The sequence below is a fragment of the Lepidochelys olivacea genome (genome assembly GCF_965140295.1).
Source record: "Lepidochelys olivacea isolate rLepOli2 genome assembly, chromosome: 3".
NCBI classification, from domain to species: Eukaryota; Metazoa; Chordata; order Testudines; family Cheloniidae; genus Lepidochelys; species Lepidochelys olivacea.
Window position 1 is genome coordinate 24,061,937 of NC_140413.1, and position 121,896 is coordinate 24,183,832.

General features: G+C 43.8%; 1 protein-coding gene across 3 annotated transcripts; it reads right to left on the reverse strand.

Annotated features, from left to right (window-relative positions):
- Nucleotides 1-41,642: 41,642 nt before the first annotated feature.
- KCNS3 (potassium voltage-gated channel modifier subfamily S member 3) lies at nt 41,643-116,915 on the reverse strand. Of its 3 annotated transcripts, XM_084623335.1 has the most exons (6): nt 116,800-116,915; nt 115,920-116,068; nt 92,151-92,219; nt 88,732-88,915; nt 86,494-88,022; nt 50,278-51,034 (listed from the first exon to the last, which is right to left on the reverse strand). In XM_084623335.1, exons 5-6 carry the CDS (start codon nt 87,959-87,961, stop codon nt 50,952-50,954), a joined length of 1,551 nt encoding a protein of 516 aa, XP_084479461.1. In that variant the 5' UTR covers nt 87,962-88,022; nt 88,732-88,915; nt 92,151-92,219; nt 115,920-116,068; nt 116,800-116,915; the 3' UTR covers nt 50,278-50,951. The 3 variants fall into 3 exon arrangements, with proteins under 3 accessions (XP_084479462.1, XP_084479461.1, XP_084479463.1); XM_084623336.1 differs by lacking the exons at nt 50,278-51,034; nt 92,151-92,219 and adding an exon at nt 41,643-42,095; XM_084623337.1 differs by lacking the exons at nt 50,278-51,034; nt 92,151-92,219 and having other exon boundaries at nt 86,245-88,022.
- Between the last annotated feature and the right edge of the window lie 4,981 nt (nt 116,916-121,896).

Below are 121,896 nucleotides of genomic sequence, written 5' to 3' on the forward strand. Positions count from 1 at the left end.
AAGAGCCATTTGAAAAACTCAAGAGTTGTGCTTCAAAGGTCCAGAGTTCCTGTACACGGTGAATAAGATTCCACATGTTCAGATACTTATCCTGTAACGGCAATAACAGCAATGTGAATGACATCAGCTATAAAACCTCTGTTGCTGTGTATATGGAACTTGAACTTTTGCTTTTTTTCATATTCTTTGAAAAAATATAAAACTTCAGTAATTATATTTAATTGTTAAGGGATAATTAAATCACATTATGAGGGAAACCGCACACAGACATTTAACACTATTATATTCTAATTGTGAGCATAGTAAACCTTAGATTGCGTGTACAGAATTAAAATTTTCTATTTAATTTGAAACCATCATTGAATTTCACATGTAGATGTGAGTGATGTTTATCTTATGATTTTGATTAGAGGAAAAAACCTTAAGCCCTTGAAATGTACTGTCTATTCAAAACAGATTGCCTATGAAGAATGTTGAGTAGATGAATTCATACATACTCTTTCCGATGTATTAGAGATTTCCATGTCAGGAATATTATCCCTAAAAGTCCGGGTGTCTGAGACACTGTTTTCCCATAAAACTAAAGAATCTCTGCAGCAAATTGTTTAAAGCTCTGTGGAACTTCTTTGCTTAGACATAATTAGACAATTTACATATTTATTAGCTGTAAACTCTGTTCAAGAAACTCTCCCCCTTGTGGCTAATATTACAATGGATACTATAACTGAAGAACCATTTAATGATTTTTAGTTATATCTGTTATGATGATTAGAAAACTTCTAAAAAGTAAACATAATTTTTAAATTACTTTCTTGGAAGCTTAAATTAATTTTATTGAAATTAACCATTCAAAATGACCGAAGTAATTAAGGAACACGAGTAAATTCAATAATAAGGCAAAGGATTTTCTACTTAGTGTTAGCAAGAAGATTCTTTTAAATTGTCACTCCCAATATTGCTCCTGTTGAAGACCATTGCAAAACTGCCATTAACTTCCATGGTCAATAAGACCAGATAGGACATCCTGGCCCCACTGACATGAATGGCAAAATTCCCATTGACTTTAAATGGGGCCAGGACATCACCCCAAGCCCAGAAACTGTGTGGTAAGTGCCTGCAAGGTGATGAATGCCCATAACCTCCACTGAATTCAGCTCTCAGGGCAGCTGAAGAAGCACATCTTGCAAGAGGCATAAACAACACCATGTAGAATGAGAATCTTAGCATTAAATACATACCTGCGCAGAAGTCCTCAAAACAAGGCTCACACTTAAATGCATAGGCTTCGCCGTCAGCATCAGGGTAAATTTGACCCTTAACTAGTATGCAGTTGATTCTGCAGGGACTGTTGCAATATGCACATAGATTTGTTTCTCAGCAGCTGCTCAGAAGGTTGTGCTTCTTTCTGCACCAGCTGAACAAGGGTTGCTTTAACAACGAGGAGTTTTTGTGGCACCTTAGGGACTAACAAATTTATTTGGGCATAAGCTTTCATAGCCCATGAAAGCTTATGCCCAAATAAATTTGTTAGTCTCTAAGGCACCACAAGGACTCCTTGTTGTTTTTGCTGATACAGACTAACATTGCTACCACTCTGAGAGGGTTGCTTTGTCTTCCTTCAGTACAAAAAGCCAGAGGAAAGCTGAGTGGCCAAAATGTATGTCCGGGGTGCAAGCTGTGACACGGTTAGAAGCTTAGTACTTCATTATAGTCCCATGCAGGGCCGGATTAAGGCTGGGGCTACAGCCCAGGGCCCCGGCTCAAGGGGGGCCCCGCAAAATAAATCACAGGCAGTGATCTCCAACTCTGGGCTGCTAAAAGTCCCCGCGGCGCAGCGGGGCACTCAGGCAGGCTGCCTGCGTGCTGTGGCCCCACACCGCTCCCAGAAGCGGCCAGCTGCTAGCACGTCTCTGCAGCCCCTGGCAGGGGGTGAAGGAGGTGGCTCCATGCACTGCCCCTGCCCCCAGCACCATCCCCGCAGCTCCCATTGGCCAAATCCCAGTCAATGGGAGCTACGGGGGTGGCACTTGCGGGTGCAGGCAGCACACGAAGACATGCTGTCCCCCTCCCTCCAGACACGTTAGCAGCCAGCTGCTTCTGGGAGCGGCATGGGGCCACGGCATGCAGGCAGCCTGCCTGAGTCCTGCTGCACCACCAGCCAGGAGCCGCCTGTGGTAATTGCCTCCCGGCCAGAGCCTACACCTTGCACCCTCTCCTCCACCCCTACCCAGATCAGAAACCCCCTCCTGCACCCAAACTCCCTCCTGCATCCCAATCCTCTGCCCCAGCCCCCTCCTCCACCCAAACTCCCTCCTACATCCCAATCCCCTGTCCTAGCTCCCTCCTGCACCAAACTCCCTCCCAGGAAAAAGACTTGTATACAGACTTTGTATCCCACAAAATCTAATAGCCCTGGGCCCACAGGAGAGTTAATCGAGCCCTGGTCCCGTGCATTTAAATTAGTTGTATAGCAACACAGAGCACCATGAATGTAAGCATATGTTCAGCAGTAGCACACGAACATTGTGAAAAGCCCATTGCAAACTCCAGCACACATGATATGGAGACCACAAGCTATCAGCAAGTATAACCAAAGTCAGACATGTTGGTAAAGCAAGGCATTGTAATGCTCTTCAAAATGTACTCAGATTTGGTATTCAAATGATCAATTATCTTCTTCTAAGGTGCATCATGTTTTACTTTACAAATACATTAGGCCCTGATTTAGCAAAGCACTGAAGCATATGTTTGTCTTTAAGCACATTGTTATCATTTACTCCACCCTTGGTCATTCTGAGACATCCTGTATCCCAGTACTGGAAATTCATATTGTTTGACACTGAAATGAGAGCATCAAGCTTTTTTCTTTGTTCTTGGGAAAGCTGCCACGGAACTATCAAACAACAAAATGTTAGTCTTCGTTTTTTCACTGATCCCAAATGATGCCCATTGTGGAGCAAATGACCATAGAAATGAACGTATTAGTCACCAAGAAAAAAGAAAAGGAGTACTTGTGGCACCTTAGAGACTAACCAATTTATCCGATGAAGTGAGCTGTAGCTCACGAAAGCTTATGCTCAAATAATTTGTTAGTCTCTAAGGTTCCACAAGTACTCCTTTTCTTTTTGCGGATACAGACTAACACGGCTGCTACTCTGAAATTAGTCACCAAGGTAATATGAATAAGCAGCTCCAATGAAAAGTCAAAAATGTACAACAATTTTAGCAGTATTTTTAAAGTCTTCTGACCAAGTAGAAGTTTCATTAGAGATTGTAAGTTCCTCTCCCCTCATGCCCTCATCTTCCCCTGTATCTACAGCATTGTATCTCAGCAATACACTATAATCAATGGTATCATAATTGGGTTCATTTTCTACTTTTTGTCCTCCCTGTGCTCATTTTATTGAATATTTTAAAGCCATTAAGTCCCTATTAGTGTAATCTCTCATAATAAAATCCACATTTCTTTAAGTATGTTTGCTTCATTTACAGTTTTAAAGCATCTTTAGTCTCTTTTGGTTTTTCACTGGCATCATTCCTCACTGGCTACATCCAACCCATCTACAAACAGATGCATAACCACCAAGAGGATCATTATGATCTTAAGTAGTGATGGGCAAAAACTTCAGAAGGTTGGCTTGGTTTGGATAAAGAGTAAGGATGTTTAGGTTTTGATGTGACTCCCTCCTTCAAACACACATACAGAGCGTTCAACCCTAACTTCTCCTTCACTCATTCCACACCCTAATTCCATTCCCTTCCCCAGTAACATTAGCATGTTGGCTGATCTCTCCAGCTAGATTTTGTGAATCCTGGTTTCTATCCCTCTCATACCTCCTTCTCCCCAAATTTTTCTTCTCTACCTTCTGTCAACCCCTTCTGGGACTCCTACTGTACCTGTGTTGCTGTGTTCATACAGCAGTGGTCTTCTGACTCACACACTCTAGGACTTCCCCACGTCAGTGCCCTAAAATGCCTTTAATAACTCAGAACATGGCCAGGTTTGAAGATTGCCACAATTACTGAGACTCTGTTACAAGTTTTTGCAGACTGTTAGTAAGGGTGGTTGGGGTGTGGAAAGAAAAGGAGTACTTGTGGCACCTGAGAGACTAACCAATTTGTTTGAGCATAAGCTTTCGTGAGCTACAGCTCACTTCATCCGATGAAGTGAGCTGTAGCTCACGAAAGCTTATGTTCAAATAAATTGGTTAGTCTCTCAGGTGTCACAAGTACTCCTTTTCTTTTAGCGAATACAGACTAACACGGCTGTTACTCTGAAACCTGGGGTGTGGAAGGGACTTCTTATCTAAGGTGGTTTACAGTAAGATCCAAAGGCCACTGAAGCCAAAGAAAGTGTCCACTAGCTTTAACAGGATTTGGATCAGGTCATTAATCCTCCAAAAACAAATAAACAAACAAAAACCCTTTTATTTTTTTGAAGTTTGAAACTGAAATTCAAGCTGGTTATTTTTCAAACCTTTTCCCCTCATCTATTAATTATAAGAGGTTAGCTGTTTAAATCAAAGAGCAAACATCTTAAATTATTCTTGTGCTAGGAACAAGAAGGTATTACTGTACTGTGGAGTCACAGTAGTCATCTCCCCTATTTAATTTTCTAGCTCCCTCTTCCCTGATTTATCATGACTTTCAGATTTTTAAACTGACACTATCAAGAGACACTATCAAGAAGCTTTAGGTCAAACATCTAGGGTTTGTTTTGAAAAAGGGTTGTAAATCTAATATTAATATAAAATAATTAAAAAAAATCAGTAAAAACAGTTTTAATTTTTTGGATTTAAACCTTCCTTTGTAGTGGTGGAAGCCCAGACACAAGAGCATTGGCTAGTAGATGAGAGAGTCAACTGAAACGGACTTGAATCTAAACAACACTGCAATCCAGAGTCGAAAGTAGCACTTTCTCTAGCTTCACTATCCAGGTCGTGTTACATGCAAAAGGCTAAACATCAATATAGCTGTTGATTTGGAGTTTACAATACATCTATGATATTTATGTTGCGGGTCTGGTTGAAAAACTGATTTTCCCCTCCCCAGTCCTGGGTCTACAGTGGCTCCATGGAGCCGGGCCCATGATCAGAAGAGGCCCTGGCCTGCTCCGCTTGCCCTGTTCCCGAAGACCCATCTGCCCCCCCCCCCCCGCCCACCACTTGCTCCTCTTGGCCTGCCCCCCTGCTCCTCTCTGCCCCCTGGCTGGACCCCAGTGAACCTCTTGCTCTGGGCAGCCTCTGCTTCCCACCACCTGAGAGGCCCCGCCTGTCTCCCCAGAGCTGAGACACCTGGGACTGGTGCAGAAGCCTGGCCAGTCTTAGCCAGGGTGGGGGGCATGGGGGAAGGGGACAGTGCGGGGAGCTTGGCTGGGCCCCTCCAGGGGACATGCGTCTTGAGTGAGCCCGGCTGGGCAGGCCCTGGCCTGGCTGATGACACCACTCCCGAGGGACCGGAGCGATTCCCCGACCCGAACCAGCTCTGGCTGCACTGCCAGTTCAGCCTGGCAGACACAGTTGCCTCCCAGCAAGGCCAGTGAGTGCAGCCAGGAGGCAGGGTGTGGGGGAGTGGGTTTCTTGCAGGGGCGGTGCTGGGCTGTGAGGGGGCAGGGAAGATGTGTATGTTGGGGCACTAGGGAGTGGGGGTTCTGTGGGGGTGCTGAGCAGTTGTGGTGGGGCTGTGGGCAGGGGTGGTGGTGTGCAGGGCGCTGTGCATTTGTGTGGTGGGGATGGGGGGTTGCTGGGCATAGTGGGGCTAATGGGGCTCTGGCCATAGGGAGTCGAGAGGATGTGGGGGGGGGGGCTGTGTGGTGTGGCATGGGCCCGTCCTCGAGGGGAAGGGGCATGCTAGCAGCACAGGGACGGGCGGGCTACTGTGTGTCTGGAAACTGCCAGTATGTAAACAGTGCCCTCACTTTGCGCTGGGCGTAGCTGGGCTGCCCCTGCCATGCCATGGCCCACTGCCCCTGGCTGGCCCCTCGCTCTGGGGACTGACCTCCCCGCGCCATGCTCCATTGCTCCCATGGGGGCCCACAAAGAAGTTTGGCGCCGGGCCCACAAAAGGTTAATCGGCCCTGCCCCTCCCCTCCCATGATTTTGTTTTGTTTTTCACTGGACATGCTTTTTGATAACCTTCCAACCAGCATTAGTGTTTTATTGTATGTAATCTGTCTGACAACCCCTGCTGGAGCTGAGGCACTTTGTTATTATGGATCTTGCTATTTGACAGATTAAATACATTTGCTGTAAAACATGTAAGGAGGTTTATTTTTTTCACTCTATTTTAGCAGTTGCTGATAAACTTTCATAAATGTATCATCTGTTTATCACACTTCAGTATCTATGACTCTGAAATATTGCCCTGGTCTTGGCATAGGAAATAACCATGGTATGGTATTAATGAATGACACTGGCCCCATGAATACTCCATTGGTGCTAGGCAGTGCTGGGAGCCCTAGCGTAGAAGGCCGATAGGTACCTTCATTTTGAGCACTACATCAATGAGATCTGTCTGGAGCAAGGTTCAATGACATGGTGCTTAAAATGTTGGCAGTAGGGGCACAGACACTGGCCTGCACACACTAGGGCTGCCAGTGTTGCTAACACTGGTGGAATTGAATCAACTTTACCAGGAAATTTTCAGGAGGCCCTCTGCATAGAGATTTGTCTTCAGCTGTTCCATCAGAAAGAGGGTCCCTTCACTCCCATGGAACAGGCTGTAGAGATGGACACCAAGTCAATGCGGATCCTAGGAGACCAGCATGAGGCCAGGTCCACCTTTACAGAGACCTCACGTTTCTGCACCAGCTCAGTGTCCTGTGCATCCCCACATTCCCTAACAGGTCCCAAAAGAGCCATGCTGACACGACTCCTGCAACCTATGACTTCCCAAGGGACCACATTGAAAGATAGATCCCCACTGCAGAAGGGCAGAGGCAGAAAGTTAATACAACCTGTCACTATATTAACTCTCCCAAGGAATCTCAGCAGGGCTAGTCAGGGGATGAGACTAGGAAAGGGCATTTCTGAACAATGCACCCAGCATCAATGTAGGGTGTGTGTGATCAACACAGGGAGGGTATTGAGGGGACACTAACCCACCATGTCCACTTATTTTAACCAGTACCCATTGCTGCCTTAACTCAACTGAGTGGAATGACTGAAGTCAACAGAAGTTAAGAGCTGAAGCACCTTTGAGGATCTAGGCCATAGTCTCTCTGTGCCTCAATTCTGTCTGTGAAATGGAGATAGTAGTACTTTTCCACCTCACAGGGCTGTTGTCAGAATAAATACATGAAGGATAATAAGGTTCTCAAATAATACAGTAAGGGGGACAAATAAGTACTTAAGACAGAACTGTTTTGTTCATTTCGTTTATATCTAGCTAGCTCTCTGACACCCTTATTAACTGCTTATGTAAGAAAATAACTGGTACTCTGGTTACTGGGGGTGAGGGCTTAAATTAAAAGGAGATTCACCAGGCATAGGAAAAGTGAAGTTGCAAAAGCCCATGTGGAGGTGGGAGAGGGTAGCTTGGTTATAACTTCCTGCTGACAACTGGGCTTAAGAGCTCCAATCCCAGAGTGTAAGGTCAGGAGTAGTAGCTAGTCCTAATTATAGCATGCACTCCTGTTCTTTACTACTAACATTCTCCATCAAGAAACTCTTACAAGATCAGAAACAGCTCCTGGATTTTTTTTTTCTTTTTAGAAACAATTTTAAAATCATATCACTTGATTCAAATTTACTTCAGATTGTCCTCTCCAAAACAACTGGTCTCAGTGCCTTCTTCCTGAGTATATTTATACTGCTAGCAGCCATGGAATGTGCTGAACAAATGTAATGGGACAATCTCATCTACTTGAACACATTTGAAATGTTACTGATGGTGTTAAAGCAGCATTTGATGTTCATTAGCCCAGATGTTTAAATGATCCATGGTCTTCTGCATCAAGTGTGATAAGGGAGGCCCCAAAAGATTCTTCCAGGGCCTTCAGCCCAGAAAAATAAATGAAAAAGGATTTGTACGGACAAAGTCATATCATGGAGTTGCACAATGAAAATTGCAAGAAAGATGCAGGTGAATAAAAATGAGTCTGCTCTCCCATCTGCATCACAAATTGAGTTCAGAACAGTTTACTGTGTGGGTTTTTAGCAACGGCGTGAACAGGAATAAAAATTTGGCCACTTTTGGAGGGACACTTTCTGTGCTCCCACGGGGAGAGGAGCTGCCTGTCCTTCCCCTCCCCCTCACAGCTGGACGAGCTGCCTCTCCCCACCAAGGTCCCAGTGCTGGTGGAGCTGGCTCTCCCACCCTCCCACCGCAGCCCTGGGGCTGAAGGAGTTTGTTCTCCCCGCCCCAGCCCCAGAGGAGTTCTGTGCCCCTGCTGATTGCGGGGCCTGTGCTCCTGCTTGCGCCCCCCCCCCTTATGCACGCCCCTGGTCTTTTGGAAGAAAACTTTAAAAGTTTGCTGTTATCTGCACTGCAAGGACATTAACAATCCCACCATGCTTCCTGTTGCTGGCATTTGTCCCAATGCCCTTGACCAAGTTTTCCTCCCCAACATCACACTGCTGTACAGCATGCTGCTTGCCAGGTGTCCGCTTCACTGTCATGCTCCACCCCAGAGGTAGCTGTATGTCAGTAGTGTTGTATGCATACAGTTTTATGAATTGATCTTGGATCTTTCTGGTGAAAGCCATTTATATATAAAGTGTTCGTTATTATTATGTATATTGTAGTAGTACCCAGAGGCTCCATTGTGCTAGGCGCACACATAATAAAACAACAGTCCATGCTCCAAACAGTTCACTATTTAGGATAAGATGAGAGAGAACAGGTGGATCGAACAAACAAATATGGGAAGTACAAGGTAACAGTCAAACAACCACGATGGATGTAATATGCAGGAATCTCAGCAAAACAGCTGCCTAGCCACTGTCAAGTGCTAGGTCTTTGTGGGTTCAGAACTTTGCAGGATTACTTCATGTAGCACACTCTTTGTATACTTTCGGTACTATTTTGCTAACTTAAGCAGCTGTGAAGACTTAGAATCAAATTCATTCTTGGCAGAAGTGTGTGCAACTCTGATGAGGTCCAAGGAGCACTGACTGCTTCCACCAGGCTGATTTCCTGCTGCTTTTAACAGTCTTGGTGTCAGCCTTGGTGAAAGATAGCTAGTGATGGGCCTAAACTCCATACTGCCAAAATAACCTAGTTGAAAGGAGGCAGATAGCTCAGCTTTAAACCACAACAATTTTGCTTTGATATGTGCATGTTTACTTAGCTTTAGGACCCAATATGGCCGATTGAGGATTTGGTAGCACTACCTTGAAACAAAGGAAAGCCAAAAGAAATGTCAAAAGGGGGTGAGAAAGATCAACATTTAAGGAAAAATTATACTGTGGATTTTCTGTATTTCCCATGCAGCAACCCAGAATAAAGAAACTAGAATATGGCATGTACTGTAGCACATATAATCTGTACCTACTTGGTATGACACTGTCCCCCTCGTAGTAGTGGTTAGGACAGCTACAGACTGATGAGCCTGCTACAGCCTTGATTAAGAGAATGCAGTCATTCCATTCAGGCAGTAAAGACTCATGCATTAAGATCCAGAGGTCCCAAATTCAATCCCCTCCACTACTGCCGACCCACCCAGGGGCATCAGTGTTATCCCAATAAATGCCATAGCTAGTATAGCTGTTCAAATTTCAATTACAATGTTGGTGTTGGGGGCACTGGGCATGGCCACTAGGAAACTCGAGGGGATGGAAGACCACGAGTGTCGATGAAGCCCCCTCGCACTAGGCCCAAGTGACCTTGGCCCCCCACCTGGAGGCACTCGCAGCAGTCATGCTGAGGATTCTTGCAACAATATGTTGCAAGCGCAGACTGTCTGAAACTGAATAAGGCCAGACAGGGCAGATATGGCAAAACAATGCTGAACAAAACAACTCCATATATAGTTTAACAGATGATACAAAGAAAAAGGGAACTAGCTGGTATACCGGATTGCCTGGCTATATGGATACTTAGGGCAGCTTGCTATTGGATAAGTATGCTGAAAAAAAAGGATGTATAAAAGTCTGTGTAACTTCCTGCTCTGTGTGCAGGATTTGAGATTAATGTCTCCCTGTACCACTTGAAGTTTCAAATAAACTTTTCCGCTTTTCCACCCCGTTGTGATTATTGGGCGATGCACACCGGGCAACGAACCCTGCTGTTGCTTGCCTCGGGCACTCTGTGCCAGCAACATTGGTAAACAATGGGGTTAATTAATAGCAAGTTAGCCACTGTATTCATAGGTTTCTAAACAATGCCTGTTCAATGGGATTCAAATATTCTCTGTCATCGGGCCAATCTTGCAATCATGTTCAAATGAAGGCGCACTATAAGGCGAGGCCCACAGAAATAGTTCTTAAAGCATTTTCCATGGCATATTGCAAATGGTTGACCATATACAAAACACCTGGCTGATCGCACCTATTTTTTGTTGTTGCTGGCTCCAAAATAATTTGTAAGTGTCCAAGGCCACAGACTTTGAGAAGACTATTTTATTATTATTATTAATGTTGCAATAGCACCTTGTGGCCGTAGTCAGGGAGCAGCATACTGTACAAACACACAACAAAAAGATGGTTCCTGTCCTGAAGAGCAATAAAGAGAGGCAAAAGATAAGAATGAGAGGATTATTGAACAACACAATAAGCAGCGGTCACAGCCCACCATCTGTTATCAAGATTTTTCAGGCATTGTGGCAGAGGGGACTTTTAAGGAAGTATTTGAAGGAGGACGATGCAGGCTTGTGTAATCAAAAAAGTTGCATCTGTTAATTTAAGGTGTGAATATAAACCAGTTTAGTTAAACCTAATTCCTGTGCAAATTCCTGTCTGAACCTTCTTATTTTGGGTTAATTTAAATTAGTCAGGTTTAAACTAAACCAAAATAAACTACTCTTGATCCAAAATAAGAGCATCCACACAGGGTTTGTACTGGTTTAACTAAATCATTTTAAAAACTATTTAATTTAAACCAATGTAACTATCTCATTTCAAGGTGGCCCTTGGTGACTTTGGGGATGTTTCCAGGGAGCTCCTCCCATACATAGGCAGTGGATTCACCTCTCAATTAGACTACAGCATTCCTGGGAGTTAGCAGAGGAGAATTTGGCCTGTTGTATTTTAATCTGCTTCTCAAATGCCATGCAAGCCTATGCACTATATAAATGGTGGAGTTCACAAAAGGAAGATATGTGTCTGAATGTCAAAAGTGACTTTTATTTCCCCCAGGATCTTGAATGGTTTTCCCCACCTATAAAGTACTCTGCCGGAGAATAAACTTACAGCAGTGCTGTAATTTCCCTAGTGGGAGGATCCAAGCTGTATCTCTGCATTTAAATATGTTTTATAATGAGAAACACAGCTCAAGTGGAGATAAGAGCTCGTCATCCTTTTCCGTCCTTATGTGAGTTTAAAATTCAGCTCCTGGTCTCAGGTGTTGTAGATAAGCAACACCATAGTTAAAAAATGAGCACTGCTCCATTGATAGGAACTGCATTTTCCACAGAAGAATTAGCTAGAAAAAAATAACTTGGGATGTGGATGGTATAAGAGTTGCATTGAAATGCTTATATCCAACAACAAGAAAGAAAGAAAGAAAGAAAGAAAGAAAGAAAGAAAGAAAGAAAGAAAGAAAGAAAGAAAATTTGGTGATGGACAATGCCTAGTAACTCAAATCTCTATGAGATGCTATTGACTGAGACCTGTACATCCATAGGGGCAAACATGAATTTAAAAAATACAAGGAAGAAACACACTTGTGTGAAGGACTTCTGTTGTGCTCATCACTGTACTATCTAAGTGCTACTGGGTGGAATGTCAAGACCTATTCAAGCATGTGAGGTTATGTCACTCCCTGGTCCTATTGGGATCCAGGAAGTGGGCAGGACCTGGAAGCCAAGTGATTTCGGGGGACAACTAATAAAATAACAGGAACAGGAGTGTGGTCAAAGGGTCAAACAAAGGGAACCTGACAGGGACACCATGGTGGATGTACCCGCATGCTAAAACAGCTCTTAGGGCTTCTCCTTTAGCTCACATGTTCAGGCAATCTATTTCTTGGAATACAAGGTTCTATATTCTATTTCTGTTCAATATCATGTCCAAGCTGTCTCAGTGTGTCGTGTAGCTGATGATTACAGTCTATACTATGCTGTCATAGAACTATTTTACAATTGAAATAAAAAAGGGACCCACTCTTCCGCTGATGTAATTCACTGTAACTCCTGGATTTAATGGAGCTACATCAAGTTACACCAGCTGAGGTTCTGGTCCATACGATTTCACAATGAGGCACAGACATCCTATACAAAATAGGAGAGTGTGAGTGATGTCAACACTAGTTTAAAAACCCTGTGTGTACATTCACTGAAACTGAAAGGGTGCCTAAAAATAATGTTTAATAATTGATCGATTATTTGTTTTTGAGTTAGAGAATATGGAAGCAATTAGTAGAATATTTTTTTAAAGACTAAAATAGGAAAAAAGATGACTCTTGCTCAAGCTTTCTGAAGAGAAACGTGCTGCAGGGTCAGTTGCTTTGGAGTCATGCTACTGATTTTTCTTTGATACAACGTCCTAACTAAATTAAATGGCAGCGTTTATAGTTTTATTTTCAACGCGATTTTTTTTTTATAGAGAGGAATCTATGCTTAAATTTACTAGTCCAAACAGCTGACAGCACTGGAACATTCCAGTAAAGTAGTGCTCATTTAGCTGATTCAGTGTGCATTAATATTCATTATAAACTACAATGAAGTGACACTACACTGACTTAGAGCACTGACCGTGTACTGGTGCCAACAGACAAAGCAGTGCTATGATCCCCTATCTCGCTCACACTCATGCGTACACACACTATCTCTTGCCTCATTAAATCCTCACATTAGCCTAGTCTTAGGGTATTATCCAATTGATAAGGATGAAGCTAACATGAATTTTCATTTAATTCCCACTGCATCTCATCCCAGGCTGTGTAAATCCTGGTTGTGGCAATGAATAATAATTATTATTATTGATTTGAATAGGTTGAAATATAGTGTCATGCAAAATTGACCGGTTGGTAACCCTTTGAACAAAAGCTGGGCCTTGAGTTCATTTGAAAGTATATCTAATTATTCCAATGGGCTTAAAGGAACTGAAAAATGGAAAGAAACAACAAGAGGTAGAGACTGGGAGTGCTTCAGAGACAGCTCAGAAGTCACGGTAATCAGCATGTTATAAATTCCTAAATTAGACGAGGATAGGTAGAGGTGACATCTTCACTCCCAGGGGAGCAAGGGAGCAGCATTTCAAGACAACAATCACTGGCACCTTTCTCTCTCCCCTCCCAACTGATAGGAACTGGAGAGAGACTATTCTACCCTCCTCACGTGACTCCTCTGAGTTGGTTACTAGAGGTAATCCATGTGGAAGATTGATCTTTACTGTGTTTAATTAAAGGAGCTGTAATTACAAACAAAGTTAATGGCTGAGTCTTTTGACTAATCCTCATTTAATGTCAGCCTTATGCAAGGTGGTCTGTTAAGAGCAATGCTTTGAAGAGACAACATACATTAAGTGTCAGAGGGGTAGCTGTGTTAGTCTGGATCTATAAAAGCGGCAAAGAGTCCTGTGGCACCCTATAGACTAACAGATGTATCGAGCATAAGCTTTCGTGGGTGAATACCCTCTTCTTCAGATGCATGTAGTGGAAATTTCCAGAGGCAGGTATAAATATGCAAGCAAGAATCAGGCTAGGGATAACGAGGTTAGTTCAATCAGGGAGGATGAGGCCCTCTTCTAGCAGTTGAGGTGTGAACACCAAGGGAGGAGAAACTGCTTTTGTAGTTGGCGAGCTGTCAAGGTTCCTCCCCCACTCTGAACTCTAGGGTACAGATGTGGGGACCTGCATGAAAAACCTCCTAAGCTTATCTTCACCAGCTTAGGTCAAAACTTCCCCAAGGTACAAAATATTCCACCCTTTGTCCTTGGATTGGCCGCTACCACCACCAAACTAATACTGGTTACTGGGGAAGAGCTGTTTGGACGCGTCTTTCCCCCCAAAATACTTCCCAAAACCTTGCACCCCACTTCCTGGACAAGGTTTGGTAAAAAGCCTCACCAATTTGCCTAGGTGACTACAGACTCAGACCCTTGGATCTTAAGAACAATGAACAATCCTCCCAACACTTGCACCCCCCCTTTCCTGGGAAATGTTGGATAAAAAGCCTCACCAATTTGCATAGGTGACCACAGACCCAAACCCTTGGATCTGAGAACAATGAAAAAGCATTCAGTTTTCTTACAAGAAGACTTTTAATAAAAATAGAAGTAAATAGAAATTAAGAAATCCCCCCTGTAAAATCAGGATGGTAGATACCTTACAGGGTAATTAGATTCAAAACATAGAGAACCCCTCTAGGCAAAACCTTAAGTTACAAAAAAGATACACAGACAGAAATAGTTATTCTATTCAGCACAGTTCTGTTCTCAGCCATTTAAAGAAATCATAATCTAACACGTACCTAGCTAGATTACTTACTAAAAGTTCTAATACTCCATTCCTGGTCTATCCCCGGCAAAGACAGAATACAGACAGACACACAGACCCTTTGTTTCTCTCCCTCCTCCCAGCTTTTGAAAGTATCTTGTCTCCTCATTGGTCATTTTGGTCAGGTTCCAGTGAGGTTACCTTTAACTTCTTAACCCTTTACAGGTGAGAGGATTTTTCCCCTGGCCAGGAGGGATTTCAAAGGAGTTTACCCTTCCCTTTATATTTATGACACAAGCCATTCACAGTCTTTGTTCAATCCTGAGCTGATGGTGTCAAATTTGCAAATGAACTGAAGCTCAGCAGTTTCTCTTTGAAGTCTGGTCCTGAAGTTTTTTTGCTGCAGGATGGCTACCTTTAAATCTGCTATTGTGTGTCCAGGGAGGGTGAAATGTTCTCCTACAGGTTTTTTGTATATAGCCATTCCTAATATCTGATTTGTGTCCATTTATCCTTTTACGTACGGACTGGCCGGATATGTGGACTGTCTACTCAGACCCTACACCACCAGCATTCCCAACTATCTGTGTGACACCACTGATTTCCTGAGAAAACTACAATGCATTGGTGATCTTCCAGAAAACACCATCCTAGCCACCATGGATGTATAGGCTCTCTACACAAACATCCCACACACAGATGGAATACAAGCTGTCAGGAAAAGTATACCTGATGATGCCACAGCACAACTGGTTGCTGAGCTCTGTGACTTTATCCTCACACACAATTAGTTCAAATTTGGTGACAATATATACCTCCAGACCAGTGGAACCGCTATGGGCACCCACTTGGCCCCACAATATGCCAACATTTTTATGGCTGACCTGGAACAACACTTCCTCAGCTCTCGTCCACTCATGCCCCTTCTGTACCTACGCTACATTGATGACATCTTCATTATCTGGACCCATGGGAAGGAAACCCTGGAAGACTTCCACCACGATTTCAATAGCTTCCACCCCACCATCAACCTCAGCCTGGACCCATCTACACAGGAGGTCCACTTCCTAGACACCACAGTGCAAATAAGTGATGGTCACGTTAACAGCACCCTATACTGAAAACCCACCAACCACTATGCCTACCTTCATGCCTCCAGCTTCGATCCCAGACACACCACACGATCCATTGTCTACAGCCAAGCACTGAGGTACAACCGCATTTGCTCCAACCCCTCAGGCAGAGACCAACACCTACAAGATCTTCACCAAGCATTCTCAAAACTACGATACCCACATGAGGAAATAAGGAAACAGATCAACAGAGCCAGACGTGTACCCAGAAGCCTCCTGCTGCAAGACAAGCCCAAGAAAGAAACCAACAGAACTCCACTGGCCATCACATACAGTCCTCAGCTAAAACCTCTCCAACACATCATCAGTAATGTACAACCCATCCTGGACAACGATCCCTCACTTTCACAGGCCTTGGGAGGCAGGCCAGTCCTCGCCCACAGACAACCTGCCAACCTGAAGCATATTCTCACCAGCAACTACACACCGCACCATAGTAATTCTAACTCAGGAACCAATCCATGCAACAAACCTCGATGTCAACTCTGTCCACATATCTACACCAGCAACACCATCACAGGACCTAACCAGATCAGCCATGCCATCACCGGTTCATTCACCTGCACATCCACCAATGTAATCTATGCCATCATGTGCCAGCAATGCCTCTCTGCTATGTACATCGGCCAAACTGGACAGTCCGTACATAAAAGGATAAATGGACACAAATCAGATATTAGGAATGGCAATATACAAAAACCTGTAGGAGAACACTTCAACCTCCCTGGACACACAATAGCAGATTGAAAGGTAGCCATCCTGCAGCAAAAAAACTTCAGGACCAGACTTCAAAGAGAAACATACATTAAGTCAGTGGTTTTCAACCTTTTTTCATTTGCAGACCTCGAAAAAATTTCAAATGGAGTTGTGGTCACCTTTGAAAATCTTAAACATAGTCTGCGGATCCCCAGGGGTCCGTGGGTCACAAGTTGAAAACCACTACATTAAGCTATGTACTACAGTTTTGACCAGTCTGTCAAGTGCTGGTCTAAGCAGGAGCTGGGCTATGGTTTGTTTTCTTTTATTCCTTGTGAAAATGTCTCTCTTTTATTAGAGAGACAAGGTTGGTGAGGTAATATTTTCTATCGGACCAACTTCTGTTGGGGAGAGAGACAAGCTCTCAAGCTTTCACAGGTTCTTCAAGTCTGGGAAACATACTCAGTGTCACAGCTAAATATAATGACAGGTTTCAGAGTAGCAGCCGTGTTAGTCTGTATCCGCAAAAAGAAAAGGAGGACTTGTGGCACCTTAGAGACTAACAAATTTATTTGAGCATAAGCTTATGCTAGTCTCTAAGGTGCCACAAGTCCTCCTTTTCTTTTAGCTAAATATAAGGTGAAAGATTGTTTGGCATAAGTAGTTAACACATATTTCAAGGGACCATTCCAGGGAAAGTGGCCCATTAACACTCCTCCAGTCATCAGGGAAAGGAAGGATGGGGGAAGGCAGCTTGGAGGGGGATTGTTAGTGGGTTGTAATAAGCCATAAATCCAGTGTGTCTGTTCAGTCCATGATTTTTAGTACCTAGCAAAGTTATGGATTTAAGCTTCACCTGGAATGGGTGCTTGAAATACTGTATGTGGTAACTACTTATGCTAAACTATCTGTTCCACCTATATTTGTATTGTATTTAGCTGTGACACTCTAATATGTTTCCCTGACCAGAAGAAGAGCTCTGTGTAAGCTTGAAAGCTTGTCCCTCTCACCAACAGAAGTTGGTCCAATAAAAGATATTAATTACCACCCTGTCTCTCTAATATTCTGGGACCAATATGGCTACAACAACAATCTCTTTTTATTGAAAGTTTTGCCTAGTTAAGGAATTAGTGTTGGTGCTTTGGGGTTCTTCAATACACCTCAAATAAATACTGCACAGTAAGAGACATCCTGAGTCCTAACTGGGCATTACATCTTGCATTAAACGGGTTAAAATTGGACTGGACAGTTCTATTTTTGGCAAGAAATCTGTTTCTCTTAGTTAAATTCAGACTTTTATCTTTGAGAAAAGCTGTATGAGAATTTTCCTGATTTTAACTTATTTTGCCATGAATTTCTGCCATATTTTGGACATGCTTCAAATGGAGGTTGGAATATAAACAGCAGAAGAAACAACAACTAAGAGAACAAAGTTGACAAGCCAAAGGCCGCAACTGTTTTGATTTTAACTGTGTTTGACTGGAATTGTAGGTTGACCACGCAGTACCGCCAGTCTCCAAAAATACAAAATTAAATTGCAGTGATATGTGTTGTGCTATAAACTCTTTATCCCCAACTAGGGACATTTGGGTTGTTTTTTGGTTTTTTTTTTTCACCCCAAACCTGAAGGCAGGGACTGAAACAAAATTAAAGACACCAACAATGCACCAATCAGATGCAAAGGCCTAATTCAGTGTTTTCCAAACACTGGGTCCCCACCCATCAGTAGTTTGAAGGAAGATTCTAGGTTGGTCCCATGCCAGAGATTGGAGAGGGAAGCCCAGGCTCTTCCAAGGGGCTTAGGGGTCAAGGCCAGTGAAGGTCTCAGGGCAGGGATTGGAGAGGGAGCCCACCCTGAAGCAGTAGCCCCTGTCTTCTGGGGCTGGACCCAGATCTCTGGTGCACAGGGTTTCAATGTCACTCATTCAGATTTGGCCAGGCCACCTCACTGTCATGACAGTGTTTGGTTGAAACCTGAGTGGTGCTGTGACCCCATGCACCAGGTCGCAACTGCAATACCTGGAGTTGGAAGCCAGGCCCAGCCCTGCAGGACAAGAGCCACTGCTGTGGGGTGAGTGAGGCGTGAGCTCAGTCTCCAACCAGGACCTCCACTCCGTACCAGGATGGGATTATGGTTGCAGTGCCATGGTGGAGGGTGCTGCTATAGGAGGTCAGTGCCCCCTTGGCAGGGGAAGGAGGAGGAGAAAGACTCTGACCTATTATTTTGTCCCCCACACACAAATATGGAACCTGGATAGGTCGCAAAAAAAGACAAAAAGGCAGTTGGTGGGTCAGCTCAGTAAAAAGTACAAACAATGTGTACCATTGTTCTTCCAAGACTTCTTTTTGAACACGCTCATGTCAAGCCATAATGATAAGAGGTGGTTGAATTGCTTAGAGAAAGCTAAGCTCCTCCATCTCCAAAACTCTGAGCACTTTTAGAACCCTACCCTTGTTTAAGTTCTGGGACAGGAGGCTGTATTTTAGCCATTAATTTGTTTGTTTGTGCATAAAAAATATTTATAGTAAATAATGGTCAGAAAGAGGACAAAAATCAAATATGGGCATCAGAGACTAGGACTGTATGTACATCATCTATTTGGCTCTCTTTCCTGATTATTTGTATAAATAATTATTCAGTCCTGCATGATGAATACCAGTTGAATAATTACAAATTCTGTTAAACTGCCATTCTTGCAATATTTCCTCTGCAAATGCAAATATGCAGCAGTGCATTTCCTTGGTAATATTGCTGAATAAATATCTCTGTTGTTGTGTGTAGTGGGGTGGCTGCCCCACTCCTAGATGGGGCTTCAGCAGGCCAGGGAGGCGGTGCAGGTGGGCGGCCAATCAGAGAAGGTCTGCTAGGGAGCCAATCAGAGGCTGAGTTAGGGACAGCCAATCAGAGCCAGACACAGCCATATATAAAGGCTGCCCAGGAAGGGAGTGGGTAGTCTCTCCCTGCTGGTCAAGGGAGGAGGACTGGCTCTTGGGCTGAAAGGTAGCACCTTGGACAGAGCAGTGCTGGGGAGCTCCGACCAAGGAAAACCCCAGGTTGCTGGCCTAGGACAGGCAGGGGCATAGGGCTGAAGGGGAAGTAGCCCAGGGACAATAGCAGAGTGAGGTGAGAGAAGGAGGGCAGAGAGGCTGCTGCTAGAGGGTTCCTGGGTTGGGACCCAGAGTAGCAGGTGGGCCTGGGTCTCCTTCTCCTTGTGCTACACCTGGCTGAAGAGGAGTGTGGCCTGATCCAGGCTGTGGCTGGCCACTACAACAGGTGCAGATTGTGGACTGCTGGTACTACCAAACTCCTAGAAGGGGGTGAGACTGGAACAGTAAGCACTGCTGGAGGGCAGTGTCCTGAAGAGAATGCTGCTGAGCGGGGAGCTACAACGGTCCCTGAAGCAGCAGAGCAGCTGAAGGGCAAGGCACCATGTGAAAAAGGTGGTCCATGACTTGACAGAGCTAATTCCTGGAGCAACCAGTGGGAGGTGCCAGCGGTAGTGAGTCCTAACCCTGTCACATTGTGGTTTAGATTTGAGGCCCTGGTTCCCAGAACATAGGCATCTGGGATTTTATTGAACTGTGAGCTGAAAGGTTTTTTTGTGACCAAAATATTTAGCTCTGTGGGCAGTTCCAGAACACTTGTGTGCATGTTGATTTATGATACTTGCTCTCATCCTTTCCAGCAGCATGAAATCTGAGAGAGTTGATCTAGCAGAGTTTATTCTGCTGCCATCCAGTTAACTTCTCATGACAGAAGGCAGGCATCAAGCCTAGCATGTTAAAAATATTTTTGGGCAGGGAGGTTTTGACCTCAAGCTGTCTTTTTGTCTTTCCAAATAGTTGAGGTGTTAGTCCATACATTAGTCTGGGTTTGTGTTTTGATCATTGTAGTATCTTTCAAAGCTAAAGAGGAGAGTCTATAGATAAAGAACAGAAATGGATCTGGCTCTAATTGTGAATAATATTCATTCATTACTCCATCTGGAAAAGAGGCATAATAATACTTCCGTGCTACACAGAAGTGTTGTGAATTAATAAGTGTTTGTAAAGTGCTCCAAGATCTTCAGATGAAAAGCACTATATAAGTGCATAGTTTCACTACCATTTTAACAGGTTTCAGAGTAACAGCCGTGTTAGTCTGTATTCACAAAAAGAAAAGGAGTACTTGTGGCACCTTAGAGACTAACCAATTTATTAGAGCATAAGCTTTCGTGAGCTACAGCTCACTTCCTCAGATGCATATCGTGGAAACTGCAGCAGGCTTTATATATACACACAGAGAATATGAAACAATACCAACTCCCACCTCACTGTCCTGCTGGTAATAGCTTATCTAAAGTGATCATCAGGTGGGCCATTTCCAGCACAAATCCAGGTTTTCTCACCCTCCACCCCCCCCACACAAATTCACTCTCCTGCTGGTGATAGCCCATCCAAAGTGACAACTCTTTACACAATGTGCATGACAATCAAGTTGGGCTATTTCCTGCACAAATCCAGGTTTTCTCACATCCCCCCCATACACACACAAACTCACTCTCCTGCTGGTAATAGCTCATTCAAACTGACCACTCCAAGTTTAAATCCAAGTTAAACCAGAACATCTGGGGGGGGGGGGTAGGAAAAAACAAGAGGAAACAGGCTACCTTGCATAATGACTTAGCCACTCCCAGTCTCTATTTAAGCCTAAATTAATAGTATCCAATTTGCAAATGAATTCCAATTCAGCAGTTTCTCGCTGGAGTCTGGATTTGAAGTTTTTTTGTTTTAAGATAGCGACCTTCATGTCTGTGATTGCGTGACCAGAGAGATTGAAGTGTTCTCCGACTGGTTTATGAATGTTATAATTCTTGACATCTGATTTGTGTCCATTTATTCTTTTACGTAGAGACTGTCCAGTTTGACCAATGTATATGGCAGAGGGGCATTGCTGGCACATGATGGCATATATCACATTGGTGGATGTGCAGGTGAACGAGCCTCTGATAGTGTGGCTGATGTTATTAGGCCCTGTGATGGTGTCCCCTGAATAGATATGTGGGCACAATTGGCAACGGGCTTTGTTGCAAGGATAAGTTCCTGGGTTAGTGGTTCTGTTGTGTGGTATGTGGTTGTTGGTGAGTATTTGCTTCAGGTTGCGGGGCTGTCTGTAGGCAAGGACTGGCCTGTCTCCCAAGATCAGGCCCTACGCTACCAGCACTCCCAGCTACCTTCGAGACACCACTGACTTCCTGAGGAAACTTCAATCCATCGGTGATCTTCCTGATAACACCATCCTGGCCACTATGGATGTAGAAGCCCTCTACACCAACATTCCACACAAAGATGGACTACAAGCCGTCAAGAACACTATCCCCGATACTGTCACGGCTAACCTGGTAGCTGAACTTTGTGACTTTGTCCTTACCCATAACTACTTCACATTTGGGGACAATGTATACCTTCAGATCAGCGGCACTGCTATGGGTACCCGCATGGCCCCACAGTATGCCAACATTTTTATGGCTGATTTAGAACAACGCTTCCTCAGCTCTCGTCCCCTAAAGCCCCTACTCTACTTGCGCTATATTGATGACATCTTCATCATCTGGACCCATGGAAAAGAAGCCCTTGAGGAATTCCACCATGATTTCAACAATTTCCATCCCACCACCAACCTCAGCCTGGTCCAGTCCACACAAGAGATCCACTTCCTGGACACTACAGTGCTAATAAACAATGGTCACATAAACACCACCCTATACCGGAAACCTACTGACCGCTATTCCTACCTGCATGCCTCCAGCTTTCACCCTGACCACACCACACGATCCATCGTCTACAGCCAAGCTCTGCGATACAACCGCATTTGCTCCAACCCCTCAGACAGAGACAAACACCTACAAGATCTCTGTCAAGCATTCTTACAACTACAATACCCACCTGCAGAAGTAAAGAAACAGATTGATAGAGCCAGAAGAGTTCCCAGAAGTTACCTACTACAGGACAGGCCTAACAAAGAAAATAACAGAACGCCGCTAGCCGTCACCTTCAGCCCCCAACTAAAACCCCTCCAACGCATTATTAAGGATCTACAACCTATCCTAAAGGATGACCCAACACTCTCACAAATCTTGGGAGACAGGCCAGTCCTTGCCTACAGACAGCCCCGCAACGTGAAGCAAATACTCACCAACAACCAAATACCACGCAACAGAACCACTAACCCAGGAACTTATCCTTGCAACAAAGCCCGTTGCCAATTGTGCCCACATATCTATTCAGGGGACACCATCACAGGGCCTAATAACATCAGCCACACTATCAGAGGCTCGTTCACCTGCACATCCACCAATGTGATATATGCCATCATGTGCCAGCAATGCCCCTCTGCCATATACATTGGTCAAACTGGACAGTCTCTACGTAAAAGAATAAATGGACACAAATCAGATGTCAAGAATTATAACATTCATAAACCAGTCGGAGAACACTTCAATCTCTCTGGTCACGCAATCACAGACATGAAGGTCGCTATCTTAAAACAAAAAAACTTCAAATCCAGACTCCAGCGAGAAACTGCTGAATTGGAATTCATTTGCAAATTGGATACTATTAATTTAGGCTTAAATAGAGACTGGGAGTGGCTAAGTCATTATGCAAGGTAGCCTGTTTCCTCTTGTTTTTTCCTACCCCCCCCCCCAGATGTTCTGGTTTAACTTGGATTTAAACTTGAAGAGTGGTCAGTTTGGATGAGCTATTACTAGCAGGAGAGTGAGTTTGTGTGTGTATGGGGGTGGGGGGGATGTGAGAAAACCTGGATTTGTGCAGGAAATAGCCCAACTTGATTGTCATGCACATTGTGTAAAGAGTTGTCACTTTGGATGGGCTATCACCAGCAGGAGAGTGAATTTGGGGGGGGGGGGAGGGTGAGAAAACCTGGATTTGTGCTGGAAATGGCCCACCTGATGATCACTTTAGATAAGCTATTACCAGCAGGACAGTGAGGTGGGAGTAGGTATTGTTTCATATTCTCTGTGTATATATAAAGCCTGCTGCAGTTTCCACGATATGCATCTGAGGAAGTGAGCTGTAGCTCACGAAAGCTTATGCTCTAATAAATTGGTTAGTCTCTAAGGTGCCACAAGTACTACCATTTTAGTGGTTTAGTAAGAAGGGCTATATATCTAAATAGCACGTATGGCATCTGATATCCAGCCCATTAGGTATTTTAGTTGGGCTGCCTGATTAATATTAAGAACATAAGAATGGCCTTACTGGGTCAGACCAAAGGTCCGTCCAGCTCAGTATCCTGTCTACCCACAGTGGCCAATGCCAGGTGCCCCGGGGGAGTGAACCTAACAGAAGGATCAAGTGATCTCTCTCCTGTCCTCCATCTTCACCCTCTGACAAACAGAGGCTAGGGACACCATTCCTTACTCATCCTGGCTAACAGCCATTAATGGACTTAACCTCCATGAATTTATCCAGTTCTCTTTTAAACCCTGTTACAGTTCTAGCCTTCACAACATCCTCGGGCAAGAAGTTCCACAGGTTGACTGTGCTGAGTGAAGAAGAACTTCCTTTTATTTGTTCTAAACCCATTAATTTCATTTGGTGGCCCCCTAGTTCTTATATTATGGGAACAAGTAAATAACTTTTCCTTATTCACTTTCTCCACACCACTCATGATTTTATATACCTCTATCATATCCCCCCTTAGTCTCCTCTTTTCCAAGCTGAAAAGTCCTAGCCTCTTTAATCTCTCCTCATATGGGACCCGTTCCAAACCCCTAATCATTTTAGTTGCCCTTCTCTGAACCTTTTCTAATGCCAGTATATCTTTTTTGAGATGAAGAGTCCACATCTGTACACGGTATTCAAGCTGTGGGCATACCATGGATTTAAGGGCAATAAGATATTCTGTCTTATACTCTATCCCTTTTTTAATAATTCCTAACATCCTGTTTGCTTTTTTGACAGCCACCGCACACTGCGTGGATGTCTTCAGAGAACTATCCATGATGACTCCAAGATATCTTTCCTTGAATTAATATGCAAACTAGATACCATTAACTTCAGTTTGAATAGAGACTGGGCATGGCTGGTTCATTACACATATTGAATCTATTTCGCCATGTTAAGTATCCTCACACCTTCTTGCCAACTGTTTAAATGGGCCATCTTGATGATCGCTACAAAAGTCTTTTCTCCTGCTGATAATAGCTCATCTTAATTAATTAGCCTTACAGTTTGTATGGCAACTTCCACCTTCTCTGTGTGTGTATGTGTGTGTGTGTGTGTGTATATATATATATATATATATATATATACACACACACACTTCATCAGATGCATAGAATGGAACATATAGTAAGAAGTGGGCTGTAGTCCACAAGCTTATGTTCTAAAAAATTTGGTAGTCTCTAAGGTGCCACAAGTACTCCTGTTCTTTTTGCAGATACAGACTAACACGGCTGCTACTCTGAAACCTGTTTCCTGATTAGTTGTAGCTAAATTAGCCCCCATCATATTGTATGTATAGTTGGGGTTATTTTTTCCAATGTGCATTACTTTACCTTTATCCACATTAAATTTCATTTGCCATTTTGTTGCCCCATCACTTAGTTTTGTGAGATCTTTTTGAAGTTCTTCAGTCTGCTTTGGTCTTAACTATCTTGAGCAGTTTAGTATCATCTGCAAACTTTGCCACCTCACTGTTTACCCCTTCTCCAGATCAATTATGAACAAGTTGAATAGGATTGGTCCTAGGACTGACCCTTGGGGAACACCACTAGTTACCCCTCTCCATTCTGAAAATTTACCATTTATTCCTACCCTTTGTTCCCTGTCTTTTAACCAGTTCTCAATCCATGAAAGGATCTTCCCTCTTATCCCGTGACAACTTAATTTACATAAGGCCTGTGGTGAGGGACCTTGTCAAAGGCTTTCTGGAAATCTAAGTAGACTATGTCCACTGGATCCCCCTTGTCCACATGTTTGACCCCTTGAGAGAACCCTAATAGATTAGTAAGCCATGATCTCCCTTTACAGAAACCATGTTGACTTTTGCCCAACAATTTATGTTCTGCTTGTCTGACAATTTTATTCTTTACTTTTGTTTCAACTAATTTGCCCGGTACTGATGTTAGACTTACCGCTCTGTAAGGGATGACCTCTAGAGGCTTTTTTAAATATTGGCATTACATTAGCTATCTTCCAGTAATTGGGTACAGAAGCTGATTTTAAAGGACAGGTTACAAACCATAGTTCTGCAATTTCACATTTGAGTTCTTTCAGAACTCTTGGGTGAATGCCATCTGGTCCCGGTGACCTGTTACTGTTTATCAATTAATTCCAAAACCACCTAGTGTCACTTCAATCTGTGACAATTCCTCAGATTTGTCACCTACAAAGGACGGCTCAGGTTTAGGAATCTCCCTAACATCCTCAGTCATGAAGTCTGAAGCAAAGAATCCATTTAGTTTCTCTGCAATGACTATCGTCTTTAAGTGCTCCTTTTGTATCTCAATCACCCAGGGGCCCCACTGGTTGTTTAGCAGGCTTCCTGCTTCTGATGTACTGAAAAAAACATGTTACCTTTTGAGGTTTTGGCTAGCTGTTCTTCAAACTCCTTTTTGGCTTTTCTTATTACATTTTTACACTTAATTGACAGTGTTTGTGCTCCTTTCTATTTACCTCACTAGTATTTGACTTCCACTTTTTAAAGCCTTTTATCTCCCACTGTTTCTTTTACATGGCTGTTAAGCCATGGTGGCTCTTTTTAGTTTTTACTGTGTTTTTTATATTGAGGTTTGGAAAGTTAGCCTTTGATTTCTTTGCTGTCCTGCAGATGTTTGCATTTGCCCTTCAGTCTAACCCTATGCTACCTATCATCTCTCATTAACTGAGATCTGTTCCCTCAGTGATGCCAGCCTTCATCACCCACTTGTTAAATTTTCAAACAAGAACCTTCATGCTCTCTCCCGTACTACCCCTCATGCTTGAGGCGCTCCCACATAAACATTGTACTCTTTCAAGTCCTTCCTTAAAGCTTGCCTCCTCCAGGATGCCTGCCAAACTCTTGACAATGGTTAAATGGCTGGTGTAAGACATGCCAACCGATGAAGTGAGCTGTAGCTCACGAAAGCTCATGCTCAAATAAATTGGTTAGTCTCTAAGGTGCCACAAGTACTCCTTTTCTTTTTGCGAATACAGACTAACACAGCTGTTACTCTGAAACCAACCAGTACTGTTTCCTTGTGCTCCCCACTCTGTCTGAATCCAGCTGTTATCTCTTTTATGATGCTTAAATTGTAAGCTCCTTTGGGCAAGGACCATCTTTTGTACAGTGCCTAGCAAAATAGGGTTCTGGTTCCTGACTAGGCTTCTAGGTGCTTCTGCAATACAAATACAATTATTTTATTTGGTTCTGACTCTTTTCCCCATATTATGGCAAAAGTTTGGAGCAAGCTTGTGGGGCACATCAGGTTAGATACTAGAAAAGGATCAAAAATCCTAATAGGATATTCATTTCAATAGTTCCTGCTGTATTTGCTAGGTGGAATATTTTACTGATGGCCAAGGCAAGTTTTGAAATACCTCATTTATTTAACTAATAGCATGTGACCTATACAAGAAAACAGTATTGATGCTGTTAAAACCTAGCCCACCTGTTTTCTCTGTCTCAGTTTCTGAAACTGTTCTCTGCCTTGGTATGAGAATTTGAGATTAATAGAAATTGTGGCAACTTCAGACTTACTGCTGAGATCTAACTCTTTATAGAAACTTAGTGGTAGAATTAAAGATTCACTTCTATTCTAACATTCTCAAATTGCTGCTATTCATCATATATACTGATGTTCACTCTAGCATTCCAAGATATGCTTCTTACTCCATTTCTAGGAGTCTAGATCCCAGATTCCTCAGGAATGTTCATCTAATAGCACTTTTCATCAGTAGATCTCAAAGTGCTTTACCAAGGAGGTCAGTATCATTAACACCATTTTAGAGGTGGGGAAACTGAGCCAGAAAGAGAGAAAGTGACTTTCCCAAGGACCCAGCAGCCCTGTGGCAGAGCCAGAAACAGATCCTAGGTCTCAGTCCAGTGCTCTATTCCTACACCACACTACCTTCCATCATAGCTTCTGTGTGTTAGGGACTGGGATGTGGGCAGTTGTGCCTAGTGGTCAGAGCAAGAGTTTGTAGCCAGGTGCCAGAGCCAAGGGTCTCAGCTGGAGTCAGAAACCAGGAGTAAATAAAGAAGTGTTATTTACTCCTCATAACACAAGAGCTAGGGGTCACAAAATTAAATTTATAGGCAGCAGATTTTAAAACACAGAAAAGGAAGTATTTTTTCACACAACAGTCAACCTGTGAAACTCCTTGCCAGAGGATGTTGTGAAGGCCAAGAACATAACAGAGTTCAAAAAAACTAGATAGGTTTCATGGAGGATATAGCCATTGATGGACCTTAGCCAGGATGGGCAGGGATGGTGTCCCTAGCCTCTGTTTGCCAGAAGCTGGGAATGGGCAACAGGGGGATAGATCACTTGTTTGTTACCTGTTCTGTTCATTCCCTCTGGGGCAGCTGGCACTGGCCACTGTTGGCAGACAGGATACTGGGAGAGATGGACCTTTGGTCTGACCCAGTATGGCTGTTCTTATAAGTCAGAGCCTAGGGTTAGAGGCCAGGAGCCAGAGCCAAAGCCAGGAGTCAGACAGGGTAACTGGAGAGAGGCAAGGCAGGATCCAATTCAAAAGCAAGGCTAGGAACAAGCAGGCAAAGTGACTATCCTAGCCATGGGCTGAGCAGCCAGCACCCTCCTGCTACTAATGATCTTAAGAGCAAAAAGAAAAGGAGTACTTGTGGCACCTTAGAGACTAACCAATTTATCTGAGTGTAAGCTTTCGTGAGCTACAGTTCACTTCACTGGATGCATCCCATGAAGTGAGCTGTAGCTCACAAAAGCTTATGCTCAAATAAATTGGTTAGTCTCTAAGGTGCCACAAGTCCTCCTTTTCTTTTTGCGAATACAGACTAACACGGCTGCTACCCTGAAACTGATCTTAAGAGCTGGTCTGCTGATCCCCTCTGTCAGTTAGGCAGTTTGGCCAATTGGGTAGCCCAAATGGGCCCAGCTGTGGTCATTAGACTCCCTGGGGTTAAGCTAGCAAGTAAGCAGGCTATCAATGGGTGGTTATTCCTGATACTGTCTCAAACTATTTATTAGGCTGAATTCCTCTATTAAACTAAAGTTTGGATCTAGAGGTGTTTTGGTTTATGCTGTATAGCTAGGACATGAATATATAGGTGCTGGAACTAGGGGTGCTGGAAGTGGTTTCCATCATATATGGGGTTTACTGTTTGGTTCAATGTCTCTCAGCACCCCCACCATGCAAATTGTTCCAGCACCCCTGCATAAATATAGAAGAGACTTTTAGTTAGCCATCTTTTCTGTAAGGGATACATTCTTCTTTGCAATAGGAAAATTAAAAAAAGGAAACAGAATGATGGCAATCAGCTTGCTGTAATGAAGTCGTCATTCTGTACCCAAACATGGAAGAGAAATATCCCTAGCATTTCTCTGAAGAGCTCAATCTGTTTATACAAGTTTCTTACTGATTCATTTATTACACATAGAATTGCATGGATAATCTGACACCTAGTGTAGGCTTTTAATTTTTCAGGTAGAAGTGGACTGACTGGAGTTGCTATTACCTGAAAATCAGTGAGTATCTCTAGATTGCCCATTATTTAAAGTATTATGGTATAACCTTTTATCTCTCAACTGTTTGACAATCACATGTGAGAGGCACTTGGTGTTGTGTCTTGTGGGGGGGGAAAAATGAAGCTAAACATTTTGCTCAACATGGAAATATTTCACATCTGGGAAAGGGAATTTGAGTTGCTCTGTTAACCCTGTAATGTTCTAACATTTACAATAAGCCACTTCAAATAATCCTTCAGTTACATTGGATAAGTGGAAATTTTATGCCTACTGTGACTCTCATGCCATTGAGATCTGATCTCTTTGCATCAAATGCAAATCACTAACCATGGTATGATTTTTTTTCTGTCTTTTAATTGTAATAAATCCTTAAGACAGTTTAAGGAAACAGCATATGAATTTTTGTAGATCTAGTTGTTTTTTTCAATTTAGCTACAAATTCAATCCAATTTAAATCAAGCACTCCAATTATCAGCTTGGTTCAGATGTTCAATTACAGTGGTCGGTCATAGGCTGAATGTTAAGTGAAAGCAGAATCTCATACCTGCAAAATTATTGTTGCTATTACATTGCAGTAGTGGCCAGAGACCCTGATCATGGGTGCTAGGTGCTGCACAAACAATATAATCACGAACCTGTCCCAAGCATTTTGTCTAAAGACAAGACAGAGCATGTGTAGTGTGTGTGTGTGTGTCTGTGTCTGTGTCTAACAAGGATGAAGCAAGAAGCAATACAATCATGCAGTTACATAAACAATTCAAATGTCACCTATATGTACCAATGTCAATAAATAGATTATCAGTACAATGAATATTACTTCTTCATAGACACATATGAATTCAAGGGCAGAATTTGACTCCTTACCCTGCTATAGGCTCAAACAAATTCAAACTGAAGTTCAACCCCATCTGGGTTCATGTCTGTCAAGGCAAATACCCCACTCTGGCACTTTGAGTGCAGAAGGTGGGGGTCTGCAAGGACTCTAAAAATTAATACTGGCCACTCCAGGCTAATATTAATTCCTAAAGTTAGTTTTTCTCTGACCTTAGCTGGGTAGATGCTGCCACAACCCAAATGCAAAACCCCTTAGAACTCAGGAAGGTACACTTGAGAATTCCTTCCTGTAGGGTACCCTCAAGCCCCCCCTCCAGAGAAGAGCTGAGAGAGGAAAACAAAAATCAGCTGTTGCTACCAGCTAATTAAGCATGTTCACAAACCTCTTAGGACACAAATCCAATCCTGTTCTGAAAGATAAAATTTATTAAAAACAAAAAATACTTCTGGCTCTTAGGCTTTTACTAGATTTAAAAATCCCACTTACAAAAATTAAACATCAAGAATAACCTTCTTGAGGTCCAGCTTAACAGTTACAAGTAAAACAAAAGCATCTGGGGTTAGCACAGAGCAGTCCACAAGCCAATAAGAAATAACCCTAATCATGTCTTCCTAGACCTTCCCTGACTTACATATCTGGGGTTTCAGATAAGCAATCTCTAGGTATGATCTGATGGGTTTCCATACCTGGCTTAAAGCTTACTGCATCATAGTTCAGCCCTGTTCCTGCTCTGTCTCCTCTCTCCAGAGAACAACAAAAAACAAAGGGAAAGCTTTTTTTTTTTTTTTCCAAAATTTTAAAAAGTGTTAGCCCTCCCATGGGCTCTTTTGGTCAGGTGCCCACTCCCTTCCTTTTACCTGTGGACTTAACTCTTTACAGATAAAGCAAGTAGAGAACTACCACCAAGAAGGATTCTATAGCTAGCTGGCTGGCTGGGTGTCCACAGAAAAGAGCTACCCGCTCTCTCTCTTCTCCCCTCCCCCCCCCCCCAATATCACACTGTCAGACCACACATTTTACATAATTGATTGCAAAACCATAAATCAGCCTTGGTTTGCTTGAAAATGGGCTCAATCACCTTCAAGCGTTTATGCCCCTGTCAATAATGCTGGTCTGAATTTCAAGTTTGTAATAAAACCTGAAATCAAGCAGCTTTGGTGTGATCATATTGTATAGCTCTAGTATATTCAGTAAACATACCTTCCCTTTGGTTCATAGCCTCAAGTATTAACACGTTCATAAAAGTTCCTCCTAAGACAAAACATACCTCTCCAAGATATGGCACCTATTCCAGTGTAGTTCAGTCAAGTGTTTCCTTTAGTTATCTGAACATCTTTCAATAAAGAATACTCCCGAGGGCAGTTGGGAAGTGTAGATGTAATACTTTGCCTTCCATCTGTCTGTATGAGTACAAATCAAAAGTAAAGAATAACTATAAAGTAGGGGAATCAAGCATCCATACATAAAAATATTAATAAAGACAACAATTGTCTGTCTTTTTGTAAAAAATGGGTTGGGCATGAAGAGTGTATAACGTGAAGTGAGCCAGGTGAAATAATTTATCATGGGCTAGCCCAGAGCAAATTCAAAATGAAAAGCATTTTTCAATTAACTGGTCATGCTACACTTACCTGAGGTTATGCTGCATAATCAATCAGGAAGAAGTGTTGTTTGCTTACTGTTTATATGCCAGATAATTCTAAAGCTCTTTTAAAATTAAAACTTTGTAAAAAGCCAAGAGAGAAAATGAGCTTCCCATTGGTGATAGAAGTCAGCTGAATCTGTTGACGTGATTTAAATCCATTTAGCTGATGGATTTTAATTGATGGGCTGTGAAGTCATCCTTAAGCTATGGTCCCTTTAAAGTGCTCCAGTGGTTTCTATAATCACAAGCTACATTCAACTCTCCTTATATTACTGCAGAAAGTGTAAGCATGCTGTTGTATAATTAAGATGCTGGATTAGAGATTTTCAAAAGTGACTAGTGATTTTGGGTGCCTCCATTTTGAATATTCAACTTGAAACACCAGGTGAAAGTGCTGATCAACTAACATTTATATTAATGGGTGAGATCATGATGCCACTGAAGTTAATAAACCCTCTATGACTTCAGTGGAGCCAGGATGTCACTAACAATTTCTTTGCAGTGTCTCAACCAGAGAACCCAGATTCAGTTACTTTTGAAAATGTAACTTTTGATTATACCTCATTGTTTGTGCCTGTTTACATTATCGTTTATTCATTTGTTTGATGTGTCCAAACCAAACTACTTATCTAAACACCCCTGTAATTTTCAAAAATGCATTGCCTAGATGATAGCTAGATGCAATGATGACTCATGTAGTAAAAATACACAGAGATAAATGATTAAGTTGTTCACATGACTTCCATAAGTGAAGTCAATTGCTTTTAAATAATACTAACTGTAAACAGATTTAAGAAATATAAACACTAATATTGTAGTTATATAGAATAAATGATGAGGGTATAATGCTTTTATTGGAAGAAGAGCTACACTATGCACAAGTATTAAAACACTGAGTTATGCAAATCATCTCCAGGCAGTACCTATAAAATCTCTATACCACCACATACCATGCTATTTTACTTTAGCATTTAACAATATTCATTGAAATAGTCTTTCATCTCTCTCCTCTTCTAACTCCAGGTTGTTTTAATGACCACCTACAGGCTTCACGTTCAGAGAAATATTTGGATGCAGATATGTAAAACAGGTTTTCTATATATTAAAGTTTTGATTTTAGGTTCCAATGTCCTGCAAAAGGCTAGATATAAAATGTTTTTATCTCTCTCACGTGCGCACACACACTTTCTATTTTTTTGTAATATACACACACACACACCCCCCAAAATATAGAATCCCAATTGTCTAAGCTGATATAGCTGGTTTCTCTAATCCTTATAGTTCATGAAACAATAATACTTAAAATTGTCACTGAGGACTGCTTTTTTTATGCAGAATCCATTATGACCAAGTATTTTTAAATCAAGATAGGATTTTTTCCTAAAAGATCTGCTCTAGGAAATAGTTTGGAAAAGTTCTGTGGCCTGTGTTAGACAACAGGTCAGACTAAACGATCACCATGATCCCTTCTGGCCTTGGAATCTACATAGCAGGCTCATCTGCCAACTCTGCCCCCAGCCTTCTTCAGCCTCCCTCTCATAATATTGCCAATCCCAAGTGTACAGAAATCATTTGTTAGGGTCCAAAAATCAGGAGATTGATTTACAAATCACAAACTCTTCTTATCATAGAATATCAGGGTTGGAAGGGACCCCAGAAGGTCATCTAGTCCAACCCCCTGCTCGAAGCAGGACCAATTCCCAGTTAAATCATCCCAGCCAGGGCTTTGTCAAGCCTGACCTTAAAAACCTCTAAGGAAGGAGATTCTACCACCTCCCTAGGTAACGCATTCCAGTGTTTCACCACCCTCTTAGTGAAAAAGTTTTTCCTAATATCCAATCTAAACCTCCCCCACTGCAACTTGAGACCATTACTCCTCGTTCTGTCATCTGCTACCATTGAGAACAGTCTAGAGCCATCCTCTTTGGAACCCCCTTTCAGGTAGTTGAAAGCAGCTATCAAATCCCCCCTCATTCTTCTCTTCTGCAGGCTAAACAATCCCAGCTCCCTCAGCCTCTCCTCATAAGTCATGTGTTCCAGTCCCCTAATCATTTTTGTTGCCCTTCGCTGGACTCTCTCCAATTTATCCACATCCTTCTTGAAGTGTGGGGCCCAAAACTGGACACAGTACTCCAGATGAGGCCTCACCAATGTCGAATAGAGGGGAACGATCACGTCCCTCGATCTGCTCGCTATGCCCCTACTTATACATCCCAAAATGCCATTGGCCTTCTTGGCAACAAGGGCACACTGCTGACTCATATCCAGCTTCTCGTCCACTGTAACCCCTAGGTCCTTTTCTGCAGAACTGCTGCCTAGCCATTCGGTCCCTAGTCTGTAGCTGTGCATTGGGTTCTTCCGTCCTAAGTGCAGGACCCTGCACTTATCCTTATTGAACCTCATCAGATTCCTTTTGGCCCAATCTTCCAATTGGTCTAGGTCCTTCTGTATCCTATCCCTCCCCTCCAGCATATCTACCACTCCTCCCAGTTTAGTATCATCCGCAAATTTGCTGAGAGTGCAATCCACACCATCCTCCAGATCATTTATGAAGATATTGAATAAAACCGGCCCCAGGACCGACCCTTGGGGCACTCCACTTGATACCGGCTGCCAACTAGACATGGAGCCATTGATCACTACCCGTTGAGCCCGACAATTTAGCCAGCTTTCTACCCACCTTATAGTGCATTCATCCAGCCCATACTTCCTTAACTTGCTGACAAGAATACTATGGGAGACCGTGTCAAAAGCTTTGCTAAAGTCAAGAAACAATACATCCACTGCTTTCCCTTCATCCACAGAACCAGTAATCTCATCATAAAAGGCGATTAGATTAGTCAGGCATGACCTTCCCTTGGTGAATCCATGCTGGCTGTTCCTGATCACTTTCCTCTCATGCAAGGAAATAGGCAATATTATGAGAGGGAGGCTGAAGAAGGCTGGTAAATTCTTCTTATTTACCTTGGGATTTGGAGCCTTTGGGCTTCATATTTTCAAACTTCTCTGAAGTCTGAGGGTTAGAAACTTACTTTAAAAAAAAAATGAAAGTTAAGAGACACACCAAATATTGCAAGGATCACAAAGTTTCAAAGCTGGCAACACTGCACACCTCTCCTTAGCTGCCTGCTTGCTCCTAGCCAACCCTCAGACCCATTCTATTTGTTATTGGCCTCTTTAGCAAAGTGGTGAATGCTAATTGGCTACTCACTCATCTTGGGTTTCCAGGCCATTGCCAGAGCCTCTCTAACATATTTTCTTTGGGAAAAGAGCAGAAAGCACCCCTGAACCATACTACTGCAAGTTAAGAGAATCCATGCTTTCCTGCTGCAGCCACTGCTACACTAAGCCCAGAGGCAGGAAATGTTCTCTAAGAGCTAGAGTCCCAAAGGAACTTAGGAGTTGCATACCTAACTTTCAGGTGCCTATAAAACACCAGGATTCATGAAGCCTGAGCTGGATGTTAAGGCTTCCTATACAACAAATGGAGGAAAATAGGTGCCTAAGAATGGGATTCACAACAGTCAGCAAGCTAAACTAGCCTATGGGAGACACCAAGGAGAGGGATGTGTCCTAAACCCACTCCCTCAGGATGTTCAGCACTTCTTAAGTCTGGGCTGGAGGATGGCAACTCCTTCTGTGTGGGGTTCTCCACTGCGCACACTCCCTTGGAGTTACTACCAAATGGTATTGGTGCCTAAGTAGTGAGGAGCACCTTACTTAGAACTTGAAGCCCAATAGTATTTAGAGTGCTCACCTGGGGTGTAAAAGATTCCCAGTCTAAGTCCTACTGCTACTACATCTCAGGTGTGTTCCCTAACCACTGGGCTAAGGGATATTCTGGTGCATGGTTCCCTCTGTCTACTGTTGAAGTGTCAATAAGCCTCACTGAAGTGTAAATAGTCAATTTGAGGCAGTGAGGGGAGGAATACAAGCAAGAGAATAACTTTCTAGCCTGGTGATTAGAGCACTCACCTAGGAAGTGGGAGATCCAGGATCCAGTCCTTCTACTCCCGTGACTCTTTGTATAAATATTTAAAGTGGAACACCTTCAACAAGAGAGACTGAGGGAGCCCTACATCAGAATAATCCATAGATCAGAGGTGAGGGCACTCTAGTGAGAAGTAGCAGCTCCCTGTTCAAAGCCCTTCTATCCCTCAGACAGAAAGGAGACTTGAACCAGCAAAGCCCTGTCAGGGATGAACAGTGGTATGCCCTTGTTAGCATTTTTGGCACACAAGAATACCACATCACACCAGTACCAAAGAAGTCCAGAACAGGCACTGATCAGTAGAAGGACCATAACCCTGCTACCTGTGAGGGAACACCTGTTGCAGTCAAAGGCAAGAGATACCACTGCGAGGAGATGCAAGAAAACGGAGAAGACAGTCACTATAATATGACAGGTCAATCAAGGACTTACCAGCCCTGGAGACAGGCACTCCTGTGAGGATCCAGCCATCAGACAGACACCAGAAGGAGTGGACTAAAGGAGTCAGGAGGGATGCAGTGGCACTCAGGTCACACAACATGACTACGCAAGAGACCCAAGTGATCCAAATGAACAGGAGGCACTAACAAGCCAGCAGACACAACACCCTGAGAGAGCCTACAGAAATATAGAGATCAGAACAGAAAAAAGAAAACCATCCGGAGGCCGACCCCACAGGGAGGGATTTGAGACTCCGCACAGAACAAGTTTACTAGACTCAAAGACAGGTGACAGACAGTGATAGGTCACTCCAAGTGTGGTTGCCTGTAGAGGAGACCAAAGTATTTAACTAGCAGAGTCTCTGGTAAAGACAAAACTTCAACTCAACTATGGCCTAGCAACCTCTGGCTGAAGGGACATGAGGTAGCATCTGGACATCAATTACTTATTTTTAAGGTTTACATTAAAATGTTTGTAAATAGGGGAGATGTATCCAGATCAGTGAAACTGGAGTCAGAGGGCCCACGATCCCTGGAGGGACAGTCATTGAATTACGGGACACCATGAGAACAGGGAACACAGGAAGCTGGAAGCACCTCAGCCATATGGACAGAGCAGCACACAGGGTTTAATAAAGTTTTGGTTGTTCAACGTAACCTGTATTCAGCTTCACTTACAGTGAATAAAACAATCTCTAAGAAGTGGGCCAGCTGCACCCATAGCCTCAGTCTGTCTTGCTACTCCTTCCCAGGGCCTCTTCCTGTAATACTATTCTTCTGAGATGCCCTCCCACTCTTTCTACAGCAGAAAGGGCTGGCATTCTTCTAGGCTTGGCTCCTAAACATCTTCACCTCCCCCATTTTTCTCTCTCAGTTCTGTTCTTTACCTCCCAGCAGTCCTGGCTCCTCATGAGCTGACCCTTTGTCAAATGACTTCACTCATTGCCTTGGAGAGGCAAGCCAAATCTGGCACAAACACAGTTAACTCCACCTTAGGGCCAGTTTGCCCAGTGACAGCTAGGCTTTGAGGACACACACAAGAGTATGTCAAATGTGCTTCATAGCTTTACTGTAATTCTAGCTGGCCAGATAACCACAGCATATCTAGAGACTTAGGCTGAGATTTTCAACATCGTATAGGGCATTCAAATACCAAATTCTCATTCATTGTCTTCCAAGTCCCTTCGGCAACTTTATAAACCTCAGCCTTTGCATGAATAGAGTTGAGTTTGTGTCAGTTTAAAAATAGTTTGGTTAGATTTTTATTTTATTTATTTCAATTTAAAATAATAAATAGGCACTGATCTAATGCTGTAGGCTCACTGACATCATTAATAACATAATATCAATTAAAGAATGTGATAAAATAGTTTATTATTGTAAGCCTTTTTGGGGCAGGAACTGCCTCTTACTATACGTGTATTTGCAATGTCTACCACAATGGGAATCCAATTTCAGCTGGGGAATCTAGGTGCTACTGTAATACTTATAATTAATAATAATGAAGTGAGCTGTAGCTCACGAAAGCTCATGCTCAAATAAATTGGTTAGTCTCTAAGGTGCCACAAATACTCCTTTTCTTTTTGCAAAGACAGACTAACACGGCTGTTACTCTGAAACCTAAAAAACACTTTATCCCACATGGCAAAAATACTATGTCTATGATACGGACCACCCCACTTCTTGGATGACACAAAGCAAAAATACCTTTGGGTTTTTTTAACTTTGCCGAGCATTTTCATCTGCAAGAGTAACTACTTGTTTGCTGTTCCCACTGTAGCTGGGGCTTCCCAAGTGGCATATGAGTAAGCATCCAGCATATTCCTAGCATTTGTCCAGTGGAGAGTGCAACTAGAGTATAGAGAATAAAAATCGTTCAACTGCCTTTGAAGGCCAATGTATAATGAACAGCCATTCTGAGGAAGCAGTGTTTATTTCTGATGTGGCTGGTAACTTGGATAGATCCTTCAGAAACTGACATTTCTCGAGTATTTCCCTTTTTTGGCTTGCACACTACTGATTTATACTGTAGGCAGGTAGTTTTGAATTAACCAAACGTCTTGGTTATCAGCAATTTATTAAAAAGTGATGGAGAACCATCATGGATGAGTAACACAAAAAAATCATTTGTGGATAGAAAATTAGATTTGTGTCATCTCATCATTCAACACTATTGTAACCTGAGTCAGAAACGATGAAGACCTGGACCCTCAAATGCTGTAAACTAGTTTAGCTCCACTGAAATCAAATGGCCTGTGCCGATTTACACCAGGTAGGGATTTGGTCCAAATTGCACTACTATAGAAGAGTGAAGAGGGAATGTGCCTACTATAATCTAAAAAGTGGCTCTGGGTTTTTGTTTGGGGCTTTTTTTAAAAAAAAGCCTTCATTGAATTTCATGTTCACTGTTTCTCAATCCAGATCACATTACATCAATGTATAAGTGGAAAAGGTGGGGTATATTTTTTTTGTTCTGGTTTGGTTTTGGTTTTGCTTGTTTCTAAGGACTTGTCTATATGGAAGTTTCACTAGTTATATGGGTATTTATTGAAGGAGTATAATTAAACCACTAGTTGTATTGGTATAACTTCTTGTGTGGAAACTTTTATTCCAGAATAAAAATGTCCACATAGGGAGTTATACCAGCATAACTACAGTAGTTTAAATTCGCACCGTAGTTTATACAATGATGGGTTCCATATTATTGTCACCTAAGAGAGAGATCTTTGAGTCATTGTGGATAGTTCTCTGAAAACTTCCACTCAGTGCACAGCAGCAGTAAAAAATGTTAACCGTATGCTAGGAAATAATAGGACAGGGATAAAAAATAAGACAGTATAACTTTAGTGGCCAAGATGGAGTCTCCTCTGCAAGCAGCTCTGGCTAAGAAAAGGCACGTGCAGGAACACAGCAGGGAAAGTCCCTTCCTTCCCAGGGGCACCTGTTCCAAACCCCCCAGACTGAACGAACACACACACAGTACAATGAATATAGGAAAGGGAAATATTTAATCACCGAGGAATGATGGGAGAAAAACAGGGGGAAAGATAAGGGGAGCAGTAAAACAGGGTTACATTCAACACAAGGCCCTTCAGGGCTAACGGTACTTCAGTCTGAAAGGGCAGACACCAAGAAAAGCATCTGCGCTCAGTGTTCAGGAGTCCTGGGTAGAGTTCCAGTCTGGCAATGAGTCTTGGGTGCTCCTGGTCATTTTCAGTGCCAGTAAACTTTCCCCAACATACCCCTCTGGTGCCTGCTTCTGACACTCTCTGGAAACCCACACAGCAACAATCTCCCCACTTAGCTAGCTACAGCCTCCCTCGTTCCCAATGCAAAGTCACAAGCCCCAGTACTCACAGCCCCATACGGCTCTGGGCAGCGGTGATACTTTGTCCAGCTCTGGTTTATCCTTCTTGGGTGATTCCTCCTTGGTACAGTGCTCTTCCTGGCCCCTGTCCTGGGGCGTTCCCAGTTGGTTGCTCTGTCTCCCCAAGGCTTTGGGCAGGTTCTCGGCTGCTTCCCTACGTGATGGCCTGCTTACTGAAGGTCTTCTGTCTGGAGCTCTAGACACACACATCTTCTCACTCTCACTCTCTCCATGCTCCCCCCACCCACCAAACAAAAGTTCCTCTTCCCGGAACAATCTGCCTTCCACCCCTGAACACAAAGATTTAAAGAGGCTATGCTCTCTAAACCCCAAAGGGGTTACACCAGAAAAAGATCATAATTCCACTATATAAATCTGTAGTGTATCCACACCTTGAATACCATGTCCAGTTCTGGTTGCCCCATCTCAAAAAGAATACAATGGAACTGAAAAGGACAACAAAAATGCTCCCATGTGTGGAGAGAGTAAAAATTTAGGGCTGTTCAACTTAGAAATTAAGGGGGAATACGATAGAGATCTATAAAATCATGAATGGTGTGGAAAAAGTGACTAGAGAAGAGTTATTTACTCGTTCATGCAATACAAAAACCAGGGGTCATCCAATGAAATTAATAGGCAGCACGTTTGATACAAACAAGAGGAAATACATCTTCATTCAGTGCACAACTAACCTGGTGAACTCATTGCTATGGGATGTTGTGATTGCACAAAGTATTAATGGGTTTAAAAAAAAAAAAAGAACTGGATAAGTTCATGGAGGCTAGGTTTGTCAATGACTATTAGCAAAGATAGTCAGGAATGCAACCCTATGCTTGGAGCAATCCTAAACCTCTGATTATCAGAAGCCAGGAGTGGAAGACAGGGATAGATCACTCCAAAATTGCCCTGTTCCGTACTCTCCCCCTGAAGCTCTGGTATGGGCAACTGTAAGAGATAAAGATACTGGGCAAGATGGACCATGGTAGCTCTTATGTTCTTATGCCAGTATAATTTTCCCATTTAGACTAGCCCTAATTCTTCCAGTGCTGCAAATTCACCCAAAGTCAAGCTGTTCTTTCTGCCTCATCACCAGAGATAAAGATTCTGCAGCTGGAACGTAGCAATGAATCAGAATAGAAGCCACTTTACTCACCTGTAGCTGGACTGGCTCTGCAGTGCTTACAAGTGTAACAAGTAGTTAAAATATAGTTGTCACTAAGTTGAACAGGCCACTGTGTATACATACAGAACAGCTCTGCTGAATAAGTAAGTTACTGCTATGCTTTTCTGATCATAGCCACACAATCTAAATTGTGAACTTTCTCTCCTATGTCTCCTCACCCCCTCTCACACACACACACCTTACCTACAATAAGTATAATTGTCAGGTGTTTCAATATGTCTTTGCCAATGAGCAGACAGATTTTAGGTGGAGGGGAATTATTCACTGTTATAGATGAAGATGGAGAGCTCTTCCTCAAAAGCTCAGAACAAAGTTTTCAAAGTTTAATATTATGCACTCAAATACATATTTCCGTACCTAAATGAATGACCTAATTATCAGAAGTGCTGAGCTTCATTAAAGTAAATGGGTATTACAGGTAATCAGCACCTCTGAAAATCCAGCAACTTATTTACATGCCTATATATAGATTCAGAAGCATAACTTTAAGCATCTAAATTGGAAAATTTTATCATGAAGGCTTAAGCCACAACACACTATGGTAGAACATTACTTCAAAGGTTAACTTAAATGGGTAATAGTAGCTTTCTTTTTCTAATTCAAATTTGATTCTGAAAATAAAAGAACTTGAAAAGAATGGCAGACACCCAATGAAGTGGTTGTGAACGACGTCCTTATCATAAGTCAAACATTTACGACTTTACTCATTTTTTACTGAGATCATATTCAGGCATTTGACTGCATAAGGTTCTCAGCATTTGGCCCTGCTGGTATATTGCTATCTTATCTGTTGCATTTTTTAGATCAGCCACAGTTGATTATAGCCTACGTCAGTGGGTTGAAAGATTGAGACTTCCCTGTAAAACAGAAAAAACACTCCAAAGTGTGTAGTGTCAAAGATTTATTAGTGTTGAGGTAGCCTGCCTTTTTGCGAAATAGTCAGCTAATATATTTACACACAGCTTGCCTAGTGAGAACTTTATTTTTTATTGAGATTTTACAACATGAGTAAAGGAACAGCAAGCAATATTAATTACATGTCACAATATATTATTATTATACAATGGCAGCAGTAAATGTTGACGATTATTAAATGAAGCACCCTGCAGAGTAACACAGAACCCAAAAGCTTGATCACATAATTGGTGGATCATAAAAAGTACATAGGAGAGGGACAGAGAAAAGGGCAGACAAAGAAGACATAAAGGGTGTGTGTGGTTTTATGTAAGTATCTTTCTGACAAATAAGTAATGATATCAGTACTGAATGGCAGATTATTATTAGGTGGAATGGGTTTTGATATTAAGCTCTATTAGTGAATGCATAATGGAATCAAATCTGTCAGTTCAACCCCCTTTAATGCCACTTACTGATTGTGATTTTTCTCCTTTAGAGCTGTGTTAGACAGTTCTTTTAACCATTCTGAATAGCTGGGTGCAGCTGTGTCTCTTCAGTGTCTAAGGAAGATTCGTTTTGACTGTGTTTAGGACCATCAGTAACCAGCAGAATACAGGTCCAGTCACAGATGGATCTTCGAAGAAATTAAAGATTCGCATTCTATATGAGGGAGACAAACATATTTTTAATATTGAGGCTAGGTTTCTACAAATTAAACCCCAGTGTTTCTCACAGCTCCTCTATGTATTGGAGAAGGGGAGTTAAAACTAACAAAAGACAACAAATTTTAGTTTCCTCTGTGTTTTGTGTAAAGAAGATAGTGCAGTCACTGCAGCTCATGCTAATTTAGTCAAATTAGCACCCAAAGTGTCTTAAGCAGAAGGACAAGAGTACATAATTGTATTTGGAAGCCGAATAAGAATGCACAATTGTTTTTCATTTTTTTTATGTTAAAGAAACAGCTGCAGCTTTTCTGCTTCCAGTTCATTTTGTTTAGAACCTGAAATAAATTGTGTCAAATGAGCCATCACAGAACTTTCAAAACAACTTTTAAACTAAGTTACAGGGAAGACATATTTAAACATTCCTTAGCTTACTGGTGAAAGCCATAGATAAGCCCCAATGGGCCAAATGTTGACGGCAAAGCTGAGCCCGTAAAGTCTACATCCAAATGCATGTTCCTGTACAAAGGCCACGTGCAAGCATTTTTGCACATGCATACATCTAACTAGCCCATTTGTACCTGCAACCACAGATATTTGCACATAAAATAGTTGCACGCACATATTTTGCAAGCATAGCTAACAGGCCTCATTTTGTAAATTTAGCTTTATATTTGTATAGATACAATAATGATTAGCATGCAGCCTGCATTACTTTTGAAACAATCAAGTAAAATTATAAGAAACTAGTACATTTCCAAAGATTAAGCAGTTTGGATACTTCTTCACACTTACTCAAACGAAAGCTTTAGAACCTGGGCTGGTAATCACACCAAATTTGCAGCATTTACTGATTGTTCTCAGACCGGAACTAACACAAAAATAGCCTTTTGTGATATCTCAGTACATCAGCAGCTGGTTCCCCTCAGAATGAGGAAATGCTGAGGTGGGATGTATGTCTAGGGGGAGAGATGGCATGACCAAACTTTTTCAAGTCTCATACCTTTGGGTGGGGGTTAGTTCTGAGCAAAGATCAAGGACAGTTCTTATTTTCTCTGACTCATTCCCCCATTCCTTAGTAATTGTTATCTTGTTGTTCTGCTTTGATCAGGTCCTGGAAAAATAGTTACCCTGACACTACAAGATAATTACCATGGGACACATGTTAAGCCTTCACACTTAGCAAACAGGCTGTGCACAGGGATTATCTGAAGGTACCTGAGAGATGAGATCTTTCATAAGACCAAATTTTCAAATGTACTAATGTGAGTTTCAACCAGGAAAAAATGCCCATGGACTCAGTCAATGTGTAAAATCCCATAACTGTCTGAACAGATCACATTTTCATTTGGGTAAGTAGCTGTTTACCTGAGAAGTTAAATGGTTTACGTGACCAAATGTAGGGTTTGTTGACATATCAGTTGTAGGTGCATTTTATTTGGCTGGTGCCACTTAATATGTCACATTTAAAAATGCGGCTTAAATAGCATTCCTTTCAAAACTGACAGGAGAAGCTAATGCATAGATACACTGCCACTTTGGAGGGAATCTATGCAACTATGCATTCAGATCAGCTAGAGCCACAACTCACAGAATGCAATTTTTACCTGCTGTACACAGAGGGAGACTGAACACCCGAAAGCTGAGAACACAGCTCTTTTTTGGTTAAGGTTTGTGCCTTCTTGCTTTGTTCAGGAATCTAAATACTATAGTGCTCAACATACTATAACTATGATTAATAGATAGTTCAAACTTTTGAGATAAATACCTCTTCAGAGCAAAGAGGGGAAGATAGAATGGTGGCATATTATTTTCATACAAAGATGAAACTAGATGTCTAGTAACTAGATGACTAGAAATCATTGTAACTGACCATGAAAGTGCTGCTACTACCAAGTAAACATAGGAAAATTGGGGGGAGGGATAGCTCAGTGGTTTGAGCATTGGCCTGCTAAACCCAGGGTTGTGAGTTCAATCCTTGAGGGGGCCATTTGGGGCAAAAATTGGGGATTGGTCCTGCTTTGAGCAGGGGGTTGGACTAGATGACCTCTGGAGGTCCCTTCCAACCCTGATATTCTAAGATCCTATAAGGACATGGAAATGGCTGTGGGCACTTTTTGCATAGTATAGGACATTGTTATCATAGCAATTTGAGATGTATTAGTGTAATATGATCTATAGCTAACCCTCAAATGGTTAAAGAGGGGCTTTTGGTTTGTGTGTGTGTGTGTGTGTTTGTTGGCATTAAGGATACACACTGACTTCGCAGAACTATTCTGAAGCAGGTTGTAAATGATCTGATTCACAATAACATCCATCTTCCGTGCCCAGAGAGAACAGGAGGAAATTAAATACCATACAAGTATTTTGCGGTAAAACTCATATTTGATGGAGCTAGTAAGAGCCCAGATGCTGCAGATAAAAAGCAAACTCATATTTTTTTAAAATGATTCATTCCTCTTCATGAGCTTCTCCAAGCAGCTAGTTGCCTAAAACCTTTTAGAGAAAGAACACAGATTGTTAGATTTTTAAGACCAATATGATCACCTAGTATGATGTCCTGCATTACACAGGCCATAGAATTTTACCCTTTGATTCCTGCAATGGGGCACGTTATTCTTCCCTACTATATAAGTGCACATTATCACACCCAATTATTCGTGGGTGAACCAGAGCATCTCTTTCCTCCAATCTCAATTTAAAAACTCCATGTGATTATGAATGTATTACTGCAGCTGGTAAGCCATTCCATGGTTCGTTGCTCTTAGTCATATCCTGAGCCCGACAATAAATTCATTATTGTGTAGTTTATGTGTAATCACTGTCGTTAAAAGGCAATTATTTGATCTTCTATATCTGTGCAGCTTCTTTCTCTCTTTTATCCCTCCTGATACAGGCTGGCTCTCTGTCAGATTGTGGAGCACTTTTGAACAGGGTTTCACACTGGTCAGTGTTTGAAGCCCAGCATTTGATATCTACATTAATGAACTATTCCTGGGTCTGTCTCTCAGTCAATGCGCCCGGACTCCCAGCCGGTACAGAAAGGGATTGCCCTTGTTGAAAGGGCTTTAAATGCAAGCATTGCCATACTGAGTGCTTTCAGCTGCATCTTCTGGGCCTGAGGCACAGCTCTGGCTGCTGACAATTCTGATGAGTATGGAGCATGATACGAAGAGAGAAAGCGGAAAGGTTCACAGGTTCCTTCATTGCCATCAACTTGTGTCACAGCTCAGATTGTGTTATTAATACAGAATGTGGGTTTCAGATACTATGCTGATGCATGAAACCAGCTCTTCATTCTGAGTCCCATTCAACTCCTATCAGAGCCCCTGACTCCAAAGAACTTGGCTTGGGTCCTCTGGGCATTGCATAACAAGGGCCAAATTCACCACTATTGTCAGTGGACAAAAGTTCATTGAAATCAATTAAGTTACAACAATGGTGACTGTTGAATCTGGCCCAATGACTTTAAAATTGGTTTAAACTAGTGCTCTTCACTATTTTTGAAGTGGGAGCCACTTTGGCAAAAAACCTTCAATGTGAGAGCCACATGAGGGGGGGCCAAGGGGTTCAGAGTGTGGAAGGTGGCTCAGAGTAGGGCAGAGGGTGGGGTGCTGGGGTGAGGATTCTAGAGTAGAGCTGGGGATAAGGGGTTTAGGGTGCAGGATGGGGCTCAGGGCTGGGGCAGAGGGTTGGAATGTGGGGGGCAAGGCTCTGCGGGGGGCCAGGGATGAGGAATTTGGGGTGCAGGCAGGCTGCCCTGGGGCTGGGGCCAGAGGACTCCCCCCGGGCTGGGGCCAGAGGACTCCCCCCAGCCCTCTCCCTGCCGGAGGCCCACAGCAGCCCTGCAAGCCCCAACTTGCTCCCCTCCCCAGTTCCCGCCCACCCCCTACCTCTCTCCTCTCCAGGTTCCTGCTGCGTGGCCGCACAGCAGGCTATAAAGGGCCACGCAGCTTAGAAGGAACTTCAGGAACCACACTTAGGGTTGATGGGAGCTGCCACTGGCTGGTGGACCTTGCAATGAAGAACACTAGTTTAAACCCTTCATTGTCATACATCTCAGTAGAGTTTGCAGTGCTCTGCAGATTCCGGTAACTCCAGAACGCAGCTTAGCTATTCATGGGAATTTATGGTATGTTTACGAATGTGCAGCTGAAGGCAAAATTGTTTAAATGGCTGTCAGATCCAGCCTGCAAACGCTCTCAAATACCTCCTTATTCTTATATTATTATCTACCAGTTAACAGGATGCGGCAAAGAATGACAATTACCAGATTACAAGGAGATTCACTGACATCATCAGTGAGCTTCTGCAGCTATGGGGCTTCCAAGTGTCATAACATCCACCGCCACAGATAACTTGTCCTGAACAGCAAGGCAGAATGGCCTGTGGGTATGTCTACCCTGCAACGTAAGCCCGGGGTCAGTGGGACTCGATCAGTGGACCCTATGTTAGAGAACCAAATGCTTGAGCACCTACATGGCTGAGCAACCCCAGGTTAAGAATTTTCTAGCCTGAGCTCAGAACACGGGGCTCTGGCGTTCACACTGCAGTAAGCAGCCACAAGTCAAACTAGCTATATCCCAGATTCCCTAATGCCCTCCTGAAACGTGGCCGCTCTAGCCCTTTGATCATGATGCAATGTGGAAAAACTCAACTGTCCACCCTGCACATTACAGGAAGTTTGAACAACCTGCCAACACATCCTGCCATGAGGTCATTTTGGTCTCCATGCTGCCAGCAGCCAGAGACAACAATATGGAGAAGGCGCCATATGACTGGAAGGGACTTTCATAAGTCATCTAGTCCAGTCTCCTGCACTGAGGCAGGATTAAGAATAATCTTAATCATCCCTGACAGGCATTTGTCTAATTTGTTCTTAAAAACCTCCAACAATGGAGATTCCACAACCTCCCTCGGTGATTTGTTCCAATGCTTAACTACCCCTACTGTAAGGAAGTTTTCCCCTAATGTCTAACCTAAATCTCCCTTTATTCAGCCCATTACTTCTTGTCCTATTCTCAGTGGTTAGGTAGAACAGTTCATCGTTTTCCTCTTTATAACAACCTTTTATGTACTTGAAGATTAATCCTGTCCCCTCTCAGTCTTCTCTGCTCCAGGCTAAACAAACTCATTTTTTTCAATCTTTCTTTGTAGGTCATGTATTCTAGAGGTTTAATAATTTTTTGTGGCTTTCCTTTTGACTTTCTTCAATTTTTCTACAGTTTTCCCAAAGTGTGGAGCCCAGAAGTGGACACAGTACTCCAGCTGAGGCTTTATCAGTGCTGAGTAGAATGGAAGAATTACTTCTCATGTCTTGCTTACAACAATCCTGATGATATATCCCAGAATGATGTTTGCTTTTTTTGCACCACTATTATATAGTTGAATCACATTTAGTTTGTAATCCACTACAACCACCAGATTCTTTTCTGCAATACTCCTTCCTAGGCAGACATTTCCCATTTTGTATTTATGCAACTGATTATTCCTTCCTAAGTACAATATCTTGTGTTTGTCCTTATTAAATTTCATCCTATTTATTTCAGACCCTTTCTCCAGTTTGTCAAGATCATTTTGAATTCTAAGCCTGTTCTCCAAAGCGCTTGCAACCCCTCCCAGCTTGGTATCGTCCGCAAACTTTATAAATGTATTCTCTATGCCATTATCCAAATCATTTATGAAGATGTTGAATAGAACCAGATCCTTGCAGGACCCTGCTCTGAGTGCACTTTTCCAGTCAGTTGGGTACCCAGCTTACAGTAGGTTTGTCTCGGCTATATTTCTCTAGTTTGTTTATGAGATGGTCAAGCAAGACAGTCACAAAAACCTTGCTAAAAGTGAGATATATCACATCTATTCCCCCCTCTCCCGCAATCACAAGGCTTGTTACCCTGTTTCTGGATTGTGCTTTCATTCCTGTTTTAGGAAATGGGCAGAGCTTCCAAGAGATGATGCTGGACATTTTGGCAACATTTTCTGGCTCACCAAAGGCCCCTGACAGAGCTTATGATGGAGTAGGAGGAGGACACAGACATAGAAGACTCAAACTGGCTGATGCTGCTCATAACACTCAGTACGGCCGCTGATACCACTATGTAGACTGGTCCTTCTGGATTAGGGCCACAGGCACACACTGGTGGGACCACGTTATCTTGAAGACCTGGGATGACCAGTAGTGAGACCAGAACTTTTGCAAGAAGAAAGCTACATTGCTGGAGCTTTGTGAGCAGCTTGCCCTGACTCTCCAATGTAAAGACACCCACATGAAGGCAACTATGCCAGTCCTGAAGCAAGTTGCCATAGCCATCTGGAAGCTGGCTATCCCAGTCTGCTACAGTTCTGTTGCCAACCTGTTTGGTGTTGGAATGTTGACTGTGGGGAAAGTGGTGGCAGAGGTTTCTGAGGCAATGAAGTCTGTGGCTTGCCCCAAGATGGTGGGTTTAGAATATTGCTGAAGTAATTGCTTCCCTTGGGAGAATGGGATTGCCAAACTGCACAGGGGCCTTAATTGGACTTGTGTCCATAGTTTGCCCTCCTCTAGGAGCACGAAACCACAGAAGATACAACTCCATTTTTATGTAGGCCCTCGTGGGCCACAGAGTTTGATTTATGAATATCAACATGGTTTATACTAGAAAAGGTCACCATGGCAGAGTTTTTAGCCCATCGGGAGCCTACATCCATGGACAGTCTGGAACATTATGCCCACCAAATGACATTCATCTTTCTGTCCCCACTGCCATTCCAGGGATCCCGCGTATCTCCTTTTGCTTGGCTTACATCCTAGGAAGGAGTCCTGCAGAAAGGGATCTGGGGGTCATAGTGGCCCACAAGCTAAATATGAGTCACCAGTGTAACACTGTTGCAAAAAACGCAAACATCATTCTGGGATGCATTAGGAGTATTGTAAGCAAGACACGAGAAGTAATTCTTCTGCTCTACTCTGCGGAGAGTATTGTGTCCAGTTCTGGGTGCCGCATTTTAGGAAGGATGTGGACAAATTGGAGAAAGTCCAGAGAAGAGCAACAAAAATGATTGAATGTCTAGAAAACATGACCTATGAGGGAAGATTGGAAAAAATGGGTTTGTTTAGTCTAGAAAAGAGAAGACTGAGTGGGGACATTACAGTTTTCAAGAACATAAAAGCATGTTATAAGGAGGAGGAAGAAAAATTGTTGTTCTTAACCTCTGAGGATTGGACAAGAAGCAAGGGGCTTAAATTGCCACAAGGGAGGTTTAGGCTGGACATTAGGAAAAACTTCCTAACTGTCAGGGGTGGTTAAGCACTGGAATAAATTGCCTAGGGAGGCTGTGGAATCTCCATCATTGGAAATTGTTAAGAGCAGGTTAGACAAACACCTGTCAGGGATGGTCTAGATCAGGGTTCTCAACCTTTCTTTCCGAGGCCCCCACATGCTATAAAAATTCCATGGCCCACCTGTGCCACAACAACTATTTTCTGCATATAAAAGCCAGGGCTGGTGTTAGGGGGTAGCAAGGAGGGCAAGTGCCTAGGGCCCCACAGGGGCCAACACAAAGCTAATTTGCTCAAGCTTCGGCTTCAGCCCCAGGTGGCAGGGCTTGGGGCCCCAGGCTGCAGCCTTGCCTGGCAGGACTTCAGCTTTCTGTCCTGGGCCCTAGTGAATCTAATGCCAGCCATGCTTGGTGGACTACCTGAAACCTGCTTGTGGTCCACCAGGGGGCCCTTGGCCCCTGGTTGAGAACCACTGGTCTAGATAATACTTACCCCTGCCATGAGTGCAGGGGACTGGCTGAGGTGACCTCTCCAGGTCCCTTCCAGTTCTATGAGTCTATGACTATGGACTTGCATGGGCCAATGGATGAGGGGAAATATTACCTTTATGAATGTGCTTGTCGGGGAGGGGGAGGGGTTGATTGATTGTGGATTGTTGGGGAGTTGATTGCCATGCAATATACTTATAAATGACCTCACCACTCAAATGGGATGCTGGGAGGGGCTTGATTCACAGTATGGGTTGATGTAAGGAAGCGATTGATGTACGGATTGATGGAATCAGTGTACTAAGGAATAGTGTTTGCATACTAATTCCTAACTGTCCCTGATCATGTGGTTACTTTTATTGTATGATGTGATGAAGCAATATCAATAAACTTTCTTGATCAAATAAAAAGCTTTATTTATAAACATGCCTTAGAAAAGTATAATGTTAACCCATTTCCTGGCAGGCCAGCTGCCATTACCACACCAAAACACCTGTCACAGCAAAACCTGACAAAAATGTGCACGAACGAGCACAAACCGTGAAACTATGTTCAAGACAGAAATTCCCTACTGTTGAATGTCCCCTGGCCCATTGTTCCCCTTTCCTTTTCTTCCACATTTGCTGCACACTTGGCACTGAGGAAGAGGGGCGGAAGCAACCAGTGGGCAGGGGGTTGACATGGAGGACTTCATGGGGCAAAGCTGCCCTGCCCAGTTGCTCATAGGGGCTGACTGCATGGGCCACTCAGCCATGGAGTGGCCCAAGCTGTTTCTGGACTTCAGCACAGGGTACCACAGCGGGGACTCAGGCCGTGGTGTGGGTGATGCAGCAGGAGCCAGTATTCTTGCAGACATTATTGATAGCACCTGCTGACACTGTTCTTTCTGATGAGTTCTGTCATCCTCCCTTAGCTGCCATTCCTGTTCCAGGAACTGCAAAACAAGGGCCTGCTCCTGTGCTGAAGCCATGTCCTCAATCTGTGCAGCCATCCTGAGCCATGACTTTCCTCTAGCCACAAGTTCCTCCGTCTTTGGTACTGGACCTGCTTTTAGGCCCTGTCCAGAAGTTCAGCCATAAGTTCATCAGAGAAACGCTTCATCTTGGAATCATCCGTGAAAGTCCATTGACCCAGTCTTCTGATGCAGTGTGGTGGCTGTGGAGGTGCTGCAGACGGTAGAGATCAAGGAGCCTGGAATAGGACAGGACACAGAGGGTTACCGTCTCAAAGAGGAGCACAGAAAAAATCCTTGTGGAATTTCAAGGACATGAAATATTACTTTCCCAGACTGAACTTCAATGTATTGTGAGAGGGATGTTTCAGACCACAGAAGCTCCCTGGACACACCTGGGTTACTGGCAGCAAAAGAAGTGCAAAGACAATGGCAAGTTTAAAAACAAAAACAAAAACCCTCCTCCCCAAAATTGCAGAACTTGGGTTTGTGGGGCAGTCTGACCATGCTACAAAAGGATTTTGCTATTGTTTTAGGCCTTCCACATTTTAGAGGACGTAACAGTTTTTGTGGTGCCGTGCAAAAGGAGATGTTATTCCAAGCTGCCAGTAGGAAACCTGCAGCGTATGCAACCAACGTACTCAAATGTACAGTGACTGAACAGCACATCTACAAGTGGAGTGGGCTGGGCAGCTACCTAGGTGGCCTTGCAAAATATACCCTTCCCCAAAATGTTATTACCCATTTGGAGTTCCTGCTACAGGAACAGTTTGCAGCTATCAGCACCCAGGATTGTGTCAGAATTCATGAGAAAAATCAATAGAATGCTGCATTAGCTTCCACATGCTCAGCCTGTTATGGCTTCATGTAAACACAGACCTCCACTGCCACCCTGCTTACCCTCCTCCCCCCGCATCTCCCAGCACATATCTGGACAATGTTTAAAACCCCAGTCATACTTAGGACAAATGCTTTTGTCACCTATGGACTGCAGTTAACTGAAATGGGCTATTTGTAAATGGAACACATTTCCTCCTCACCCCACCCCTCCACCCCCATCAACAGTTCACTGTTTCCAGCAGATTCCTTCCACCATTGTTGAGTAATTACAGAGCAATGTGCTTAAAGGCATGGTAATGTAAGGTTATTACTTTTAAGAAACAGGAATGCCCTTGCAAAACTCCGCACTTTTCCAGTAAAAATTCACTTTCACTGGCATACTGCTTCAATCATTTTTGCATAGGTTCACAGAACAGAAATCCCTTCCATTCCTATATTAATAAACATTAAAATGGAGCCAGAAACTTACCAGGCTCTAGGGCAGCTTCCATCCATTTCACATCCACTGCCAGTTCCACTGCAGGCCATTCCTCAGGTGGGGCATTAAAAAGCTCCTCCAAATATGGCCCCAGGATGTGCTGCTCCTACGGTAAAGCTTCCTTTGGGACTGTTTTCAACAACAGAGTCACCGTGCTGACCTCACTCAGCACCTGCTGCTGGCTCCTATGAATCCCCAAGATGGATTTGGGGGCCAGCAGGGCACCATCATGGCTGACCAGGTCACCATGCACCACAATTGGCTCTGTACCCACCACCCAGCCAAATTCCTCACAAAACAGGCATGATGTCAGTGAGTTGCCCAAGGTGCAGTTTTGGTCCCTGGTTTTTCAGTACTTGGTCTTGAGCTGCTTAATCCACTCCCTCCATTGATTACCGATCCAGTAGATATCAGATACTGCTAACTTCTTCGCTATTTGCTGCTCTGCATAGTCACTCCTGGTACTTTTACTAAAGTCCACTGTTTTGCTGGCCTCACACCAAAGACTCATCAAAATCTGGGTGTACTCCCATGACCATGAAGCAGCTCACTTTGCAAGGATTCTTCTGGTCATCCTCCATTGTAAACAGAGAAGATTCTCCAAAGGTGTTTGCAGCTCAGAGTTAATAAAATAATGGAAGGGTTAAATGCTAACTCCCCGAACTCCTGCACTAGAACAAAGGGAGTTGCTTCCATTTCCCTGGAGTCAATTGATGGTGCTCATGATAGAGAGGACAAAGGTCGTCAGCACATGAGATTGTGGGATACTTTTGGTGGACTCCCAGGATCTGAGTCGGGGGGCTGCATCTACACTGTAAAGCAACAGATCTTGAACCCTGGGTCCTGTCTTGACTCAAGCTCAAGCCCTCCACCCACGCAGAGTCCTAGGACCCTGGGTCTGAGCCAAGTCTGAGAGATTTGTGTGAAGATGGAACCAGGGTTTGGCCTCAAGCCTGAGTCTGAGCCCAGGCTTACACTGCAATGTAGACATACCCTGTGGGTCTCTCCTTCCCAGGAATATGTTATATCCCAAGGCAATTGGGACCTTGAAATAATGTCAGGGTCCCCACTAAAAAGGAGACTCAAGTAAGCAGCACACAATGGATCTGATTTTCAGACTGGATTTAAGGAACAGGGTTCAAAAAAGAACTAGATAAATTCATGGAGGATAGGTCCATCAATGGCTATTAGCCAGGATGGGCAGGAATGGTGTCCCTAGCCTCTGTTTGCCAGAAGCTTGGAATGAGCAACAGGGGATGGCTCACTTGATGTTTACCTGTTCTGTTCATTCCCTCTGGGGCACCTGGCACTGACCACTGTTGGAAGACAAGATACTGGGCTAGATGGACCTTTGGTCTGACCCAGTAGTGGCATTCTTATGTTCACAGAACACCCCTCACCTCCTAGAACAACCAACATCTTGTGCAGGCTGAGATCAGAACCCTCCTCCATCTTCAGACAAGAAGTAGCAACCATAACAATCTAGAACCCAGCAAAATTTCAAAACAGCCTTGCTGGTGATTCTACCCCACCAAAAGGCATAGAATAGAACAACTAGTGGATCCCCATTACCAGTTACTAAGCCTGGCTACTGAGACTCTAGCATCTTCCCTTCCGATTGTCCCTACAGATCTGCAAGGTTCCCTGATGACTATGTGCAGCAAAAGAAGAAGCGAAAAACTTTTCTAGTGTCGGTGGAAAACAACAGCAGTTCCAGACAAGCTCCAGCACAAGGAATTCTTGCAAGTTTATACCCTGACCATGAAAGTTAACCCAGAATTCACCACTCCGCTCCAGAATACACCACCTCCCACTGCAAAGATCCAATTCTCAGAGAACGGGCCAATGTGGCCTCTTGAGGCAGCTGTAAAGAATGCATGGGCAGGCTGGGAAGGATCAGAATGCAGAATCCACTGCTATGAGAGCCTTCAGCCCTCCCCCATGTAAGGGACTGAATAATGTATATCAGCCTTTGGAAGCAATAGCCTCCCTAGAACAAATCCGCAGCTATTCTGCAGCCTCTGGTAGGTGGATTCTTCACCCATCTCCTGCACATCAGTCTAGCTACTCAAGCTGGATGCCAGACTCTGCATTTTCTCCCAGCTGAGTGGATTTGAGGCCTTTAGGCTCTCACAGCACTACTAGTAAATGCCGTTCATCATCATTAAGCAGCAAAGAAAGTCATGAAGAACAACCATCAAAGTACTTTTCTGATGTCTTGTAGCTAATTATTAAAGTTCTCTACAGTTTACAGCTGTCTTGAATTGCCGTCATTCCTTGAAGAAATAGTTTAAACACAGAAAAAAATACTAATGACTCTTCTCTCTTACGCTGTTTTCACAACAATGTAACTACATTGACTTCAGTACACATATGATCTGAGAGTAGAAGCAGGCCCTAACAATCTCAGTTTAGTTAAGCCAACTTCAGGGTCTTTGGTCTTTAATGTTCTTCTAGTGTTTTCCAAACTATATAAGCAAATAATCTTGCTAAAGGATGGGATCATAACTAGTGTTCCCTGAACTATTGCTTTACCTCAGCTTTGTACTGTTTAGCACAATGGGTCTCTCTGTAGGAAGCAAGAGCATTAACTTCACCCAAAAGGGCTGGATGGTGTGGGAGGAGGAAGGGGTCTGATCCTGCCCCTCTCTAGTCTGACTAAAAGAGCTGCCCACAGGCAGAAGGGAGTGTATGCTGCATCCTATCCAAATCATAGAGTGGAATTCCTCCAGGGGCTTTCCACTGCAGCACAACCCCTGCATGTCCCATTTGCCAAGAGCAGTGGTCTTAAGACTCCACCGAGGCCAAATAGTTGTATGAAGTATAGTTTGAAATACCTGATCGTCCACTATCTATCATGAGGATATGTGAAAGAGAGAATCTGGTAGGCCTCATCATAGCAGGAATGGAGGATGGTCAGAGATTAATGTCTTTAATTCCAAGCATGTGGAAATCAGACCATGTAATACTAGGAGGAGAACAAAACAATTCTAGACTAGATTGTAGGATTATTACATATAAAATGTGAATAATTAAAATCCTTGGGTAGCACCACAATCCTACCTGTCACTCAGGCCCATAAGCTGGATGTGATGTTTGACTCAGAATGCTCTCTAGATCTTCACATCCAGGCTATACCTAAGTCTTGCCAATTCTTTCCGCATAACATCTCTAAGGTATGGTCCTTTTTATCCATCCACACAGCTAAAACTCTTGTCCAAGCTCTCATCATCTTACGTCTCGATTGCTGCAACAGCCTTCTCTCTAGCCTTAACAAATGCAATTTTGCCCTGTTCATATCCCTATTCAGATTCCCATTTCTAAGGTCCTTTTCATAGCCTGTCAGTCTGACCATCTCACCTCTTTCTTTACATCCCTCCACTGGCTTCCCTTTCTCTAGTACACCAAACATAAGCTGCTCCTATTCACTTTCAAGGCCATAGGCACCAACTCCGTGGGTGCTCTGGGGCTTGAGCACCCATAGAAAAAAATAGTGGGTGCTTAGCACCCACTACCAGACCCTGCCAATCAGCTTCTCCCCTCCCCCCACCGCCCCAGCACCTCCCACCCGCCACTGATCAGCCATTCAGGAACTGATGGGGAAGGGGTGGAGTGGGGGCAGAGCAGGGGTCAAGCACCCCCTGGGAAATCAGAAAGTCAGAGCCTCTGTTCAAGGCCCTTCATGATCTAGCTAGCTTCATTCTGCCTATCATCTCTCATTTGATATCGAGCTTTCAATGCACTTCTAGCTGGCCCATGATGCCTCCAACACCCACTTGTTGAAACAAGCACCTTCCTGGTTGTTCCCACAGTGCCTCTCACACTTGAGAGATGCTCCCCATAAACATCTGCAAAGCTAATTCAAGTCATTTTCCACCTTCAAAACCCTCCTCAAAACTCTCTTGTGCTGTGATGCCTATAAAAAACTGGACAATAGACAGACTGTTGATGTGCTGAGACCACTACTTATCAGACTGGCCAGTTTTGTCTCATTGTTTCCTTGTAGTCCTCCATCGGTTGTCTCGTGCCTTAGATTGTAAGCTCCTTGGGGAAGGGACCATCTTTTATTTTGTTCTGTTTGTACAGAACCTAGAACCTGCAGAAGAGAAGAGTGAGGGGGGATTTGATAGCAGCCTTCAACTCCCTGAAGGGGGGGTTCCAAAGAGGATGGAGCTTGGCTGTTCTTAGTGGTGGCAGATGACAGAACGAGAAGCAATGGTCTCAAGTTGCAGTGGGGGAGGTCTAGGTTAAATATTCGGAAACACTATTTCACTAGGACAGAGGGGGGCAAACTACGGCCCGCGAGCTACATCCAGCCCATGGGACCGTCTTGCCCGGCCCCTGAGCTCTCAGCCAGGGAGGCTAGTCTCCGGCCCCTCTCCCACTGTTCCCCCTCCCCTGCAGCCTCAGTGCGCTGCGCCAGCAGTGTTCTGGCTCACCGCTCCTGTCAGGCAGCGCGGCAGGCTCCAGCATGGTAAGGGGGCGGGGAGCAGGGGGTTCTGGGGGGCAGTCAAGGGATAGGGAGTAGGGGGTAGTTGGATGGGGTGGAGGTTTGGGGGGAGTGGTCAGGGAACGGGGGGGCTGGATAGGTGTGGGAGTCCTGGGTGGCCTGCTAGGGGGCGGGGGTGTGGATAGGGGTCAGGGCAGTTAGGGACAGGGAGCGTTGGATAGGGGATGGGATCCTGGGGGGCAGTTAGAGGTGGGGGTCCTGGGAGGGGGCAGTCAGGGGACAAGGAGCAGGGGGGGTTGGATAGGGGATGGGATCCTGGGGGGCAGTTAGAGGTGGGGGTCCTGGGAGGGGGCAGTCAGGGGACAAGGAGCAGGGGGGGTTGGATGGGTCAGGGGTTCTGAGGGGGGCAGTCAGGGGGCGGGAAGTGAGAGAGGGCAGGGGCCAGGCTGTTTGGGGAGACACAGCCTTTCCTACCTGGCCCTCAATATAGTTTTGCAACCCTGATGTGGCCCTTGGGCCAAAAAGTTTGCCCTCACCTGCACTAGGAGGGTGGTAAAGCACTGGTATGGGTTACTTAGGGAGGTAGTGGAATCTCCATCCTTAAAAACCTCTTGGGCCCGGCTTGACAAAGCCCTGGCTGGGATTATTTAGATGTTGTTGGTCCTGCTTTGAGCAGGGGATTGGACTAGATGACCTCCTAAGGTCTCTTCTAACCCTAATACTCTATGATTCTAGCACAATGGCTAGGCCTCACAGGTGCTTCAGTAAGAAGACCAATACAATAAATAATAGGTCCCATACATCTTTCACATCCAGATTATGTATTCAAAGTGATGGTTATCATTCCGTACCTTGTGAAATGAACCATGTGAAACTGAACGTGCCAAGATACCTATCTAGACCTGAATTTCAAAAAAGACAAAGTGTTCTTAGGAGAGAGAGTATTAGAAATATATTATAGAATCCAAAATTACCTCCTTTAGTTTGCTTCCCCAGAGGAGCCATTTGGAATTAAAACAACCTTATTGAGGAATCTATCCTTTCTGGATTGTTCCAGGATTGGAAGAATTGAAAATAATCCTTTTTGTGAATTAACATGGACATGCTGAATTTCAAGGAAGAATGAAATGCTGTGCCTTCCTACAGTTTCCCAATTCTTAAGGAATCCTCCTTAGCTTCATTACATATATTTGAGAGACAAGGTGGGTGAGGTAATATCTTTTATTGGACCAACTTCTGTTGGTGAGAGGTCCAAACTTTTGAGCTTATACAGAGCTCTTCTTCATATATTTGGCTATTTCACTCTTCTTGGTTTTAATTTGTCTCGGTATTATTATTCTTTTGGATGGGTTATTAAAGCCCTTTCACATTCCATGAACAGATTCATAGGATACCCATTATCTCATAACTTATTTGACTGCATATGGCCGAGCATGGCTTATTGGAAAGAAGGTGCTCAGAAACACTGGTGATTTAGAACCATATAAGTACACAAATTGATAAAAGTCCTAGATCTGTTTTCCTTATCTGCACATAGCATGACTATATTGAGTAGAAGTGAGTAAGTATTGGATAAATATAACCTGATGCTGAACACCCAGCAGGTCCTATTGACTTCAAAGTTAGACATGTACAGTTTTTGGTGAGCCTTTTTGGTGGTCCCATACAGTTAAATTATACAATCTTTACTCATGTTGGTAAGCACTTATTTGAGTAGTCAACGAGCCCAGCAGGACTAATTGTGTGAAGAAATGCTTACCAATATGAGAAAGAGATGTACACCCATAATGAATAACTTCAAGAATCATTATTTGATTTTCATAGTAAAACTACTATTTCTAATTGTTGTTCTATATTTGTACAGCCAGCACAGCAGCATCCTCGTCTATGACTGGAGCTCCCACACACCCACCATAATACAAATCACTAGTAAGAATAATAATGATAACGCTTTGTAGAAAAATGTAGAAAATTAAAAGTGAAATACCTACAGTTAAGTTCAGATCATCAATGACCTACACTTATCTCTGCATTCACAAACGCATCCAGAGTGACAAGTAATAATTCATGTTCATCTAATAATTAAACAACAAGATGAGAAGTATTAAAGATTAAATGACAGAATTGAATGTTCTACAGACCCAATCCTAAAAAGAAAATGAGAAATAAAAAAATGTACCTGGTTGTAAGTGATCTCAGCTAAGATGCTACTCCGTATTATTGATTTGCTTCATTTTAAAACATTGTAAGAAATTAAATCCCCACATTAACAATACATAGTATATAAATCAACTGAAAAAAAGTAAAATATTCAGTAGTCATATCATTGTCCTGAATCTAAACTACATCTTAATCTGATAGACAGGGGATCATGTCCCAAAGCATGAAAACAGCCTTTGTTATTGATAAAAAGACAAAGAGGGACACAGCTTTGGAGAGATCAATCTACAAGTTCAATTCTGCGAACACTTTCAAGGATGGACTTCACTGACTTATGTGGTCTCATTGGGTATGTCTATGCTGCACATTAGACCTGGGCTCTGACTCAGATTTGAGCCCTGGCCCCTCCTCCATCCACACATACATCAACCTGATTTGGGTGAACAAGCAGGCAGGACCTAGGTCCTAAGACCCTACTGGAAGGGTGGGTTGGAGCTCAAGTCCTGCTGTGACTCGAGTCCAAACCCCATCATATTGCAATGTGGACATAGCTGAAGCCACAGCCCTGAATTAGAAGGGCTGTGTAGTGCAGTATGGACATGTTAGAATGTTTGTAAGACCCAGGTCCAGCACCAGTAAGCCCAGGTTTACAGTACAGTGTGGACATTCAAGCACAGGCTTGGAAACACTGAATCCACAAGTCCGGGTCCCACAGACCCAGGTTTACAATCCAGTGTAGACGTACCCATTGGCTTCAGTGGGAGCACACAATAAGGACTGCAGTATCAACCTATATTTATAAATACTGACTGTAAAATTAAAGTCAAGATTCAAGCAACATGTTTAAAGGATCTTATGCGAACAATTATTCATGAAGATCAGGTAGGATTTGCATATAGGAGTGTCACTGTCAACTACTCTGGAAAAGAAAACCATTCACTTGATCCCAGTTACTAGTCATACCTGCCATTTGTCATTAGATGTGGAGAAAGCATTTTTAGAGCCATCTGATTCTCTATCTATGATCAGTATTCAGGAAATTTGGTCAACCTTTCTCATCAGCACTGAGGTAATATATACTTTTCTTTGCATAAAAATTAACTCTCATATTAAATTCACCAGCATTTCATCTGGAAGAAGGACACATCAAGACTGCCCTCTTAGTCGTCTTTTTAACTTTTCTCTCAAACCATCCCTATGGAAAAGGCCTACAGAAATGAAGAAGGATTGATATAAATTACTCTAAAAACCTGCAACATCTAATAAAGTATTTGAGTCACCTTGAAGGGGTTCGATTTCAAGCACCCACTCTCTGAAAGTCAAGTTCGCCCTTTAAAGAGTCTCGAGGTGGAAAACTGTGCCACCCAAAATCATGTCTCTTTTCAAAATGTAGATAATATATTTGCAGACTCATACCTATGAGTTTTATATGGAAAGTTTCCCTTTAAATTCATTCATTCAATGGTCCTTTATGGCATGAACTTTTTGGAGATGCTGGGTTAAATGTTACAAAGCATGATTGTTTCACTGTGATCACAAACTTCAGAAAAGGTTATCTGAAAGGTCTGCTGGGGTACAAAGTTTCATATGAACCTGGACTAACCTATGGAGCTCAAAATGGATGAAAATGTTTGCAAAATCTTCTGCAAAGTGAAACCATTCAGTTTCACCCGTCCCACTTTTCCTGAGTGATTAAGTTGTATTTCAGAATAGCCAAAACAGCAACTTCAGATGACCTTCAGAAATAGCTAAGCCTATAAGGAGATAAAATCTCGGATAAATATACAGTCTCCAAAATATGCATTTTGAAGCAAAACAATTATCAAATCAGCCAGTGTAATTCCCTGCAAAGTGAAGTGACAAGCTGAGTCATGCTGGAGCACATTAAGATCTGACGGCAGCGTTTCCCGCAAGTCAGCACCTAGGCAATATTTTCTTCAGTGATCCATAGAAGCAAAGCATGACAATAATGTGACCTAGAGATTCTGAAAGCACACGAGTGTCAGCAATGGACAAAGTCTGGCTAGATTCCATTAATGGTAAAAGGACAATGCTTATCCTAGTGTTACTATAACCCCCAAACAGGAGTACAGAGTCCAAATTAACCCCCCAGATCTGAATATCAGCAGAGAGCAAAATTCTAGCAGCATCAGCAGAAAACCCATATTATATAAATATCTATTAATGAATATGAGTACCAGCCAGAGGCATGTCAATTCACTAAGTTATAAAAGAACAACAAACATAAAAAGCTTACATTGTACCAGACAGATAGCCATACAGTACAGGAAACCTCCAGGTGAGTTGGAAGTTAAATGTTATCAAATCTTTAAGAGGTTAAATTTGTCTTTGCCAAACAGAAAATACTCAACAGGGGTCAGGAACAGCTCATAGTACCCTGAGCCATTCTGATACCTCTGGGAAGCTATTAACTTGTTCCCTGCAATCTCAGCTTTTTTGTTTTTAGTAAGTCTCTAGTTACTATGATTGTGAAGAAAAGTTCAAAATTGTGACTGATGCAGTTGCACCACTGTAGCACTTCAATGAAGACGTTACTATGCTGACAGGAGAGCTTCTCCCACTGGCATAGTTAATCCCACTCTGCAAGAGGCAGTAGCTATGTCGAAAGGAGAAGCCCTCCCACTGACATAGCGCTGTCTACGCTGGGGGTTAGGTCGGTATAACTGTGTCATTCAGGGTGTGAAAAATCCACACCCGAGCAACACAGTTATACCTATGTATGTTTACAGCATAGACCTGGCCTGAGTCTACAGAGAATGGAGAATAGCTTTGAGAGATGTGACCTGCCCCATTCATTGCATGAAGGTGTTAATTCAGATCCCCTGTGATGATAATTTAAATGCCAACATTATTAACTATTTCATTTCATGTGTATGAAAGGAGAGGGAGGATCACAGATCTGCACAGTTTACTCATTTTGGTACCACAAATAGGTAGGACTTGGGAGATACCATCAATTCCTCCCCCTTCCCCCAAGCAGAAAAAGAGTCCAGCCTCAGGAGCATAGCAGAGCTTAGTATGCACATATTCAAGCCCTACTCAGGGGTAGCTAAGCTCAAGGAGCCCAGTGGCACTTAATAATAATGAAAATACGATAGTATTTGTATCATGACTAGAAGCCCCAGTCATGGACCAGGGCCGCAATGTGTGAGGTGCTGCACAAACCCAGAACAAAACAGCAGTCCCTTCCCTGAAGAGTTACAGTCTAAGTGTAAGATGAGACAACAATTGGATACAGACAGACAGACAGGGGAGTACAAGGAAGCAATGAGACACTATTGATCAGCATGATAAGCAGTGACCTCAGCACACCAGCAGCCTAGCCTTTGTCAAGTTTTTTGTAGGCCTCACTGCAAAGGAGAGTTTGAAGGAGGAATAGCCACGCAATCAACAGTGGGTGTGGTCTCATTTTTACAGCTCACATGGGCAGAGCTTATTTTGTGGGGCGAGCAAGGGAGCATACCGCTATCTTTCCACCGCAGTCTGATTCCTGATTTTCAACCCCAACCTCAAACCAAGTTAGAGTTAAGAGGTTCGTAGAACTGGAACCTCCTTATCTTGAAGCGTTATAAGTTTGATGATAAATAAAACTGTGGCTCAGGCAGAGGCAGATGACATTTTTGTGGGGCCTGGGCCTGAGCAAGTGGCCCCCATTCCCCTGGCACTCCTGCCAGGGAGCGAGGTCAGAGCTTGGAGGCTTGCCCCACTCCACCTGCCTGGCATTCCTGCTGGGGAGTGCTGTCGGGGTGCAAGGGGCTTGCTCCAATCCACCCACCCAGTGCTCCTGCCAGAGAGCAGGGTCAGGGTGTGGAGGCTTGCCCCGCTCTGCCTGCCTGGTGTTCCTGCCAGGGAGAAGGGTTGGGGTGCGGGGGCTTGCCCTACTCCCCGGCAGGAGAGCAGACAGGCAGAGCGGGTCAGTGCGCGGGGGCGCCCATTTTTCCAGGCCACCGGGCACTGGCCCCGTTTGCCCAGTGGCTAATCCACCATTGGGCACAGGTGAGGATGGTGCTAAATACAATGAGAATTCATGGTTCACACAAACTGACAGAGCTGCGGGAGTTAGAAATCAGGTTACAAGGATAAGTACTCTGAAATAGTTCAAGATTGCATGAATAGCAAAAGTAATATTTATTTGTTATTTATTAATTATATTATGAATTTATAAAGCAATCAATCACATGGATCTGGGTGCTGGACGTTCTGAACATCGAGTAAAAATACACACAATGTTCAATAATAGAAAACTAGAGAAGTGAGAGATTTGAGATGTCGGACTTTAAAAACACTCCGGGAATCACTAGAAAGAAGATTATACTCCACAACCTTGGAGAGAGGTTTGAAAAAGCCCTGTTCTTAGAAATTGTACAAATCACTGATGCCATAACAAGGAAAGAACCAGACCCAGAATGTAAGGCTTAAATGTGAACATAATCCTGAAATCATCATGAACATGAATCAAATTACACCTGAAAGAGTAAGAGAATAAAGGCCTAATTCTCCTCTCCAGTGGAAAAAAAGGATTAGCTCCATTGAACTAAGTGGAGCTGCAAGGTTGCGATATTGGCTTTCAAATACATGTCAGTAATAAAAATGCTGATTGAAGTCTTCAAAGAAGCATTTTTTGATGGAAAACTGTTAAGTCGAACATTTTTTGACTAGCTCTACCTGTGAGATGCTGGCACCCAACCTCCTTAGGGTGTGTCTACACAAACATTTAGTTTGCAGCAAGCTGGGGTGCTAGCCTGCCGAGGACTAACTGTCCTCATGGGACCCTGCTGACGTGCATCTAGACCTGTTTCAAAGAGGACTAGATCAAACCACGTTAACAAACTGTTATTGTGTGTCAGAAGTAGCTTCACAATGCAGCTTGCTGTAAGCTAAATGTTCATGTAGACAAGCCCTTAGTTTCCTTTTAAAATGTCTCCCATCTATTTTTATTCCAATTTAAGAAGCAGCCAGTGAAACTCTCTGATTCATAGTGAATAGTGGGAGTCACAAGGTGTAGGGGGGAAAAAGAAAATCAAATGTTTCCACACATTCTACCTGGATTTACTACAGCAGAAGGGAAATGGGGATGACGATACTTCCTCACTTCACACGGGTGCTTTGAGGATAAAATTTTGTTTGGGAGGTGCTCAGACACTAAAGAGTTTGAGGCCGAAGAAGTAGGCAGATAGGCCAAGTATGGAAAATAGCAATGGAATCTTCCTGCAATGGGGTTTACAAACCCCATACTGAGCACAGGCAGAAGGGAGAGGAGAGTCTTTCCTATTTACAGGCAACCAGGCTGATCACACCCCTGCATAGCTGCCAGAACTGCCAAACATGGAGACACGCACCCACAGCTAAAGGAAATAAGCTAAACTATAAAGGATGGGGAACAGAGAGGCCTGGGATAGCAGGGGGACAACAACCCCATGCCAGGCTGCATCTGGGAAATCAACAAGGAGACAAAAGGAGATCGGTAAGCTCTGGAATTTAAGAGCTGATAGACTCAATTTAAGTTAAGAGTCTATGGACCGATCTAATTGCAGTTGAATTGAAATGGACCAGTTAGGGAAAAGCTGGGATCCCCTAGGGTGACTGTGTAACGCCAACAGACCCCAGTCGTCAGTGGGCGGGATTGAACCAGGGACCTCTGGAGCTTCGTGCATGAGCCTCTACTACATAAGTTAAAAGGCAACTGGCTGTTAGCTAAAGCTGAAGAGCAGACTCATTTTATCTCTTTCTCTAGGTGGTCTCGGTGCCCCTAGATGGGACAGAACACCACATCCAGGAGGTGTGTGTGTTACAACTGCACCAAGAGCAGTTGACATTTCTTCCCACCCGCTCACCACTACCAGTCAACCATGCCATACAACGGGATCAGAAGATACTTTGCTCTTCATTCATGTTCATTCCTTGGGGTTTTTTGTTTGTTTCTGTCTGCTCTAGAGGTCATTTCTGTGATGTGGATATTTGTCCAATAGGTGCAGGATGAGAACAACTACTTCATTTGCGGTAGGCCATCAAACACCCTTATTGTCTTTCACTAGATACAAAACACTGATCTAAATGTAAAAGGTGTATCCCATTATCCATTTGTTGTTTCTCATCATATACTTACGTAAACTCTGTGGGAGCAGAAGATGTCTTTTTGTCAGGTGTGTTCAGTGCTTAGAACAATGAGGCCCTGATCCTTTGAGGTATCTGGGGCAGAGCCTCAGTGTTATAAATTGGAATAGCTCTATTGAATTCTATGGAGCTATGACAATTAAGACCAATTGAGGCTCTACCCTTCTAGGTGCTACCATAAAACAAATATTAAATAATCTATCTCCTGAGTCTACTTGTTCACTTTGGTACTATATTTATGTTCCCCAAATTACTAGTTAATTAGTGACTGATGACTCCATCTACAACATATTCACCACTCATTTTTAAGAAAGAAAATATCCATTTGTATCTACCATTTCAAAGAAGCAGCAATGTACTTCCTCAGTAAGGTTATAGTTCCATCTGATCAGTTTGTTTTATTTCCTGCAACATTACATATAATGTATTTTAAACCTCAGAATACATTTCAGAATTACATTTTTCAGAATTTTCATTAGTCAAGTACATAGGTCACAGCAGTTAACCAATCATTTTAATAGTCAGAGAAAAGCTACCCCATCAGCTTTAACTATCAGATTCCTTTCAAAAAGGCTCTCATGAGAAAAATAGTTTTTTTGCCACAAGCAGTTCATGAGTTTAAGTATCTTACATAATGAGGGCCTCACTCATAAGCTTGTTAAGACGTGATGTGATTTTCTTCGTAATGTGTTTCTAGACCCTTGTCTGAGCAAATTACACCATTTTTATCTTCACAGTGTTCTCTTTTGGACCAGTCTCATACACTACCTGAGTTTCATATACAATGAGGGATTTCGGCTAGTTGGTTATAGAGACCATGGACAGACTCACATATTCACTGCTAATGCTCTCAGAAATATAAACCATTTCCAAAGGATATAACAACTATGACAGGAAAGCATGGGACAGTGATTTTTCTTGCTTTTACTAATAAGTCTCATCTTTCCATTTTTAACTCAGATATTTCATCATCGATGGCTCATTGTCATCTTAAACACCTTGGTCAAAATTAAATTCATAATTGTTCCTTCCAAACCCTCCCCGTTCTCAACAGCTTATGGCATTCCCAACCTCCCTGACACTTAGGCCTGTAACCCAGGTTCTTCAGCTCCTCTCTCTCATTCTAACCCATCAGGACCACACCATGCTACGTACTGTAAAAAACACATAGACAGAGCCCTTGCCCTGAAGAGCTTAAAAACTGAATATACAAGACAGACAAAGGATATGAGGAAACTCAGAAACAGAGAGAGGAGGAATGACTGGCCCAGGGTCAGTAGTAGGGCCACCAATAGAACCCAATTCTCCTGGGTCCATGACTAATGTTCCCCACCCCCAAGCACAACTACACATGAGCCAGCCCAAATTTTTCCCTATGTATCCAGTTCTGCTTTCATTAAAGTCAACAGGATTTTTTCACTTAACATAAATGGAAGAAGGACTGAACTCTATCATGTGATGTCATTCCATGTCACAGTACAAAGCTTGGGTGTGCACTTCCCTGGCACTTGAACTTCCTTCACATCTATGGAATGCTACAAAGATGTCCTTTAATTATGGAGTAGAACTGTGACAGTATTGATGAACAGTGCTTTTTATTCTCTGCATTGAGCTTACTCAGATCCTGAACTCCTTTTTTGACTGCTTAATGAAAAACATATTCATAATCTCACTTGCCAGGAGAAAAGTTCCAGGCATCCCAGTCTCCATGTCAGCAAAGAGAGATAATGAGTCAGCAATTTTTATTTCTTTGGTTATTATATTATTATTATTTTAGTATTCTTTTGGCAAGGTAATCTAATAGAAATCACTCTCATGATTATGGGAAATATTTAGCCAGCATAGATTATTGCCCTCCTGTTGCAATTAATTCTTCTGAATTTCAAAAATAAAAATGAGAAAAACCACACTTCTGTCATTTCCTCCTCTCCCCCTTCATTAAAAAACAAACAAACCTGAAGCCTACAAATTTGGGCTTGCACACATGTAAAATATCTTTGGTTATGAAGCAGGGCTTGCAGACATGTAGGGAAGTCACTGACATTTTAAGGATATTAATGTGACAATAAAAGATCACATAAAAGGATGTATGGATTTTTGAAATACATGTCTTTCTGCCTCCCACTCAGTAATTTGGTAACTAGCTAGGCACATTGCAGGGGATACATGGTCTAAGAAAAGAGAAAGCAAACTCTGAAGTTCAAAAAAAAAAAAAAAAACCCGAACACTCTTGGAGATACCAAGTACAGAATTATAAAGATCCAAAAGACCTGGAAGGTGACCTAGTCTTTCCCCCTGCCATTGTAAGATTATCTCATTTACTACATTCTTCAGTACTTTGTCCAGACCAGTTTTCTATAATCCAAGTGAAGGGGTTTCCACCTTTGGCAGGCTGCGCCTCCGTCCAATCCCTTTTCTTGTAAGGATTTTTTCCTAATAGGATTCTCAAGGCTGCAGCCAGGTTTTTAGGGTCTGGGACAAGATTTCAAAATAGAGGCATCCTGAAGCCTGTCCCCTTGCAATGTGCCCACTCTCCAATCATTGCGCTCACAGCATTCCTGCAGCCTTCCCCCATCTACATCCCTTCCTCTCTATCCCACTTCAATTATTCCCATTGCTGTTTTAGGCTCTCCTTCGCTCAGTCACCCATATGGGCACCCACATTCGTCAGGCTCCCTTCACCAGGCCCATACATTCACCCACCTCCCTGCTCCAGTTCACAGCCCCATGCTTTGAAGCTCTGGAGCCCTAAGGAGGATCTGCGGGTAGAGATATGATAAAGAGTGGTCCAGAGCCCTAAAGCATGACTAGCTGTACAGTATGGATCAGACTCCCTGCAGCAGATGCACTCAAGTGCAGTTCCCGCTAGCAACCAGGAGGGTGCAGTGGGCTACCGTTAAATAGCTCAGCACAATAGCACTCGAGGTGAGTGAACCAGCCAAAGGACACCACCACAGATCTGGCAAAAGAGGCATTGCCAGGCCTGTGTCCACAGATACAGCCCAATCCCACTCCAGCTGCCGTGGCTGTCCCCTCACCAATGGCAGCCCAGAGGACAATATAGCCCCCAAGTTAAACCTTTGGAAAAAAAAATCAAGGGTTTTAAATGATGCTCGGGCAAGAAGAGCTGTAGGAGCTCCTGCAACTCCTACACCCCAGCTCTGCCCAGAGGCAGATCCACTGGCCGCACTCCCATGTCTCCCTGGGATACCCCTTCCCCATCCCCAAACCCCTCAAACTATGGCTCAGGGTGCACTGCCAAGGCACACAGTAGCTCTGTGGTATGTGCAGGGTGCATACTCCCTACCTGCAAAAAGAAAAGGAGGACTTGTGGCACCTTAGAGACTAACACATTTATTTGAGCATCAGCTTTTGTGGGCTACAGCTCACTTCATCGGATGCACAAAAGCTTAGGCTCAAATAAATGTGTTAGTCTCTAAGGTGCCACAAGTCCTCCTTTTCTTTTTACGGATACAGACTAACACGGCTGTTACTCTGAAACCAGTCATCACTCCTTACCTGGGATCCCAGAATAGCTCTTTCCCTGCCTCACAGTTGCTCTCATACCAGCTCATAATGACCTTAAAGGGACTCTCACCACTGCATAGCACATTCTAGTCCCACTCCCTCTATCCCTGACATGGGCCTGGGGCAGAAGAGGTGATAAAAGACCAGCTATGTTGGCTCTACACCCACCAGGATTTGTCCCGGAAATCCTAGCTGCCTATTTAGGACAGCTTTACAGTCCATCTGCAATGCTGCCAAATCAGAGGCCAGAATTTGAACCTGGCTTTTTAAACCACTTTTTTGGGGGGGGTGGGGGTGGGGGGTGGGACCAATTTTCTAAATCCTGATAAGCCTTTATACATGTCTTGTTTTTCCAAAACCAATCAAGCCACATTCATCATCATTATTATTATTAACATAATTTCTTTAAGCATTAACCAATGTTCAAAGCTTTCAGCAGGCAACAAAATGGTAAAAAAACAAGCTAGCAAAAATGGAAACTTTCAGCATTCTGCTCAAAGCTCTCCCAGCAAACAGCCCTGCATTCACAACCTAGCACTCATACTGCATTTTATAATAGAACCACTTTGCATGCATTACACACTCCTGTAGTGCAGCAATCCCTGTATGAATGCCAGCACAGTACATTAGCAGAGGTTATCGTTGCTGCCAGAATGTTTAAGGTTATACAATAATGTTTCGACAGCCATCCAATCAGTATATGTAGTAATATCAGAGGCAGTAGCATTTCCTTAAGGAGACAACCTTAATCCAGAAAGACACTTGAAACTATAACCAGAACAGTTCTAAATTCAAGCCTGAATTTTTTGGTATCAACTATTCGCTAGCCTGCACTCAGCCAGAACCACCTGTAAACTACCCCCATGTTACCCTCATCCCCAACAAGCAGCTATCAAACTGGACTCATTTATAATGAATTCTACACATTTTTAAACACACCAAAATTAATCCAGAACCATGTCCAAAGAGCCAAAAACAAACCAGAGAATGCTGCTGCTTACAAAAGAAAAATTGTAATTGATTTTGAAAAGAGAACATGAGTTGAAGCTAAATTCGATGAGAGTATCAAGCTAGTGCAATAAGCAAGGGGGAAAAAAAGGAGTAAATGAAAATCATTACTGCTATTGGGAATAGTTCAGAATTTATTCCAGTAGCAGGGGAAATATCCCAGGTTGATGCATGTAGTTCTTGCATAGTGGGGATAGATACACCTTCTTTATAGTTGGTGAGTGTGGTCTGCAGTAATGGAAGGTGAACCTGGGTTATTCTGCAAGGTTAGGGAGAGGGATCCTCATTCTTATCTAGTAAGGAATGGCTTCAGGTGGTGCAGGCTGGGTCTGACATGTTTATAAAAAATTTCTGGGGTGTTTTTGGCTTGTTCAGAAGGTTGAATGAGGTCTTCATTAGATTCTAGCATGCTGGGTTGGCTCCAGATGGATCATGGCATACTGAAGTTGCTTCTGTCTAAAAAAGTTTGTAGTAAGAGCACAATTTCAAAATAGAGTATTTACCTCCTTAGACGATCTTGCTGCTGACCAGTTGGAAGAGTCTCTTGGAGCACTAGGATGTGCTCCTCAATACAGTCCTGATCTATATGTACAATCAATAATTACAGTTATTATAGGAGGAGCTAGAATAGCAATTCTTCACTCTCCCAAAACGTTTCATCTCAATCATGAAAAGTCTGCCCAATCTCACTTGACTATTTCCAGAGATATTGCATGTATGCTCAAAAAAGGTACACTTCATTAATTCATTGTTGTCAGTGAAATATTTCATTTTGTCTAGATTTTGGGGTCACCAGATCTTTTTTGTACCTGAGGTCTGTAGCTACATGTAATGTCTCTAGTTAGCCCTTGGACACTACTGTGTCTCTTAAGGGATTGCCTCCTACACTACATATCAAGAGCAGGCATTAACCACTGCAATTTTACCACTAACCACAGTTGATTCAGTGTTCATATTATTACATGACAAAGTATACCATGCTGGTAACTTCTGTGGTCTGGAAAGCATTTTAGACATAGTGCTTATCCATGCAATCCTGACCAACATATGATGATCTAACACTGGGCTACATGTTTCAGCACTTTTTGGTTTAATGGAGCGTGATCTATTTCTCAGGTGGATGAACTCAATCAACTATTGTCTCCCATCAAAGAAACTATGAAGATACCGCCCACACTGCATATGGGAACAAGTCTAGATTCAATCCTCCAAAAGTGCAATCCTTAGGACAATGTATTAAGCTTTACAATAGATATGCTGCATCAAACCAATGGTCCATCTAGCCCAGTGTCCTGTCTTCTGACAGAGGCTCGTGCCAGGTGCTTCAAAGGGAATGAACAGAACAGGGCAAATATTGAGTTATCCATCCCCCATCGTCCAGTCCCAGCTTGTGGCAGTCAGTAGTTTAGGTTCACCCAGAGCATGGGGTTTCATCCCTGACTATCTTGGATAATTGCCTTTTATGGACCTATCCTGCATGAATTTATCTAGTTGTTTTTTGAACCCGGTTATAGTTTTGGCCTGACGACGAGTTCCACAGGTTGATTGTGTGTGGTGTGAAGAAGTACTTCCTTATCTTTGTTTTAAACTTGCTGACTTAATTTAATTGGGTGACCCCTCGTTCTCATGCTATGCGAAGGGGTAAATAACACTTCCCTATTCACTTTCTCCACACCATTCTTAATTGTACAGACCTTTATCATATCCCCCCTTAGTTGTCTCTTTTCTAAGCTGAACAGACCCACTCTATTTAATTTCTTCTTGTATGGAAGCTGTTCTATACCCCTAATCATTTGTATTGCCTTTTCCAATTGCTATGTATCTTTTTTGGCTGCAGAACCAGAATTGAACACAGCATCTAAGTTGTGGATGTACCATGGATTTATATAGTGGCATGATATTTTCCTTTCTTATTCTCTGTCCCATTTCTAATGGTTCCTAACATTCTATTAGCTATTTTGATTACCGCTGCACACTGAGCAGATGTTTTCTGAAGATTGTACACCATGACTCCAAGATCCTGCTCAAATGGTAATAGGTAATTCACAACCCATCATTTTGTATGTATAGTTGGAATTATTCTTTCCAATGTGCATTACTTTGCATTTATCAACACTGAATTTCATCTGCCATTTTGTCACCCAGTCCTTCAGTTTCATGAGATCCCTTTGTAACTTTTCAGTCAGCTTCAGACTTAACTATCTTGAGTAATTTTATATCTGCAAACTTGGACACCTTACTGTTTACCCTCTTTTCCACATCGTTTACGAATATGTTCAATAGCACAGGCCCCAGTACATAGCCTGGGGGGACCCTGCTATTTGGCTGTTTCCATTGTGAAAACCCACCATTTATTCCTACACTTTGTTTCCTGTCTTTTAACCAGTTACTGATCCATGAGAGGACCTTCCCTCTTATCCCAGAGCTGCTTATTTTCCTTAAGAGCCTTTGTGTGGGAACTTGTCAAAGGCTTTCTGAAAGTCCAAGTACACTATAGCCACTGGATCAGCCTTGTCCACATGCTTGTTGACTCCCTTAAAAATTCTAGTGGATTGGTGAGACATGATTTCTCTTTACAGACGCAGTATTGACTCTTCCCAGTATATTGTGTTTATCTATGTGTCTAATAATTCTGTTCTTAACTATCAGTTCAACCAATTTGCCTGGTACTATAGTTCGGCTTACTGGCCAATAATTGCCAAGATCACTTCTGGTGCCTTTTTTAAAAATCGGCTCTACGTTAGCTACCTTCCAGTCATCTGGTAAAGAGACTGATTTAAGCAGTAGGTTACATACCACAGTTTTAATGCAATTTCATAGTTTAGTTCATTTAGAACTCTTGGATGAATACCATCTAGTACTGGTGACTTATTACTGCTGGCACCTCAGTAGAGGACAGTTCTTCAGCTTTGTCACCAAAAAAGAATGGCTCAGGTGTCAGAATCTCCCTCAGATCCTCAACAGTGAAGACCAATGCAAAGAATTAATTAGCTTCACCACAACAGCCCTGTCTAACTTGAGTGCTCCTTTAGTACCATGGTCGTCCAGTGGCTCCACCGGTTGTTTGGCAGGCTTCTTGTTTCTGGGGTACTTTAAAAAAAATGCTGTTAATTTGTCTCTCTTTTGCTACTTATTCTTCAAATTATTTTTTGGCCTGATTAATTATACTTTTACATTTAACTTGCCAGAATTTACACTCTTTGCTATTTTCCTCATTAGGATTTGACTTCCAATTTTTAAAGGACACCTTTTTGCCTCAACTTCCTCTCTTGCTCAGCTTTTTAGCCATGGTGGCAAATTTTTGGTCCTTTTACTGTTATTTCCTTTTTATTTGGGGAATACATTTAGTCTGAATCTTTCTTATGGTGTTTTTAAACAGTTTCCATGCAGCTAGCAGGAATTCTTCTGACTGATTCTTTTAATTTCCATTTAACTGGTTTCCTCACTGTTGTGTAATTTCCATTTTTGAAGTTAAATGGTACCATGTTAGGTTTCTTTGGTATTTCGTTCCCCTAAACGGATGTAAAATGTAATTACATTATGGTCACTACTACCGAGTGGTTCAGTTATATTCACTTCTTGGACTAGATCCTTTGCTCCACTTCGGAGTAAATCAAGAACTGCATCTCCCCTTGTGGATTTCAGCATTAGCTGTAGTCTATCAATGGTGTCTAGGAATTTTATTTCTGCATACTATCTCCATAAGTGATATATTCACAGTCAATATGGAGTTAATAATAATGGGGGATTTAGACTAAGTTTTCTAATTCTGTAGCCTCTCTAATCTCCCTGAGCATTTCACAATCACCACTGCCATCCTGTTTAGGTGGTCAGTAGTATATCCCTACTGCTATACTCATCATTCAAGGATGGACTTTCTATCCATAGAGATTCTATGATACACATTGATTCATTTAAGATTTTTACTATATCTGTCTCTATGCTTTCTTTCACATATAGTACCACTCCCCCGACAGCATGACCTACTCTGTCATTCCTGTATATTTTGTACTCTGGTATTACCATATCCTATTGACTATCATCATTCCACCAAGCTTCTGTGCTGCCTATTATATCAATATCCTCATTTAATACCAGGCACTCAAGTTCACTCATCATAGTATTTAGACTTCTAGGATGTGTACAGAAGCACTTCTAAAATTTGTCAATATTAGTGGCCTGCCTTCATGTGATATAATTGAATGAAACTCTTTTTCATTTGACTGTTTCTCTTAAGTTCCTGTCTGTACTTTACCAATTTCTATCCTCTCCTCTTTACTAGGATATAGAGTATTCCCTTTAATAAATCCTCCACTAAGGGATGCCTCTGTCTGAACCATGTGCTCCTGCACACCGGTCAGCTTTCCCCCCTCCTTTAGTTTAAAAATTCTTCTATGACCTTTTAAAATTTATATGCCAGCAATCTAGTTCCATTTTGATTTTGGTGGAACCCATCCTTCCTGTATAGCCTCCTCCTTTCCCAAAAGGTTCCCCATTTCCTAATAAACCTAAATCCCTCCTCCCAACACAGTTGTCTCATCCATGCATTGAAACCCTGAAGGTCTGTCTGTCAAACTGACCCTGCATGTGGAACTGAAAGCATTTGAGATAATGCAACCATGGAGGTCCTGGACTTTAATATCTTACCTAGCAGTATAAAATTGGCCTCCAGGAGGTCATTCCTACCTTTCCCTATGTCACTGTTACCTACATGCACCATGACCACGGGCTCCTCCCCAGACTGCATATATATCTACCTATCTGTCTCAAAAGATTGCAAACTTTGCAGTCAGAAGGCAATTCACCATGTGGTTCTCCTGGTCATCAGAAACTCAACTATCTATATTTCTAATAATTGAATCCCCCATTACTGTTAGCTGTCTCTTCCTGATAACTGGGGACCCTTCCCCTGCCGGGGTATTCTCAGTGTCATAGGATATCAGGACATCATCTGGAAAGAGGGTCCCAACTATGGGATAGTTTGCCTCTGCTCCAACTTAATGTTCTCCTTCCCTGAGACTTTCATCCTCCTTAACAGCACACAGGCTGTCAGGCTGGGGGAAGGATCACTCTAGTGTGTTCCAGAAAGTCTTGTCTATGTACCTGTCTCCCTTAGGTCCTCCAGTTCAACCACTGTGGTCTCAAGGGCCTGGACTGGGTCTCTGAAGGCCACGAGTTGCTTATACTGAATGCACTTATATGGCACCTGCCCACGAGGCAGGTAATCATACATGCTGCATTCAGTGCAATAAACTTAATAGCCTCCTCCCCCCCACCACTCTGCTGTACTTCTGGGTGCATTATTTTTACTCTTGGGTGAAGGGGTGTTTGCTTGCTTGTTTTTTGGAGACGATTATAAGCCTAAGTTTAGAATATGTTTGTTAAGCATATCTGGCTCTCATGCTCCCTCGCTAAACTCCATCACAAAACTCCCATTTGCTAGCTTCACAGAACACCTATGGGCTGGCTTTTTAAACCTCCATTCTCCAGGAGCTAGCCCCGATCCATTGTCAAGGGATCCTAAAGGGATTAATGATTGAAGGGAGCAGGCTAGAGCTCGTTAGTAAGGCCAGTTGGCTAGCAGGCTGCTAGGCTCAGCACACAACCCCCACACCAGACCACAAAATAATATTCAGACAAGCAAGCACGTGGCAAACAAACTAACGGACAGATTAACAGAAAAATGCTCCCCAAGGATCACGTAGTCTCTCCAGTTTTACATTTGTATTAAACTGAAAAAAACCCCAAACATATTAGAGAGTTGTCTGCAATAGAAGACTGGGTTCAAATGATTCTGTTTCAACTGACAATGAAGCTGCTAACGTTTGAAAAGATTCCCTGGGATAGCAGCCTGAATTTCACAGCTCCTGGAGAATTCTGCAAAATATCCCACAGGACTGTGAAACTATTAAAGTGAGGACACTCCATATATGACACCACTCCACACTTTTTATGTTCCTGTTTTTCTTTCTGATTCAATTGTCCAAGGACCTTTTCCTGTGAAATAATGTTTTTATATTTTTATTTGTAAACCAACATATAAAAATCACCCAGGCAAATGCTATGGGTTCCCTAATGGCAAATGAAATATGCAATATTACAAACTTCATTGTAATAAAATCCTACCACATGCCATTAATATTTCACCAATCTTAACTAGAGCTGGGCAAAAAGAAAAAGTGCGTTAACAAAAAATGTTTTGTTGACCAAATCAACCTTTTCCAGCATGAAAAAAATTGAAAATGCGGAGGTGGGGAAACTGTTTAAAAAAAAAAAAGCTTCAGTCGTTCAGGTATTATTTTTTTTAACTAAAAATTGACAAAATTAATGAACAATTTTAACAAAATGAAAAATGTTGGTTTTTAATTTTTCTTTGTAATGTCATCCTATTTATTTATATCAGCCTTACTTTCAGCATACCCTGCGCATATCAGACCCCTTATCCTTATTTACCCTCAGTCCCAGTTCCCAAACAAGACCATCACCCCACCTCCTTCTCCAGGCCCTGTGAAGGAGCTGGGGGAGGGGAAGGATGAGGTGCCATGCTTCTAGAAGGTTAACAAATCAAGAGTATGGTGGGCCAAGGAGAGGAGCAAATTCCAAAGCTGAGGACCTTCATGGAAAACGTGCTGCCAACAGCTTCCTCTCTTTTATACTGAGCTCCAGTATTTTTGTTAATAATTATTTAAGGTTTATCATTGGCTTTGAAAGGTGTGACCTACCTACCTACCACCTGGTTTTGCTGAAGTTCTATAATCCAGACCTGCAGAATTAGCACATCTTCTGGAAAACAAAAATACCAAAACAAAACAAAAAAGGCAGATACTTATCTGAGGAAACAGAGCTCCTGTAGTTGCACTAGCTGGGATAAAAGTCTAAAAGTAAGTGTTTCCATGCTTCAGCGCACTAGCTCATTGTCAAAAGATGTTATGAAGAAATTTTCCCTATAGTACAGGAGGGCCACCATCCTCTGGAACAAATGGGCATTAGACATGGTCAGAAACATGATATTGCACTAGTTGGACCATTGAGCTGTTTCACAGGGGTAGTTCCTATGCTCCTAGAAACTGGGATAGGCAACTAGAAAGATCATGTATTGTTTGGTTTTGTTTATTCCTAAACAAAGATAGGAAAGCCACCTACACCTGGCTTTTAGTGTTCTAGGGACCGGAAAACTTCAGACGATATGAAACAAGAATACATCATCACTACTTTCTGACAGGCTCACTTAGAAAGCAAGACCTAGTGTCAGGAGGGAGGGAAGAGAGGAAAATACTTTATACTAGTGAATGGGTTTGGGCTAACATTATTTACTAATCACTAACTGTGGTTCAGTGAAAGCATTTTGATTCAGACACACAATTACATGTTGCAACAGGCTGCACTTATGCATCTGAAATATGAACAACTTCCTCGGTTTTGCTTGTTCTTGTAGTATTTCTTGATGCCAATTCTAGCTCAAAAAGGCTTTTGTCTAATGTCATCCCCATCCTGCCCGGACGGTGGAAAGGCCTGGCCACAACAGAACTGGTGCAGCTCTACTTCCCAAGGGCAGGATTTGTGGTCCTCACACAAGGTTCAGTATTTTTGTCCCCTATGCACCACTGAGAATAGTTCTACTGTGGTTCACTGTGCTGTAGAATGCAAGAGAGAGGGGAGGGTTGGCCCATGGAGTTGCAACCATGCGGAGCCGCTCATCACTCATCCCTACTGGAGTTGGTCGCTTCTGTGGCCTTTAGGCTACAGTAGCAGCCAAAAAAGTGGTTGCACTGCTGTGGAGGATGAACCTTCCTACCCTGCCCTCAGGGAAATCCAGGCCCACAGGCTGTGAACTCATGCCAGGATCTGGCCCCATATTATTCCTGCATTAATCATGCAGCACACACCACACACTATGAATACTTCACATGGGCTATAATGAAGCCAAGAAATCATAAAAATTTAAGATGGAAAATAACTTTCGGGGTACCTTGTCTAACTCCTTGCCAGTACAGGATTGTTCCCTCCAGTAATTGTCTACATTACCCGCTGGATCAATGGGCAGCGATCGATCCAGCGGGGGTTGATTTATCGTGTCTAGTCTAGATGCGATAAATCGACCACCGAGCGCTCTCCCGTCGACTCCGCCTACTCCTCTCGCCCTGGTGGAGTACAGAAGTCGACGGGGGAGCGTCAGCTGTCGACTCACCGCAGTGGAGACACCGCAGTGAGTAGATCTAAGTACGTCGACTTCGGCTACATTATTCACATAGCTGAAGTTGTGTAACTTAGGTTGATTCCCAACCCCGCAGTGTAGACCAGGCCTTACAGTGTGTAGGTTTAAATGCTTCAGGAGACTGGACTTTCGTTGAGAGGTTATGCCAAACTCCAATGAGTGTCACTGTTAGAATGGGGTTTTTGTGGTATTCAGCCTAAATTTTGCTTTGCATAACTACTGATAGTTATAGCACACTGGACTAACAAAAGCAATTCTTCCCCAGCCATACAGTTATCCCTTATACAGCCTGCTTTCTTCAGGTACTACACCACACTTCTAATGCAGAGACCATGCGTTAATTTACAACCCCAATAAAAGGCCAGTGTTCCTAGATATTAAAGTGGATGCCGTTAAAGATTAGACTATAATGATGCACTCTACATGGCATGGGACTAAACCATGAAATCATCTGGGGGAAGGAGTCAGAGTGGAATGGTTCCAATAGGCTACCAGGTGGAACTCAAGGTGTGGTTTTAACCCCTAAACCAGTAAATAGGTAGGGCTTTGGTTATCTGAAAGATCACCTCCCTCCCTGTACCATGCTGCAGCAGTTGAGATCAACAGTATCCCCTTTAGTATAGACAAGATTTTCTCCATGAAGGTTCCTTTACTTTGGAGTGCACTCTCCTCTTGGACCATCAGCATCCAGGTTTGTTAACCTTCTATATAGGCTGCAAAGCCTTTTTTCCCCTGGAGTTCTGGGGAGCAAGAGGGCTGATGGGTTTGGTAGAAATTCATGTATGTATGGAAAGTCCTTTCATAGTGTGTATCTGAATTTATGCCCAGACCACTGGATAGCCCCAACTGAGATTTTTATAAAATGTAATCAATAATGACTAGATGGTATCTCAAGGACACAGGCCATAGTAATGCATGGGTAGTGTTAGTCACACCAATCCAGGAGCATCCCTCTCTGCTCTACCCTTGCTCCAGCTCAGTAATGATTTACTATTAGCCTTTATCAGAGTAAATTACTACCACATTCTGTACTGGCTCAGTTGTGCTAGACAGCAAGTGGGAGGATGGTGCCCCAAGGAGGCAGTAAGCAGGCACGTACCCAAGTCCCAGTAGCCCATTTAGAGGCATATGGGTCAAATCTTACTCCCTCTTGGCCTCAAGTGGGCCTGTAGTTCAAATCACACCATAGCCCTAACTAAATGAAAATTAAAAACTCAACATTCACTGTCCTACGTTCCGCTGCTAGCCAGGACATCTTTCTGTACTTAGAAGATACGCTACAGCTCTACAAAAAGAAAAGGAGTACTTGTGGCACCTTAGAGACTAACCAATTTATTTGAGCATAAGCTTTCGTGAGCTACAGATCACTTCATCGGATGCATACTGTGCATCCGATGAAGTGAGCTGTAGCTCACGAAAGCTTATGCTCAAATAAATTGGTTAGTCTCTAAGGTGCCACAAGTACTCCTTTTCTTTTTGCGAATACAGACTAACACGGCTGCTACTCTACAGCTCTACAATTATTGTGGAGCAAAAAAATGTTGATTTTTAACGACACCTGCTGTAGATTGATTAACTGAGTCTAAACATTTAGGAAATGTATGCATTAGCAGCCATGGCCAAAGCTAAAATGCTAGATAACTATATTCATGGGATACAGTTATTGGAATCACATACCAATTGCATATCCAAGATGTGGTTATTTTGGTTTTGTTTTCAAGACATCTGCTTTTTGTGTGAAGAGACACTAATGGGCTCAAAAATGCTGTCAGTTAATCAAGGACATTGGAGAATCTCTCCAGCTCTTAACAGTTTTCTGTCACTTGCTCAAGCTGTTAGGGGCTGAATATATGCATTAGTGAACAGCATCATGTCAAGCATTCTAAGAACGGTGCAGGCAGCTTAACTGCTCTTACCAGACAAATCTCTCTAATACTTTTTGCATTCCCAGACAGGAGTCAGTTAATATGGAAATCAATGTAGAGCTTGCTTTCTGAGAAGATATAATTTATGCTTCTAATTTCCAGCTAACCAGTGAGTAGTACTGTATTTACAAGTTTAAGAGGACTTGGATGTGCCATTTATTAAGCCCAGAATGTTTACTTTCAGACTGTCTCTCTTGCTTAGTGCTGCATTTTGGCCTTTCTTACAATAAGCAAATAGGGATATTACTTTAAAAGCTTTAAATGCAGCTCAATGCTATGGCAAGATTACACATTGATAGCATCTCCATTAAGTCATACGTGCACCTTTCAGTCAACTAGTTAGCAGCAACTCCAGTTTCAGGCAGAAGCTCTTTCTGTGATAGGGACTACACTACTTATTTTGTGACTGTCAAAAGAAACAAAAATAAAGATATTAAGGGTGGTGAGAGGAGGTAATAAAAGAAAAGCAGTGAGGGAGAAAGCAAGAGAGAGGAAAGAGAAAACTCCCTCCCCATCACGTTTCCTCTTTTGCTTTCTTCTCATTCCATTGCCCCGTTCCCCATCTTCCTTTTCTATTTTTTTTCCTAAGTTTCCCATCTTTTTCTGCTTTCCTCACCCTTCTCTTGATGGCTCCCACTTTCTTCTTTGCCTCCCCTTTCTCCCAACATAAAAAATGGCAGCAACAATACAGCAGCATGGCATGAGACAAAACACCACAGGTATTTGGCTAGGGGAGGAACTTCTGATGCAGATCTCCTACTGGTAGTCATTCAAACTGGGAAGCACAGAACACTGCATTGGTGTATCTGTCTATTACACTCGGGCATAATTCCACAAAGCTGCATGTTATTGCGCAACAATGTTCAATACCGAGTATCAAAAGAAAAAGCTCCTGCAAGCAAGACACAGAAACTAACAACATGCTGAGAAACTGTTTTGTATAATGAAAGACAACCTAAGCTGGAATGCACATCCTAACAAAGCTCTCTTATATTTCAGATACCACAGTGGATAACAGTTGGATGAATATACCTTAAGCAACATCTTCAAAGGGAAAAATGTGTGAAGCCGGGAAATAGAAAAGCAAACAAGGAGTAAACATGATGTACTTTCTATTAGTGATAATGTATGTCTAAGTCAAGACGAAGTGCGAGGAAGACAATACAACACAACACCCTTAGTACACTAAACACCACTAATAGAAGGAATGCTGATTAGAGGGAGGGGTCCACAAGTGAGCATCAGATTCAGTAACAGTGGGAGAATCATACACCACCTGGTCCTGCTCTGGGACTCAATGAATTCCAGGCATGGTTTCAGGGCACCAGTGCAGGTAATAAGGCTAGTCTCACTGCTCTGCCTTATAGGACACCAGGGAACCTCGAAAGCTGTTTTCTGTATGGATTTAGGGCTAAATTCTGCTCTCAGTTACACCTGAGTAATCCAGAGTATCTCCACAGACTCTAGTGGAATTGCTCTGGACTTACACCAACACGCAGTACCTTGGGACAGAATTTGGCACCTTGTAGTTTACTGAAGCCCGTCAGCGAGGTACCACTGTGACAAGAGAAAGATGAAAGAAGCACAAACAGAATCCAGTACAAGAGCATCACCAAATCCCCACCTCTTTGGAATGGGGAGAGGTGAAACTGTAGCTACAACTGGCAATCTACCCACACTCCCTGCTCATGAATAATGAATCAGGGCAGCAGGCAGGGAGTAGTTCAAGTAGGAGCCTTGCTGATTCTCTCTCCTTGACACAGAATACAAAATCCAGATAAAAATCAGACATATTTCCTTTAGAAAATACCAAGGGTGAAATCCTGGCTCCATTTAAGTCAATGGGACTTTTGACTTCAGTGGAGCCAGAATTTCACCCCAGGTGTCTAAATGATGCACAGTAGATGGAATGTGAATGAATACGTATTTCTGTTTTCTGGAGCTTAGCTATGGAAATGAGCTTCTGGGTGTAAAATCCATCCATGTGTTTAAAAAAAACAGTTCAAAGGAAGTTAAACAGTTAACTAAAGTGTGCTGTGACAGCCTTAAGGAGTTTTCATGGGACAGACCAAGAACTTTCGCTAAAATGTCTTTTACTGCAAAATTACACGGCATCACTCGAAGCTGAGGTTTAGCATGGAAAAGCTACATAAGCAGTGTTACTTGGATAATGCTTTATATGTAGAGCATAGAATAATGTTTTCCTATTTCTTTCCAACTATCTGAGTTTGGTTTTTTTTTTGGTTTTTTTTTTTTAAAGAGTTCACTGAGGAAAGGTTGTAATAGCACTTTAGTGAGCAGTATGGCATTTTGCATTGCTTTAGATCTAGTTCCATCTGCTGAAATGCAATCTACTTATATGTGAAAAGAAAAGGAGTACTTGTGGCACCTTAGAGACTAACCAATTTATTTGAGCATAAGCTTTCGTGAGCTAAAGCTCACTTCATTAGATGCATAAAAGTGGAAAATGCAGTGAGGATTTTTTTTTTTTTTTAAACACACAGACCATGAAAAAATGGATGTTTATCACTTCAAAAGGTTTTCTCCCTACACCCCACTCTCCTGCTGGTAATAGCTTATCTAAAGTGATCACTCTCCTTACAATGTGTATGATAATCAAGGTGGGACATTTCCAGCACAAATCCAGGGTTTAACAAGAACGTCTGAGGAAGGAGGGGGAAAAAACAAGGGGAAATAGGTTACCTTTCATGATGACTTAGCCACTCCCAGTCTCTATTCAAGCCTAAGTTAATTGTATCCAATTTGCAAATGAATTCCAATTCAGCAGTCTCTCGCTGGACTCTGGATTTGAAGTTTTTCTGTTGTAATATCGCAACTTTCATGTCTGTAATCGCGTGACCAGAGAGATTGAAGTGTTCTCCGACTGGTTTATGAATGTTATAATTCTTGACATCTGATTTGTGTCCATTTATTCTTTTACGTAGAGACTGTCCAGTTTGACCAATGTACATGGCAGAAGGGCACTGCTTGCACATAATGGCATATATCACATTGCTACGAATGATATAGTCGGAGAACACTTCAATCTCTCTGGTCACGCGATTACAGACATGAAAGTTGCGATATTACAACAGAAAAACTTCAAAACCAGAGTCCAGCGAGAGACTGCTGAATTGGAATTCATTTGCAAATTGGATACAATTAACTTAGGCTTGAATAGAGATTGGGAGTGGCTAAGTCATCATGCAAGGTAACCCATTTCCCCTTGTTTTTTCCTACCCCCTCCCTCCCCCTCTCCCCCCCCCCCTTCCTCAGACGTTCTTGTTAAACCCTGGATTTGTGCTGAAAATGGCCCACCTTGATTATCACACACATTGTAAGGAGAGTGATCACTTTAGATAAGCTATTACCAGCAGGAGAGTGGGGTGTGGGGAGAAAACCTTTTGTAGTGATAAACACCCATTTTTTCATGGTCTGTATATATAAAAACATCCTCACTGCATTTTCCACTTTTATGCATCCAATGAAGTGAGCTGTAGCTCACGAAAGCTTATGCTCAAATAAATTGGTTAGTCTCTAAGGTGCCACAAGTACTCCTTTTCTTTTTGCGAATACAGACTAACACGGCTGCTACTCTGAAACCTACTTATATGTGAAGGCTACAGAGAGGGCTTCTTCGGGCACTCAGTAATTTCTTTGCTGTTGGGTTTTTTCCTGTGTGGTTTGTGTTAAATATCCCTGCCGATGAAAACAGTCATGGCATTTTTGTAACACTAATTGTCGAGCAAGAATGAGGCATATTTAAGGCTAAATTCTGCTCTTGATAGTATAACCGAGAGAAGAACTGGTCTTCTTGCCTTAATTGTAAGTGAAGCATCATGCACATTTATGGTACTATATAAAGAATGGGCCAAATTCTGAAGTCCCTACACAGCTTAAAATATTCTCCACAAATCCTGCACAGCTTGTTTAGGTTTAGCGTGAGGGGGCTCTGAAGGACCTAAGAAGGAATCGTCCTCTCCACACAGAGTGTGGCAGATGATCCACTCTGCTGTCTTGCAGCCTATGATGTGGGGTGGAAGCAGAGTCAGTGGATCTGTGTGTCATCAAATCTATCAGCCCATCTCTGCTGGCTTGCCTTGCCCAGCTATGCAGCTCCAGAAATCCTGACGCATGTATGAACACCACCAGTTACACAGCATTCTAGGGCACTCTGCAGGTGCTGAATAAGATCTAGCCTTTGTTTTTCATTGGCAAAACTCCCATTGATAAGCATTCTGGCTGAGTATAGGCTAAAGGCTTCAGGATTTGGTCCACAATTAATAATAAACAAAATATGCCTTTAAGGGGGAGGGGGAAAAAAAAAACAGAAAAAGCCAAGGGGTCTGATTCTCCATGGGCCTGCTCCTTGCAGAGTCATTTAAAGGACAAAAGGAGTATAAAATGGGTGTATAATACCCCCAAATCATAATCATACGGTGAAATCCTGGCTCCACTGAAGCCAACTGCAAAACTCCCAGTGGATTCAACAGGGCCAGAATTTCACTCAGAGGCTAACGGTCTGACGTGGTATATAGTAGCCCTAAACATCCTGTATTTGGCTGGAGAAGGATTATCCCAGTGCCATCACCATGGAAGACTGCCTTAAGGCTGACTTTTGAGAACCCCCCTCACAAATCCTGGTGTTAGGGACATGCCAGGGGCATGCTGGTGGCTGCAGCATGCAGTGTGGCAGAGATTCTGGTCCATGCTGTAGATCGTAGGCCAGTTCAGGGAAGCTGCCATAACTCAGACCACCAGAGCCACCTAACGGTACAGCTACACTGCAGTCATTACATGTGACTGCAACTCAAGCAGACATACCTGAGCTAGCTTTAATCTAGCCAGCTCATGTGTCGAAGCAATAAAACCGCAGTCGCGTATGCTTCAGCACAGGCTAGCTGCCCGACTACCAGTGCTCCAGGCAGGTTTGTACCACCCATGGTGTCTCGGCTTCATTGCTCTGAGACCCAAGATAGTTAGCTCAGGTACATCTAACCAAAAGCCAGTCACACCCTGTGATTGCAGTATAGATATACCCAAAGTTATGCCAAGGGCCTCTCCTGCCCCCAGAGCAGCCCAGGACCAGAACAGCACAAAGGTGGCTTAAAGACACTGTAGCAGGGACTGACACCTCAGTCTCTTTTTCAGTTCAGTGTGTCCCTGGCACTCTGCCTGAGGCCTTGCTGGACTGGCTTGGGGATGGGAGTCAGGGGTCCCTGCCCAGGGTCCTGAAATTGTAGTGGTGTGGGATGTCCTGGGTTCAGCCCACCCACTGCTCACAGTCCCCTAGGCCACTTCCCAGTGCACCCTATGTCTCAGTTTGGGATGTGACTACAATTGCATTAAAGTCCTTGCCTCAAACCCGCAGTCTAGGGCCAATGCCTATAACCCTCTGGTGCCCTTGCCCCTGGTTCCACCAGCCTTTTGGGTGGTATCAGGACAGAGGGAAATCACAGCCAGACACCCTCAGTAGCAGTTTCTACTCCTGCTGCTGCAGAGCAGTGCTCCTCCACAAAATACTTCTCTTTTCTCCTCTCACACTCTTGCCTGGAGCTGCTGGAGCTTCCTTTATGCTGCTCCTGGAGGAAACGACCATGCTCAACAATGGCTAAGGAATCATAGAATCATAGAATATCAGGGTTGGAAGGGACCCCAGAAGGTCATCTAGTCCAACCCCCTGCTCAAAGCAGGACCAATTCCCAGTTAAATCATCCCAGCCAGGGCTTTGTCAAGCCTGACCTTAAAAACCTCTAAGGAAGGAGATTCTACCACCTCCCTAGGTAACGCATTCCAGTGTTTCACCACCCTCTTAGTGAAAAAGTTTTTCCTAATATCCAATCTAAACCTCCCCCACTGCAACTTGAGACCATTACTCCTCGTTCTGTCATCTGCTACCATTGGAAGGAGCGGGACCTTCCAGGCCCAGTACTGCTTCAGCCTTTGTGCTGTCTCAGCCTTAATGTGGGGTCTGAAGACCCCATCACAGGCCCCCTAGCCCTCCACCCCTGGGCTATAAATTCTGTGCTGGGCCCTTTAGAGGTGCGCACAGGATCTCAACCACAGTGTTTTAACCCCTTTTTCCACTCACTTTATACAGGTGTAACTGACTACACAAGGAACAAAACCATATAGAGAAACATGCTCCGTGTGTACAATTTCTTTTTAAATCTAAAAAAAGTGTTCCGACTTTGGAAGGAAAAATTCATAAATATTATGCTTTCATAGAGTAACAACATAATCATAGAATACCAGGGTTGGAAGGGACCTCAAGAGGTCATCTAGTCCAACCCCCTGCTCAAAGCAGGACCAATCCCCAATTTTTGCCCCAGATCCCAAATGGCCCCCTTAAGGGCTGAACTCACAACCCTGGGTTTAGCAGGCCAATGCTCAAACCACTGAGCTATCCCCCCCCCCCCCCCCCCAATGAATTTCCCATCCTGACTCAGGAAGCATATTAGGTTCCTAATCTCCATGTCATCTTAGTGAATGTAGTTTTACGTATATTTTAATGGCTTTTTTTTTTTTGCAAGTATACTTGCATGTAGAAACTTCACTTAATTGTGCTGTATTTCCCACATATTAGCAATCTGCAGTTACCTAAATAGCAATATATTACAAAAACACATTCTGTATAAATCAGACTGCTGCAGGAACAAACATTAGACTTGCATTTAATTTATACCATTTTTCAGCTTTTTCCACCCCACACTCCCAAAATGCATAGAACTAGTCATATGAAAACTAAATTGCCATATGAGGTATATTTTTAAGCTACATCTAAACAATAAAGCTTGTGTGACAACATGAGAGCAAAGAATGTCCAAATATGGCTGACAGTTAAGTACCCTGAGAATTAAGTGCTCTTAAATTCACTGGAGTTTATAAATCTGCATTAACCAAATATCTGAAAACAGAAATAAAGGAAAGAGAAAATGATTCAACTCATTTTCCAGTACCATTCTCTACAGATGTGTTATAAACGTCCTCAATATCTTGGATGCTGGAGGCGTCTGTTGAATCTTGATCGCTGGCTATAATCCCTACTGAAGAAAGGCTAGAAATGAAGGAGTTCATCCTTTTTGCATAAATATCCCTAATGTTAAAATAAGGTAGCTCATTACATTTCTCTTTGTGATCACTGTTGGACTGGTCTACGTCAATATCCTTTTGCTTTTGATAGTATTTAGAAAACTTGTTGAAAATTATAGTGATTGGAAGGGCCACCACTAATATTCCACAGAGAATACAAATGCTACCAATGAACTTTCCCAGTAGGGTGACCGGGAAAGTGTCTCCATAGCCGACAGTGGTCATGCTGATAGTTGCCCACCACCAGCAGACCGGGATGCTGTGCAGTTCTGACTCATCATCATCTTTTTCTACTGAATAGACCAAAACTGAGAATATAGAAATCCCGACAGACAGAAACAAAAGCAAAAGTCCAACTTCCTGGTAACTATGTCTCAAAGTGGCACCTAAAGACCGCAGTCCTACAGAGTGCCTTGCCAGTTTCAGGATGCGAAATATCCTCATTAGCCGTAGGATCTGAACCACTTTCCCCATATTCTCAATGTCTTCGCTTTCTTCGTCCTTTGTGTCCACAGCCAAGGTAGCATAAAATGGAATAATAGAGACAAAATCTATGATGTTGAGAGGGTTTTTCCAGAACTTCTTTAGACTTGGAGCTGCGGCGAGCCTTATCACTAACTCGACGGTGAACCAGACGATGCACGCTATCTCCACGGCTTCCAAAACAGGGTCTTCAATCTCTCTGTCATTGTCATCCCACCTTTGGAACTCTGGCATGCTGTGGATGCACATGGCTACAATAGATGCTAGCACTACGCTCAGGGAGGAAATTGCAATTAACTTGGCTGATAAGCAGTACCCAGGGTTTTCCATTCTGATCCATACTTTCTTTCGTATTTCACCAAGCCACAGTTTATCAAATTTCTCCAGCTCTTTTTCAAATATGGATGATTCTTCACTGGAAGAGTCTATACTTCTGTCATTGCTTTTCTGATCCCAGTCCTTATCTTGACCTTCTTCTTTTCTTTCTTGATACCTATTGCTACAGCAAGAATCAATGAACAGCTCGTTGATCCCCCAGTACTCTATTTCCTGGCAGAAGGAGAAGACACAAAGTTCCTCCATGACATGCAGTTTACCTGTATAGTAAAAATTCAAAACATATCTAAAGAAAGAAGGGTTCCTATCAAAGTAATATTCCTTGTCTGCAACACTGTAATCATCACACAGTTCCAGGATAGCCTCTTCAGAATGGCATTTGAGCAGTTTTCCAAGTCTGGTCTGGGGAAATCGGAGCAAAGTACTTTGATCAACTGATTGCTTAAAGCCACCCACATTCAAGTGGATAAGTTCCTCATCTTTCCCAGGTCTATGGAAAAATTCACCATAAACCATTTTGAACACAGTAGTTCTGTTGCTGGCTTCCGAGGCACTAACCCATAAGATTACATTGCACCTAAAAGAACATAACATATTATTAGAAAATTTAATTCAGTTTTGCTCTTGCTACAATTATTTTCCAATCTCCATTTACTGTGGAAATGCTACACTGAAAAACAAGAAATGAAATGACAAATACATTGTTAACAGTTCCACTAAAGTAGACTTAAATTAGTCTGGGTGATTAAATCAGTTAGCAAACTTAAAGATGAATGCTGAACCAGAAACTATTTTATTCTTTTTTTTCCCCCTTCATTTATTACTACTCCTTTCCTCTAGTACTATCAAATTTAAATTAATATTCATATTGAAAAGTAAATGAAATTACAAATTTTGGGACTAAAAGGAAAATGTACTCAGACTATTAAGCATCTAGGGCCAGATCCTGAGGATGAGTTAATCAGTTTTGAAATCAAGGGAGCTACATCAATTTAAACCAGCTGAAAATTTGGCCTGTAGTATCCCATTCTTTATTATATAATTTTCACTCAGGGGGCATGCTATTATTTCTTACATGATGCCAACACATCTTAATCTACACCCTTCCCTTAAAGAGCATTCTATATTCCTGTCACTCTTTGGTTGAAAACATTTCAAGAGTCTGTTTTAAACAGCTTTTCTTCATTTTCCTTTCCTGACTTTGCAGACATCTCTCACCCACATTTGGATATCTGCATTCATGAAGATTCCACCACAGGTATTTTGTTACCTGCCTTGCTACTCACCTGTAGTGATGCAAAGTTCCTCCTTAAGACCTGTATCAGTTCCAGAAGTACTTCCTTCTCTGCAACAGCATGCCTATAGATTATGGTTATGCTGATAAACTCACATTGAAATGTCATTTCTGGAAAGAGCAGCTTCCAGAGATGGCACTTCCAGAAATATTTTGTCTCAGCAAGTAAGGAGTACCTGTAGGTAGACACAAGTAAAGGGCATTTTAATATCTACACACCTTCACCATAAATATATTATTCAGGCTAAATTGGATAAAAAAGGCAGATTATACCATAGAAAATGTCTGTTAACATTTTTAGGAGACCTTACCCTGGGCTTTCCTTTCCTTAGTTATAAACCTTTGCTTTAGAGCAAATGTGGCCCACGGGACCCTCCTGCCTGGTCCGGGAGGCTAGCCCCCGGCCTCTCCCCCGCAGCCTCAGCTCACTGCACCGCCGGCACAATGCTCTGAGCAACGGGGCTGTGAGCTCCTGGGGCCACGTAGCTGCAGAGCCCAGCCTGACCTTATGCTCTGTGCTGCACGGTGCGGCTGCCTGTCGTGGTGCAGCCACGCCGCCAGCCACTGGAGCTTCAGGCAGCACGGTAAGGGGGCAGGGGGGATTGGATAGAGGGCAGGGAAATTCAGGGGGTGGTCAGGGGCCAGGGAACAAGGGTTGAATGGAGGCAGGGGTCCAGGCAGGCCATCAGGAATGAGAGGAGGGGTTGGATGGGGAGGCGGGAGGCAGTAAGGGGCAGGGGTCCCGGGGCAGTCAGGAATGAGAGGAGGGGTTGGATGGAGTGGCAGGGGGCAGTCAGGGGACAGGGAGAAGGGGTGGTTGCATGGGACAGGGGTCCTGGGTGGGGGGGCAGTCAGGAAGGAGAGGGGTTGGATGGGGTGGCAGGGGGCAGTTAGGGGCGGAGGGTCCAGGGGTGGTCAGGGAGAAGGGGTGGTTGGATGGGGAAGGGGTCCCAGGGGAGCAGTCAGGAAGGAGAGGAGGGGTTGGATGGGGCAGCGGAGGGGGCAGTTAGGGGCAGGGAATCCAGGGGCAGTCAGGGGACAGAGGGGACCGAGGATCAGAAGCTAAAACCCTTGTGTGCATATAAATCCTTCCCTACATGACAGGTTACTCGGTATAACTTATGTCACTCAGGGGTGTGAATAATCCACACCCTCTCAGTGACGTAAATTATACCGACCTAAACGCTGGTGTAGACAGCGCTGTACTGGCAGGAGAGCTTCTCCCACCGATATAGCTACCGCCTCTCGCGGAGGCAGGAGTTAAGCCAATGGGAGAGCTCTCTTCCGTCGGCTTGGAGTATCTCCGTCACAAGCACTAACTAGCCCTAATTCATCAGACTGGTGGGATCAGACCCAAAGGGAGGCCAGCAAGACTTCTCACATCTATAGGAGTTGTGGGATCAGGCCCAGAAGTTATTTACCAGAACAAGTAGTTTCAATTCTACAAAAGCAGATGTGTAGCCAGAGAGGGGGTTTTTTTAACTCATTTTGTACAGCAGACACCTCAATCCGTTCTTGTATTAGAACTGTGGAAACTGACATTCTTCAGTGGGAAAATAGCTCTTCATTTATGATAATATTGTAAAGCCCTTTAAATGACTTCTTTCAAAATTAAATTGACATGTTTATTTTTAGCAACTGGATTAATTACTGTGCAGCCAAGATCAGGGACCCATTGTGCTAAAGCATTGGGCATAGTAAGAGACAGATTGTAAACTGTTCAAGCCAAAGGCTAATTAGATAAGACCAAAAAGGAAGTACTATTATCTCCATTTTATATATGAGAAACCATGGTGAAGAGAGATTACATGATTTATCCATTCCATTTATAGCATAAACTACAATCTTGTATGCATCTGCAAATAGGAGCTTTCAAGATAATAAATTGATAACAGGAGTTACACTCACTCTGAGTATTTTCCAAAGTCACATCCCTTTGCGGCCTCTTAGGCCTAATTCTGTGATGTGTATGTAACCCACACACCTCCTGGGTGTGGTGCTCTGTCCCATCTAATGGCACGGAGACCACTTGAAGAGAGAGATTAATGAGTTTGCTCTACAGCTTTAGCTAACAGCCAGTTGGCTTTTAGCTCATGCACTAAGCTCCAGAGGTCCCAGGTTCAATCCTGCCCGCTGACAACTGGGGTCTGTCGGCATTACATGTACATTGAGAAGCACCTTGCCCAACTCCTGGAATAAGAGTGTCAGAATTCAATCCTTACATGGTTTTCCACTTCATTCATGGTCCTGACGCAAATTCTGGTTTCACACCCAGAATACCTTATCTGAAGTCACGAAGTGACTCTGGATTTACATCGATGTCAATTCAAATAGGCTTTGTTTATTAATTTCCAGTGGGAAATCTTTATCTTTGTTCAAGTGATACTTTAGTGCCCTGAGCTTAACATTTCAGCTTCAACACCAATGCCACAGAAATAGTGAGCCAAATTTTAGCTGTATGGACATCAACAAGAGTTTTGCCATCGACTTCAGTGGGCCCGAATATGCCTTAATGCCTTGTCAAATCCATTTATTTTTATGCTGATCAAATCAAGAGAAAAATTTAATTAAATTTGGGATAACTAAGTATACTAAAGAAATAAGACGAAAATTTTGCCCACTGCTGACTTATTGAAGTCATTGTAACTAATGGAAGATTTTAGTGCTCAACAATTCTTTAAAACACTGCACCATTGTTGAACTTGCAGTATATAACTCCTTATTGATTATGCAGATCATTATGCATATTTATAATGGTGCCTCCATTTGATTACTCATTTGAATAATTCCAGTAAGCAAGCATCCGCCACTTTGTTTTAAGAGGATAATAATCAACATTAACGCACAGTATACAGGGCAACTGACTCCTGCTTATAAAGGCCCTGATTCAGAGCCCACTGAAGTTCTTCCTTAGACAACAGTGGACTTTGAATCAGGCCCAGATTGCAGGAGGACATTTCAAGAGGCCTGGTCAGAATTCTTTCATAGCATGTATTAAATTATTGCTATTTATTATTTGTATTATCATAGCACCGAGGAACCCCATTCATTGTGTGAACAAGAAAGGAATAATATGGGGTGCTGCTGTAAACATCAGGAGAAAATACTGGAACCTAATTATTTCCAGTTTAGTGATTGCATGGCTGCATAAGTGCTAGCCAGGATCGGGGGGGTGGGGAAGAGTACAGGATCCTCTCCCTACCCACTGCATGGCCTGGTTAAGGCCAGTGTTACAGCTTTTGCAGTCTGGGGACCTCATAACTGTTCAGAGGTGCTTCCCATGAGATCCTCTATGTCCAAAGGGGAGCAAAGAAGGCCTTGTCTGCACTACAGGGGAAATTCGATATAAGGTACGCAATTTGAGTTACGTGAATAGTGTAACTCAAATCGATGTAGCTTAGCTCTACTTACCGCGGGGTCCACACTATGTGATTTCAACGGGAGACGCCCTCCTGTCGACTCCTCCTACTCTTCTCGATCCTGTAGAGTACAGGAGTCAATGGGAGAGCAATCTGCAGTCGATTTAGCGGGTCTTCACTAGAATGCATTGATTACCAATGCATTGATCACCGCTCGTTGATCCGGTAAGTGTAAACAAGCCCAAAGAGTGGGAATATAGGTGGCTTCACCATGTCCACTTATGGGAGTAGACCCTATGACTTAAAAGGAATGCCTCTGGTGCTCCCACTAGGATAATGCAGATCTGCAACACATTCAAGGTAAGGATATGCCTTACAGATACAATCTAGAGCTTAATGGGTGTCATGCTATTTTAATGGCATATTTGTGTTTGACAAAACTACTATGGTGGGAGGGTTTTTTTTCCAAAGCATTAATTGATCTGTCAATCACAGGTAAAGAAAAGGAAGCACTACCATGCTAAACATTAAATTGATTCATGGTTGGATTGATGTCACTGTTTTATTACTGCATTTTTTAAACACAGCAAGCTCCTATTGATTTTTAGTATTTTATCTTGTGGCCAATTAGTCTGCAGCTATATACATCCTTGTGCATACGTGTAGGCTCCTCAGACATCTCTCCAGAGTTGAGAAGAGATCTTCAAATTTCAAGGACTTTTCTACTGAATTGAACAAGAACAACTAACAAAGGGACAGATCCTGCTACCATGGAAGTCAAGAGCAATATCCCTCCGACTTCAATGGTAGCAGGATCGGATCCTAACCTTGTAAGTTAACTAAAATATGTATAAATAAGCCCAAGGACAAGATTTTCAAAAGTGATTAGGAGAGTTGCAGTTTTTGGGTTTCCAGTATGAAAAGTCTTAGAGGGTCCTGATTTTCAAAATATGGTGAACACCCACCCTACACAGTGTCTCAAGCTTGACACCCAAAAGCACTTAAATGGGCCAGATTTCTAAAGATATTAGGCACCTAAAAATGAAGGTAGGCAGTTGGTAAGATTACCGTAAGGCACCTATCTGCACCTTTAGACACCTAGATTACTTTTAAAAACTTGACCTTCACCACAAAGTTCACAGCATGATTAAAACTTCCCCCATATTTGGGGGTGTTTGGATCTGGGGAAATAAAAGAGAATAAGCAATGTTTGACTGTTTTACCAAGGATATGGTTATAATACAATCTGAAGTATAATTGCAGCATGGGTAGATATACCTGCGCTAGCTTTAACTGCACTAGCATGGCTAAGGTTGCCAACTTTCTAATGCACGGGTGGGCAAACTTTTTGGCCCAAGGGCCACATCTGGGTATGGAAATTGTATGACGGACCATGAATGCTCAAAAAATTGGGGGTTGGGGTGCGGGAGTGGGTGAGGGCTCCAGCTAGAGATGAGGGGTTGGGGTGCAGGAGGGTACTCAGGACTGGGATCAAGAGGTTTAGAGGGCAGGAGCAGGATCAGGGCTGGGGAAGAGGGTTGGGGCATGGGAGGGGGTCGGGGGTGCAAGCTCCAGGCAGCGCTTACCACAAACAGCTCCCGGAAGCAGCGGCATGTCCCTCATCCAGCTCCTATGCGGAAGCACGGCCAAGCAATTCTGCGTGCTGCCCTGTCCACAGGCACCACCCCTGCAGCTCCCATTGGCTGCAGTTCCCAGCCTATGGGAGCTGCAGAGGTGGCACTCAGGGTGGGGACAGTGTGTGGAACCTCCTGGCTGCCCCTACATGTAGAAGCCAGAGGGGGACATGTCGCTGTTTCCGGGAGCCACAAGGAGCCTTGGCATGCGCAGACTGGGGCAACCTCCCAAGCCTTCACCCTTGCAGTCCCATTGGTCGCGGTTTCCGGCCAATGGGAGCTGCCGAGCTGCCACTCGGGACGGGGGCAGCACGTGGAGCCTCCCTGGCTGCCCATGTGCCTAGGGGCCGCAAGGACCTGGCGGCTGCTTCTGGGAGCCACATGGAGCTAGGTTAGGCAGGGAGCCTGCCTTAGCCCCAGGACCCTGCTGCACCAACCAGACTTTTAACAGCCCAGTGGGCGGTGCTGACCAGAGCCGCCAGGGTCCCTTTTGGACTGGGCGTTCCAGTTAAAAACCGGATACCTGGAAACCCGAAGCATAGCTAAAAATAGCAGCATAGATATGGCAGTGCAGGCCTCAGCACAGGCTTTACAGGTATGCCTGGGGCTCTAGATACCACCTCATGTTGCTGAAGCCCGCACTGCTGCATCTACATTTCTAGTCTTACCTCCTCTCAACTCCAGAAAACATTGTGTCTAGTGACTGGAGCTGGCATGGTCGTTTGGGTAGCACACACAAGTGAGAGCTACTAGGTTTGCTCCCCCATCCCCATTAAAACTTCCCAGGTGTTTCTGAAATGCCTCTTCTTGAAAGGAGACTTATGGTCTCTGTGACCTCTGGGCAGTGGAGTTTACAACTGTAAGCAGAGTGGTCACTGTCATAGGGCATTGTAGAACAGCTGCTGGTGGTCTGTTGGGGTCAACACAGGTCACACAAAGCTCCACGCCATTTGGCAAGGTGGTTTTACCGTGTCGCTGTAACTGTGCGCTTACATCGGCCGGAGACAAAGTTGAGTGCGGACACATGCACAGGTAGGTTGACATAAGGCAATTTACGTTGACCTAACTTTGTAGCATAGACCTGGCTTTAGCCATGCTAGCAAAGGTATGTCCACCTGAGCTGAAATCACACCTCAGATTGCAGCGTAGACATACTGTAAGACAAATATGACGAAGGTGAAATTTTCCCTTATGCTTCAGGCTAGCAGAAGGCCAATGCATCAATTACATCTCACTTAAATCCTCATATGTTCATCCTATCAGGGAACAAAAATAATACATGTAACTGATGTGACCAATCACAATTACCAACATAGCTCAGTTTTTGTATATCAAATATTGATTATTCATAATAAAATGTCCACAAAAAATGGATAGGGGGCAATTTGTTTTAAAAAAAGTCAAATGTGAGTCGTAAGAACATGTGAAGAAATTGCTCTTTGTTTATAGACATCTTGTAAGCAGAAAAAGAAGGTCAATCCATCAACTAAATGATCTGCTCAGCCATAAAAATATTTTATGCATTCCACTGGCAATGGTATTCTTTATCCAGTACATTGCATTGCTGTGATGAGCAAACAAAACTACTCCACTACATTTCTCATGAAATGGATTAAATCCAACCTCCAAGGAGACCTTTTAGTAAATAAACTTTGGGATCAAATCTCTGTATTTCATTTTTAATTATATTCTGTGTTCCTTATTCAGGCAAAACACATACTGAAGTCAGCGGGAGGTTTTACACATATAAGGACTGCAGAATTTATGCAAATTATTTAAATAAGTATCTACTCATGCAGATTGCATATTTGCATCTATCTACTAGTTTTTGTTTTGAGTTGGTTGGCAGTTACAGGGTATATGGCTAGATGTGGGTGAAGGGCATGCTGACTTTCCAGAATGCTATCAGCTCTAGAGGCAGTATTACAGGGGGTACATTGTGATTGTAGTCCATTATTTTAATTGCTTTCTCATGAACTTTAAACACCCAGGAGTGTGATACAATACTACCTAGTTATCTGAATGTCATTTACGTAAGGATCAAAAAAAAAAAAAGAAAAAGAAAAAAAAGTACCGTTAACAGTCTTCCTAACACGACAAGACACCCTGGAGATAACATGCAGTATGCTAATTAACGAGACACACACCTGATGCAATTTCTGATGGCTTCATCATTTGTATTTTGTTCAGAATACATACAGTGACTCAAAGGTTCAGTGTTCAGATAGATCACTATCAACCTGTACTAAGTGGAATAGACAGGTTAAAATAATGTTTGCTTCAAAGCCCATCCGTGATCCTTGCCAATTTAACAACAATTACAGTGCTGCAAGGATGACACCTTTCAGTTGCCTGAGGCAGTGGATCATGTCAAGAGTTTCCTTGAGCTACTTTGCCCCAATTACTGAACTTCACGGAGCGATTTAGGAAGATGAGGAGAACCCGAGTGCATTGTTATGTCCAGGTCAACATCAGCACAGTTCAATGATAAAGAAAAAATGTCTCTCTGCAGAGAGACAATAATCTTATTTGTCGGGTAGTTTTAATGATGCTCAGCTACTATCAGGAGCACAATTTAAAAACAAGATACGCTATTTGATGTGAATATTGTACATTTTAGCTGAAAGAACTCTGTAAGGAGGAAAATTTCCACAGTACGTTGGAATGAGATGGATGCAACATAAAAATGGCTATACTGGGTCAGACCAAAGGTCCATCCAGCCCAGGATCCTGTCTACCCACAGTGGCCAATGTCAGGTGCCCCAGAGGGAGTGAACCTAACAGGTAATGATCTAGTGATCTCTCTCCTGCCATCCATCTCCACCCTCTGATAAACAGAGGCTAGGGACACCATTCCGTACTCATCCTGGCTAACAGCCATTAAGGGACTTAAGCTCCATGAATTTATCCAGTTCTCTTTTAAACCCTGTTATAGTCCTAGCCTTCACAACCTCCTCAGGCAAGGAGTTCCACACGTCGACTGTGCGCTGTGTGAAAAAGAACTTCCTTTTATTTGTTTTAAACCTGCTGCCCATTAATGTCATTTGGTGGCCCCTAGTTCTTATATTATGGGAACAAGCAAATAAGTTTTCCTTATTCACTTTCTCCACACCACTCATGATTTTATATACCTCTATCATATCCCCCCTTAGTCTCCTCTTTTCCAAGCTGAAAAGTCCTAGCCTCTTTAATCTCTCCTCATATGGGACCCGTTCCAAACCCCTAATCATTTTAGTTGTCCTTTTCTGAACTTTTTCTAATGCCAGTATATCTTTTTTGAGATGTGCTGAATTTCATATTGGGCTCAGTCCTGCAGCATCTGTTCAGGAAATTCTTATTCACATGAGCAGTCCAATTAACATCCAATATTATCATCAATATTTATATTATAGTAATATCTAGAGCCATGGGTCCCAACCAGGGACCTGGGGGGCTGCTAGGAAGTTTCAGGGGGGTCGTGAAGCACGGCCAGCATTAGACTCTCTGAGGCCCAGGGCAGAAAATCAAAGCCCCCCTGCAAGGGACTGCAGCCCGGGGCCCTGAACCCCACTACACAGGGCTGAAGGCAAAGCCTGAGCAATTTAGTTTTAGGGTGCCCCCTCTGGTGTAGGGCTCTGAGTAATTGCCCTGCTTGCTACCCCCTAATGCCAGCCCTGGCTTTTAAATGCAGAAAAACAGTTGTGGCACAGCTGGGCTTTGGAGTTTTTATTGTATGTTGGGGGGAGAGGCTCAGAAAAAAAAAAGTTGAGAACCCCTGGTCTAGAGGCCTCAAATGAGAGGCGGGCCCCATTGTGCAAGGCAGTATACATTCACACAGTCAGAGGCAAGTAAGCCACAAAGAGTTAATCATTTAAATAAATGAGACAAACAGACCAAAGGCACAGAGAGGTTAAGTGACTTGTCCAAGGTCACACGGCAGGTCAGTTATAGATGTGGGAAATGGAACTCAAGTCTCCTGACTCTAAATCCAGTGCTCTGTCCACACTATTTCCACAAAGAAACTGGACATAAAGTGAATGGAATACTAGTGCAAGGGGTTTCAGGACTGGGCCTTTCAGCCCACCCTGCAATTGAATCCATGCAGATGGACCCCTGAACCTGCAAGGAGCCCAGATAAATCAACTGGTCAAAACAATGATGTGAATGAATCCCCGACACAAGCAGAGGGTTCCACCCACATAGATCCAGGGTCTTATTATAAACAACACTGCTTTTACACCCCCAAAACTGACAAACTGTGTTGTGATCAATCCTATGAAGGTTTATATAACTTTTTTGATGTCTCATCCTAAACAAAACCAAATATTTAGCAACAGTGCAAGCTTTGAATATTATTCACACACTCCAGAGTGCAATGGATTTTTAGACATTAGTATTTGGAGTGACAGATGGCAGAATTTTCTAATAAGGTGAGACTCCACAAATTACTCTGCCCCTTACCAGCACCCAGGCCTAATGTAAAGGAAAGGGATACGATCTAAAGGGTGAAATTTACCCTTATGCATTGGCCTATGTAACATTTAACACTAGGGTTGCCAACTTTCTCATCGCACAAAACCAAACACCTTTGCCACGCCCCTTCTCGGAGGCCTTGCCCCTGCCACGCCCCTTCCCAGAGGCCCCACCCACCACGCACTCACTTTCACTGGGCTGGGGCAGGGGGTTGGATGCGGGAGAGGGTGAGGACTCTGGCTGGGGGTGCAGGCTCAGGGTTGGGGCCAGAAATGAGGGGTTCAGAATACAGAAGGAGGTTCCAGGCTGGGGCAAGAAGTTGGGGTGCAGGCCCCCTGGGTGGGGCTAAGGAGTTTGGGGGACAGGAGAGGGCTCCGGGCTGGGGCTGAGGGGTTTGGAGTGTGGGAGCAGGCTCAGAGCTGGAGCAGAGTGTTGGGGAACAGGAGGGGGTGCAGGCTCTGGGAGGGAATTAGGGTATGGGAGGGGGTGCAGGGCTGGGGTAGGGGTGTGGGCTCTGGGAGGAGTTACGGTGAGGATTCTGGGAGGGAGTTAGGGTGTGAGAGGGGGTTCCAACCTGAGGCAGGGGTGCAGGAGGGGGATCAGGATGTGGGCTCCAGCCGGACAGCGCTTACCTCAGACAGCTCCCAGTCAGCAGTGCAGCAAGGCTCAGGGCAGGCTCCCAAAGCCCATGCCCGCAAGCGTCACCCCCACAGCTCTCCTTGGCCATGGTTCCCAGGGGCATCAAATGGAGCTTACCTGATTGCCCCTCTGCCTAGGGGCCGCATGGACATGCCGGCCACTTCCGGAAGCAGCGTGGAGCCAGGGAGCCTGCCTTAGCCCTGCTGCACCGCCAACCCGGACTTTTATCAGCCGGGTCAGCAGTGCTGAGTGGAGCCACCAGGATCCCTTTTCATCCAGGCGTTCCAGTCGAAAACTGGACACCTGGCAACCTTATTTAAGACCTACTTGAACTCTCAAAAAAGGATTTAAATGGTGCATAGGCCTAGTTCTATCCTCTGCACATAATGAATTGCACAGCAGATGAGCTGTTAAATCTTTTCCATCCTTAGAGTCTATGATTTCTAATTAATAATTTAAAAAAAAAAACCACAAACACACACCCCACACCCACAGAAATCTTGCATTTGGTCCAAGAGAAGGTGGAGAATAAATTCATATCATACCAGGAAGATTTTCCTGATATTCAGTGCAAAATTTTCCCTTTTGTATTTTCATCCCATTACTCCTAGTTATAACTCTAATCCTGCTAATTGTTCCTTTCTCTCCTTGAAATGTACATCTTTCGCGGCTGTAAACTGTTCCCCCACCCACCCTCTGAGGCAACTAACTACAAGTTACACATAACTGATTTCTCATTTTAAATCCTAAATTTTTCCCCGCCCTCTAACCATTTCTTTTCTTCTTCTCTAAATTTCATCAGTTCCACAATACCTTCCTTGTGAAAACACGACTAGAATTAAAAAGTCATCTAGGTACCTCATAGGGAGGGACTTTTCCTGTTCTGTGAAGTGAAGCCTCCGAACATACAACCCCCAAACTTGTGTTTTCAGCAACACCACGTCACGAAAACTAGCTCTGACAGGTTAGAAACCTGTTCTGACACGCTGAAGATGGCTAAACCCTGTCTACACTTAGCACTTACACTGTTGCTAACACTGGAAAGCGGGTACCACATTCCAAGCACAGATGCAGCCACAGAAAGCACATGATTAAACAGTGTTCTGGAATCTGAACTGGCTACCTGTAAGTTTACAGGTGGAGTGCAAAGGATTGGTTGTTTTTAGCCTGTAATGCCTGAGATGGTTTGGGACCTGATTGTTTGAGAGATTACTTTTCTTGCCATGCCATATTGCCCCGACTGTTTGTGCTTCATTCATGAAAATCCCTCAGACTCATGCATGCGTGTGCATGTGCACGCATGTAGAAAGAGAACATATTTAAAGAGCACCGTGAAAATGGGATGGAATCACTGAGGATGTATGGCAGAAATCAGACTTCTTCAAATTCTGCTTAACAACTCACTTCCTTTGCTATATATCTAATTGCACTTTGCAGATTGAGCACCTGAAGTTATATGGGATTTTTTGATGTTTTGAAAGATGTTTACTGCTGAAAGTAATCGTGTGGTTTTGGTTTCTTAGCCAAGTCCTAAATCTCCAAGATGTTTATAGACTCTCTTGAACAGCAAAAATACTACAGTTTACAGTTGTTACTGTAAATTGTTTCTGTGAAACCTAGGACACGTCTGCACTTGCAAAGTTACAGTGCCGTCAGTTAGAGTGCCGCTTAGGGAGCGCTGAAGGAAAATCGCTGTTGCGTGTTCATACTGACAGCTGCCTGAGCAATAGCGTGGTCACACTTGTGGCGCTATTCAGAGCGGTGCACTCTGGGCAGCTATCCCACAGAGCACCTCTTTCTTTTTTTTGCCGCTAAGACTTGTGGGAAGGCGGAAGGGGTCGCGGGGCACCCTGGGTCCTATCCCAATGTCCCGTGATGCATTGCTTCGCATCCCCGCAATCCCTGTGCTTCTGTCCACATTTGGTGCCATCTTTCAACGGTTTGTGTACTGCACGCCCTGTCCTGCTTCTTTCTGGCTGCAGGAACGGATCCCGAGCTGTTGACCAATATGCTGCTCGCACTGACCAACATGTCCCGAGTGGCAGTGGAGTTATTCCTTAAACTACAAAGGCAAGAGAAGTAAAACACTGATCTCGCCACGCATACTAGTTACGACACGAGATTGCTTGTGGCATTCATGGAGGTGCTGGCCACAGTGGAACACCACTTTGGGGCTCGGGAAACAAGCACTGAGTGGTGGGATCACATGGTGATGCATGTCTGGGATGACGAGCAGTAGCTGCAGAACTTTCGCATGAGGAAAGCCACATTCATGGGACTGTGTGATGAGCTCGCCCCAGCCCTGCAGCGCAAGGACACGAGAATGAGAGCTACTGTGTCGCTGGACAGGCACATGGTGATTGCACTGTGGAAGCTGGCTACTCCATATTGCTACCAATCAGTCGCTAACTGGTGCGGAGTGGGAAAGTCAACCACTGGAGTCGTGTTGATGGAATCTGGGCAACGTGCGTGACACTGCGGATGGCTTTGCACAAATGGGCTTCCCTAACTGTGGAGGGGCAATAGATGACACACATATTCCAATTCTGGCACCAGACCACCTAGTACATCAATCACACTGGGTATTTCTCAATGATTCTCTAGGCACTTGTGGATCCCTGTGGGTGTTTCACAGACATTAATGCAGGCTGGTCCGGAAAGGTGCATGACACACGCATCTTTCGGAACACTGGCCTGTTCAAGAAGCTGCAGGCAGGGACTTTCTTCCCTGACCAGAAGATCACCATAGGGGAAGCTGAAATGCCCAGTGTGATCCTGGGAGACCGCCTACCCCTTAATGCCATGGCTCATGAAGCCAGACATGGGGCAACTTGAAAGCAAGGAGCAGTTCAACAACAGGCTGAGCAAGTGCAGAATGACTGTGGAGCATGCATTTGGCCGTTTAAAAGCCCGCTGGCAATGCCTGTATGGGAAGCTGGACATGGCCGATGACAATATTCCTATGCTTATAGCCGCGTGCAGTACGCGTCATAATATTTGTGAAGGAAGGGTGAAAGCTTCACTGAGGGCTGGACCAGAGGCTCAGTGCCTGGAGACTGAGTTTGAACAGTTAGAGACCAGGGCTATTAGAGGGCCATGAGGCAGCACTTTGAAGCTGAAAGCCACTAATATTTGTTGCTATGCTCAGGATTGCAGAGCTTGTAATGCTAGGTGCACATGATGCAAGAAGGGACCTTGACATAACTGTATGTTGCTTTTCAGTGCTCTTTTTGCTTTCACTTAATAGAATAAAGACTGCTTTCAAACAAACAAATCTTTTATTGAAAGGCAACTACCAGAGGAGAAAGTCAAATGAAAAAAAATCATCAGCCGGGAGCGGGATGGGGGAAGAGAAGGTCTTAAGAGGAGGTGGGGTCCCGTGACGGCTACAGATTTGTGTATGTCCAGGGATCATACCCAACCTTCTCCTTTGGAGTACAATACAGTGGGTGCTGTACTTCAGCAGGGCCAAACCGCAGAGGGATGGGGTTGAGCGCAGAGGGTGGTGGGAGACAACACTGCTGGACTGTGAGGAGGGAGGAGTTGAATGCTGCAGGTAGAGGGTGGAGCCAGGAGGTTGATAAGAGGGTATTGGCGGTGTAGGGGGAGCACATGGGGAAGAGTTTTGTGACAGTGGCTGTAGGAGAGGGTGGGTGCGGGGCTGCTCGGTTCGAACAACTAGTATCCCCGGGAGCATGTCCACTTGACGCTCCATAACTGTTAAGAGCCACTCTGTGGCTTCTTTCTGGTGTGCCACATTCTCCTTTCGGTCCCTCTTCTCGCTGTCTTGTCTCACTATTCTTTTTTCTCGGTGGCGGAGTACATCATAACCTCACGCAGAAAGTCCTCCTTAGTTCTTCTTGGACGCTTTCTAATTCTGCCGCTGATAAAGAGGGAGGCTGTGCTCCCAAGGTCATCTTTGTGAAGTTTAAATGCAACATTTTACAGAAGCAGTATTCTTTACAACACACACAACTCTGATTCAGTGCTTTAAAACACAGCCAGTACTCACACACCTGTCACTAACTGGCTGACCCCAGGCAAGCACACATGAGCCACAAGACCCCCAAAATAGTGAGTAGCCATAGGGCCAGGGTAAATCACTGTTCCCAGACCCTGCTGTACACTGGGCATGTGGCTCTTGGGGAGAGCCAGCCCTGTAGGGTGGGCCTGATAATCATTCCTGTCCCCATACCTTCCACAGGAGGTGATCACTATGGAAGAAATCTCACTGCTGAGGGTGAGCAGGGAATCAAGGAAGGGTCTTCTCCAAGCCTGCGGCTTCTGCCCTAGCGCCTATGTGGCTAGCCTGTGTGCAGCAATGGTCCCCTCACTCGTCAGGGCAAAGTGGCGCAGGAAAGTTACCGTTAATGGGGCAAGAAACAAAGCAGCTCTGCCAAGGAACCTGCGGCAGCAGATTGCCCAGTATCTCCATGAGAGTTTCCTGGAGATCACTGAGGGAAGATTCCTGTGAAATGAGGAAGTGGATCAACAGCCTGTTCGGCCGCTCAGGCTAGGTATGAGGTGGGAGACAAGCCTGCTTTCTGCAACCCTCCAGCCCCCAACAACTCGCTTCAACAATTCCCGAAATCAGATCCACTCACCAGGGGCCTCCTCTCCTGTTTGCGGTTTGCCAAGATCTGACTGCTGTGACTGGCTAGGCTCCTCCGGGATAGAAAAGAGCTCCTGACTGCATGTATCTCTGGCCTCCAAGTCATCCTCTGCCTCTGGGTCCCCCTACCCCTCTTCGTCCATGATTGCCTCCTCCTGACTCAGTCCACTCTCGACTGGCATGCAAGCCAACAAAGTATCCACAAAGTCCTTCACAGTGGAGGTGGGGTCGCCAGAGTATCGCATCCAGCTCTTTGTAGAGCCAGCAGCTTGTGGGCGTAGCACTGGAGTGGTAGGCGTTTTGCAGCTACTTCACTTTGACCCTGCACTGCAATGTGTCCCGGTCATGGCCCCTTTCTATCATGCATCTAGAAATCTGTCCGCAGGTATCATAATTCCGATGGCTGGAGCGCAGCGGTGACTCCACTGCCTCCTCTCCCCAAATGCCGAGGAGGTCCAGCAGCTCGGCACTGCTCCAAGCGGGGGATCGCCTGTTGCATGGAGCAAGCACGGCCACCTGGACAGATGCGCTGAGACCACTGCATGCGTCACTGAGCAAACAGAAAGGGGACTTTCAAATTTGCAAAAGGACTGTACGGGGTGGGGCTGACAGTTGGTCACCTGAGGGCAGGGCAGAAGAGTTCAAACTGATGGCCAGAGAGGCGAGAACAGGTATTGTGGAACACCTCCCGGAAGCCAATCGCCGCGCTGTAATCACCACGGTGTCTACACTGGACCGCAGCGCTGTAGCCCCGGCACAGGAAACTGTACGCCTCTCATGGGGTGGTTTTTTTCAGAGCGCTGCATCTGTGCAGTTTCTGCACACTAAGTGGCTTGGCAGTGTGTGCACCTCAGGAGTTACAGTGCTCAAAGCTTTACTGTGCACAAACTTGCCAGAGTAGACAGGGCCCTGGTAAAAATGTAAAACACTCTGCTTTAAGGATTTTTTGACTAACTAAAGTGGGACAGGCCTGAACCACACTTTTGTTTTCACCTGAAAAACAAAAATTTTCAAGTCTGTTTAGATCCATAAAAATCCATGTTTCACTTCCGAGGTTCAGAAGTGAAGTGAAACCCATCTCCACCTCTACTTAGAACCCTCAGTCTTTTTGGATCTGAGAGCTTCGTGGAGCACCAATTCACCATTACTATTTATGAGGCCACCGTCCTCCAACGTCCACCCCAGCTTTTCAGGAAAGCATTAGCTGTCTGGTCACTCCACTAAGCAGAAAAGGGTTTCCTTGAATATTCCTGCTGTTCATTTAAACTTCACTGTTTCCACAATCATTCAGTCAGAAAAAGCATTTGCAAGAACACAGAAAGGACCTGAACACAGACACAGCAACCGAATGTTCTATTTGGGTGAATATTCACAGACATTTTTGAGGCATTATCCCAGCTCTAATCAGAACTAATGAAGAGAAGGAATTGCCTGAAAATAAGTAGTTTATTAAATACTACTACTGAACATTGATGCAATACATCTCACCAGCTCCGTTAGCATCATCATGTATCATCTTTGCGTGTAGAATTAAGTAGCTATTAATGCATTTTAATATGCAGGAAAATGCTGCACATTGGCACAACACATTGTAATGGTGCTTTTCTATCTATTCTAGGGAAAGGTTATATACAAACAAGTAGTATTCTGGTCATGTCGACAGGTATAAAATATACATGTACAGAAATAACAAACTAAAAATTTGGGGCTCAACACTGCTCTCTTTGAAGTCAATGTGAAGTTTGCCTTTGACTTTAATGGGAGAAAGACTGGGGCCTAAAAGGGGACACAGAGTGACACTTATACAGATTCAAAAATGAGTTCAAAGGAGCTGGTACTACAACCAGAGTCTCTCTCTTTTTTTTTTTTTTTGGTTTTACAACCACGTTTTCCTAAAGATGCATAACCCCACCCCCCCACACACACACAGCAAGCAGGAGGCTCCCAGGAGCAGCTGGCCAGGGGCTCCAAGGCAGAGGGCAGAAGCAGCATGGCAGTGGGAGGAGGGGCACGTGAAGTGCATGGCACTTGATAGACTGCTTGACAGCTGCGTGGCTTAGGGGGAAGTTAGGTTCCCAGCTGCCATTATCATGTTTTCTTCAAACAGGTCCAATTAATGTGAAGTAGGAACTTTTAATTTGCGCCCACAACATCCACACCGCCGGGGGAACGAGGGGGCAGGGAGACAATGCAGCTGGGGGAGGAAGAGAGGGGGAAGAGTTACAGCAGAGCACTTTGGTGTGCACTGCTATTCACACCCCCATAGTCCAAACTGCAGACCAATGTAGACATAACCTTAGTGTGAAAACCTGGCCCCACTGAAGCCAGTGGGAGTTTTATCATTGACTTCAGTAGGGCCAGGATTTCCACCTATGCCCGTGCTTAACTTGAAACATGAATAGTCTGACATCATTAAGACTACCATGTGCTTAAAGCTAAGCACATGCATTAGGTTTTGCCACAATCCTTCAGTCTAGTCCATATAGCCTTGCACATGGACCCCACTGGCTTCAAGGGGGCTTCACAAGTGAGAGGTATCCATGCTAGCAGATTCTGATGCAAGATGAGAGACCCTGACTATAAAGGAGAGACAGTGCTGTCAAATGCAGAATGGAACAAACAGAACAAGAAAATGGAGAAAAATCTTCTCTACATTCTTCCAGTTATTGCAATTTTGTGGAATACAGTGAGCACACTTTGGTCCCAACTAAAATGGACCATCCCCAATGTGTAAAGTTAAACATGCATGAGTGTGCAGGGTCAGGGCCTTAATCAGTTCAGTTTGACTTTAGAGAGATTCCCTATACTTCAAAATGGGGAACACTCTAGAACCAGAATAAGCTTTTAATTAAGCACACCCTCTGCAATTGTACAGAAAATTTTAAGACGAATTTGTTTGGGGTTTTTTTGTTTATTTGTTTTCTACCTAGATGGTTTCCATTTATAAACAGCTGTTTAAAACAAAACATACCAATAAATCCCAGTTCAACAAAATACTATTTAGCTGCAAAAATTAAAGTGTATTTTTCTTTTTCCCACTAAGACACGTTGGGTGGGGAGGGAAGGGGGAGAGGATAAAACCAACTGAAAGTAGTTCTCTGGTTGGTTTTTGTTTGTTTTTGCTACATTCAAATGAGAATATGGCCAAATATATTTAAATAAAACCTTGGGAGGAGAAAATGCTGACAGGCTTAGAGCACTCTGCCAACTTGCAATGTGGAGTGAATTAAAACATCCAAGATCTAATGGTTCATTACAATATTCACCATGCTAAGGGCTAGATTGTCCTTAATCCATACGCGGGGGGCAGGATACAGAGAGCTGGCTTGCATAAACTGTATGAGAGCCTGCCACAATTGCAGTCCTTGCGCTTGTGGGAGCCAGTAACTGATCCCTTGGGCTCCGATTCTGTAAAGCTCTTAGGAAAAGATCAGCAGTTCTCAAAACTTTTTGCTGGCATGACCCCATTTTAATGAATTATTTCCTCCAAGGACACCAGACAGCGTGAAGTACGCCATTTTGAAGAGCAAAATGGCATCCTTTGCACAATGTGACCACCTCATATGCACATTAAATGGAAGGTCATGTCCCACAGAGGATGCCATTTTGCTCTACAAAATTGTGTCCCCCATGCATCATGACATTGCACACACTGTACATGCAAGGTCTCGCTGTGCAGAGCAAAATAGCATCTTCCACACACTAGGGATTGCCGCATCCCCGTTTGCTGATGGTCACAACACGCTGTTTGAGAACCACTAGACTAGATTCAGCTCCTATTGAAGAAGTCAACAAGTGTTCAATCCAACTTCTACTGAAATCAATGGACGAGACCCCAATGACTTCACTGGGACTTAGAACAGGTCCTTGATGTCTGTCCATTGACTTTAATAGGAACTGGATGAGGCTCTTAAGCACATGCTTAATTCTAAGCTCATATGCAGTCCCTTTACAGTCAATGGAAGCACTCCATGCTTAAAGTTAAATACGTGCCTTAGTGTCATGTAGGATCTTGGCCTTTGAACAGCCCACCCCCCATGGTGAGAGGGACAGTAAGGAGGCAGGACCTTCATTCTAACCTCAACTACTTAACAACAGCCCTTAGAGGAGGTTGGCTCAATGAAATGACAGGTGAGCACTCTGCCTAATACTAAGTGTTTGCAGGTTTGGGCACTTTAGATGTATTTGTTAACTTCAAGAACAAAAGTCAGAGCTGCAGCATTTCTGGTTTGAGCTATTGAATACCCCAAGTATCTGAAAGAGTTAATCACTTCTTGGTTTGGCACCTCTGTATCAAACAACATTTTTATTAATCTGTAGGAAAAAATATTTGCTCCTGGCCTGCCCTGCAGACATTAAGAGCAAGTTACAACCCCCTGAAAATAACGGCTTATAATGGAAATATTGACATGCCTTTAATTATGCCTTGCAAATGGGGCTGTAGTAAAATATCATATGGGACCCAACCATACATTCTTTGTGCATCCTCAACTCTCACCGACTTGAATGGGCGAGTGCCCATCTTTGCATAACCCATCAGGGTAATCACCATGTTTTCCATTGCAAATACTAGGTGAGCTTTATCATGTATTAATATGTGAAGTACAGAGCATTTTAGCTTGAGAGGATTCTATAAAGCAGCTTCTTATGAGTAGGCTATCCACACACAAAAAACAATCTTGCTGCTACAATACAATGCTGAAACCCTTATTCAATACATGCCACTCTGTTAGAACTAAGCTACTGAAACCTTACTGAAAGAGATGTTGCAATAATTAGATTTGCCCTTTTCAAAGTCAAACCCTAATCTGATTTTCTTTAAAGTTGTAATAAAGAACATTTAACCAAATTAAAGAGCAGCTTCAGAATAATTAGCCAATTTGGTAGTTTATAGTTATTTTAACAACTGAAAAACAATTATGTTTTTTTAAAGATACAATAAAATCCCCATATTAAAAGGAAAATACCGTTGAGGACAGTTCCCATGTTTTCTTTTTTAAATACCTGTGTTCTCGTTGGTAGTAAGCATATAGTACATTAATAGAATGCATTTCATCCCAAAGCACATGACAAATTATGGGCCCAATCCTGCTCCAATGACAAATGTCCCATTGCTTTATGCAACATGCTCTCCTCAGACATCATTAGATTTCTGCACTGAAATCTGAATGGTAGCACCAGCTCTCATCACTGGGAGGAGAGGGGATAGTATAGAAGCATGAAGCAGAGAATTAATATTTTATATGCTGATCCCAATACCTGAACCACTTTGGATACAGGCTGTAGACTTCTGCTTCACCAGCAACTGTGGACCATTAAGCTATTAACCCAAGAGCTGGAATGGTGCTAACTGTAAAGATCCCCAGACTGTGTATTTGCTGACAGCTTGTTCTGCAGCAGCGTTTGAAGGGACTCAGTCGCTGCAATTCTTCTCAAGCTCTGAAGAGTCTCGGTGGCACACACTGCATATCACCACACCATAAAGAGTAAGAAATCAGCTCTGAGGGGAGATCAGAGGGAGTGTGTTTAGCTGTGCGTGCTGAAGTATAGCATGTTATGTTGGAACCGTACATTTGAATACATGTAAATCTATATAAGGGATACCAGTAGATGTATTGCTTAACAGCCTACATTGAAAAGTTATTCATAGTATTCCAAATACTATTTAGAATATATTTTCTACTATTTATGTTTGCTGTGTGCATTAAATGTGTTTTTTACTAAGGCCAGGTCTACACTATAAACTTACGTCAGGATAACTACATCGCACAGGGGTGAGATTTTTCAAACCCCCTGAATGACGTACTTATATCAGCGCACCCCCCAGTGTAGACAGCATTCCCGCCGCTCATGGAGATGAATTAACCACGCTGACGGGAGAAGCTCTCCCCTCAGCATAGTCTTCACTGAAGCACTGCAGCAGCATTACAGCAGCGTTTTAAGTGTAGACCGTCCCTAAGGCTATGTCTACCCTGTCACTTATGTCAGCAAAACTTACGTTGCTCATGAGGGTGGAATATTCACACCCCTGAGCGATGTAAGTTACACCAACATAAGGGCCTGTGCGCACAGCACTATGTCTGCAAGAAAGCCTCTCCCACCGACATAGCTTTTGCCACTCACGGAGGTGGTTTTATTATACGAATGGGAGAGCTCTCTACAATGAGCACAGAGCAGCTTTACCACAGGTGCTGCATCAATACCGCTGCGCCGCTGCAGCGCCATACTGTACAGAAACGGCCTAAGAAACTGTACGGAACCCTCTTTGAACCTGACTGGGAACTACCAACGCCCACTTTTCAGGATTTTATATACAACAGTCCCGACGTTTAACTCTGTGTAGCGCGTTCTGAAAAGTGTTTTAGCAAAGAGTTGCACTGAGTTACAGGGAGAAGGGGAGTTTACAAGAGTTACACGTAATAGTGCCTCAGTGTCCCCTTTCCCTGTTACACAAGTGCTAAAGTCAATTGAAGCTTACAGTACCTCCTCTGGTAAAAATCAGAAGGGAGCTGCCCTCCAGCCCTGGCTAAGATAAGCAGTGCTCCCATGATGCTCCTGCCTAATGGCTGGTGTAGCGAGAGCACCCCTTCCTGCTTCAATCTACTTTAACCACAGCTTGGGGGGACTGAAATACAAAGGTGACACTGCAATGGGCTGCCACTTTCCCAACCCATCAGTGAGGGGAAAGGGGATGAGAGCTAGTGGGGTAACAAATTATGCAAGAGAAATCCACCCTGCAGCTTAGAGATCCGTCCTGCAGATTGGAAAGGATTGTTTTCCTCTAGAGGAATTAATATGTATGGGATGCAGGAGAAAAACAACAATTCTTGTTACTGATGCCGGAGAGGAACGATGTCCAACTGTTCCATGGCAATTTATATTGAAGCTGCCAGATCCAGAGGTCAAGCAGCTCTCATTGCCTGAGTTCTCACTTTCAGATGCAAATCTTCCAGGAGCTGTTTTGCTCCATGCCAATTGCAATCAAAACCACTCTTATTTCCATAGCTGGGATGTGTGATTGCACATGGTGGGCGTACTCTCACTCCCACATTAGCAAAGTCCTGTTATCCACTATTACAGTGGGGGAGTCAGATGTGCCACTGCATGAGGTCCTAAGAGGCCAACCATACTGGATTTTCGGTCCCTGAAGGGCATTCTTCTGCAGGCTGTCTTCCAGCTCCTCCCCCACGAGGCAGAGGGTAAGGCAGATAGAACAGAAGTCAGCAGGAGCCACACCTCCTTTCACATTAACACTTCAGAGAATAGGAAGAAGGAGAAATAAATGGTGGGGGCAAGGGAGCACAAGAAGTCGGAGAATGGGAGGTCATAGCAAGGCCATGGAACACTGGGAGGCCTGAAGAGAATACATGTGGATGAATGGGATAGAGACAACATGGGAGAAAGCCAAACGGAACCTACACCACCTTACTGGAGTAAGGGAGAGGCAGGAGGGCTCAGTGGCGGAGCAGACAGCATAACATGGGGTAGCCAGAGAGAAGGGCTGAACAGGAAGAACCAAATGGGCTGAAGCCATCAGCCCTTAGAAAAAGGAGCTACTACTAAATGCTGCAGCACATCTCCTGAGCAACACAGGCTACCACAAGAGCGTTGAACTGGTCCTTGACTCTCTACACTGGCCTCCCAGAGAATAGAGACCAGTTCAAGGTCTTGGTCCTTAACTTCAAGGCACTCAATGGCATGAGCCCAAGATATCTAAAAGATCTCCTAAGGCCCCAGAATGAGAACCACAGTCAATAGCTCCACTCCTGAGGCACAATGGAAGTCTTTACCATAAGGTTAAAGCTTGTCTGTGTGGGAGACAGAGCTTTCTTGGGGGGCAGTCTAGACTGGAAGAAACTCCCCAGGAACCAAGGACTATCACAAAGTTCACCACCATCAGCTCCGAGTGCAAGGCACACTTCCTTGACTGGCCTTCCACAATTTCTTGACCTGCCTTCTCTAACATAAACGCAGATCAGTGTGTACAAATCTATTTTTTAAAAAAAGTCCCTGCCAAAACACTATACTACACACAGAATTTCCTTGGTTGGGAGAGGTTGAGAGAGAAAGTGAACCACAGGTGACAGATATTAGTCATGTGAACTTCTGAAAGTGCTCAGATATAACATTGACTAGGGTAGTATAAGAACTTACATAGAATAAAGTAGAACAGAATAAATTAAAGGCAGGGGGGAGAAACAAGGAAAAAATCAAAGGGGGCAGAAAGATAAAAGCAGAGAGAATGATGAATATGGCAAAGAATAATGGAAGAGGACACAGAAGCCAGGAGGAGAGAAAAGGAAAATAAACTATGGGAATAGATGCTCAACTAGCATGAATTGGTGAAGCTCCACTGAAGTGAACAGATCCATGGTTCTAGCCTACACTTAAAAATTTGATCAGTCTAGCTACATCACTCAGGGCTGTGAAAAGTTTTGCACCCTGTACGATGTAATTAGGTCAATCTAACCCTTAGTGCAGGTAGGTCAACGAAAGAATTATTCCATCAACATAGCTATAGTCTCCCAGAGAAAACAGGAAAATCCCTTCTGTTGAAATAGGAAGTGTCTACACTACAGCGGTACAGCTCTAGCAGCTGTAGTGTAGATATACCTTAAGACCATTTTTACCAGCTGAGGATTTGGTTGTTTAAGAAGAACCAGACTAGGGGATATACATATTTTATAAACAGGAAGTGAGAGAAGCATGGTTTTGTTTTGTTTTTGAAGAAATCAGGAAAAAAGAGTGGGTAAAAAAAAAAAAGGAGAAGCAACTGAACAGAATGACAGGTTTCAGAGTAGCAGCCATGTTAGTCTGTATCTGCAAAAAGAAACGGAGTACTAGTGGCACCTTAGAGACGAACACATTTATTTGAGCATAAGCTGAAGCGAGCTACAGCTCACTTCATTGGATGCATGCTTATGCTCAAATAAATGTGTTCGTCTCTAAGATGCCACAAGTACTCCGTTTCTTTTTGAGCAGAATTAGAAGTTCATGAAAATGGAAGATGGGAGGAGAGAAAGAAAAAGCAGCAAAAAAGAGAAAAATAAGCTAGAAAATACCCACGAACAGTAGGCTAGTGGAATAACTTATTTATTCATGAGCCTCCATTTTATTTTATTGAATTTCCCCTGGCAGACGTGCCACAACTCTGAAGTTTGAAAGCAAGGGAATAATGTTGCTTTGGGGATTTGAGTCTTGCATTTAATACTTTTACAGTTGGAAATGGCCCACCTTGATTATCACTACAAAAGGTCCCCCCACCCCAGCTGGTAATAGCTCATCTTAAGTGATCACTCTCCTTACAGTGTGTATGATAACACCCATTGTTTCATGTTCTGTGTGTATATAAATCTCCTCACTGTATTTTCCACTGAATGCATCCGATGAAGTGAGCTGTAGCTCACGAAAGCTCATGCTCAAATAAATTGGTTAGTCTCTAAGGTGCCACTAGTACTCCTTTTCTTATTACAGTTGGGTAGGTCTTTTGAAATGTAAATGCCCCAGTGGCAGGTAATTGCATTCTTCAAATGGCAAGGCTTGACAGAGAGGGGGATGTTGCAAAACAACTGAAAAGAATCTGAGAGGGATTCAAAGGAGGAAGGTAAACAGGAGGAGTGGCCTGTTTATATATAGTCAGGATGGATGGAGACCGGCTGTTCCTCCGCTAAAGCTAGAGCGGTCAGAGCCCCAACACAGCATCCAGATTCTTAAGGGCAAAAACAAACAAAAATACACAAATGCCCTTATCTCCTTGCTAACTGGTATTTAATTTACATTAGAATGGCTGGGTATGTAGAGCTTGATTCACTTCTGTTGGCACTGAGGAGTATAAATAAAACCGGAATGGAGTGCAGGCAGCTACAGGTTAGGGGGCAACACTCATTCCAGGAGACAGGACAGGTTGTGTTTCCAACATTGATTTGACCCAAGGGCTCTGCCAGAACATTCCCATACATAGGGAGCATCAGTGGCAGAGGCTATCAAGGGAATATGCTGAATCAGTCTATCCGTAAGCCTGGCAATGCCACCTCCCCAACCACTTGCAAGTTCCCTGGTGGAACAGGAGTTTGAGATGTCTTGTGCAGCTGCATCTCAACTCCAGGCAGACTTTTTGCACCCAGGAACAATGGCCCAGATCCTCAAATGTATTTAGGAAACCAGTGGAAGTTAAGAGTCTACATACCCTTGAGGATTTAGGCCTCTGTGACATTCATTCTGTCCGGGCTGAATCAAGCCACCAGTGTTGATGTTAACTTGCCGACTTATTTGTTACTATTATTCTTTGCAAAAAGAAAAGGAGTACTTGTGGCACCTTAGAGACTAACCAATTTATTTGAGCATGAGCTTTCGTGAGCTGTAGCTGAGCTCACGAAAGCTCATGCTCAAATAAATTGGTTAGTCTCTAAGGTGCCACAAGTACTCCTTTTCTTTTTGCGAATACAGACTAACACAGCTGTTACTCTGAAACCTGTTATTATTCTTTGGAAACTGTAATTAAATTCTTAGGGTAATCTTGACTGCCTGATTTATTATTCATTCTGGCTTTTGATTGTTTTATTCTTCCCTTGGGAAATTTTGATGTGCCTGAAGTGGTCACAGAGGGAATGTTTCTTGGTAGGGTAGATCCATCCCCATCATCATATCCGCTCATTATACTCCACACCTGAACATAGCCATTATATGGATAACTTACCCCCATAGCTCAAGGTCTGTACTTTGACCCGTTAAACTTTCACCCCCAATCGGGGAGACTGCAGATTATGTAATCCTTACTCCATCAGCTCCTAAATCGAATTTCGCACCCCTTGATAATCTGTACCTTATTCCCAGATAACCAGAAACTTCTATGCCTAAACTCTGTACCATTTTCTTTTTATTTCAACATTATCTTAATAAAATTATTACCTTTTTTTGGTGCAAAGGACATTTTAGGACAAATTCTGATCTCACAAATCTAGAATATTGACTTCAATGGAGTGACTCGGGATTTACATCAGCGTAACTGAAATCAGAATCTGATCCCTTCTCATTCCCCTTCTTCTGCTTGTATTTAAGGACATCTTGTTGAAGGACTGCTGACATTTTTGTTCTTGGCTTAGTGCTATGAATTATATACACATACGCGCGCGCGCACTTACTTTCTCTGGCAGAAAGAACAGAGGAAGGATGCACTCACTGGCTCCTCTTAGAAAGCTGCTTTACATCCTAAATTACCAATATACTTAGTAGATTTTACTTAATTAAATAAGTTTTCTTAAATTGTTCTTCACTTTCAATTAAGTCAAGTGGCGTTGCTCTCCTTCATGTTTGTTCAGCTATGAAAAATTTAATTTAACACCATATTTTAAAGAAGTATTATCAGGACATAACATCCTGTTTTTACTAGTAGTTTAAATTCAGAATCTTGAAAATATTCAAAATTCAGATTTTCCACCATTAGCCAATATTCCCCCACATACAATTCAGTTCAAGCATGGGCTTTGGCGGACACAATTCCCTAGATCTCTCTGCTCTTGTCACAAATAATTGCTTGGTGACAAACTGGCAACACCCCTAACTGATTCTTTCACATACTAAGCAAAGTTGTAAAGCCAGTTGTTTCTTGCCAAACTTTCAGGAAACCTGTCCAATTATTGCTAAAACAAATTATTCAATTCCAGTTGATTATAACAATAATACATTTTCTTAGAATACTGTGCTCACGATCAAGGAAAATGGCTAAAATAAGAAACCATTGCCCAGAATGCCCACCCTCTGAAAAATCAGTCTCCTTTAATGCATCTCATGTTGGACACCCAAAAACTGAAGCACCCAGAATCACTAGTCACTTTAAAAAAAAAAAAATTGGCTCATGGCTATACATAGTGAATTGTTGCTTACCTATAGATACATTCTTTTTATTGCACTTACTCTGAAACCTGTTCTAAATAACAGCCGTGTTAGTCTGTATTCGCAAAAAGAAAAGGAGTACTTGTGGCACCTTAGAGACTAACCAATTTATTTGAGCATAAGCTTTCGTGAGCTACAGCTCTCTTCGTCCTCACTCCTTTTCTTTTTACTTATTTAGAAGTTACTCTAGCTAACTCATTCCATCTTTCCACCTCTTTTAGTGATAGAAGCTTAGATAACTTTAATTCTGGGAAAGAAATTGTGCTAAAAGGATTTGTTGGTAGATCTGTAAATTCTGTAATGGAATCAATATACTCCTGCTGTTCAAGTCTTCAGGTACACCCTCCCTCTAGATACATCACTGGTACTCTGTTTAAGACTATAGCTCACAAAGACCAATCAGCAGTTGTACTTTGCATTAGGCAAGAATAAACTGTGTTGGAATGGGGCTGTGTCAGACTGTGATCCCTGGAAAAAGAGTTCTGAAAGTGAGCCATGAGGATTTTCATTGTCTCATTGAAACACAGATTAAAATTCTTCATTATAAGAGGGAGGCACTTTAAAAAAAAACAACAACAACAAAAAACCCTACCTTGATCCACAAGCAGGGAGTCTACCTCCAGCTTAGCAAGTCCGATTTGAGCCTGCCATCCATGGGAGCTGTTTCAGATCCTCTTGGCCAGTCTCTTGTTAGGATTGAAGGCTGTTTTAAAGCTACTTTCCTTTTTGTCTCACTATGTTCTGAAAGGAAAGAGTGAGCTCCGCAATGCGAAAGGGATTCAGCTATGCACCTATTGATCTGCCCTGGAGAAGCTACGAACGAGAGTGACCCTTCCCAGCAGCAGCGCAACTAACTAGCTAAGCCCCAGCCTCTCGTCCAAGATCAGACGGGAGTAATCACCATAATTGCAGACGCTTCTTCTTCCAGGGGCCAAAGAGAGCCCCGAGTCCTCAGCCCCAGCCCAGGGCGCTACGGACCCCAAATATAAACGAGCGACTTTCTCGCGTCCAAAGGGACTTGATTCGAATTAACTGATCAGCGCTGGCCCCAGGGCAGAGCCAGCGGTGTTCCCCGCACGCAGGGCAGGCGGGCGGGCGGGGAGGCAGGGAGTCTCTGCACACGAAAGGCAGAAGAGCCTTCCCCGGGACGAATCGTCCCCAGGCACCCAGCAGCAGACGACAGCCGAAGCAGCCCCTCAAACTAGACGGAAACTTGGCGCCCCAACTCCGCCAGGGGACTGGAGCGAGGAGCAGCGCCGGGCTGGGAAGGGGGGTGGCCGAGAGGCACGACCGAAGTTGACTTCTTGCTCCACGGCGCTGGCCGGGGTTCAGGGTCGGGGGCAGCCGCTGGAAGTTTTGGGCTCCCTGCTGGGCTTGCCGCCGTAAGGGGCGGGCGGTGTGAGTGGGGAGGGGCGGCCCGGCTGGAAAGGCAAAGCCGCCGGCTTGACTGACTGACAGACAGACAGACATACCTGGGCGCGGGGGCCGCGGCTGGTTCCGGCGCGGAGCTGCCCATCCACGCGTCTCTCCAGCTCCCGCAGCGAGCCCCGCGGCCCGGCCCGACCCGGCTCGCCAAGGCACGGCGCGGCGCTGGGGAAGATGCGCAGGGAGAGGTGGGCGGGGTTAGCCACGCAGAGGCGCCTTCCCCATTGGATTTCCCCAGCCCCTTGGCCGCCGAGTCCCAGCTCCGGCTGGGCTGTGCGCACCCCCACTGCGGACACAGCGCCTCCCCCCGCCCCCAGACTCAGCCTGCCCCCCCGCCCCGGCCGTCCGGGGACACCAAGGGCGAGCTCCTTGGCGCGGTGCGAGACAGGAGGCTGCCAGAGACCTCAAGTGCCAGCAAGTGAAGCCGCGGCTGGGATGGGACCGGGAACATGAGCGATCCTGGGCGCTGGAACCCCAGCCAGCCCCGGCATCAGAGCAGAGTTGGGGCGGAGTGTTTACCTCTCCCACCGGTGTGTGTGTATTATTTACCCGCTGGGGACAATTAAAAGAGCTCACCGGCCACACACCACTGGGAAGTGTTAGGGTCTTTGGGGGGAGCCGTGCGCCCCACCCCAGCACGTGTTAGCCAACACGGGGAGAGTCAAAAACCTCCCATCAGACGGGGAGAAAGTAAGAAGCTGGATCCTGCCGATTTGGGGCTCCCTCCCCTTAAAATCTAACAGAGAACAAGTGTCTCTGCCCCCGTGTGCCAATGTAACGCGGAGCACCCTGCATCCGAGCACAGCAGCACTGCCCAACCCCACCGCTGGCACCTGCCTCCAGCTCCATCTTCGCCCCAGTCACCCTCATTCTGCCATATGAATAACGAGCATGTTTAGCTGCTCCTGTTGCACCCCAAGCCCCTCAAACGCCAGATCCTGATGCAACCCAGCTCAACGGCGCCATTAAAACACAGGCCCCAAAATAAACTACCTCAAAATAGAGAGCGAGTCTTGCTTCTGCTATTCCACCAAACCTGATCCCAACACATCCTGGTACAAGAAAGCTGCAAATACAACTGGCACCTGGATCCTGCTAATTTTTTGGGTACATACCTTGTTCTACTGTCTCAACTCAGGTACATATGCACCTTCTCCAGGTCCATCAGAATAATTTGGATCCCAACATAAAAGCTCACTGTATCAAACTGGATCAAGGTGCCAGATCAGAGTTTGAGATGCTGTTGTATTGGGATGCATTCAGGTTTGTTAGTTTGGTGCAGTTGGAGTGGCTGGATTTGTTGTGTATATGCGCAATGGAATTTGAGGGCTGGGGACCAAAAATGCCAATGATCCAGCTTTGACCTTGTCACGGTTCCTCCCCCACTCTGAACTCTAGGGTACAGATGTGGGGACCTGCATGAAAAACCTCCTAAGCTTATCTTTACCAGCTTAGGTCAAAACTTCCCCAAGGTACAAAATATTACCCCCGTTATCCTTGGACTGGCCGCTACCACCACCAAACTAATACTGGTTACTGGGGAAGAGCTGTTTGGACGCGTCCTTCCCCCCAAAATACTTCCCAAAACCTTGCACCCCACTTCCTGGACAAGGTTTGGTAAAAAGCCTCACCAATTTGCATAGGTGACCACAGACCCAAACCCTTGGATCTGAAAACAATGAAAAAGCATTCAGTGTTTTACAAGAAGACTTTTAATAAAAAATAGAAGTAAATAGAAATAAAGAAATCCCCCCTGTAAAATCAGGATGGTAGATATCTTACAGGGTAATTAGATTCAAAAACATAGAGAACCCCTCTAGGCAAAACCTTAAGTTACAAAAAAGATACACAGACAGAAATAGTTATTCTATTCAGCACAACTCTTTTCTCAGCCATTTAAAGAAATCATAATCTAACACATACCTAGCTAGATTACTTACTAAAAGTTCTAAGACTCCATTCCTGTTCTGTCCCCGGCCAAGACGACTACAGACAGACCCAGACCCTTTGTTTCTCTCCCTCCTCCCAGCTTTTGAAAGTATCTTGTCTCCTCATTGGTCATTTTGGTCAGGTGCCAGCGAGGTTACCTTTAGCTTCTTAACCCTTTACAGGTGAGAGGAGCTTTCCCCTGGCCAGGAGGGATTTCAAAGGGGTTTACCCTTCCCTTTATATTTATGACACGCCCCCCAAATCTCAGCTAGGGTGAAACACTGGCTGGGATTTCTTCCTGGAGCTCTAGGAAAACAGAGTTAATAAGACACATGCATCTCTAAATATACTACCAAGTACATAAAGACTAACAATATTTTCCACATCTCAAGGACGATTTTAACCAGTTGATTCTGGGAAACTTTCACGGGAGAGTGCATCAGCCACTTTGTTAGAAGCTCCTGAGATGTGTTGGATGTCGAAATCAAAATCTTGGAGAGCTAAACTCCACCGAAGAAGTTTTTTGTTAGTTTCTTTGACGGTGTGAAGCCACTTTAGTGCAGCATGGTCGGTTTGCAGGTGGAAACGCCGTCCCCAAACATATGGGCGTAGCTTTTCCAGAGCGTAGACAATGGCATAACATTCTTTTTCAGTGACTGACCAGTTGCTTTCCCTCTCAGACAGTTTTTTGCTGAGAAACACTACAGGGTGGAATTCTTGATCAGGTCCTTTCTGCATTAAAACTGCTCCCACACCACGCTCGGATGCATCTGTGGTTACTAGGAACGGTTTGTCAAAGTCTGGGGCCCTTAGTACAGGGTCAGACATGAGTGTCGCTTTAAGCTTGTTAAAGGCCTTCTGACACTTTCCGGTCCACTGAACAGCATTTGGCTGTTTCTTTTTGGTTAGGTCTGTCAGTGGGGCAGCGATTTGGCTGTAGTGCGGTACAAATCGTCTGTAATAACCGGCCAAGCCTAAGAAGGATTGAACCTGTTTCTTTGACTTTGGGACAGGCCACTTTTGGATAGCATCCACTTTGGCCTGTAGGGGGCTGATAGTTCCTTGACCCACCTGGTGTCCAAGGTAAGTCACTCTGTTTAGGCCTATTTGACACTTCTTAGCCTTAACAGTTAGTCCTGCCTCCCTTATGCGCTCAAGGACTTTTTGTAGATGTTCCAGGTGGTCTGCCCAGGAATCCGAAAATATGGCCACATCGTCAAGGTAGGCGACTGCATATTCTCCTAATCCCGCTAGGAGACCATCTACAAGTCTTTGGAAAGTGGCGGGTGCATTTCGCAGCCCGAAAGGGAGTACATTAAATTCATACAGCCCGAGATGTGTGATGAAGGCTGACCTTTCCTTGGCAGATTCATCTAGTGGTACCTGCCAGTACCCCTTGGTTAAGTCCAAGGTAGAGATGAACTGGGCCCGTCCCAGTTTCTCTAATAGTTCATCAGTGCGTGGCATTGGATAGTTGTCTGGGCGAGTTACAGCATTTAGCTTACGGTAGTCCACGCAAAAACGTATTTCCCCATCTGGTTTGGGAACTAGACCCACTGGAGATGCCCATGCACTTTCAGAGGGGCGGATTACACCCATCTGTAACATATCCTGGATCTCCCGTTCTATAGCAGTTTTAGCTTGAGGAGACACCCGGTAAGGGTGGACCCTAATTGGGTGAGCATTACCTGTGTCAATGGAGTGGTATGCCCGTTCAGTCAGTCCTGGGGTGGCTGAGAACGTCGGCGCGTAGCTAGTGCACAGCTCCTGGATCTGCTGTCGCTGCATACGCCCAAGGGTCATGGAGAGGTTCACCTCTTCCACACCACCAGCACATTTCCCTTCGTAGTAAACACCTTCAGGCCACTCAGCGTCGTCTCCTCCCTGGGCTGTAAACTGACAAACCTTTAATTCTCTGGAATAAAAGGGCTTTAGAGAATTAATATGGTACACCTTAGGCTTTCGGTTGGAGGTGGGGAATGCTATGAGATAATTAACAGCTCCCAGGCGCTCCTGGACCACGAATGGCCCTTCCCACGATGCTTCCATTTTATGGGCCTGGAGCGCCTTTAAGACCATGACCTGGTCTCCTACTTTGAAGGAACGCTCTCTGGCATGTTTATCATACCAGGCTTTTTGCTCTTTTTGAGCATCCTGTAAGTTTTCTCTAGCAAGGGCTAAAGAGGTTCGGAGGGTGTTTTGTAGGTTGGTTACAAAGTCCAGAATGTTAGTTCCTGGAGAAGGTGTAAATCCCTCCCATTGCTGCTTCACCAACTGCAATGGCCCCTTAACCTCACGGCCATATACAAGTTCAAATGGGGAAAACCCTAAACTGGGATGTGGTACAGCTCTGTAGGCAAAGAGCAACTGCTGCAATACTAGGTCCCAATCATTGGAGTGCTCATTTACGAATTTACGTATCATGGCCCCCAAAGTTCCATTAAACTTCTCCACCATGCCATTTGTTTGATGATGGTAAGGAGTGGCAACCAAGTGATTTACCCCATGAGCTTCCCAAAGGTTTTTCATAGTTCCTGCCAGGAAATTAGTCCCTGCATCTGTGAGGATGTCGGAGGGCCAACCTACCCTGGCAAAAATGTCTGCTAGTGCCTGGCACACACTTTTAGCCCTGGTGTTGCTTAGAGCTACTGCTTCCGGCCATCGGGTGGCAAAATCCATGAAAGTCAGTATGTACTGCTTTCCTCTGGGTGTCTTTTTCGGAAAATGACCCAGAATATCCACAGCTACTCGCTGAAATGGAACTTCAATGATGGGGAGTGGCTGGAGAGGAGCTTTGACCTGGTCTTGGGGTTTTCCCACTCTTTGGCACACCTCACAAGACTGGACATAGGTAGAAACATCCTTGCCCATTCCCTCCCAGTGGAATGACCCCCCCAAACGGTCTTTGGTCCTGTTCACCCCAGCATGGCCACTAGGGTGATCATGGGCTAAGCTCAAGAGCTTGGCCCGGTATTTAGTTGGAACTACCAACTGTCTCTGAGGATGCCAGTCTTCCTGGTGTCCCCCAGAAAGAGTTTCCTTGTATAAAAGTCCTCTTTCTACAACAAACCTGGATCGATTAGAAGAGCTGAGAGGCGGTGGGTTGCTCCGTGCCGCCGTCCACGCTCTCTGGAGGCTTTCATCTGCTTCCTGTTCGGTCTGGAACTGTTCCCTTGATGCTGGAGACATCAGTTCCTCATTGGATTGGGGACATA

Coding starts and splice junctions, on each gene's coding strand:
- KCNS3 (XM_084623335.1), bottom strand. CDS start 87,961: ATGGTTTATGGTGAATTTTTCCATAGACCTGGGAAAGATGAGGAACTT. Junction 51,035..86,493: donor TAACACATCTGTAGAGAATG/GTACTGGAAAAT, acceptor GTCCTATTCCAG/GCTCCTTGATCTCTACCGTC.